Source organism: Delphinapterus leucas, chromosome 7 (assembly GCF_059928025.1).
Source record: "Delphinapterus leucas isolate spDelLeu-1000000601 "Yukka" chromosome 7, BTC_Dleu_Yukka2, whole genome shotgun sequence".
NCBI classification, from domain to species: Eukaryota; Metazoa; Chordata; class Mammalia; order Artiodactyla; family Monodontidae; genus Delphinapterus; species Delphinapterus leucas.
In genome coordinates, this window is record NC_143135.1 from 87,022,932 (window position 1) to 87,151,901 (window position 128,970).

At 38.7% G+C, this 128,970-nt stretch overlaps 1 protein-coding gene and 1 pseudogene across 5 annotated transcripts; one reads left to right on the plus strand and one right to left on the minus strand.

Annotated features, from left to right (window-relative positions):
- Nucleotides 1–43,559: 43,559 nt before the first annotated feature.
- Nucleotides 43,560–49,675, minus strand: LOC149748806 (uncharacterized; annotated as a pseudogene).
- ZC3H12C (zinc finger CCCH-type containing 12C) lies at nucleotides 49,427–119,864 on the plus strand. 5 transcript variants are annotated; one of them, XM_089915520.1, is made up of 7 exons: nucleotides 49,427–49,807; nucleotides 51,120–54,656; nucleotides 83,069–83,817; nucleotides 102,075–102,214; nucleotides 108,513–108,747; nucleotides 111,310–111,416; nucleotides 112,053–119,864. In XM_089915520.1, the coding sequence occupies exons 2-7, from the start codon at nucleotides 54,624–54,626 to the stop codon at nucleotides 113,447–113,449; spliced, it is 2,661 nt and encodes an 886-aa protein (XP_089771646.1). In that variant the 5' UTR covers nucleotides 49,427–49,807; nucleotides 51,120–54,623; the 3' UTR covers nucleotides 113,450–119,864. The 5 variants fall into 5 exon arrangements, with proteins under 5 accessions (XP_089771646.1, XP_022417265.1, XP_022417267.1 ...); XM_022561559.3 differs by having other exon boundaries at nucleotides 49,428–49,807; nucleotides 51,120–51,180; nucleotides 112,053–119,844; XM_022561557.3 differs by lacking the exon at nucleotides 51,120–54,656 and having other exon boundaries at nucleotides 112,053–119,863.
- Nucleotides 119,865–128,970: the final 9,106 nt, after the last annotated feature.

A 128,970-nucleotide genomic window follows, 5' to 3' on the forward strand; every position in this document is an offset into this window, starting at 1 on the left:
TAAATGAAAGAGAGATGAAGAAAATGACAGAAAAGATCAATGAAACTAAAAGCTGCCTCTTTGAAAAGATAAACAAAATTGATAAACCTTTAGCCAGACTTATCAAGAAAAACAGGGAGAGGGCTCAAATCAATAAAATTAAAAATGAAAAAGGGGAAGTTACATCAGACACCACAGATATACAAAGGATCATAAGAGACTACTACAAGCAACTATATGCCAGTAAAATAGACAACCTAAGAGAAATGGACAAATTCTTAGAAAGACACAATCTCCCAAGACTGAACCAGGAAGAAATTAAAAATATGAATAGACCAATCACAAGTACTGAAATTGAAACTATGATTAAAAAACTCCCAACGAACAAAAGTCCAAGACTAGATGTCTTCATAGATGAATTCTATCAAACATTTAGAGAAAAGTTAATATCTATCCTTCTGAAACAATTCCAAAAAATTGCAGAGGAAGGAATACCCCCAAACTTATTCTATGAAGCCACCATCACCCTGATATCAAAACCAGAAAAAAATACCACAAAAAAGAAAATTACAGGCCAATATCACTGATGAACATAGACACAAATGTCCTCAACAAAATACTAGCAAACTGAATCCAACAATACATTAAAACAATCATAACCATGATCGAGTAGCATTCATTCCAGGGATGCAAGGATTTTTCAATATCTACAAATCAATCAGTGTGGTACACCATATTAATAAATTGAAGGAAAAAAGAATATAATCACCTCAATAGATGCAGAAAAAGCTTTTGACAAAATTCAACACCCATTTATGATAAAAATTCTCCAGAAAGTAGGCATAGAGGTAACATACCTCAACATAATAAAGGCCATATATGACAAACATACAGCCAACATCATACTCAACTGTGAATAGCTAAAAGCATTTTCTCTAAGATCAGGAACATGACAAGGATGTCCACTCTCCCCACTTTCATTCAACATAGTTTTGGAAGTCCTAGCCGTGGCAATCAGAGAAGAAAAAGAAATACAAGGAATCCAAACTAGAAAAGAAGAAGTAAAACTGTCACTGTTTGCAGACAACATGATATTGATACTATACAAAAAAAATCCTAAAAATGCTACCAGAAAACTACTAGAGCTCATAGTAAATTCAGTAAAGTTGCAGGAACAAAATTAATACACAGAAATCTGTTGCATTTCTATACACTAGCAACAAAAGTTCAGAAAAAGAAATTAAAGAAACAATCCTATTTACCATCACATCAAAAAGAATAAAATACCTAGGACTAAACCTACCTAAGAAGGCAAAAGACCTGTATTCCAAAAACTATAAGACACTGATGAAAGAAACCGAAAATGACACAAACAGATGGAAAGATATACCATATTCTTGGATTTGAAGAAACAATGTTGTCAAAATGACTATACTACCCACGGCAATCTACAGATTGAATGCAATCCCTATCAAATTACCAATGGCATTTTTCACAGAACTAGAACAAAAAATTTTTTTTAATTTGTATGAAGACACAAAAGACCCCAAATAGCCTAAAGCAATCTTGAGAAAGAAAGACGGAGCTGGAAAAATCAGGCTTCCTGACTTCAGACTATACTACAAAGCTTCAGTCATCAAAACAGTATGGTACTGGAACAAAAACAGAAATATAGATCAATGGAACAGGATAGAAAGCCCAGAAATAAACCCATGCACCTATGGTCAATTAATCTATGACAAAGGAGGCATAACTATACAATGGACAAAAGATAGTCTCTTCAATAAATGTTTCTGTGAAAACTGGACAGCTACATGTAAAAGAATGAAATTAGAACATTCTTTAGCACCATACACAAAAATAAACTCAAAATGGATTAAAGACCTAAAAATAAGACCGAATACTATAAAAAACTTAGATTAAAACATAGGCAGAACACTCTTTGACATAAATTGCAGCAACATCTCTTTCAGTCCACCTCCTAGAGTAATAGAATTAAAAACAAAAATAAACAAATGGGACCTAATTAAACTCAAAAGCTTTTGCACAACAAAGGAAACCATAAACAAAACAAAAAGACAACCCACAGAGTGGGAGAAAATATTTGCAAATGATGCAACTGACAAGGGATTAATCTCCAAAATTTACAAACAGCTCATGCAGCTCAATATCAAAAAAAACAAACAACCCAATCAAAAAAATGGGAAGAAGACCTAAACAGACATTTCTCCAATGAAGACATACAGATGGCCATGAAGCATATGAAAAGATGTTCAACATTGCTAATTGTTAGAGAAAAATAAGTCAAAACCACAAAGATATATCATCTCACACCAGTCAGAATGGCCATCATCAAAAAGTCTACAAACAATAAATGCTGGAAAGGATGTGAAGAAAAGGGATGTAAATTGGTACAGCCAGTATGGAGAACAGCATGGAGATTCCTTAAAAAACTAAAAATAGAGCCACCATATGATCCAGCAATCCCACTCCTCAGCATATATCCATAGAAAACCATTGTTCAAAAGGATACATGCACCCCAATGTTCATTGCAGCGCTGTTTACAATGGCTAAGACATGAAAGCAACCTAAATGTCCATCAACAGATGAATGGATAAAAAAAGATGTGGTACATATATACCATGGAATATACTCAGCCATTAAAAAGAATGAAATAATGCCATTTGCAGCAACATGGATGGACCTGGAGATTATCATACCAAGTCAGACAGAAAAAGGCAAATATTATATAATATTGCTTATATGAGGAATCTAAGAAAATGATGCAAATGAACTTATTTACAAAACAGAAACAGACTCACAGACTTAGGAAACAAACTTATGGTTACCAAAGCAGAAAGGTGAGGGAGAGGGATAAATAGGGAGTTTTGGTTTAACATTTACACACTACTATATTTAAAATAGATAACCAACAAGGACCTACTGTGTAGCACAGGGAACTCTGCTCAATATTGTGTAACAACCTAAATGGGAAAAGAATTTGAAAAAGAATAGATACATGCATATGTATAACTGAATCACTTTGCTGTCCACCTGAAACTCACACAACATTGTTAATCAACAATACTCCAATGTAAAATAATTTTTTTTAAAAAAAGAAGAAAAGAAATCTTGAGAATTTTTCCTGACTTCAGCCTGTCCTCTGTTCCTTTACTTCCTCAGCCTCTCCACTCTGGCCAGCTCGCCCAGAACCTCTCTGCCTGCTTCCTGCTCCTGTGTCACTGCCGCAATTTCCATACCATAATTTGCCCACTCATTCTTTTGGCATTTGTATGGAAGCAGACAAAGTAGAATCCAAGGTAAAATGCACTGACCCAGCATAATGAGACATTTCATACTGATAAAAAGAATCATCCAAACTTTAAAACTCTTATAACAAAACATAGGCAAAAAGCTTCATGACATTCGATTTGGCAATTATTTTATGAATATGACACCAAAAGCATTGGCAACAAAAGAAAAAAATACTTTATCAAAATTAAAAAATTTTGTGCACCAAAGGACACTATCAACAGAGTGAGAAGGCAATTCTCACTCTGGAATGGGAGAAAAATATTTGCAAATCATATCTGATAAAGGATTAATATCCAAAATATATAAAGAACTTTTACAACTCAACAACAACAGAAGCAAACCTGATTTTTAAATGGGCAAAGGACTTGAATAGATATTTCTCCAAAAGTTATATAAATGACAATAACCACATGAAAAGTTTTTCGGCAGTCCTAGTCTTCAGGGAACTGTAAATCAAAGCCACAATGAAATACCACTTCATACCCACTAGGATGGCTATTATTAAAAACAAAACAAAAAGCAGAAAATAACAAGTATTGGCAAGGATGTGGAGAAATTAGAACACTGTGCATTTCTGATGGGAATGAAAAATGGCATAGCTGCTGTGGAAAAACAGTATGGTAGCTCATCAGAAAATCCTCAGAATTATCATATGATCCAGCAATTCCGCTTCTGAGTATATAACCAAAAATATTGAAAACAGGAATTTTAAGAAATATTTGTACACCATGTGCATAGCAGCATTATTTACAATAGCTAAAATGTGGGAACACCCCAAGTGTCCAGAGACAAATGAATGAATAAACAAAATATGGCATATACATTCAATGGAATTTTACTTAGCCTTAAAAAGGATGAAATACTGACACATGCTAAACCATGGATGAACCTTAAGGATATTATGCTAAGCACAATAAGCTGATCACAAAAAGACAAATACTTATATAAGGTACCTAAAGTACCTAGAGTAGTCAAATTCATAGAGATGAAAAGTAGCATGGTGGTTGCCAAGGGCTGGGTAAGGGGTAGAATGAAGATTTTGTGTTTAAGGGGTGCAGAGATTATGTTTGGGATGATGGAAGAGTTCTGGAGATGGATGGTGGTGATGGTTGCACAACAATGTGAACATACTTAATGCCATGCAACTATACATGTCAAAATGTGTAACATGGTAAATTTTGTTGTGTGTATTTAATCGCAACTTTTAAAAGGTATACTCCAATTTGAAGACACAATGAAAGACACACTGGTCATGCATTTTTATTAATCTCACAACATAAATTAAAATATATAAAACAAAGTCATTAAAAATACAAGGAGAGAAAGGATAAAAGTCATCAGTATTGGAAAGACAGAAGCTGTTATTTACCAACAGTGTGATTGTGTACATAGAAAACCCCATTGAATCTACAAAAACAAAACCCACTAGAATTAATAAGTGAAATTAGCAGGATTAGACCATATAAAAAGTCAAATTTTTGCCATAGATGCCACCATCAAACAATTGGAAAATAAAACTTTTTAAACATAACATTTAAACAGCATCAAAAAATGTAAAGACCCTAGAAATGCATCTAACAGTGAATAAGATTTCTAACTGAAAACTACAAAACATTGCTAAAGAAAATTAATGGAGTTCTAAATAAAGGTTTATGGATTCAAAGACAATATTATTAAGATGTTCACTGTTTTAAAACTACTTCATAGATCCAATACCATCTCTATTAAAATGTCCACCAGATTTTAATAGAAACTGACAAGGTCATTTTAAAATTTATATGGAAATGCATAGGAGCTTCAATAGCTGAATTGAAAACTTAATTCCTATTTTAAAATTTACTGTAAAGCTACAATAATCAAGACAGTGTGGTATGAGTATAAGAATAGACAAATAAATCAATAGAAAACAATACAAAGTTCAGAAATAGATCCTTATATATGTGCTCAGTTGATAATTGACCAAGGCACAAAGCCAATTCAATGGGTTAAAAAAGACTTTTTAACAAATGCTTCTGGAACAATAGGATATTTTTATGGGAAAAAATGAATCTTGATCTCATCTCACTCTGTATGCAAAAAATAATACAAAGTTTCTTGAAGAAAACATAGAAAAATATCTTTGAGACCTTAGGAGTAAACCACTATTTCTTGAAAAGGACAGCAAAAGCATTAAAAATATATAAATAAATTAGGTTTCATCAAAATTTTAAATTTCTACTCTTCCAAAGTCATCAATACGGGGGGGCGGGGGGGGGGACGACATCAAGATGGCTGAAGAGTAAGAAGTGGAGATCACCTTCCTTGCCACAAATACATCAGAAATATTTCTACATGTGGAACAACTCCTACAGAACACCTACTAAACACTGGCAGAAGAACTCAGACCTCCAAAAAGGTAAGAAACTCCCTCACGTACCTGGGTAGGGCAAAAGAAAAAAGAAAAAACAGAGACAAAAGAATAGGGATGGGACCTGCACCAGTGGGAGGGAGCTATGAAGGAGAAAAGGTTTCCACACACTAGGAAGCCCCTTCCCGGGCGGAGACTGTGGGTGATGGAGGGGGGAAGCTTCAGAGCCACGGAGGAGAGCGCAGCAACAGGGCTGCGGAGGGCAAAGTGGAGAGATGGTCGCACAGAGGATCAGTGCCGACCAGCACTCACCAGCCCGAGAGGTTTGTCTGCTCACCTGCCGGGGCGGTCGGGGGCTGTGAGCTGAGGCTCGGGCTTCGGAGGTCAGATCCCAGGGAGAGGACTGGGGTTGGCTATGTGAACACAGCCTGAAGGGGGCTAGTGCGCCACGCCTAGACAGGAGGGAGTCCAGAAGAAGGTCTGGAGCTGCCAAAGAGGCAAGAGACTTTTTCTTGCCTCTTTGTTTCGCGGTGCGCAACGAGAGGGGGTTAAGAGCGCTGCTTAAAGGAGCTCCAGAGACTGGCATGAGCCGCGGCTATCAGCGCAGACCCCAGAGATGGGCATGAGATGCTAAGGCTGCTGCTGCAGCCACCAAGAAGCCTGTGTGCAAGCACATGTCACTATCCACACTACCCCTCCCGGGAGCCTGTGCAGCCCGCCACTGCCAAGGTCCCGTGATCCAGGGACAACTTCCCCGGGAAACACACGGTGCACCTCAGGCTACTGCAACGTCACGCCGGGCTCTGCCACCACAGGCTTGCCCCGCATTCCTTACCTCTCCTTCCCCCCAGCCTGAGTGAGCCAGAGCCCCTTAATCAGCTGCAACTTTAACCCCATCCTGTCTGAGTGAAGAACAGACGCCCTCAGGCAACCTACACGCAAAGGTGCAGCCAAATCCAAAGCTGAATCCCAGGAGCTGTGCGAACAAAGAAGAGAAAGCGAAATCACTCCCAGCAGCCTCAGGAGCAGCGGATTAAATCTCCACATTCAAGCTGATGTACCCTGCATCTCTGGAATACCTGAATAGACAACGAATCATCCAAAATAGATGCGGTGGACTTTGGGAGCCACGATATATTTTTTTTTTCCTTTTTCTCTTTTGGGAGTTTGTATGTGTGTGATTTTGTCTGTATAGCGTTGCTTTTATCATTTGTCCTAAGGTTCTGTCAATTTTTTGTTTTGTTTTGTTTTTTAGTATAGTTTTTAGTGCTTGTTATCATTGGTGGATTTGGTTATTGCTTTGGTTGCTCTCTTGCTCCTTTCCTTCTTTCTTTGTTTTAATTACTTTTTAATTTTTTTTATTTTTAATAATTATTTTTTATTTTAATAAACTTTATCTTATTTTTTCTTTCTTTTTTTCTTTCTTTCACCCTTTTATTCTGAGTCATGTTGATGACAGGGTATTGGTGCTCCGGCCGGGCATCAGGCCTGTGCTTCTGAGGTGGGAGAGCCAAGTTCAGCACATTGTCCACCAGAGACCTCATGGCTCCATGTAATATCAAATAGCGAAAGCTCTCCCAGAGACCTCCATCTCAACACTAAGACCAATATCCATTCAACGACCAGCAAGCTACAGTGCTGGACACCCTATGCCAAACAACTGGCAAGACAGGAACACAGCCCCACCTAGCAGAGAGGCTGCTTAAAATCATAATAAGGTCACAGACACCCCAAAACACACCACCAGACATGGGCCTTCCCATCAGAAAGACAAGATCCAGCCTCATCCACGAGAACACAGACACTAGTCCCCTCCACCAGGAAACCTACATAACCCACTGAACCAACCTTCGCCACTGGGGGAAGACACCAAAAACAATGGGAACTACGAACCTGCAGCCTGCGAAAAGGAGAGCCCAAACACAGTAAGTTAAGCAAAATGAGAAGACAAAGAAACACACAGCAGATGAAGGATCAAGGTAAAAACCCACCAGAAAAAACAAATGAAGAGGAAATAGGCAGTCTACCTGAAAAAGAATTCAGAATAATGATAGTAAAGATGATCCCAAATCTTGTAAATAGAATGGAGAAAATACAAGAAACATTTAACAAAGATGTAGAAGAACTAAAGAGCAAACAAACAAAGATGAAAAACAAAATAAAAGAAATTAAAAATTCTCCAGGAGGAATTAATAGCAGAAAAACTGAGGAAGAACAATGGATAAGTGACCTGGAAGGTAAAATAATGGAAATAACTACTGCAGAGTAGAATAAGAAACAAGAATGAAATGAATTGAGGACAGTCTCAGAGACCACTGGGACAACATTAGACACAACAACATGTGAATTATAGGGGTCCCAGAAGAAGAAGACAAAAAGAAAGGGACTGAGAAAATATTTGAAGAGATTATAGTTGAAAACTTCCCTAATATGGGAAAGGAAATAGTTAATCGAGTCCAGGAAGCACACAGAGTACCATACAGGATAAATCCAAGGAGAAACACGTCAAGACACATATTAATAAAACTACCAAAAATTACATACAAAGAAAACATTTTTAAAGCAGCAAGGGAAAAACAACAAATAACATACAAGGGAATCCCCATAAGGTTAACAGCTGATCTTTCAGCAGAAACTCTGCAATCCAGAGGGAATGACAGGACATATTTAAGTGATGAAAGGGAAAAGCCTACAACGAAGATTACTCTACCCAGCAAGGATCTCATTCAGATTCAATGGAGAAATTAAAACCTTTACAGACAAGCAAAAGCTAAGACAATTCAGCACCACCAAACCAGCTTTACAACAAATGCTAAAGGAACTTCTCTAGGCAGGAAACACAAGAGAATGAAAAGATCTACAATAACAAACCCAAAACAATAAAGAAAATGGTAATAGGAACATACATATCAATAGCTACCTTAAATGTAAATGGATTAAATGCTCCAACCAAAAGACATAGACTGGCTGAATGGATACAAAAGCAAGACCCGTATATATGCTGTCTACAAGAGACCCACTTCAGACCTAGGGACACATACAGACTGAAAGTGAGGGGATGGAAAAAGATATTCCATGCAACTGGAAATCAAAAGAAAGCTGGAGTAGCAATTCTCATATCAGACAAAATAGACTTTAAAATTAAGACTATTACAACAGACAAAGAAGGACACTACATAATTATGAAGGGATCAATCCAAGAAGAAGATATAAAAATTGTAAATATTTATGCACCTAACATAGGAGCACCTCAATACATAAGGCAAATACTAACAGCCATAAAAGGGGAAATCGACAGTAACACAATCATAGTAGGGGATTTTAACACCACACTTTCACCAATGGACAGATCATCCAAAATGAAAATAAATAAGGAAACACAAACTTTAAATGACACATTAAACAAGATGGACTTAATTGACATTTATAGGACATTCCATCCAAAAACAACAGAATACATTTTCTTCTCAAGTGCTCATGGAATATTCTCCAGGATAGATGATATCTTGGGTCAGAAATTAAGCCTTGGTAAATTTAAGAAAATTGAAATTGTATCAAGTATTTTTTCTGACAACAACACTATGAGACTAGATATCAATGACAGGAAAAAATCTGTAAAAAATGCAAACACATGGAGGCTAAACAATACACTACTTAATAACCAAGAGATCACTGAAGAAATCAAAAAATACCTAGAAACAAATGACAATGAAAACACGATGACTCAAAACCTATGGGATGCACCAAAAGCAGTTCTAAGAGGGAAGTTTATAGCAATACAATCCTACCTTAAGAAACAAGAAACATCTCAAATAAACAACCTAAATTTACACCTAAAGCAACTAGAGAAAGAAGAACAAAAAACCCAAAAGTTAGCAGAAGGAAAGAAATCATGAAGATCGGATCAGAAATAAATGAAAAAGAAAGGAAGAAAACAATAGTAAAGATCAATAAAACTAAAAGCTCGTTCTTTGAGAAGATAAACAAAATTGATAAACCATTAGCCAGATTCATCAGGAAAAAAGAGAGAAGACTCCAATCAATAGATTTAGAAATGAAAAAGGAGAATTAACAATGGACACTGCAGAAATACAAAGGATCATGAGAGATTATTACAAGCAAGTCTATGCCAATAAAATGGACAACCTGGAAGAAATGGACACATTCTTAGAAAAGCACAACCTTCCTAGACTGAACCAGGAAGAAATAGAAAATATAAACAGACCAATCACAAGCACTGAAATTGAGACTGTGATTGAAAATCTTCCAACAAACAAAAGTCCAGGACCAGATGGCTTCACAGGCGAATTCTATCAAACATTTAGAGAAGAGCTGACACCTATCCTTCTCAAACTCTTCCAAAATATAGCAGAGGGAGGAACACTCCCAAACTCATTTACGAGGCCACCATCACCCTGATACCAAAACCAGACAAAGATGTCACAAAGAGCGAAAATCACAGGCCAATATCACTGATGAACATAGTTGGAAAAATCCTCAGCAAAATACTAGCAAACAGAATCCAAAAGCACATTAGAAGGATCATACACCATGATCAAGTGAAGATTATCTCAAGAAGCAAGGAATCTTCAATATATGCAAATCAATCAATGTGATACACCATATTAACAAAAGAATAAAAATCATATGATCATCTCAATAGATGCAGAAAAAGCTTTCGACAAAATTCAACACCAATTTATGATAAAAATCCTCCAGAAAGTAGGCATAGAGGGAAGTTACCTCAACATAATAAAGGCCATATATGACAAACCCACAGCCAAGAAAGAAAAAACACCAAAAACAACATTTTATAAGAATACTTACAGAAACCCTATTTATAGTAGCCAAATAGTGGTAACCATCTCAAATGTCCATCTACAGGTGACTGGATAAAAAAATTGTGGTATATTTATACAATGGACTATTACTTAGAAATAAAAAGGAACCACCACCTTCACAAGCAGCAACATGTGCAAATCTCACAGATATTATATTGAGTGAAATAACCTAGACACAACAGAATACATGTGGAGTGTTTCCATTTAAATGAAGTCCAAGAACAGGCAAAGCTAATCAACAGTGCCAAAGTCAGAAAGCAGTTGCCCCTGATCAGGAGAGGAATTGACTAGAAAGTGGTATGAGGGAATCTTCTGAGGTCACAGTCTTATATCTTATTTTGGGTGGTGGTTAAATGAGTAAATGCAATCGTCAAATGTACTGAACACTTAAGATTTGTGCATCTCAAGATTAGTGTGGGTACATCATAAAGCAATTTTTTTAATGTGACTTTCTAAAAAAAATGTATTAGAAAACTAGAAAAAAAACTGGAAGGAGACTTCTTTTACTTGATAGAGTATCTTCCTGAAACACACATCATAAATAATAGGGAAACAGAAACAGTCCCATTAAAGTCAGAGGTGAAACAAGGATTCTTAACACCATTGCTATTCAACATTATCCTGGAAATGCTTGTCAAATAATACTACAAAAAAAGAAATGAGGTAAATAAAATGGAAAAGAAAAGACAAATTTCCCATTTGCCAATGATTGTCTGCCTAAAAATTTGAAAAGAGTCAGTTGAAAACATATTAGAACTAATAGGAATTTTAGAGATGATCAGACATAAGATCAATATACAAAAATCAATTTCATTTCTGTTTCCTTAATCTTTTCAAAGCACAATGAAAAACTATTCCATTCACAACAGAATCAAAACTACAAAACAGCTATGAGTAAACCTGTCAAGAAGAGTAAAAGAAAACAACAAAGAAAGCAATAATAAGAAATAAGGATTTTTTTTTTTTTTAAAGACCAAACTAAATACAAAATTTGTAAAGTTTCTGGATGGAAAAACTCAAAATTGTAAAAATATCCATCTTTCCCAATTAATCCATAAATTCAATTTAATACTAGATAAAGCTTCAATAAGAATATTATGAATCCTTAGCTGATGCTAAGTTTCATATGATAAAGAAAATATGAGTTAATAGCCAAGATTAAAAAACAAAAATTATAAGAAGAAAGCACTCTTCCAGATAGTCTTTAAAATATTTTGAAGCTACAGTAATAAGATTAATGTGATATGGATTTAGAAATATATAGATAAATAAAACAGAATACAAAGTCTAGAAACAGACTCATATGTAAATAGGACTTCAGTATATTCCATAAAAGTGGCATCATAATCAGTTAGGAAATGATGTACTCATTGAACAAATAGTATTAGAATAAACATCTATTTGGAAAAAATAAAACAAACCGGACCTTCACTTTAACTTACATAAATACAAAATGGCAAATGTAATAGAAAGCTAAAGGTGAAAAACAAATTTAAAAATTAGAATTAGAAAAACAAAAAAATCAATTTTGAAATCTTAAAATTGAAAAGGCTTTCTTAAATTATAAAACTCCATAATTCAGAATGGGATAGATTGATGGATTTAATTAAATAAAACTAAAAACTTCTTAATGATGAGATTTGCCATAAAGTTAAAACACAATACCAGTAGAAAATAATAGAACATAAAACAAATAGAGAATTAATATTCAATCCACATACAAATCAAAGGTTGTATAAAGGTAATTGTCAGAAGAAATCTAAGTGTCCCATAAAAACCTATCAAAAGTTGTCTGGCCTCTCTAGTAATCAAGGAAATACATTTTAAGATAATATATTTTAAAAGATAATATTATATTCCTCCCATCAGACTAATAAGAATTTAAAAGATTTATAATACCTAGTATAAGCAAGGAGGATGTGGGAAAATAGTTACTGCTAGTAGATAAATTGGTAAACTCTTTTTGGAAGGGATTTGGCAGTACTTAATGAAATTTTAAATGCATATACCTCTGGTCCAGCTATTTCATTCCTAGGAATTTAATTTACAAAAATTTTGTACATGTGTACAATAAATACACATTAGGATCTTCATTTAGTACTGTCCAAAACATTTAAAAATATAGCTACATATTAAAAAGGAAATTAATAAGCAAATACTGTAGTTAAAAAAACCATGAAATAGTCATGTGGAATGTATTACTATTACTCTAATGAGGCAGACCCGATATTCTGACATGCAAAGATCTCACATGCATAGTGCAATTTGTAAAGCAATGCATATAGAATGAGCCCACTTACACATTTTAAATATATATATATCTAGGGCTTCCCTGGTGGTGCAGTGGTTGAGAGGCCGCCTGCCGATGCAGGGGACACGGGTTCGTGCCCCGATCCGGGAAGATAGCACATGCCGCGGAGCGACTAGGCCCGTGAGACATGGCCGCTGAGCCTGTGCTCCGCAATGGGAGAGGCCACAACAGTGAGAGGCCCGCGTACCGAAAAAAAAAAAATATATATATATATATATATATATAGTGTAAATATTCAGAAAAAGACTGAAGGATATACTTCCAAAAGTTATAGAGGTTACTTCTGGGAAAGGAAGTGTGATAAGTAAGGAGAGACAGCTTCTGACATTTGGTTCTGTGTACTTTCTATTGCTTGACTCTTTTTTTGTTTTACCTCTTTTATTAGATTGGACTATTTGAAATTGCTTATTTGGCCATTTTAACCTACAGAAATATAAACTTCATAAGATTCAGTTTAACAGAGTAAGAATTTTTGGTGTATTGCCTGTGTAACTAAAATAAATGGATAAGAAAAGAAAAGAGAAAACTAGAATATGTATACACTCCCTCAGGACTGAGTTAAATGAGCAGCATTAGCCAGGACTCTAAGAATTTATGAGAAGCTGTCCGAGAGAAGGGCCACCGTCGGTCACTTCTCATTTAAAATGGCTGCCCATTCATCATGTTGTCTTTCCGGCTGTTTGTCCAGGAGTTTTATAACCTTTTCAGCTTTGGAGAGACATGCCCTCTTGCCTCCTCCCAGACCCTGGGACGCTGCCTATTGAGTGTGACAGTGGTTCCAGAACAATATGTTCCTCTTTGAACACATCTTGACATTTTTGTGTGCGGGAAATAAAAATACCACATTTTACAAGAAGCACTGAGAAATGTGATAGTCACTATTTCTACACCTCCATTAGTAATTTTCTAAAATAATCCTGAATTCAGTGGCGTATTACTGTAAAAACAGTGACCCAGGCATCTTTTTTTTTAGCCGTTACCGAAAACCCCATTAGCAATCTTATTTGAATAGACTCAGCCTTTTCCTGTAACCACTACAAACAATTTTAAACCAATCCACCTTTCTTCTTAATTGAATATAGAATTGTTAAAAGCTTCATTTATTTTTGTAACCATGCTTTTTTATGATCTTTGCACTGATTTACAGAGATTATATCATCTTAGTTAAGAAAAGAATTTCTCCTAGTCTATTGAAAGATGACAGGTATAATCACTTTTAAAATTTTTACCAAAGTAAATTTGAATAAGGTCTGTAGGTTAGATAATAGTATTAGATTGATGTTAATTTCCTGATTTTAAAAATTGCTCTGTGGTTATATAAAAACATATTCTTGTTTTTAAGAAATACACACTGAAGTATTTAAATGTAAAGGAGTCAATATATCTCAACTTATTCTAAGACATATCAGAAAAAAATTATACACTCACTTATAGAGAGAACTATAAAATAAATAATAAAACACGTGTGGTATGATGTGTACATCTGGGTAAATATGGATAAAAGGTAAACAGGAATTTTTGTACTATTTTGCAACTTTTTAAAGTCTGAAATGATATTGGAATAAAGACTTTTTTAATCTATATTTTCTCCCAAAGTGATCCATGGATTCAATAATGATAACAATTTCTACTGCCTCTCAGTGCCTCTGTGTGCCAGGCGTTGGGGCAGACCTTTACAATTCCAGTCCCTGGGAAGTGACACTATTAGCCTCACACTCCTGAGCTTGTGAGGGCCTTGGCTAGGAGTTCAGCAATGCTGTCTTGGGCCTGTGGTCAGCCCCCGATCTATGGCTTTAGAGGCTGTTCTAAGCCTGCACCACTCTCTTCAAGCCTCCTTCCTCCCTCACTGCCCTAACACCCTCCACTCCCTCAACACATTAATTCATTTCTTTGCTCATTATGCAATTATTTCATTTCTCTTCTGTGTATCCTGAATCTCTTCCTCTCAGCTGACCCCCCTCAAGCCATACACTCACAGTGCAGTTACTCCCATCCTATTTAAAAAGTCCATCCCTAACTCAGTTGTGCTCCTCTGGCTTCCACCCTCTTGTCTTCCTTTCACAATCAGGCTTTTGAAAAGAATAATCCGCATCTCCAACCCTTCTTCATTCACAACAGTGGAAAGAATCTATATCCTACGCTGTGATTGAATTTTGCCAGTTTTTTTGGTATAGGCTTCTAATAAACAGGGAATATTTTAATTGAAAAAGATAGTGACAGTGTCTTCAGGAAGAAAAAGACAGACTTTCTCCTAGGTATGCAAAACACACAATGAATCAAACAAATAGCTCCTGGGTATCTATGTACAAAGTGCTCTGTGAGGGATTAGCTACTGGATGTTTAAGAGAAGAGTCTTGTTCATAATCTATTTCTGGCTATAAATATAAATCTCACCACCAGAAACAAAATAAATGCTAAATACAAAGATTCTTAAAGTAGTGGGATACTATCAAATAATCTCAATTTTTCTAGGTCAAATAAGCTACTGGCAACCAAGGACAAGGAAAAAAAACTGCTGCCAGGTGAATCTGAGCTCTAATTCTTTCATCACCAAAGGATAGTCAAGTATTGTTCTCACTTAGTCCTAACCATACCCAGAGAAAACCATAATTCAAAAAGACACATGTACCCCAATGTTCATAGCAGCACTATTTACAATAGCCAGGACATGGAATCAGCCTAAATGTCCATCAACAGAAGAATGGATAAAGAAGATGTGATACATATATACAATGGAATATTACTCAGCCATAAAAAGGAACGAAAGTGGATCATTTGTAGAGATGTGGATGGACCTAGAGAGTGTCATACAGAGTGAAGTAAGTCAGAAAGAGAAAAACATATATCGTGTATTAACACATATATGTGGAATCTAGAAAAATGGTATAGATGATCTTATTTACAAAGCAGAAATAGAGACACAGACGTAGAGAACAAATGTATGGACACCAAGGGGGAAAGGGGTGGGGCGATGAATTGGGAGATTGGGACATATACACTATTGATACTGTGTATAAAATAGCTAGCTAATGAGAACCTACTGTATAGTACAGGGAACTCTACTTAATGCTCTGTGGTGACCTAAATGGGAAGGGAAATCCAAAAAAGAGGGGATATATGTATATGTATAGCTGATTCATTTTGCTGTGCAGTAGAAACTAACACAACATTGTAAAGCAACTATACTCCAATAAAAATCAATTTAAAAAAAAAAAGAAGGCTTAAAATCCAGGACAGTTTGAGGCTTTGCTTGTTCCTTTGGGTTCAAAGTATCCAGTAGACCCCAATCTTGAGTTGAATGAGCCCATCCCCATTGCCTTCTCCCTCCAGGAGGGGGTTGTAGTTAGTTTCCTCACCATTCCCTGAGGGTAAGGCTTCATTCCCTGAATCTGGACACTTATCACTATACAAAGACAACTTGGAGCTGCAGGAACAGGGGGCAACATTCAGCATTGTTAAATGAAAGGATGAATGAATGAATTGTATCTCTAGTATCCAGCACATAGATGAAATTTTAGGAGTATTTCTTGAATGAGTAAGTAAACTCAACCCAATAGATAAAAGTCAAGGCAGAATTGCTGGCCTTGCAATTATAATCCCAACCTTTCCCCACTGCCCTCCCCCATTCCCAAGCTCACCCTATTATTTGGAAATATTTGAGGAATCAACAGAGGCTGAAGACCAATTGATCATGTTTCAACTAGGATCATTTCTAAGCTAAATGCAGGTAAAAGCAAAGAACTTGCATAGCCAGCTCAGAGGTGTGGGTGATAGGGAGCTAAATGCCATGAGACAGTCCTGCACAGTTTTTCTCAGTTTTTAGTTTTATTTACCCATTCATTCAACAAATAGTTACTGAAAAATTATTGTGAGCCGGACAGTTTTCTAGTCACTGGGGGCAGAGCAATGGACAAGCCAACAAGGTTCTTCTTTCATGGAGTTACCGTTTCATTCATCCAAATGACAAATAATGACTGTGCCAAGCCGTCTATAGGGCAGTGGATATACATTCCTGCCTCCAAGAACTTTACATACATATATATATGTGTATGCCCAGAAATTAACAAACACTGATATATTGGAAAGTAATAAATCCTGGGGCTTTGGGGGCAGATACTGAAACAGGAAAGGGGATGGGAGTGTGGATAGAGCATGCAGTTTTAAATAAGGTGCTCAAGGTTGAACTCACTGAGAAAGTGATACTGGAGCAAAGTCCTGTAGGAAGTAAGGGAGCAGGATGTCCAGGGAACAGCATTCCAGGCAGATGAAAGCAAATGTAAAGGCGCCAAGTTGGGAACACTCTTGGCTTGTTCAAGAAATGGCAAGGAGCCTAATATGACTGAAGCAGAGTAAATAAGGAGGAGAAATGAGGTGGGGGCAGAGGGAATTATGTTGGATCTTGTTGGCCATTTTAAAGATTTTTCCCTTTCCTCTGAGACAGGAAGCCATCAGATGATTTCTAACAGAGGAATAACATGATGTGACTCAGGTTTTAGCAGGATCACTCTGGCTGTTCAGCTAAGAACAGGCTCTAGTGTGGCAGGGAAACGCTGTGATATCTGTGGGATTTTGTAAGCTGATAGTGAAAATATAAGAAATGATGCTCCAAGGAGAAGAAGGGATAATTTCTGGGAAATGTCCTTGAGTGGGCAAGAGGGGGATGGCTCTGGTACCCAAGTGGAGGAGCTCCCAACACAGAGGTTTCACCAATCGTCATGGGGGGAAGACAGAGTTTATGGGCATAGATGCATGTAAGTGGGTAAATGTGATGGTGAGAGCTTGTGTTATTTGTCTCACATTTTCCTCAATTTTTCAGTGAAGTGGGAAGCAAGACCATCAACTGAGAATGAAGATGGAGTAGGCGGTATTACAAATTTGAAGAGAAAAGAATCATTGCTACACGAATGCATTTTAAAATAATCCCTTAAAAAAACTCATAATACACGTAATACTAAAATTTTGGCTATAGATGTGGTTCCAGAAAAAAAAGATGAAAATGTTTTTACACACACACCATATGTAAAGCCATCTGAGTGCAACAACATGTACAAACCAAGTGACATGATTTGGCACATTTCCATGAAACAATGAAAACGGTAAGTCAATTCCCTAATTCTATTGAGATTTGAATCAGGTAAACATCTCTTTATTACTGAAGTCTTTTAAATTTAGGTCATTGCATAGGAGTGAAATACTGGAGTGTAAAACACGTGTCCAGAGTTAAGCAAGTGAGAAACACTGGTTTAGGAGCAAGATTGCAGGGTCTGTCTCACACCCCGCACTGAATTTCAGCCACCAACTTCCTTTCGAACTGATTTCTGTGTTGTACCTCCCCCAGAGGTGAGGAACCTGGAATTCCCAGGGTTGTTTCACCCCTCCAGTCCCACTACAGGAAAACATGCTTAGAGTATACTCAGTGTCACTGCTGCATTTTACCAACTGGGTGAGACAAACTTGTGGTGTACCATGCAAAAAATTAAGGTGAAGTGCAAAGCCAAACACACCTGTCTATTAAACATTTTTAAACCCGGAACATTTTAAAGCATGAGACACTCTCTTGGTATCTTGGGAGACTGTCTTCCAGCTGAACCTTTGACAACATTGTCCAGCGTCCAAGACTGCTTGTTGGTGCACCAAACTGGGCTGTCGTACTGCTATGGCCTAGGGTAGGGACTCAACTGTCCCACAGCACAGAGAGCATTTAGCCAAGAGGAGACGTGGGCATGGTGAGAACCAGCAGTGAAAGGGGAGGGCAGAGGCCACAGGTCCTTGCTCTGGGTCATCAGCAATCTGCAGACTTACCTTGGAAGTAAGTGGTCTCATCCTGGAAGCTTTGAAAGTTTGTCCCCACATGGAGATCTTAGCCCTAGAATTGTTATCTGTTTTGCATTTTCACTTTCATTTTTAACCCATTGGATTTTAATTTTTTAAATTTCTCAATCTCTTGGCTTAATTGCATTATTTTAACATTTTACATTATTATATTTATTTTTGAAATATCTTCTTGGCATATGATGGTTTTCTTTTGCTTTAATTATATTTAGTCTATTTTACCTTCCTTACTATTCAATTTTTGCCTTTTAATATTTTTAACAATATTCAAAAGCCTATATTTTATCTAGTTTTCTAGTCACTTTTAATTCTCTTACTACTTTCTATAATAGCTATATTTCTGTTTGTCTCTTTTCTTAACTAGTTGCAGGATTGCTTCTGATTTCTTAGCATTGCCTGGGGGTTCCCCTATTTCTTCCAGTTTTAACAGCCACTTTCCACCCACCCTACACACGCCCAAACGCCCAGCTGAAACCTTTAACACAGACAATTCAGAAGACCCAGCAGCCACGATTCCTTCCTCAGACAATAAAGTTCCTATTCTAGCTGTACATACTAGCACATTTGGAATGATGGTTGCTTCTCACACTGTGCTCTGTGATGTCCTTCTGTAATGTCCTTCTACCATGCATGGTCTCTGCTGTACAAATCAATGGATGGGAGTCAGACCTGTGGAGGATCACTACACAGCAGAAGGGAGAGGAAGGTGCCAGGTTTCTTCCAGAGAGGTACCACAACATGCTGTCCTCAAGCTTATTTTAACAAGGGGGAGTCTCAAAACTTAAAACAACTCTGCTAAGAAGTCACATTATGGACCAACAGAACCTTCAAAATATAAACTCCCTTAACTTGCTATAAGTAATATAATTAATCTAGACAGGGTGGGATGATGTGTCCATGATAAAAACAATATATGATATGATGCTGTTCATATATGAATTTATATTTTTATATATACTCCTATAAAGATACACAAAAACAGTGATCACCAAAAGTTAATGATGGTTATATCAGGGTAGTGGAATTTTAGATGAACCTGACTTTCTTTTTTTTTCTTTGTATGTTGCTTGAATTCTTTAAGAAGAGCATGTGCTACTCTTATTTTATATAAATTTATTTATATATTATATCTGTGGAAATAAAGACCAACCAAATGAGTAAAGCAAAGCCTATTTATTCAGAGCTTGCTATAGCAAAGGCGTGAACTACATCACTTGTGTTAGGCTCAGAGAGACTCAAAGGCCGGCAGAGGAGTGGGAAATGTTATAGCGGCGAAAAGAGAAGGCTTCAGGTGTGTCCTGACTGAAGGCTGTGGGCACAGGGAAGCTGTGGCTAGGCTAACTAAGACTGGGGCATCCTTTGAGATTGGTTAGGGGTGCACATTTGGCTTTCTCAGGTTGGTCCTCAGCTGGAAGCAGGGACAGAAATCAGGGAAGCCATTAGTTATTCATCAAGTTCTGATCATTTTGGAGTGATTGTTAGGCAAGTTATTGTTTAGCTTCCTGGATTACCACTAGAGATAGCAAGCTGGCTTCCTGCAAGACTGATTTACAGTGGGCTGGCTTCCTAGGCTCATTATTGTAGATAACGGGGTTGGTATCATGGGCAGGTTGCTGCAGGTAGTGAGTCAGAGTTCTATTTGTATTTATGGTCTGGCCATTGGCTGTTTGTATATTCAGTCTCTCATACTTTACTATATGTATAGATAAATATATTTATACTTATTGACAAACATATTTTATATAATAAATTTAAATTTTATATAAAAATAAAGCTATCTAACCGTGAAAAAGGTAACAAAATGATCTTTAAATAAAGTAGACAAATGAACGGTATAAAGGAAAAAATGCCTCCTCTTCTTAGCCCTTACCTTAATGTAGTATTGGTTCCAAAACCTATTTATACACATCATCACACTATCAAAAATAGGAGTTTATTAAACTGAAATGGGAAGGACATTCCTACTTCTATAGGAATCTTTTTTAACTAGAAGGACTTCTAAATTCCATTTCCATTTGCACTAAGTACATCCTGCTGATAGATTGATAACCCCATCACCCTTCTACAGGTGTTTGCTGAGGACTATTAGGCAGCAGGAATGAACCTGGCTTGGTTAGCTAGGTAAAGGGCAGGCAGTGTGCTGAACTGGCCTGGAAGCACCGTGATCAACCATCCTAGTCACTTGCCCCAGGTCCTCTCATTGAGGAAGTTAAAGGTGAAAAACACCCCAGATGAGGGTAGTTGGGGCAAGGGAGTTAGCAAACAAGTAAGCCAAACACTACGGCAGAGCTGTGCAGAGCTCCTTAAATAATCCTAGGGTCACTGGGACATGTCTTTTCTTTGCAACTGAAAAGAGCGAAGCTAATACTTAACCACTCAAGAAATAGATGATACTTAAAATTTTTGAAAGTATTTCATTAAAAAATGTAAAATAGGGCTTCTCTGCTGGCGCAGTGGTTGGGAGTCCGCCTGCCAATGAAGGGGACACGGGTTCGTGCCCCGGTCCGGGAGGATCCCGCATGCCGCGGAGCGGCTGGGCCCGTGAGCCATGGCCGTTGAGCCTGTGCGTCCGGAGCCTGTGCTCCGCAACGGGAGAGGCCACAGCAGTGAGAGGCCCGTGTACCGCAAAAAAAAAAAAAAAAAAAAGTAAAATATCAAGATAGGAGGCCCTATGTTTAGTTTGATTAACCAATGACAAAGATGTGTTTATTGACAGTTTTCCACCGTACCTCTTTCAAAAAAAGATACTGGAAGCACAAATAAAAACTGTCTGAAAGGCCTATATCTTCCAGCTTTATAATTCTAAAGGGACCTTGTATGACTCGGGTTCCTCAAGTGTCATAGACTCTAAGCTGTTCTCAAACTGAACCTGGTCACTGGTTTTGCAATTCATCTGAATATACCTCTTAAATTGAAGTTTAGGGTGTCCCTGCTTTGTCACAGAACCATTTAGTACTTACTCCACTACTGACTATGTAACATTCTCATCTCATAGAGAAATCAGAAAAGAAAAATTTAAGACTGTGGAGTGAATGTCTGCTTGAGAATAAGTTTGCATTGTTTTCCTTCTGTTCGCCCTGAAGACACCTCTTAAGAAGGGGTGGGTAGAGGTTTAGTACAGCCACACTTAGGTCAGGGCAGGACTGTAGGGATTAAAGTTAGGCAGCCTACACATATATACAATGGAATATTACTCAGCCATAAAAAGAAACGACATTGAGGGCTTCCCTCAATGGGTGGCGCAGTGGTTGGGAGTCCACCTGCCGATGCTGGGGACGCGGGTTCGTGCCCCGGTCCGGGAGGATCCCACATGCCACGGAGCAGCTGGGCCCGTGGGCCATGGCCGCTGAGCCTGCGCGTCCGGAGCCTGTGCTCCGCAATGGGAAAGGCCACAATGGTGAGAGGCCCACGTACCAAAAATAAATAAATAAATAAACGACATTGAGTTATTTGTAGTGAGGTGGATGGACCTAGAATCTGTCATACAGAGCGAAGTAAGTCAGAAAGAGAAAAACAAATACCATAAGCTAACACATATATGTGGAATCTAAAAAGAAACAAAAAACAAAAAAAAATGGTCATGAAGAACCTAGGGGGCAGGACAGAAGTAAAGGCGCAGACCTACTAGAGGATGGACTTGAGGACATGGGGAGGGGGAAGGGTAAGCTGGGACAAAGTGAGAGAGTGGCATGGACATATTTACACTACCAAATGTATAACCGATAGCTAGTGGGAAGCAGCCGCATAGCACAGGGAGATGAGCTCGGTGCTTTGTGACCACCTAGAGGGGTGGGATAGGGAGGGTGGGAGGGAGGGAGACACAAGAGGGAAGAGATATGGGGATATATGTATATGTATAACTGATTCAGTTTGTTATAAAGCAGAAACTAACACAGCATTGTAAAGCATCTTTATACTTCAATAAAGATGTTAAAATAAATAAATAAATAATAAATTAAAAAAATAAAAATAAATAAAATTAAGTTAGGCAGCCTGGAAAGGAGGATGTTAGGATTTAGGGCAACCACCTTTCCAAGGGGTACATGGGTAGCTAGAGTGGCCACCTTTAGAAAGGAGAGTAGAGCCCCACTGACTGGAAAAGAAGGTTAGACAGCAAAGTGGTGAGGTCACTGGGGACAAGGAGAAGGACAGGACGAAAGAGTTGTGTCATAGAGAAGAGCAGGCACCTCCATTACTACTGCTTACAACTCTCAGTGCCCTGTCATTGCCCTTTCCTTTGGGCAGCTTGCCTCTGGACCAAGCTACATGAGCTCAATATAGTCTCTGGTTATTTATGTTCACACAAAATGAGGGTAGGCACAAGTGGTCTTCTGAGAAGTCAGATGATAACCTCCAGTGGTATGTGTTCTGACCCCACTTCTTTATAATTTATACATTCATAGCTTGAAATTACACTTTAAATGGCCTAGAGAATGTCCCCTTCCATATATAATAAGAAGACAGGTATCTCCCTACATGCTATTAACAAGGTTTTATTATGAACAGGGAATGGATTCATAATCAATTGGTCCTTGAGCCTATTGCCAGAAAGAGAGGCTTGGTATTAGTTATGTGAAAGCTAAAACACATTGTCTTTGATAGTCTCCAAAATTAACTCCAAAGTTTAGCATAAAATAAACACTTACTATAAATTAATTTGATTCGTTATCTAGTGATACATTTTGTTGTTAATTTATCTTAGAAAATATCACAAGAAAGCAACTGAAAAGCTCTAAAATCCATCTCTTCCTCTTTATCAGCTCTGCCACTCATTCTTCAATGTTTCTTGACTGGACAACCATAAATGAGTTCTAACAAGTATCCTTGCTTCTGGTCTGCCTCATCCTGGCTACTTTCAATGAACTCATTCTGCCCATACAGATGTGTGAAAATATAAAAGTCCCACCACTTAACAGCCCCAGTGTAGGTTCCCACTTCCATCCTCGGAATTCACTCAAGCTGCCTCCTGCTCCATGTATTCCAGTCTGGTACCCTTTGCTCTTGTCTCTTCTGTATTTCTGACCCCAGATTTAATGGTTTCCTTTGGACAATTCTACTCCAACTCACCTCCAGTATCTCTCTCAGACAGAATCCTGATATTCACCTCATATCATTTTCCACCTAGCACTTGGGTAAGAGATACCTCTAACCCTCCCCACACCAGTCTTTTAGCACCTATGCCAAGGGAAATTGAAAAGTTTCTAGTTTTAATTTCTTCATTATCTATCCTCTAAACTTAAGGCAGATTCATCTCTCTAAAATTAAACATGATGTTTCCTCCCTGCTTAAAATTCTTCAGCAGCTCCCTGTGGCCTGACTTCAAGAGATAGTACAAATTCCCCATGGCAAACATGGTGGACAAAGTCCTTTGTGATGTTGCCCCAACCATGTAATTGTGGTGCACAGGCTTAGTTGCTCCATGGCATGTGGGATCTTCCCGGACCAGGGCTCGAACCCATGTCCCCTGCATTGGCAAGCGGATTCTTAACCACTGTGCCACCAGGGAAGCCCTAATCATTTGTTTTTAATATTTGTCTTCTCACTAATTATCTTTGAATCTCTAGTTCCTTGGATAGTATCTGACCCATAATTATCATTGAGTGAAGGAACTAATAAATGAATTAATGAATGTTAGTGTAGATCCAAAACACATTCTTAGAAAAAATGTAACATTACTTTTAGATGTATAACTCTACCAGAGTTGAGTAATATCACTGATTTTTTTATGGTGAAAGAGAAGAAAAAGAAGTAGGCATTCTCTAGTTTGAACAATATTTTGTGAGAGTTTCTCTTGGGATCCTGGTGATTCCTGCACATTCTCCAGGAATTCTGAAATAAAAGAGGTTGTAATGGAAAAGAACAGAAGGAAATTGAAAGAAACTCAAAATGATAGCAGCTGACGGTTTTGCCAGGTAAAAACATTAAAACTTTTTCTTTGATAAATTTTCAAATATATGAGTTACTAAGAAAAACATATTAACCAACCAATATTATACAAGTTAGGAGGGAAGGAAAATTTGCATCCAGTGATGTAAGTCTGTAGGTGATGCTATGAGGAAACATCATGCTGGCAGGCAGGCAGGACATCAGCCAGGAAAAGATGACACTGTAGTATTGTTATTATTAGTTGAGTTTTACAAGGGGTTCATAATTTTGCTGCTGTTGTTGTTGTTGTTTTCTATCGTAATGAAGGAAAAAGAAGACATTTTTGTGTGGCATCAGAAGATAAATAGAACCTGAGACCTGTTTTACAATGTACATAGCTGATTATATATGCTTTCGTTGGTTCTACTGATTTTTTTCTTTTTTTAATTCTGAAAAGTTGGATGGGAGGAAGAAGTTTCCTCCCCTACCCTACATGTCTCAGATGCTTTTGATTCTCTGATCTATTTCCATGTAGAGATAGAAATGATTATCCAAGAGTGTACTGAAAGAGCTTATATATTAATAATAGGATAACAATATGACCTCTATTGTTTTTATTTTCAAAGCACATATCGATCTCAACCAGCCACAGAGACCACTAGCATATCAGGCACTGGACAGAGAAGGCAACCTCAGCATTATCTACCTCCTACTCAGCTCCTATCAAGAGCCTCTCTGAGAGTGGTATGATTTAGAAATTATCTTTCATGATATGCAGTCCCTCTGTTCTTCTATGGTAGAAGATATGTTACTTTGTTACTGCATCGAATCAAATCAGACTGTCAGATGAGATGTTTATCAACAAAACCTGCAAGAAATAGTGATATTAAATCCCCATTTGATTTCCCATAAAAAAATAAAATCACTGGAATCATCAATGACCATCCTTAACAGAAACTTTCATGTGTAACATTTCTTAAGATAAAAAGAAAAAATAATAGGACTAAGAAAATCTCCGTTACTCTGAGAGATATTGTGTATGATTCCTCCTTCCTACTAAGTGAAGTCATAATTTAAGCACAGTAGCTTACTTCTCCAGGTCCTCTGAGCCCAGTTTGCAATAAAAGCTCCGCTGGTCATTATCAGGTAATATGGCCACTCCAGCCATAACTTGTTATCTCTTGAGTTTACAAGCCACCTTCTCCATTTATTCTTGCTTTTCCTCTATTTGCTTTAGGCTTAAGCCTTTTTTAGTGGTAATTTCTTAGTCTTATTCTTTTATTCACTCATTCAACAAAATGTATTGCCGTGTATTGAGAGCCCACTATGTGCCAAGTCTTGGAGCTCGTGATTAAGACAGAAGCAGTCATGGAGTTTACAATCTAAGCTAGGAATCAACTCACACTAAGTTATTTTGGGCTCTTTTACAAACTTATGATCTCTCTGTCAAAAATTCCAGGCTCTTTGCAACTGTCTCATCCCCCATGTTGGTCTCTCTGAACCAGAGGGCTCTGCAGACACTACCAGACACATGGCCATCAAGGACCTGCGTAGCAGAGTAATACAAATTTCCATTCTACCCGTGTGCAGCCCCTGACCCCAAGTTCATAATGGCCTTCTAGAAAGAAGCAATTTAACATAGGTGCAGATTCTGCCAGAGGCTACTGACTTTTGAGGATATTCTAATTCCCATGATACGATCCTTGTCTAAACCTTCCCGACTTCCATTCCTTGCACACTAAGTTTAATCAACACAAAACTACCCCAGTTCCCTGAACACATCATGTCTTTCAATTCTCCACATCTTTGCAAATGTTCCCTCTCACCCTTCCTTTGCCAACTTGTCTATCTGACATAGTGCCATCTGTCATTCAGATCACTGCTTAAGGAACGCCTCCTCCATGATGCCTGCTGTCCTCCCTCCTCCCTTTCTCTTCTCCTTTCCCAAAGTAATTCCTCCCTCTTCTGTGCTGGATAGTTACAGTGCAATGGTTTCTAGCTTAGTCTCTGAATTCAAATTAACCTGAGTTCATCTCCTGGCTCCACCACTTAGCAACTACGTGATCTTGGACAATTTATTTAACCTTACTAGGTCTCAGTTTCCTGATCCGCAAAAGGGGACAATAATAGTATCTATCTCATAGGGTTGTTAGAATTAAATAATATAAGAAATTAAAAGTATTTAGGTTCTGACACATAATAAGCACTTTTACCATTGATCATATCACATTGGGTTGTAGTTATTTATTTCAGTTTCACTCCACCCAACTAGACTAGAAGCTTCTTAAGAGCAAGAATCATGTCTTATTCATCACAGGGCCTGACATACAGTAAATGCACAATAAGTGGGTTTTTAACTGAACCTAAAAGTGGCATAAAATGTGCATAATTCTTTGTAATTTAATGCAATTCAAATGAAGGACTTTTAAATAACTCCTACTGTACTAACTGCAGTTAGAGAGCATCCTTCTCCCACACCCTCTTTAAAATTTCCTACTCCTTTATGGCTTAACATCAGTCACTCAACAGTTATCTATCTAGTGCCGACCATGTGCCAAGCAATGTGCTAGGCAGTGGAACTTTCTTAGTGAACATGAAGCAGTTCCAAGCCTCTAGAGAAGAGACAGACAAGCAAACCAGCTTACACAATAAAGTCCCGTGGGAGTCACAGTGGGATAACATACAAAATGCCATGGAAAAACTTAAGAAGAAGCAACTATGCAAATTTTGGAGTCAGAGAAATGAAACCTGGCTGAAATTCAGAGTGCAGGGTCTTTGGGAGTTATACTCTTTACCCACTAAGTTAATAGTTGACCAACCAGCTGCCCAGGGGCACCCCTGGTCCAGAGGCACCCTTCTCTTAATATTAACGACAGGTTCTAGGGTACTCTGGAGAGCAGTACCTTAGGGTCTTGGGCAACCCTAACTTCCTTGCAACATTACTGCCTAAAGGATATTCAGCCTTTAGATGGTGATATAGTTAAATGCAAATGCGTTGTGAAAAACACGAGATGCCTGGGCCAGTATCATCTGGAGCCTCCCAGGCCTCATAGAATTCACTGCAATAAGTCTTCCTGTTTTAAACAAACACATGTCTCTTCTTGGAAAGATCCAGGTTTTTTCAAAACACCTGTTAAAATTATACATGCATAAATTATTTTACTATGGTCAGGAAGATCTTAATTCTTTTTGCCTGTAATCTGTCTACATACAAAACATTCTGTGACAATCTCTAAGTTCTTTCATTAAATAAAACATTTATTGAGGTACTATGATTATTATCATCACCCCAAGGGTTAGCATAGCTTGAGTTTTTAATTCTTTGTTTCCTGACTCAATTATCACACACTCAGTTTTCCCACACCTGTGGGTTTATTTATATAGTGAAGTAATTTGGGGGAAGTGTAAATACACTGAAGAACATAAAAGTCAACAGGATCCCTCATCAAAGATTAAAACGGCTTTTGGCTGTAGCTTAAGGGACTCCATTCTGGAACTTCCAATCTGTTTAGCAATGGTCCCTTCCTTTGTCTGAGCAGCTCACTGGGGCAGTTCTCTTTAATGAACGCTTTTTCCTTTCCACGTGAAGTATACCACTCCCCCCCCGCCCCCCGCTCCATTTCCAACAGAATATAATTCTAGATGTTTAATTTGAGTTAACTGAAAGGTTGAGTTCTAGATGTCGGGCAGAACTGGATTTGAATTCTGCCTCCAAATCATTAACTAGCGGTGTGACTTTGGATAAGTTACTTAACATCTCTGAATCTAGTTTTCTTATCTGAATAGAACTATTATAAAGATTAAGTGAAATAACATTTATAAAAAGTTTAACTACACATTGTTCTAAGTGCTTTATATGTATTAACTAATTTACCCTTTACCAGGTGTCCATCCCATTGGAGGCTTAGGGATAAATATCATGTGACCACTTTACTGTGAGTTCTACCAAGCCCACATCTCTCCTACATGCCATATTCTGTACCTGCCAGTCACAAAATAAAGGCAGTTTTTCCTGCCGTGGCCAGCCTTGACATGCTACTAACCCTAGGCATCCAGCCCTGACCCCTTCTGAACAGGGCCTTCAATGTGCTCAGTGTGTCTGCTTGGCTCAGATAGGCAGCCTGCAGCCCTTCGCACTAGCTGCTAATGCATCTCTGCATTTTAATCCAGCAGAGCTGGCTTTGCTGACATTAGGGACATGATGCAAAGCACAGCTCTTTAGTTTCCAAATGAATGAAAAAATGGCACATTGAAAGAGAGGCTGGCCACAGCATCTAGCTAGAAAACAATAATGACTCACAGGAAAGACAAAGACTGAGTAAGCACCAGCAACAGGCCACTCATCCCTTCAACATCACTCTGGGAAAATATGGTCTCACTATGGAACAACCAAAAACATATAGACAAGATCTCCCAGGCTTCTGAGGATAGTCTAATTCCTCCCTGGCTTATACACTTCGTAACTTCTAAATTAGCTACACTAGGAGTTGGGGGAAGATGTACAGGGACCATGGATATTAGAAATATTTACATGTGGCATGTATCTGCGTCATGACTGGCACTGCTAATCAATTATGAAATGACTATTAGACAGCTTTGATAAGAGAGCTTGTTATTTACAGTCTGGATGTTGGACCACAAAATATTCCACTGGTGACAAAAAGAGATTGAAACTAGTTTCTGTATGTATAAACTCTCAGAGGTCTGGGCAGAAATCTAAAAAAAAAATCTAAGAATACATAAAATATTTAGTGTGATACCCTTTCCTTAATGATGTTGATGACGATTATCACCACATAATGCTACCTAATCATGGCATATTTTAAGTAGGAAAGTATCTTATTAATACATAAGCTTTTCTTTTAACCTATTCATTATTTTTATGGGTGATTATTCAATATATTAACAATTATCTTTGTGCAACAAAAAACATGTCATAATTTTTAATACTAGTAAATGTTCAAAATTTTGAACTAAGCAAATGTTTACATAATATCCCACAGGGGAAAAATTACTTTGGTAAAAGGGTCTAATGAATCAGTATTGCCTTCACTTTCTTTGAGATTTCTCAGGAATTGCCAACAAGTACTGGGAACAAAAAGGATATGTCTAGAAGACTGCTTGTGGTATGCTAAAATATCTTGAATTAACTAAATCAAGAGTTTGTTGACCAAAACCAAGCATTCTTAGAAGACAAACCTTGTATACACTTTTAATGTTTTTGGCTCCCCAGCATCTAAACCTCTTTGCTATGCATGAGAAACCTTATGAGACAGAACCCACCTTCCACTACAGAAGCTCAGCACTCCAGGTATTGGCTTGGCCAGTTAGACTGCTGCTGGCACATGGTCTAGATTCCGCTGATTGGATGCACCCACCTCAGATTTTGAACCAGGACCAAAGAAGGAGGAAGCTCAGAGTCCATTCTGAATAGATTAATAATAGCAGGGACAGAAGCTGCATTCGTTTTCCGAAGCGCAGCGATTCCAGGCCACCTCCAGTGCCAGCATCAGGTTGAAGGCAGGGCAAGCTGTGGCGTCTGAGCCTATCATAGGGACAGTGATATCTTACTGGGATGCTTCTGAGATGTAGTGTTGGACATGGTACCTGGTTCTATCACTTACAAGCCCGGTTTTCAAGCTCTTCTGGAGGTTATATCAAATACCAAACATTTTAAAATAATTTTTTGTGTGTAAGAATCCTGACTATTTTGTTATATTTATTTTTAAATATTTTAAAATATCAAACTCATTACTCCAGCTATATGTGGTAGCTTGAGAAGCGGGTGGGAAGTTGGTAGCCATTGCAAAAACATTTGCTGGTAGTCGGGGGCATTATCACTTTGAATTCCAGAATGTACCTTCCAGGTGGCAATGACTGTGCACAGACATGTGATGTGAATCAGCATTTAACTGTTTTCTCTTACCTGTTCTAGAGCCCTCACACCACACTATGGCTCCCAGTCTGCTCTTTCTCTACCCCCAAATGGCCCACTCAGGGTGCTTGACTGGGAGTAATTCCCATTCCCATTCACTGAGAACAGCATTGAAATCCTAGGTCCACCTTTTGTTCCGCTGGACTTTCCCTCATTTAGTTCATTCTCTTTCCCCTTTCTTGTCAGAGTTCCTTAGTACAATATTCTGCTTCTTTGAAGAAGAGCTTTAACTAGCTCTTCTACCCCATTTCATTCTACTTCTTAGGAGGTAAATTCATAGCAGTCAGTTGTGCATGTGGAGACTGTCCTTGTTGGCGTTACCCTATTATCTCTCATTAGCATTAAAGAATGTCTTCTATCCATACCTCTGAAAGATGAGAGAATCTTTTGTGGGAATTTTACCTTTGTTCTATTCTCAGAGAGTGGTGTCACTTTAAGTAGTATCTTAACAAAATTTTCAGTAAATAACTATTCAATTGAAACCATCTCTCCTTCTAAGCAAAAAAGGTTATTTGGGACCTAGCTGATTCAAGGTGGTGACAGTTCACATAGAGCTTTCCAAAGCTAGCATCTGTGAAATCATGAGCATATCCACTTGATGAAGGAGAAGTTAGATGTTAAAGAAAGTTACTAACTTGCTCAAAGCACAGAGCTGGTTCAAAGTGGAACTGAATTGCTGGGACTCAAAACCCAAGCTTCAAACACCCTACTTTTCCTCTACATAACTGTACTTCTCAACTATTAGTCTCTTTTGTGGTGCCTGCCACACCCAGAACCCAGAACCACTTCTAGGGGAAATTGCCCATCTTGAGTCCCTACTGACAGGGCAGCCCCCAGGCACGGTGGTTTGATCATACCCCTCTCTGGCCTCCACTAATCGAACAGGGGTGGGCACCTGACCCAAAGGAAGCCAATTCAACAGACTGATCGGCAGTCTATGAGGTTGCCTGACACAAAAAGTTTTGACTCAACAGAGGTGACCTGAGTCAACCAGATCCTAGCTGAGTCTTACTCCTTTTAACTAAGAAGCCTAATTGACTCAACCTTACTGTAGATAATTGTTGTATACAGTATTCTAATTAACACATTGTGTGGAACAATCTTGTTCAATTTTCTTTTTCACCACTCTCATGTAAACATGTCCTAATGGAACAGGACATCACATGTTGGAAGTTCCCAATCTTTTATCCTCTGATAATTGTTTTTTTCTAGGAACTTATGTTCTGTGGATTCCTTGACCCCACAGTCTTGGTCCTTTCTCTACTTTTTGGTCTGTCCTTCTTCTATGTGCTAGGCAGCATTCCTAGTGCTTTACACAAATTTTCTTATTTAAGGTTCATAACAAACCCATAAGGTAAGCACTATCAGTATTTACATTTTACAGATGAAGGAAGTGAGACACAGAGGTGGTGGTTTGGATCAGGGTGGCAGCAGAGGAGAAAAGAGGGCAGATTAACAGATGTAGTTTGAAAGTGGGACCAACAAGGCCTGGCCACTGGCTTACATGTGGAAGTGAGGGAAGGGGAGAATCAAGAATGATACTGAAGCAACAGGGTGAATTATGCAGACATTTGTTCAGCCTCTTTGTCATCTCTAATTGGATGTTCCAGAAGCCCTTCCAGAAGACAAGGTCAACATGTCTAAAACTGAATTTTATTAATAATTCTTTCCATAAGACCTGCTCCTCTTTTTAATATTTTCTTTTTCAAAGAGTGTCACCATTACTGTTATTAAATGGCAAGTACTTTATAGAAAGCGATGCCAATGAGAGAAGCAGTTAAAAGTACAGTTTTAGATCCTACTATAGTGAAGATCCTTCTAGTGTTCAAACTGTTTTCTCCAACTTACTAATATATTTACTAGACTTTTAGCTCCCTCATTTGATCATAAGCTTCTCAAGGGCAGGGATTATGCCTGTAATTAGAGCTAACATTTACTGAGTATTTTCCAAAGGTCAGAGCTGTGTTAAGCATTTGGCATGCATCATCCCATGTAGTTCTCCCAACGGCCTTATGAGGCAGGGAATAGAGCACAGTGGTTAAGAATGGGGGCTAGACTGCCTGTGTTCAAATCCTGACCTCGTCACGTGATTTAGGGGAAGCTATTCAACTTTTCTGTGCATTGGTTGTCACACTGGACTCTGGGAGAACAGAAGAGGGACATGTAACTCAGATAGATGAGATCAAAGACAACTTTCTAGCATGAAGTGAATCGCTGAGCTGAATCTTTGTTCACAAGGGCCAGAGTGTTGCAGGCGGAGAGAGCAGCCTATGTGGAGGCCCAGAAGTAAACAAAAGCATGGAACCTGACTGTTTTAAACTGTCAGTGCAGTTTCCCAAGGGCAAGGAAGGGTCACAAACTCAAATACCTACAAGAACCAGGCAAGTAAGGTAAGTAAAGAGACTGGCCAGTGGTAAGATAACAGTAAGGTGTGAGATCTGGGCAAACAGGAGAGCACAGGACTCACCTATAGGGGCCCAGCCTCTGCTCCTGCCAAACTCCTTCCCGCTCACCAAGCTCCACTACACTGCCCTTCATTCTCTGCCATGGGAACCACCGAGCTTATACTGCCTCCAAGCTCCTTCACTTTCTGTTTCCTCTAACTGAACGTCCGTTCTTTGCATAGCTGGCTCTTTTTGCATCATTTCAGTTCAAATGTGATTTAAAAGAGGTCTTCCCTGATGCCCACCCACAAGCCAGTCCCAGACCTAGTGATTCATTCTAATTTATTTTTTTCAGAGCACTTGCTACTATGTGAAATTATTATACTCCTTTGCTTATTTGTGGATTTTGTGTATTTGTTTAATTATATATTGGATAAGTAATATAAGTTCTCCTGGAGCAGGAAACCTTTCCAGCACCTAAAACAATAGCTAACACAACAGTAAGAGCCAAAAAAAAAGGTCATTTATTCATTTTGAATACATAAAAAGTGCTTTTATTGTGCACCTACTCAGTGCCAGGTACTATAGGCTGCAGAGATTGAACAAACATCAGAATGTAGGTAGTAGTTAATGCCAGAGGAATGGGTGAGAAAACCCAGGACGTGGGTCAGACAGGAATTCTTTGTAGGAGTAGACAGAAGAAGAAATATCCCGAAAATACTGATCAGGGGAGATAAGGGGGAAGCAGGAGAGAAATGGTATCACAGAAGCTAAAGGAAAACAGAGTTCACAATGTAAATCACAACTTGATTAGATGATTTGCTGTTGGCTGATTATGATGTACAGTAGATACATAGATAGCTAAGACTCCTCTCATTACATTTTCTCATTATTGTGCCCATCTGGGGACTTCTGAAGCCTCACCTACTTATCTACTGTCTGTCTAGTTTTCCTGTAATATATCTCAGTAGTGATGCCATGTCTGTTCTCCTTTTACCTATTCAAAAAAAACTTCCCTGCATTCTCATCTTCAAATAAATAAATTTCCATTTATATATTCATCCTATCTGGAGATACTGAAATACATATATATATTATAAGTACTAAAAAAATAGGCAAGGTTAGGGATGGATAGTGACCAGAATGTATATGAATGAAGGATATATGTGATATTCTAGATAAGGTGTTATGGAATGGCTTCTCTAATAATTAGATGGCATTTGAGCAGAAATCTTAAGGACATTAGTGAATGAGCCTTGTATATATTTGGGGAAGAGTGTTCTAGAGAGAGGGAACAACAAAAACAGCAAGAAGTCCAGTGTGGCTGGTGGAGAATGAGTGGGGGTGGGGGTGGGTGGAAGAAGACAAGGGGTTGGTAGTGAACAGGATAGACTGAAGGAAGCAGCAACTGCTTTCAGCTTAGGGACTCTCTAAGTCTGCCTTAGGAAGTAGGGTGCAACCAGCGCCCAGCACACAGTAAGTGCCCAATAAACATTTGGTGAATGAATGAATCCCTCAGGTGGCAGAGAATTATTTGAGATCTGCATCGTGGAGAACACAGCTGACTGAATGAGCCCCTAACTCAGGCAAGTTTGTCACTTAATTATATTTAAATTAGTGTTTTCTCTAGAATTTTTTCAAATGTATGTCTTACCTTTCCGAGAAAATATATATATATATTTTAAGTTATGGACCATGTCTTTTCTGATTCCAACTTCAGTGCTGGAACTCAAAAAAATAAATCAGGAAAGGCAGTGGAATATAGATATATAATGGAAGAAAAAGAAAAAATTATAAAGGGTGGTTGGTTATATCTGGATGATGGGATGAGAGATGATTTGTATCTTTGAAACCTTATGTTTTTATGTGTCTTAAAACTTTCTACCATATACATGTATTCTTGTTATAATTTAAAATGATACATTAGAATACTACAAGGTACTAGCTGTTAAAGCCAGTGAAATGCACCTCCATTAACCCTTGTTCAAGATCCATACAGCTGAAGTAGTTGAGTCTCAATTTCCCTATTAGTCAGCTACATATATTTAAAAAGCCTTGGAGAGAGAGACCTTCAAGATGGTGGAGGAGTAAGATGTGGAGATCACCTTCCTCCCCACAAATACATCAGAAATACATCTACTGATGTGGAACAACTCCTACAGAACACCTACTGAACTCTGGCAAAAGACCTCAGACTTCCCAAAAGGCAAGAAACTCCCCATGTACCTGGGTAGGGCAAAAGAAAAAAGAATAAACAGAGACAAAAGAATAGGGCGGGACCTGCACCAGTGGGAGGGAGCCGTGAAGGAGGAAAGGTTTCCACACACTAGAAGCCCATTCGCGGGTGGTGACTGCGGGGGGCAGAGGGGGGAAGCTTCGGAGCCCCGGAGGAGAGCACAGCAACAGGGGTGTGGAGGGCAAAGCGGAGAGATTTCCACACAGAGCATCGGTGCTGACCGGCACTCACCAGCCCGAGAGGCTTGTCTGCTCACCCGCCGGGGCGGGCGGGCCTGGGAGCTGAGGCTCGGGCTTCAGAGGTCAGATCCCAGGGAGAGGACTGGGGTTGGCCGCGTGAACACAGCCTGAAGGGGTTAGTGCACCACGGCTAGCCGGGAGGGAGTCTGGTAAGGAGTCTGGTAAAAAGTCTGGACCTGCCGAAGAGGCAAGAGACTTTTTCTTGCCTCCTTGTTTCCTGGTGTGTGAGGAGAGGGGATTAAGAGCGCTGCTTAAAGGAGCTCCAGAGACTGGCGCGAGCCGCGGCTATCAGCACGGACCCCAGAGACGGGCATGAGACACTAAGGCTGCTGCTGCCGCCACCAAGAAGCCTGTGTGCAAGCACAGGTCACTCTCCACACCACCCCTCCTGGGAGCCTGTGCAGCCTGCCACTGCCAGGGTCCTGTGATCCAGGGACAACTTCCCTGGGAGAACACACAGCGTGCTTCAGGCTGTTGCAATGTCACGCTGGCTTCTGCCGCCACAGGCTCGCCCCGCATCCGTACCCCTACCTTCCCCCCGGCTTGAGTGAGCCAGAGCCCCCGAATCAGCTGCTCCTTTAACCCCGTCCTGTCTGAGCGAAGAACAGATGCCCTCAGGCGACTTACACGCAGAGGCGGTGCTGGATCCAAAGCTCAACCCCAGGATCTGTGTCAACAAACAAGAGAAAGGGAAATCACTCCCAGCAGCCTCAGGAGCAGTGGATTAAATCTCCACAACCAACTAAATGTACCCTGCATCTGTGGAATATCTGAATAGACAACGAATCATCCCAAAAGGAGGTGGACTTTGAGAGCAACTGTAGACTTGGGGTTTGCTTTCTACATCTAATTTGTTTCTGGTTTTAGGTTTATCTTAGTTTAGTATTTAGAGTTTATTATCATTGGTACAATTGTTTATTGATTTGGTTGCTCTCTTCCTTTTTTTATATATATATATAGTTTTTTTTTCCTTTTTCTCTTTTTCTGAGCATATGTATGCTTCTTTGTGTGATTTTGTCTGTATAGCTTTGCTTTTACCATTTGTCCTAGGGTTCTGTCTGTCCTTTTTCTTTTTTAGTATAGTTTTAGCGCCTGTTATCACTGATCATAGGTGGATTTCTTTTTTGATTTGGTTGCTCTCTTCTTTCTTTTTCTTTTTCCATTACTTTTTATTTTTTTATTTATTTTAAATAATTTTTTATTTTAATAATTTTATTTTTCTTTCTTTCTTTCTTTTTTTCTCCCTTTTCTTCAGAGCCATGTGGCTGAGAGGGTCTTTGTGCTCTAGCCAGGTGTAAGGTTGGTGCCTCTGAGGTTGGAGAGCTGAGTTCAGGACATTTGTCCACCTGAGACCTAATGGCTCCATGTACTATCAAACGGCAAAAGCTCTCCCAGAGATCTCCATCTCAACACTAAGACCCAGCTCCACTCAACAACCAGCAAGCTACAGTGCTGGACACCCTATGCCAAACAACTAGCAAGACAGGAACACAACCCCACCCATTAGCAGAGACACTGCCTAAAATCAAAATAAGGTCACAGACACCCCAAAACACACTACCGGACACAGTCCTGCCCACCAGAAAGACAAAATCAGCCTCATCCATCAGCAAACAGGCACCAGTCCCCTACACCAGGAAGTTTACACAACCCACTGAGAAAACCTTAGCCACTAGGGGAAGACAGCAAAAACAACGGGAACTACAAACCTGCAGCCTGTGAAAAGGAAACCCCAAACAGTAAGTTAAGCAAAATGGGAAGACAGAGAAACACACAGCAGATGAAGGAACAAGGCAGAAACCCACCAGACCAAACAAATGAAGAGGAAATAGGCAGTCTACCTGAAAAAGAATTAAGAGTAATAATAGTAAAGATCATCCAAAATCTTGGAAATAGAATGGAGAAAATACAAGAAATGTTTAACAAGGACCTAGAAGACCTAAAGAGCAAACAAACAAAGATGAACAACAAAATAAATGAAATTAAAAATTCTCTAGAAGGAATCAATAGTAGAATAACTGAGGCAGAAGAACGGATAAGTGACCTGGAAGATAAAATCGTGGAAATAACTACTGCAGAGCAGAATAAACAAAAAAGAATAAATAGAATTGAGGAAAGTCTCAGAGACCTCTGGAACAACATTAAACGCACCAACATTCGAATTATATGGGTCCCAGAAGAAGAAGAGAAAAGGAAAGGGACTGAGAAAACATTGGAAGAGTTTATAGTTGAAAACTTCCCTAATATGGGAAAGGAAATAGTCAACCAAGTCCAAAAAGTGCAGAGAGTCCCATACAGGATAAATCCAAGGAGAAACACGCCAAGACACACATCAATCAAACTATCAAAAATTAAATATAAAGAAAAAATATTAAAAGCATCAAGGGAAAAGCAATAAATGATATACAATGGAATCTCCATAAGGTTAACAGCTGATCTTTCAGCAGAAACTCTGCAAGCCAGAAGGGAGTGGCAGGACATATTTAAAATGATTACAGGGAAATACCTACAACCAAGATTACTCTACCCAACAAGGATCTCATTCAGATTCAATGGAGAAATTAAAACCTTTACAGACAAGCAAAAGCTAAGACAATTCAGCACCACCAAACCAGCTCTAAAACAAATGCTAACAGAACTACTCTAGACAGGAAACACAAGACCTGCAATAACAAACCCAAAACAATTAAGAAAATGGTAATAGGAATATAAATATCAATAACTACCTTAAATGTAAATGGATTAAATAATCCAACCAAAAGACATGGACTGGCTGAATGGGTACGAAAACAAGACCCATATATATACTGTCTACAAGAGACCCACTTCAGACCTAGGGACACATACAGACTGAAAGTGAAGGGATGGAAAAAGATATTCCATGCAAATGGAAATCAAAAGAAAGCTGGAGTAACAATTCTCATATCAGACAAAATAGACTTTAAAATAAAGACTATTACAAGAGACCAAGAAGGACACTACATAATGATCAAGGGATCAATCCAAGAAGAGGATATAACAATTGTAAATATTTATTCACCGAACATAGGAGCACCTGAATACCTAAGGCAAATCCTAACAGCCATAAATGGGGAAATCGACAGTAACACAAAAATAGTAGGGAACCTTAACACCCCACTTTCACCAATGGAAAGATCATCCAAAATGAAAATAAATAAGGAAACAAAAGCTTTAAATGATACATTAAACAAGATGAACTTAACTGATGTTTATAGGCCATTCCATCCTAAAACAACAGAATACACTTTCTTCTCAGGTGCTCATGGAACATTCTCCAGGACAGATCATATCTTGGGTCACAAATCAAGCCTTGGTCAATTTAAGAAAATTGAAATTGTATCAAGTATCTTTTCCAACCACAACGCTATGAGACTAGATATGAATTACAGGGAAAAATCAGTAAAAAATACAAACACATGGAGGCTAAACAATACACTAAGAAACAACCAAGAGATCACTGAAGAAATCAAAGAGGAAATCAGAAAATACCTAGAAACAAATGACAATGAAAACACGATAACTCAAAACCTGTGGGATGCAGCAAAGGCAGTTCTAAGAGGGGAGTTTATAGCAATACAATCCTACCTCAAGAAACAAGAAATGTCTCAAATAAACAACCTAACCTTACACCTAAAGCAATTAGAGAAAGAAGAACAAAAAAAAAAACCCCAAAGTTAGCAGAAGGAAAGAAATCATAAAGAACAGATCAGAAATAAATGAAAAAGAAATGAAGGAAACAATAGCAAATAACAATAAACCTAAAAGCTGGTTCTTTGAGAAGATAAACCAAATTGATAAACCATTAGCCAGACTCATCAAGAAAAAAAGGAGGAAGACTCACATCAATAGAATTAGAAATGAAAAAGGAGAAGTAACAACTGACACTGAAGAAATAAGAAGGATCATGAGAGATTACTACAAGCAACTCTATGCCAATAAAATGGACAACCTGGAAGAAATGGACACATTCTTAGGAAAGCACAACCTTCCTAGACTGAACCAGGAAGAAATAGAAAATATAAACAGATCAACTGCAAGCACTGAAATTGAGACTGTGATTAAAACTCTTCCAACAAACAAAAGCCCAGGACCAGATGGCTTCACAGGCGAATTCTATCAAACATTTAGAGAAGAGCTAACATCTATAGTTCTCAAACTCTTCCAAAATACAGCAGAGGAAGGATCACTCCCAAACTCATTCTGTGAGGCCACCATCACCCTTATTCCAAAAACAGACAAAGATGTCACAAAGAAAGAAAATTACAGGCCAATATCACTGATGAATATAGATGCAAAAATCCTCAACAAAATACTAGCAAACAGAATCCAACAGAACATTAAAAGGATCATACACCATGATAAGTGGGGTTTATCCCAGGAATGCAAGGATTCTTCAATATAAGCAAATCAATCAATGTGATATACCATATTAACAAATTGAAGGAGAAAAACCATATGATCATCTCAATAGACGCAGAAAAAGCTTTCAACAAAATTCAACAACGATTTATGATAAAAAAAAAAACCAAGAAAGTAGGCATAGAGGGAACTTACATCATACAATAAAGGCCATATATGACAAACCCACAGCCAACATCATTCTCAATGGTTCTCAATGGTTCTCATCGTTTTCAACAGTGAAAAACTGAAACCATTTCCTCTAAGATCAGGAAGATGACAAGGTTGTCCACTCTCACCACTATGATTCCACATAGATTTGGAAGTTTTAGCCACGGCAATCAGAGAAGAAAAAGATATAAAAAGAATCCAAATCAGAGAAGAAGAAGTAAAGCTGTCACTGTTTGCAGATGACATGATACTACACATAGAGAATCCTAAAGATGCTCCCAGAAAACTACTAGAGCTAATCAATGAATTTGGTAAAGTAACAGGATACAACATTAATTCACAGAAATCTCTCGCATTCCTATACACTAATGATGAAAAATCTGAAACAGAAATTAAGGAAACACTCCTATTTACCACTGCAACAAAAAGAATAAAATACCTAGGAATAAACCTACCTAAGGAGACAAAAGACCTGTATGCAGAAATCTATAAGACACTGTTGAAAGAAATTAAATATGATACAAACAGATGGAGAGATATACCGTGTTCTTGGATTGGAAGAATCAACATTGTGAAAATGACTATACTACCCAAAGCAATCTACAGATTCAGTGCAATCCCTAACAAACTACCAATGGCATTTTTCACAGAACTAGAACAAAAAATTTCACAATTTGTACGGAAACACAAAAGACCCTGAACAGCCAAAGCAATCTTGAGAAAGAAAAATGGAGCTGGAAGAATCAGGCTCAACCTATACTACAAAGCTACAGTAATCAAGACAGTATGGTACTGGCATAAAAACAGAAATATAGATCAATAGAACAGGAGAGAAAGCCCAGAGATAAACCCATGCACATACGGTCACCTTAGGAAAACTGGACAGCTACATGTAAAGCAATGAAATCAGAACACTCCCTAACACCATACACAAAAATAAACTCAAAATGGATTAAAAACCTAAATGTAAGGCCAGACACTATAACACTCTTAGAGGAAAACATAGGCAGAACACTCTGTGACATAAATCACCACAAGATCCTTTATGACCCACCTCCTAGAGAAATGAAAAAATAAAATAAAATAAACAAATGAGACCTAATGAATCTTAAAAGCTTTTGCCCAGCAAAGGAAAACATGAACAAGATGAAAAGACAACCCTCAGAATGGGAGAAAATATTTGCAAATGAAGGAACTGACAATGGATTAATCTCCAAAATTTATAAGCAGCTCATGCAGCTCAATATCAAAAAAACAAACAACCCAATCCAAAAAATGGGCAGAAGACCTAAATAGACATATCTCCAAATAAGATATACAGATTGCCAGCAAACACATGAAAGGATGTTCAACATCACTAATCATTAGAGAAATTCAAATCAAAACTACAATGAGATATCTGCTCATACCAGTCAGAATGGCCATCATCAAAAAATCTAAAAACAATAAATGCTGGAGAGGGTGTGGAGAAAAGGGAACACTCTTGCACTGTTGCTGGGAATGTAAATTGATACAGCCACTATGGAGAACAGTATGGAGGTTCCTTGAAAAACTAAAAATAGAGCTACCATACTACCCAGCAATCCCACTACTGGGCATATACCCGGAGAAAACCATATTTCAAAAAGAGTCATGTACCACAATGTTCATTGCAGCTCTATTTACAATAGTCAGGACATGGAAGCAAACTAAGTGTCCATTGACAGATGAATGGATAAAGATGTAGTACATATATATAATGGAATATTACTCAGCCATAAAAAGAAACGAAATTGAGTTATTTGTAGTGAGGTGGATGGGCCTAGAGTCTGTCATACAGAGTGAAGTAAGCCAGAAAGAGAAAAACAAACACTGTATGCTAACACATACATATGGAATCAAAAAAAAATGGTTATATAGAACCTAGGGGCAGGACAGGCATGAAGACGCAGACGTAGAGAATGGACTTGAGGACACAGGGAGGGGGAAGGGTAAGCTGGTACGAAGTGAGAGAGTGGCATGGACATATATACACTACTAAATGTAAAATAGATAGCTAGTGGGAAGCAGCCACATAGCACAGGGAGATCAGCTCAATGCTTTGTGACCACCTAGCGGGGTGGGATAGGGAGGGTAGGAGGGAGACACAGAGGGAGCAGATATGGGGATATGTGTATATGTATAGCTGATTCACTTTGTTATAAAGCAGAAACTAACACACCATTGTAAAGCAATTTTACTCCAATAAAGATGTTAAATAAAATAAAAATAAAAAGCCTTGGAAAATGCCAAGCTCCTGCTTTTGTACGTAAAGAGTTGACCACCAAGACAATACAAGTAATTGTTTAGACCCAGTCATACCAACTCTCTAAAATGTTCTTGCAAACACATATTTTAGCAAAGGAAACACAGAAGGTAGCAATAATACATTCATCAGGAAAGTGTCTTCTAGTAAACAAGTTGTCCTTGCCAAAGTTTACAGAACATTTAGCTGCCTCCTGTAGTTTTCCAAAATAAAGTGACAAGTTCCTGAATTTCTCTAGCAAGATCGCCATGAAAAAGCAGAAACTGCCAAAGACAAATAATTCTCACTTTTTAAAATAGATGCTTGTAAAAACAACCCAGAAGTCCTAGCCCTTCTCAGTAAAACAGGGGCCTGTGTATGAAGCTAAAAAAAGCAGAGGAAGTCACATAATAACTGAAGAGTTAGAGAAACATTTCAGGGGAATACTGACGTTTCAAATTAGGTAAATATTTGGACGAAAATGAAGGGCCGTGAGACATAGTAATAGATAAATGGGGACTTCCCAGGTGATCCAGTGGTTATGACTCCAAGCTCCCAATGCAGGGGGCATAGGTTCGATCCCTGGTGAGGGAACTAAGATTCTGCATGCTACATGGCACAGCCAAAAAAAAAAAAAAAAAAGAAACAAAGGAAGACAGAAACAGATAAATGGCTGTACTATATCCAAAACTGTTAAAAGCCATCAGATACTTCCAGTCTATTTACCTCTTCAGCCTAGATCATCTCCTCCCTGGGCCTGTGGCACTCGCTTGTGGGTGCCATCGCTGCCTGGCTGGACTCCTCATTTCTGACTCCTGGATGATCTTTGACTGAATATCCCCTGGAATGTCCACGTTCAAACAAAAATAGCTGACAGTGTAAATGTCCCATTGATTTCTACTCTGCGGATGGAAGGGAGTACCTGGAACCACCTAGGTTACCCATTTCCTCTGTATTCCTCAGACCTTAGCGTCTAGGCTCACTCACCCCATCCTAGACTCTGAAGCCACTGTAGACTCTAAATCAAGGTGACTCTCCCACCTCAGCCACCCAACTCTCCAGCATACAGTGACTCAGCAGCAAACTTGCTCTGTTTATAGTCCTGCTCTTCCTGTAAACTGCAGCCCTAATTATGCAGCTATCTCTTCTATTTTATTGTTATGCTATTTGTTGTTTGGGGAGATTCCTTCATTTTAATTTGTTTTCTGGTTGGTTATTTTTCTTTTTTCCTTCCTTTTGTTTTTAAGCCAACCCCTACCTTGTTCTGCTACTTCAGTAGTTGGTTCCTTGCCTTGTTTCTCCATGCTTAAGTAGTTTTCTAATTCCCCAGTTGCTTTGAGGTTTGAATTCTGCTTTGCTTGCTCTTTCAGATACTAAGCCATAAAACTTGGTTCCCCTGGCCATGTCTTTACTATGTCCTAACAGATTAAGGCCTAAATAAGTAGCCACAGGCTGGAGAGTCACTGGGTGTTATGGTCCCCAGTTTCAGTAGTCTAGAACCAACCCAAGTGCCTTCTACATGTCAGGCACAGGAGAACTGAGGACACTGCAGGGAACAAGACAGACAGAGTTCCTGCCTTTGTGGAGCTTACGTTCTGATGTGAGGATACACAGTAAAATAAATAAGCAAATACAATCCTAGGTGATGAGTATCATGAAAAAAACAAAAAAAACAAAACCTGCTTCATCTGCCCAGGCCTACTGCTGACTTGTGATGCCTGCAGCTTATAGGAACTTCTCCTGCATCTGCTGATGAGAATGTCCCTGAATGTTTCCCTTAGTTAAAGCAGTTCCCATCAGAAATCTTCACAGAATCTGAGTTTGGAGCTTTTGACAATTACGTTGTTATAAAAAAAAAAAAAAAGTGACCAGTCCCACTAACGCTGGCTGGGAATCCTTTAGCAATTATGGGATCTCCCCTTCCACACGATCACAGGACTCTTCCCCTTGCCTGGGAAGCCCCAGACTCCACACGTGCAACTCACAGGGCTCCCTCAACTTCTTCTTCTCTTTCTCTTCCTTTTCAACTATTTAAAAAAATAATATCTGCTTATTTATAGAATCAAATAGAAAGGTGTGGATGATAGTACCCATCACCAATGAGTGTAGACTTAAAAGACTTTTTTTTCAAATAGCTAATTCAAGTATCCAATTTAAAATTCAAAAGCCATTATTGGGTATAGACTAAAAAGTGAATCTCTCTTCTGCCCTTTCTTCCAAATCATCCAGTTTCCCTGCCCAAGACAACACTTAGCAGTTTCTTGTGTGCCCACCCAGAGATGTTATATGCATGTATAAGCAAACACAGAGACATTCTTTGTCTTTCTCACAAATGGTAGCATACTATATATACTGTACCTTACTTTTCCAATAAACAATGGGTCTTGAAGTTTATTCCATACCCATAGAGCCACTTTACTCTCTTTAATAGGTGAATGGCATCCTAATATATGGCAACACTGCAACTTATTTAGATAGTTTCCTATTAATGGACTTTTAAATTGATTCTAATTTTTTGACTTTGTAAGTAATACTGCAATTAATAGTCTTGGATATAGCCTTTTAACATAAGATGTACTCTAACCTGAAATTTCCATAATTATGTTTCCAACTACCATCTCAGTTTTGTACATTTGTAATTCTATATACCAATTTCCTTATAAAACAACAGATGTTTTCGGAGGTGATGAGGATGTTTTTGGCACACTTAAAATTCCACGTTGAAACAAAAATTTTTAAACTTCTGGGCAGGGTGAACTACAATGACAGGTGTGATCCTTGTCAAGATGGCAAAATGTCACCTAAGGAGCATTTCTTATTTTAAGTGTTTACTGTTTACAAAATTTCTACGTTGGTCAAATATGGTGAAATTAGGGCAGCCACACTGTCTGGCTCAGGTAGAAGAACAAGCACACAACTGTATGACATAAGCGTATTGAAAACCTTGCTGCCTGGCTTCCCACATGCTGAAAACCAGAGTCATGCTGCTAGTATGGAATCCTGTGGTAACTCATCAAAAGAAAGAAGCCCTGGGATTGGCCAACAGCCTGTTATCTCATGCCGTCTAGTTCCTTTCCCCAAGAACTCAGTACTGAAAAGCAACTCTAACCAATCACTGAAGCACATGGGCAAGAGTGTGTTGTATCCTTCCATGTCTGTCTTATATAGATCATGTGCTTGGGAAGTGGTCATTTAGGGTAATAATATTAAGGAAACATTACATTTCATGGGCTGTTGGAATTAACCAGAACTTCTCTGAAAGACATAAAAGAAACTGTGAATGAAAAATCTCAGTAGTCACCTGGCTATGTGTGTGAAGCTCTTCAATCAGAGGAAATCAAGTGCTGGACAAAGAGCTGGAGAGGAAGGTGCATCCAAGGGACTATTGACATCACTTTAACTAAGGTAAGTGTTTTGGCATAAATGATAAAGTGGGAGATGTGAAAATAAGAGAAATAATTATCTTGCATCACCAAGTGTAACCAGTGGGTCCACACATTTTTCAATCAGAAAATTCCTAAGGACACCACTAGCTCTGGATAGAACTAGAAGTAGTTTCCAGGGTTGTGTGCCAGTTTTGAACTTGAGGGTGACTTATGGGCCATCACTTTTGAAGCTCCGAGAGGTCTTAGATAAGGTGGCTGGGCAGTTGGAAAATCTAGGCTGAGGCAGCCAAGTAGGGGGTGATGGGCACCTGAAACTCTGTCTTTTAAGGTTCAAATGTGAATCTCAGTGTGAGGTAGTCTACTTGGGAGCTACATTTTAGAAAGAAGTGCTGACATTGCAACCATTCTCCCTCCCACCTTCTGCTCACAACCCGTCCTTTCCAAAGCATTTGCTTTTAACTAGTGAGGCTATTCCAGGGCTTTGCCTATTATGGATCCATAGCCACTCAAATTGTTTAATTATGTGCAACTCGAAGTCACAATTCTAGGTCCAGACTTGAGTTTACAACTAAAATACAAACAGGCTATCCAGAATTGGTAATAGCAAATGTGCCATACTTGCCTAAAGCCTATTTCGAAGTTTTAGTATCAGACATTCAAAAATTTGATCCTCATTTTCACCATTCGCAAACTGAAAAGTGGGGTCAGATTCAATGATCTCTTAAGTTTTCTTTCATCAGTCTGACATTCTCTGAAGCATGAAATTTCTTTCCTATACATTTTCTTTTCCTTTTAAGTAAAAAGAACTTGGAGTAAAGAGAAGAGGAATTCCCTAATGCTCATTTATCTGAGATTGAAATTTTCTTTCAACTCTGGTTTACTTAAGATGAAAACCATAGTTGGTTATTGTTATAACAGCGACCATTTAAAGTGTTCATACTTACTCTCTCAGTAGCAGATAAAAGCCTCATTTACCCAACTCCCTGCCTTTTCTAGATAATACTATGAAACATTTCCACAAGCATATCCCCACTATTACCACAAATACATGCCTAAAACCAAATTCCTCTAAACATTTGCTCAAAACAGTAGTTCCTCTATCCCTAACTTCCCTTTTTTCCCAGTCGGTGATATTACAGGTTTCATATTCACACCCCCAAGTCATTTTGGACTTCTCCCTTTTCTTAGCTTCATCTCCATCAAATGTATCCAATCATTTACAAAGCCTCAGTGATTTTTTTTAAGTCACAATGTCTCACTAACTGGTCCCTTCCTCACGTCCCTCACGATTTCTTCATTATTCCCTGTCAGTGCTCCCATACTGGCCTTCAAACTTGTTTCCCTGCTTCAAGCCTTGCCTTTTCCAAACTATCCAATAACCAATACAATATTGGGTTTACTAAATTGGGATATTCTCCATGTTACCTTCTGTTCAAAACCTTCACAGACTTCCCAGTGTATATAGGATACATTGAGCTCAAACTCTGTCTCTGTCTGTCTGCCTGTCTCTGTCTGTCTCTCTCCCTCTCTTATTTGCAAATTTGTGTAATTTTTTCCTAATTTTCCTTTCCAGCTTCTTTTATCCCTATTTCCCAGATTTCCCTGGCATTCTATGTTTGTTTATGCTGTACCACTCATATGCCCTTCCTTATCCTCTCTGCTTATCAAAATACTATTCATCTTCATTATCTAGCTTAAATTTCCCCTTTTTGAAACCCAGAATAATCTTCTATGTCTTTCCAACCATTCCAACCTAAAGTGATTCCTCTGTCCTCTGAAACTTCATTGCATTTATTACCCGTGACACATATTTAACAGTTAAGAATTCTCTTGCCTTCTTAGTTTTCTTTTAACTTTCATATTTTTTTATCTTCCAACTACATAGTAAGGTAATTAAGGGCAGTTACTGTATCATTCACATAATGAGTCCTGAATTGTAGGGTTAGAATGCCTGTGTTTTAATCCTTGCACTGTTATTTACTGACCTTAAGCTTGGTCTCAGTTTTCTCATTTGTGAAATGGAAACAGTGATAGTTATTTCCTTGTAGGGGTTTTGTGGGTGTTATGTGAGAGAATATAAAAGTGCTCAGAATAGTACCTGGAACATGATAAGCACTCACTAAATGTTAGCAACTGTAATAGTTATTCATACTTCTCACTTCCAAAGTTCCTAGTATAGTGCCTTGGCCCATAACCATGCTTTATCAATATTGAGTGAATTCAGCTGAGTCAACTGAGGGAAATAAGTAGACTGTGTGGGTGGTACATTGTGGAATAGGGGAACTTCCTGGTCTCACTAAAATCATGCCACAGATGCCGTCACGTATTGTTGTCAGCAAGCCGGCCTCTTTCTAACTCCCTGCCACTCCCTAATACTGCTCAAGAGGCTTCTGAGGGTTTGGCTCAGTGAACAGGGAATTCTTTCCTGAGCATCCCTCCCTTCCTGCCAATTCAAACTGATCTGTCTGCAGACAGAAGGTTGCCAAACTTCCTAAGGTGGTACTAAAAATGTGGACCAGAGAATTCTCATATGTCCCCCAAAAAACCTACCAGTCTACTATTTCATTTACTAGGCTCCAAGACTGGCCTGCTGTAGTGGAAAACAGGCTCAGTGAGATGCTCTCCTTTCATCTCGCAGTGTCAGCATGCCATGGACACCAGCCAGCAGGATGCTCTCAGCTGGGACCCCATATCATCCATAGCTAAAGAGCAACAGATGCTGGCCAATGAGGCGGGGACATCTATGCTGCTCAACTGAGCCATAAAAGCAGGGTTTTTTAAAATAGAGAAACTATAAAGTTTAAACCCCAGTAAGCATCACGGATATCACTACCATTAAGCAGCCCAATCAGATTCAACTGATCCATGCTTAAAGCAAATATGCCCTCATTAAAAACAATTCAGAGAGGCAAGAAATCATTTTGTTAAGGGTGAAAAGTGTGATCAAAGGTGTGAACTCAGGTCCACTGAAACAAATATGTGCTTTGGATGCAGACAGACCTGGATCCTTCCTATGCAAGCTGTGTACTTTTGGGAAATTTTTCTAATCTCAATATTCTGTGGGATAAAGGGGATTATAACACCTAGCTCAGGTGGCCGTGGTGACACTTAAACGAGTTAATGCACTTAAAGCAGCTGCCAGGTCTGTGGCACGTGGTAGAGGCACAATCCAGGGACGGAGATGTTCCTTTCCCTCTCACTCCAAAAGCAGATGCATCCTGCCCAAGGCTATGAGTGACACACCTGGTGACAATTCCACAGGCAGGTGAGTGAGATGATTTGAACATTTCTGAAATGTTGGCCTAGATTGTGCTGGGTGTTGGACAATTCACAAAGTAGAAAGACCCGCTGCTCTCAGTGCTTTCACACTTTCAACTCAGGAGCCCACCTCCGTGCAGAGGGCTCTCCTCCCAACCTCCCGAAGGAGATCTGGATTCAACCTGACTTTCACCTCAATTTGGACATGTTGCCACTTCCAACAAGGCCAGTTTCCTTACTGAAAGAAGTCCTTCCTCTGGGTAAAATCCCAACAGCTTCATTTGTTTAAATTCCCTCATTGGTCTTGCTAATGCCGGGTGTGGTTTTTCCTCATTACGGAATATTGATAACAAGCAAACTAGCACGGGAAAGGAAGGCAGCCGCTCGATTCCCTTGCTGCCCAGGGAATGATCCGTGGTACTGCCGGGTGGAGGAGGCGTAGCTGAGTCGAGAGGCGCCGCCGGCCCGGGCCGGGGGAGCGGAGCGGGGAGGTCGGGACCCCTGTGCTGGGCGCGAGGAGAGGCGGAGCGGGAACCTCCTGCGGCCGCAGTGGCCCGGCCAAGCCCGACAGGTTCCAGCAGCTCCCTTCACCCCTCCCCACGCCTCCCGGGTTTTCCCCTGGGTTCGGGGTTTCCTGTTTCAGTTCTCGGTGATCTCCAGCAGCAGGTGCTGGTTTGCCAACCTCAGCTCCAGACGAGGCGAAGGAGGAGAAGGAAAAGAGGAAAGGGGAGGAGGAACCGGCGCAGCGGCTGCGGCTGCCGCTGCGGGCGGGCGAGGGGCTAGGGGCGAGGCGACAGCGGGAGATCCAGGCTCGCTCTCCCCGCGGAGCAGCGGCGCGGGCGGCGGGCAGAGCCGGGGCCCCGGCGTGTGGCCGGTGTGCGCGCAGGCGGCATGGGGGAGCCTCCCACTCGCCCCGCGCCCTAGCGGCGGCCAGAGGCTGAAGGAGAGGCGGCCGCCCGCCGGAGGGTCCCGGGGCGGCCCCGCTTCCAGGGCATGTGGTGATGGCTGATGAGAAGAGACTGAAAGTAGGTTGAGCAACAGATCCGGGTGCGCGCGCGTGGGGGGCGGGGGGGGCGAGTGGTGCCAGCCGGGGGAGGGGGAGCCGGGGCTGCGGCCGGCGCGGAGGGCGCGCGGGCTGGGCGGGCGGGCGCGGCGCCGAGCGGGGAGGGCCGAAGTGGCTGCTGTCGCTGCGTGCCCCGCCGCCGGCTCGCCGCTTCCTCGCGGGGCCGGCCATGCCGGGTAGCGGCCCCCAGGTTTGTCCCTCGGGAAGGGGGTGGAGGGGCGGACAGCGGCGACAATGGCCCTGAGGGAGCTGGGCGAGGGGAGGGCCGCGGGCCGGGAGGCCGCGCCCGAGCGCCGGGCGGAGGGGCCGTGGCTGGGGCGGCCGCGCCGGCGGATCTCCAGGCCCAGGCAGGTCGGGCCGCTGGAAGTCGAGTCCCTGAGCCCCGGCTGCTCCCGGGGCTCGGGCGGGGTCGAGCGAAAGCCCAGCGCATCCTCCCGGGCGGCAAAGCCGGCCCCAGCGGGGATCTCGGGCGAGGGGAGGCCGGTCTCTCCGGCCCCGCGGCCTAGGGCTTCGGTCCACTCCCGGCCGCCCCAGGGTACGGCCGCCGAACATGGAGGCGGACCCGGGCGCCCCGGATGGAAACGGACCCACAGTCCCTCTCCTGAGGCTCAGACCTCGCGCGCTGGGAGGCGGGGGGGCGGCGGGGGGTGAGGCAGCATCCGACAGCTCGGATACAGCCCCAGCCATTAGCTTTTATTATCCATCCCTCCAGCCAAACACCCAGGCGGGCCGTGGCGAAACGCCCCTCTGCCCCCGCGTCCCTCCTGCACCCCTCACCCCTCAGTGTACAGCCAAATTCCCATTTTCACCCTGCGTTCATTTAGCCGGACAGGTCCCCATGTTTAACTCCCTACAAAGAGGTGTTACAGATGTAACTTGGAGAAATGAATCCCTCATTTCCTCCCTCAACTGTCTCGTCCTTCACCCCTTCAAGACCTTAAAAACAGTCTAAGCTTCCAAGTACTGATCACCCTAACTGCATTTCTTGCTGTTTGGGTAACCGTTAACAATCCTGGTCTGTGCTCTGTGTTTTGTGATAAAGAGAAGAAATACTAATCCAGATTTAGGGAAAGTTTTCCTGTTGGTTGCAAGAATGTGTTGGAATATCCCCAGGCCCATGAGGCGTTTATTGATCCAGATTTTTTTTTTTTTTTTTAACCATCTTAGAATAGTTGCAGAGATACTTGGGGCTCAGTATATTTAGAAATTTGGAAAAATTCATCAGTTCTTCACTTATTTCCTCATGTAGTTTTTCTAATGTATATTATAAACAGAAAACAGTGGATATGCCTCATACAAGTTTTTGGGACTTGGAGAACCACAAGAAGTGGGAAGGTAATGTGTTATATATTTTTTAAAGTCTTAATATATTTAGGGTATGAGGGTATGACTTCCATTTATTTAATCACATATGCAATTAATTTTAGCCGCAATTTCTCAATTTTGGTGTTGTCTGTTGTTCGAATATAAGGATAGCTTCACCAAATATTTGTAAAATTGTCTTACTATTGATAACCCCAGGAAGATGCTTATTTCAGACTTGCCTCTCTATTCACCTGCTTTCTTCTAATTTGGCATTTGGATTTTAAGTTACCTTAATCTGTCTACTTGAAGATACCCTAAACATCAGAATCGTCTAGTAACTGTGTATCTATGATTTGAAATGTTTGAGTATTTTTACTTAGTTTAACAATGGATTTTGCTTTCAAAGTAGGCTACATTTCTACCTCTAGCATCTGGTCATCACACAAGTACTTAAACTCTATATGTAAAGTAAAATGAACTTTTAAACAAAACAACAGCAAAAAAGAGGCCACTATTTTTTTAACCTGCTTTTAATAATGGAAGTCTAATGAACTAGTTTATTATAATGGAAAATATTATAGGAAACACAAACTTGGAATGTTTGTATGCTGATGGAAGTTTTTATTAGTCATTTCCTTTTACTACATTTTTGTTTTAATTACCATACTAATAAAATTATCCTATTTTATATTACTGGTTTCTCTGGAGCTATGTTTTCATGGATTACATCTGCCAAATTGAACCCCAAGTGTTCAATAGATATAGTGTTTTTTAAGTATTTTTCTCATTCTACAACTGGGTTACCTTGTCTTCATTCTAGCACACCACAATGTTTTCTACATTAATTTTAATTACTGTAACAGATGTAAAAGCGTTGTTATCATTTTATAGTTTTTAATACCATTTTTATATCATTTTATACCCTTTTAGTGCTTTCAATTGCTTTTCTACATATATTCAAAAGAATTCTACTTTCATTATTTGATAGCAGTTTTAAAGAAGCAAACGTAAGATTTATGTAGGAGGGTTTTTTTTTTATCATTTTAGTATTAGAATTAGAATGTAGGATTGTAAACTAATTGGCAGTTATTGCTCAGGTGAGACTGGTAAACTTCTATTACCTCAGCAAATAATTATTTAGTATCAATCTAGGTGCTGTATAAGGACCCTGACCTCTAAAAGAAGAGAGATTATTAACAGAGAGCACATAAAGCTAGATGGAATATTCTACATGCCATAAGCAAAGAAGTAGGAGATTCAGGCACTGAGAAAGGTGGCATGCCAGGCCTTAAAGGTGGGAGTCATTTCCAAATGGATACCCTGAGTCAAGGAAAGCAGGGAGTAGGTGATCCAGTGTGTCTGGAGCATTCCCCGGATGATAGGAGTAGTGGATGATTAAGGTGGCAAAGATGGTTTCAAGGTTATATTTTATTGGAAAGAAAAATATTAAGTAAGAAGGTCAGTGAATAACAGAAGCATATTAAATCAGGAATTCAAATTTAAGCCTAAAATATCGTGATTCTGGGGTTCAAAAATACCAAATGTTCTTAAAAAAATTTGTGTTTTAAGTGCTGATATGCCTCCTGTATGATCATCTCTAGGTCCATCCATGTTGCTGCAAATGGCATTATTTCATTCTTGTTTTATGGCTGAGTAATATTCCATTGTATAAACATACCAGATCTTCTTTATCCATTCATCTGTTGATGGACATTTAGATTGCTTCCATGTCTTGGCTATTGTAAATAGTGCTGTAAGGACCATTGGGGGTGCATGTATTGCTTTGAATTATGGTTTTCTCCAGATACATGCCCAGGAGTGGGATTGTAGGATCATACGGTAGCTCTTTTTTTAGGTTTTTAAGGATCCTCCATACTGTTCTCCATAGTGGCTCTACCAATTTACATTCCCACCATCAGTGTAGGAGGGTTCCTTTTTCTCCACACCCTCTCCAGCATTTATTATTTGTAGACTTTTTGATGATGGCCATTCTGACGGGTGTGAGGTGATACCTCATTGTAGCTTTGATTTGCATTTCTCTAATAATTAGTGATGTTCAGCATCTTTTCATGTGCCTTTTGGCCATTTGTTTGTCTTCTTTGGATCGTCTGCCCATTTTTTGATTGGGTTGTTTTTTTGATATTGAGCTGTATGAGCTGTTTATATATTTTGGAGATTAATCCCTTGTCGGTTACATAATTTGCAAATATTTTCTTCCATTCTGTAGGTTGTCTTTTCATTTGCTTCATGGTTTCCTTTGCTGTGGCACACTGTGTTTTGGATCCAGTGGCATAAAGATAACTTTCAGATCTGTGTTGTGGAGATATCAATTCCATCTTTGGTTTTTATAGCTGACATAATAATAGTTATTGTGTATTGTGCACTGATGTGCTAATGTCATGCTTATGCTTGCTTTTATTATCTTCATTCTATAGATGAGGAAACTGAGACACAGAAAGTTTAAATAACTTGTCCAAAGTCACACATCTAGTAAATTGCAGACGGAGTTTGAACCCGAGTCTGACTTTAAAACTCATGCCCTTAACCACTGGGCAGTTCTTCCTTCCTGTGATACTATTTTTAGTTCTATAAAAAGTGTGTCATTGTGTGTATGTTCGTATGTTGATACACATTGTTTCAAAATTAAGAGATGCATGATGATTCTTATGCCCAGTGAACTGGCATAAAGTAAAGCCCATAAGCAGATGTCTGAACACTCAAAGCATTCTGCCTTTAAGATAAATTATCAGATCTCTAAAGGTACATAGGGAATAAAAATCCCAAGTTCTTCCTGCTTGCCTGGACATTATTCCCCTATACCCCCTCATCTTTTGCCTGGCTCACACCTCATTATTCAGGCTTCAGCTTAGATCTCACTGGGTTTACTCCATTGTAGGTTAAGATTGATAATAGGAGGTGACACTGTGCCAAGCACTGTTCTAAGTGCTCTACATATATTAATGCATCTAATACTTACTGTACTCCTATAAAGAAGTATTTCAATACTTTTTTTTTTCTGATGAGGAAACCAAACTACAGTGTGGTTAAATAACTTGCTAGAGGTTTCACAGTTAATAATGGCAGAGCAGGTGTCCCAGCTTAGGCTAAGAACGAAATATTAAGGTCTCTTTAACCTAATACATGTTAATATATTATTGTGAGATTTAAACTATATAATAGAATCATCTCTCTTGGGAGTTTATAGAGCTTGGTGCCCCACCTTTCCATCCCCATTTAACATTCACTAAGGATTTTCTCATGACATTAAAAATATTTCAAACATTTTCTTCCTAAGAACATATCATTTTACTTAATCATTCTCCTATTTCAGTTAGACATTTGTTTTCCCCCAGTATTTCAAAATCATAATGCTTTAGTTGAACATCCCAGTAATTTTTCTTTTTTCTGCATCTGTGTTCTTAGGATGGATTCCTAGAAGTAATGATCAAAGAGAATAAGCTTTAAGGTCTTTGATGGCCAAAAAGTTTTCCAGAAAAGCTGTATTGGTATGTACACTTGTCAGAAAAGCGTGAAAGAACTGATTTCATTCCATGTTTGAATGAACTATTAACTGTAAAATTTTTTGACAGTTAGATGAACATTAATATCTAATTTTAATGCTGACTTTTTTCTACTTATATTTTAAGATATTAAAGTAGGCAGGTTGATTAAGAAGAAGCAAAGAGAAAAGTAAAACCACCTGGAATCTTCTTACCCATAAATAACTTCTGTAAATATTTTGATAAACACTCTCCTATTTTTTATTCCTGTAGTTATACTTTACAGAATTTTTACTTGAGTTTTAAATTTAAAATACAAGCATTTTCTAGTCACCCATCTTTAGGCAAAATTATTTGTTTACTCCCCTGTGTTTTCAAAATACTTTAAATCCCTCTATAACACTTGTATATTTGGTGATAGTTAACTGTTTCTTATTTATTTCTTTTTTGCTTTCTGTGTCTCTGCTCTTCATCTATAAAACAGAAAAAAAAATACTAGCTAGGGCATAGATTTGTCATAAGGATTAACTGATAATACAAAATACAGTGCCTAGGATCTTCTTTATTTTGTTTGTAGTCTTTAGGCAAGGACTTTGGTTTACACTGTTTTATCCCAAGTCTTCTACAGTGTTTAATACCTAGTAGATACTTCATGGATGTGTTTTTATTGTTAAAGGCCATAGAGTATGTTCTTTAAATGGACCTGCTGATGTGGTAGGGTGAACAAAAGTCAGTAGATGGCTATGAGATGATCGCAGTAATCAGTAGAGCAAATAACACAATTTGTGTACCCAAACATTTTAAAATTAACTTAGTATGTATGATGTGATTTCTTGAGTGGTCACATGCATTTACCCTTATCTTCCCCACTTAGCTGGGGAAGGATATTATAAAGGCAAATTTCTAGAAGTTAGTCTTAAAGTCTTTCAAGAACAAAACATTTTAACTATTTTAAATGGAAAAATTTAAATACATGGATTATATTTTTCTACCTTCAAGTAACATGTAGCCTATAACTTCACTTATTATGAAGCATAATAATAGCTATCATTTGTGGGGCACTAACTTTATGCCAGGTACAGTATTAAGCACTTTACTTACATTATCTAATTTAGTTTTACAACAATTGTATAAAGTTTATACTGTTGTTTTGCCTATCTTCCAGGTGATAGAACAGGGGTTATCAAGATTCCTGATTTATCCTATCTAAATAACAATGCTTGTTTTGCTTTTTTTTAAAAAAAAAAACATGGTGAGGACAGCAGAACTCAATGATTTCTGTTGATGTATATTAATGATTTTTGGTCTTCTTTCCTTGCTGTTAGCTGTTCCTTGCTGACGTTGTCACTTCTTCCCTCTAATTTGAAGAAGATAACTGCTATGGACTGTGAAACTGAATGACAACAGCTAATATTATGGCTAACATAAAAGTATTTAGGCAGCAATTAAAGGCCTTTAGGACTCGCAGATTGTCTAGGTTGGAGAACTGAGAAATTGCACTTTCAGAGAGTAGTTGGGGCCTCTAACAATCAGATAGACCTGGGTTTGAATCCCAGCTCTGTCCTTTACTGGCTGTGACCTTAGACAAAACTCAGTTTCTCTTTGATTTCTTGTACTTTGCAAGTTGTTTTTACTGATTTAAGCTAATGAGTATAAAAAGTGCCTGGCACATAGAAGGCAGTGAATGTTATTATAAAATGACTTAGCAGTATTCACTGAATTGATTAGACAGAGATTTTGTTTGTTTTATTTTTCTGTCTACTTATTCACTGGCTCTTAATTGTGTTCTGGGTAATTGGGCTTACCAGATGAAAAATACCTAAAAAATCAAGTTTACTGTTATTGCTTTTAATATGTAAGTTTATATTTTAGATTTTTCAAAGGGCTTTTAAATTTATTACTTCATGTCATTTAGGGTGAAGCTAAAATTAGTTTCTGTTCTTTGTTCTTAGTCATCTACTCATTTCCTATTCAAAATTACATGGGCTTAATTTTATCCTTTATTCTGTGACTTAGTCTGTTTCACATCTTGGTTTTTACTTTATAATTTATTTTTATTATTTTGTATACTTATAGGGAGCAGTTCTCCCATATAATTGAGGCTGCCTCCTCATTGTTGACTTAGACGTTTTTTAAGTCATCGTTTCTTTGAATTGCCCCACTGAGTTGGCGATTTTATGTATTAGGTACTTCTTGGAATTTTGCTATAATTGTAAATGATTAGTACAGATCTAAAATGCTGGAAGTGTGCAATAAATTATCTATTTTGATAAAGTAGGCATTATTTCTATTTTTGCTAAGATAGAAAAATGCCTTAAGTAACATAAAAATTGTGTTCATAACGTTATGTTAAAATTAGCAATATCATGCATAGGAAAAAATAATTTTAAATAGGAGAGATGTTTTCCAAAGTGCATTTCTATTATTTTGACTACTTCGTTTTATCTTTTAAAATTAAATTTTGAGTTAAATATTTTAGCATATTTATTTTATCACATTTTTAAAATAGAGAAAAAGTAAAAGTGATAGTGAAAAATCATCTATAATTTTCCCATAGAGATAACTTAAAGTTTTGGTAATGTTTTCATTTTTTTTTAATCTCCTAGTCAATATAAACACATCCTTTAAAAAATTTGTATGCATATGTAGTTTTGTTTCTTGCTGTTCATTCAATATACGATGTTTTCCTGTATCATTAAATATTATTTTAAAAGATTATTTTTGTTGGACTTCCCTGGTGGCACAGTGGTTGAGAGTCCGCCTGCCGATGCAGGGGACACGGGTTCGTGCCCCGGTCCGGGAAGATCCCACATGCGGCAGAGCAGCTGGGCACGTGAGCCATGGCCGCTGGGCCTGCGCGTCCGGAGCCTGTGCTCCACAGCGGTAGAGGCTGCAGCAGTGAGAGGCCTGCGTACCACAAAAAAAAAAAAAAAAAAAAAGATTATTTTTATTGGCTGAATGCATTCAACACATTCAAATACTGCAATTTAATCAAGCTCATATTGTTGAGTATTTAGAGTATGACCAATATTTTTATTGTTATAGTGAACAATGTGATAAATGTCCATGTATATAGATCTTTGTACACATTGATGAATATATTTTAAACAAATTCCTAGATGTGATCATGCAAATTGCCCTCTAGAAAAGTTGCACCAATTTATATTCTTAGAAATGCATGTGTGTCGCTCTCTGCACCCATCACAGTTTCCCTTCACAGCCTGTCTTTGTTAATTTGATAAACAAGAATGACATAATAGTGCTAAGAAGCTCCTTCAGTAGAGTCAGAGAGATTGAGTTTGAGTTCCTGTTCTGACGCTTGTGTGATCATGGGCAAATTTCCTATATTTTCCTAAGCCTCAGTTTCTTTGTGAAATTGTGATGATAGTACCTATTATCATGGTAATATCATATAATATCATGGTTATGGCTATCAACCAATAATGTACATTGAAGTATAAGCCCTTGAGAGATGTTAGCTGTCATTATTAATTATGAATGAGATTTCACCTCATTATATTCTATACTTGGTATGCCTATATTTTATACCTTGTAGTGGGTGGTATAAAGGAAAGTTAGTCAATTTTAAATAACCATCTTTTATGTACCGTTAGTTATATTGTAGGACTTAGTTCCAATACTTTTTCAGTTGACTGTCTTGATTTTCAGGATACTTAGTTCCAATACTTTTTCAGTTGACTGTCTTGATTTTCAGGATATATTATAAGTGACCCCCAAATAATATAAATTTTTAAAAATATTTCAACTTTTTTTTCTTGTCTTATTGCGTTGGTTGAAACCATAGAACAGTGATAGTAGGCATTTGAGCTTATTTCTTTTTTTACTGGGTCTTTCTCCCTGTTATTTCATTTTTTAAATGCCAATGGCTATTGTTTCCTGACATAGATGTCCCCTGCTTACATACACATATTCCTGCAAATATCTATAAAAGCTAAATGTGAGAAACTTGAAAATAGATTTATATATTATGGGAGAATTCCTTTAAATTGTTAAATTCCTAAGTATCTTTTAGGCACATCTTCAAAACTATATTTTCAGCATTTGACTCATGTTCTCTTCTTTTTAAATTGAACATACAGTCAGTCAGTTTAAATAAGGCTAAATGTCAGTAAGGCTGAAATTTTGCTGCTTTCAACCCACTTAATGATTCCATCCTTGTCTCAATGATACAGACTTTGAGACCCACTTTACTTTTCAGCATTGTCTGCTATTACATTATATTTATAAAATACTAGTTAAAGTAAATGAAACAAATTTGCCCCTTGGAATAAACCCTTATTCAAATAAAGTCTTAGGGTCATAGTCCCAGAGCCCTCCTTACTCAGCTTCTGAGGCATCTTTCAGAAAACTGTTTAAAAATGACTACCCCCAAAAAAAGATTCAGATAATTTACAAATCACAAATATGACAGTGCTACTGAAACTGAAGTTTTCAGGGGCTAGCAGGAAACCCACCCTGTGATATTGTAAGGTTTTTGTTAAATAATTTTTGTACCAAAGTCCTGATTTAGCATGTTTTAAAAAATGATTAAGTATAGCAACATATACTGTATGAAGATATGGTATTCACAGATCTAGGTAGTGTCTTTCTATTGTTGGGTTACTAAAATTTGAATCCTGGACTCTCTTCTTTTTTGTACAGTTTTCCATCCATGCAAAACTATATTTTTAAATACCATCTTCATGCTAATGACTACCAAATTTTTATCTCCAATACTGACTTCTCTCTTTTACCCAGCTGTCTTGGAACAGCTCTACTTGGATAGCTATTAGTATCTGAAACAAAATTATCTAAAACAGAATTTTTGTCCTTCCAAATCTGTCCCTTTCCAAGTCTTCCCCACTTTAATAAATGTTACTACCATCTTCTCAGCTGCTCACACCATAGATCTAGAAGTTCTTGGTTCTTCATGTCTCTTTCATCTTCCACACCCATCCAATGCAAGTCTTTAATCAGTACTTATGATTAAATGAACTGAATTAACAGTGTTCAATATTAGAAAAATCTATTATCATAGAATGAAATCTACTGATTAAATGTGTATTGTTATAATTTGAATATACTATATACTATATAACTTACCTTTCTTATATTTAGAACTTTGTATAAAGTATAAGTAAGATTATACATATATTTGATTAGTTTTGGTGCCATCTTTGTTAGGTTTTGTCATAATTAGGCCAGCCTCATGAACCAGTTGGGATGCTTTCCATGTTCTCAGGTGCCCTAGAATAATCTCAGTAACAAAGGGTTTTGCCAGAACACACCCACAGAAAAAATGGGTATAGCATTCTTTGTCAGGAATGGAATAGAGGGTATAAATCTTTAACAAAGTTTTTATTTCTTCCATGGTTATTCACTTACAACCTTTTCTTAAGTCGGCTTCAATTATGGATTCTTATTTATTGGCATAAAGATTTATGCAAAGAAACCCTTCCATTTCATTGAACATTATATTTGTATTGTTAATTTGTAGAGTTCCTCAACCTCTTGGTCACATTTTTAGGAAGTTATTCACTTATTCATTTATTCATTCATTCATATTTAGAACCAGCTCTCCATTATATTAACCATTTCTACGTTTTTTTGCTTCCTAATTTACTTACTTATGCTTTTAATTTTATTACTTTGTCTACCTTTATTTTGGCTTGTTTGCTTATTTTAACCTTTCTAATTTAAATGTTTAATTCATTTATTTCTTTTTTCTATTAAATACATTTACACCATTAATTTTTTCATTGAGTATTAATTTGGCCACATCCCATAGGTTATAATTCTATTGTCATCCATTTTTAATGTCCATAATTTTATTTTTTATTTTTCTTTAACTTCAGGGTTATCTGGAAGAGAGTTTTAATGTACAGATATTGGGAGTTTTAGGGTTTAAAAAAATTTTTGTTAGCAGATGCTGACTTCTCATTTTTGTATCTCATAGTCAGAGTATACTTCCATTCTCTATGTTTGAGTTTTTCCTAAATGCCTTGAAAAAGTTGGTCAGTCGAGTGCAAATGTCCTCTGTATCTTATCTTTGAAGTCAAGAAATCCCTAGTAGGGTTTCCCTGGTGGCGCAGTGGTTGAGAGTGCACCTGCCGATGCAGGGGACAAGTGTTCGTGCCCCGGTCCTGGTCCGGGAAGATCCCACATGCCGCAGAGCGGCTGGGCCCGTGAGCCATGGCTGCTGAGCCTGCGCGTTCGGAGCCTGTGCTCCGCAACGGCAGAGGCGACAACAGTGAGAGGCCCACGTACGGCAAAAAATAAAAAATTAAAATAAAAAAAAAAAGTCCCTAGCAATTACTCTGTGAATACTTCAGATAAGGGCCATTCTAATTGTTGTTGCTGTTGTTGATTAAATACACATATACCCTGGAGTTTAATGCCATCATCATCATTTAAGGCCTGTGGATAAAAGAAGTAAATCTAAAGCTTTAGATTGTCAGGGTTTTTGTCATCTTTGTGTAAGGATAGGATGGTGTAACTTTCAAAATAAGCTGATTTCTAAGTTTGTTTGAAAAGTATTTGAGTTCCTTAAATGGGGCATCTCTGCCTGCAGATCTCTACATCTCCTTGGCCCTTGTGTGCTCCCTTCTGTGTGTGTTATAGGATTTCCTGGGGTTGGAAGTTGAGCCAGCAGCTCTGTTTTTCCATGGGCCCCACTATGCTCTTTACCAGTTTATAGTATTTCAGGGTGCATCTTTCAAATACTCTCACCCCCAAAATTGTAAAGCTTTGGAAATAAAAATTAGTTCTTCTTTCCTGACCTGTTTATGGATGGGATGAATACATTGGCCAAGAGAAATGACAGAATTATAGAAAATACTCCACATTCTTTAAAATGGATGGTGGACAATTCTAGTGATCCCTATAAGTAAGAAAAACAAAATGCTTTAAATTGCTTCTCTTTTATTTCCCATTAAGTTCTCTATTTTTCAGTGTTCTTTCAGGTCTTTTGATTATATTAAATAGAGGCTCTGCTAGGTCCTAAGGTCTTTAATCCCTCCCTTTTAAATAAGAACCTCAGTAGGGAATCAGAGGCAGCTAATGTTTGAAGTCAAATACTGATCCACAAATTAGAAAAATTTTCTGTACTAGGAGAGAGACTAGGTTTAGAGTATAGGTAGTATAAGTGTGATTTTGAAAAAAAAACATAAGGAGTTGGCTTATAAGGAAAAATTTCACAAAATTAATTCTGTGAGTTTGGTTGATGTAGAAAATTTTACTGCTAGCCTAGGTGGCTGGGAAGCATGTGCCAGGTTGACAGCTGCAACTTAGCTTCTAGACCATCCCATGCTGGCAGAACACCTGAGTGAAGATGTGGCAGGTAGAGAAAACACTTTGGAATTCCTGAGTGATAGCCAGAAGCCAGAATGCCAATTTGGCAAGAGTGCTACCAGGTGCTGAGTCTTGGGCCTGAGCATTCCTCAGAATAACAGGTAGATCATAAATGTTTATTTCCCACTTTGAGAGCAAATGAGTACTTAAGTCTTATGTGCATTTTAATAGATTGAATACTATTTTATGATAAACACCTAATATAAGCTAATCCAGTTCAACATGGATTTATATTTGATCAAAATCCTGAAATAATTTTCTTCTCAATGTGTGCTAACCTCTTCCTCAACTTTTTATATTATCTCTTAAAAAATAATCAGAATTAGAAGATAAAATAAAACAATCAGTTATTTATTTTAGAAATACTGGGTCTAGGGACTTCCCTGGTGGTCCAGTGGTTAAGACTTTGTGCTTCCACTGCAGGGGGCATGGCTTAATCCCTGGTTGGGGAACTAAGATCCCACATGCCAGCATGGCATGGCCAAAAAAAAAAAAATAGAAATACTGGGTCTGAAGACTGATTAATTTGTTTTATTGCTAAATCTTTGCTTCCCAATAAAGTAGCTTTTTGCTTACTAAACCCAAAGGCTTAAGAATCTCTTCCAAGAGTGAGAAATGCGGTAAGTTGGTTCTGTCCTCCCTGCACCCCCTTCTCTCCATGCACATGTGTGCATATGCACACACAAGTGCAGAGGAGGAAAGGTGCCGACAAGGAAGGAGGTCCAGAGACCAGGATTACTCTAAGATTCTTATATTTAAAAATCTTTCATCAATCGTTTTATCTAAATAAATAGTCACTTGGTTTAACAAGCCATCCTTAGAGCATCCATTGTACTTACGCCCCTTCCTCAAGAATCTTTCATACTTAAATATTTAATAATTACTTTAATCATATAAACATCACAGTACCCTCAATGATCTTTCTTTTGGAGTTTTGATTTTTGTGGGAAGGGAGACTGGACGGAGCAACTAGGATGGGAGAATCTAGACGGCCAAATGGCAGCATTAAGCCTCTAGGTATCTTGAGAGCTGGGAAAGAAGACTGGAGATGCGTTAGAAAAGGAGGCAGAAGAGCAACAAGAACGCACTTCCTGCTCCTGAACATTGGCAGTTCCCTGGCGGCAGTGCTTGTCCTCGCCTTTCACTCTTCACCCCAGTCAGTCCTGGCCCTCTGGGTCTTGTGGAGGCTGGGAAAGGACTGCAGGGTTGAGGGTGGTAGGCTGGTTAATTTTGACCGAGAATTAGAGGCTAAAGTAGAGGCAACGTTTGCCTCATTGAACCAACTCTGTTTTCCCAATTCACTGCTATTCCTTCTTTTTTTTCCTCTAAGTTGTTGTCCTTTTATTTATTCCCAGTCTTTCATTCATACATAGGTGGGCATACCTTTTTTCTCTCCTTCCCCATTAAATCCATTCTTCTGGTTTAAAGTTCTTAAAAGAAAGAAAAAAAAAACCTTACCCTCCCTACCCACCAAAATATCTTTCTATATCTTATTCCTTTCCTGCCAAACTTATTAAAAGAATACATATGCTGTCATCTCTTCTTCAGCACACACTTACTCCTTAACTGGGAGTTTTTAGCCTGTGTTCTGTGGTCCCCCAAAGGGTCCATGGATAGAATTTGGGCATTCTGTGATGTTGGGTGGGAAAAAAATTTATGTATTTATATTCATATCCTCTGATTGAAATTTCCTTCAATTATGAATGTAAGCAACAAGTCCAATTTTAATAACAGCATATATGACTGTGTCATCCATAGAAATCATAAATGTTTCCCTATCATGTTACAGTTGAAGTAAATACTCTGAAATATCATTTTTACTTTTAATTACTTCAAAATCATGGTAGTTATTAGGTCTGCTGCTACATCTTATTTTAATGTGTTAATAAAAGGCATATATTTTACTATATCACATTTTTACATATTTTGATATTTTAATATAATTGGCTTCTTTGTAATGCAGTCTCTGTTTTTGCTTTATCATTTAAAAGCATTACTTCGAAAAGAGGTGTATAGCCTTCATTAGACTGAGAAAGGATCTATGGCATAAAAACTTGGTTAGGAGCAGCTGCCTGTTCACCCCACCTGTCTTCATATCTCCGAAAAAGCTCCCTCAGTGGTCACTAATCACCTTTACCCAATGTCCTCAGTCATTCTGCAGTGTATCTGTATCATTTGGTGCCGTCAGTTACTTTTTGTTACTCCTTCCTCTTTTGCCTTTATTATCAAATCCTTACTGGACCCATTGGCTCATCTTAGAAAATATCTCATATTTGTTTCTTTTTTTCTGCATAACTTTAGATACCAGTTACCTTTTGCTTAGACCATTATGTATTATAATACCTTCCTAACTTGTCTTTGAGTTTCTTGCCCCCTCAAACCTAGTAGAGCTGGAATTACCATCCTAAAATGTAGTTAGAAACACATCATTCACATTCTCAGAAACTTTCAGTGGTTCCCCATTACCTTTCTTTTTTTTAAATCAATAATTCTAATTTTATATTAGTTTTATATTTAATTTTATATTGATTTAATTTATATATAAATTATTATTTATTTTATTATTATTAATTTAATTTATATATTTTTATATTTTTAATTTTATATTAATTTTATATTTAATTTTATATTGATTTAATTACCTTTCTAAAATGTGGGTAGAAATACACTATTCCCTTTTTCAGAAACCTTCAGTAGTTTCCCAATAACAAAGTTGAATCACTAGTATGGCATTCAAGACTTTCCATGAACTAAGTACATCCTAACTTTCTAGCCTCTTCTACAGCAGTATTAATCTCACAGTATTCTGTATATTTTATCATCTTTCACGTCTCTGGGCCTTTGATCCTGTTTTCTCTGGGCAAAAATCCTTTCTTTCCCTACCTTACCCCACTCCCCATCTTGCCCTACCACAGACACATACACCATAGTATATATAGGAATGTGTCATCATCATTCTGTTCTCAGCTTATATGTTGCCTCTCAGAACCTTCTCCAATCTGAGCCAATGTCTTTGTCTCTTGTATTCTATGATATATCACTATTAATAGCATTAATTTTGCATGCGCTATATTTTATAGGTATTCATCTATTTGGTTTCTTTAGTAAATTTATATTCCTTAGGGTAGCAACCGTATTCATGTTTGTACCCTCTCTCATCTTCTTCACTCAATGTCACTTTCTCCTAGTAGGCATTCAAATAAATGTTTCTTGAGTGAATACATGAATTCATTGAATACTGGCTTAACCTCTGATTTAGCTTGATTGGGTGACCATGGACCAGGCTGCTGTTGTCCTGCGTTTCATCAGAGTATTACTTTTAAAATGTATTAGTTGTACACATTTTAAAATAGAATTTGATCACCTAGCTAACATCTGTAAAAATGCCATAAGAACTAAATTACTCTGTATTTAATGATATTACTATCAAGAAAATAGATTCCTAAGTCATAGGATTTTTTTCCATAAAAGATTTGTTAAATAACAATTATTTAAAGGAGAAAATTATTATGGCTTTAATTTTTTGATAGTAACTTACAGATCTTAAGAGAAAGCTAATTCTGAAAAGTATACTAATTTATTACTTTATTAAAAGTTAATGAGATTATGAGAGAGGTGGGAGCCGATGGCTGATCTTTGTCTACAGCCATTTATTTTAAAATAATTTTGCACAGTCCACCATCTATATTGTTAAACTGAAAGAAGTATTTTCTCATTTTCCATAAGAAAAACCTTTGTTTCCTTTCAGGTGCTTGTTATAATTTCTTCTAATTTTACTTCCATTTTCTCCCACATCCCTTCACTTCTGCCCATCATCAGATCAATGTATTTCTTCTAAATTACTGATTCCCAGCCATTTTTATACTCATGTTCCTTACTAAGCTTTCTACCATTATCTTCCTTTTTGAATATTTTTTCCTCCAGTTTTATCAAGATATAATTGAGATAAAGCATTGTATATATTTAAGGTGCACAGCATAGAGATTCAACTTACATACATCAAGAAATGCTTATCACAGGGCTTCCCTGGTGGCGCACTGGTTGAGAGTCCGCCTGCTGATGCAGGGGACACGGGTTTGTGCCCCGGTCCGGGAAGATCCCACATGCCGCGGAGCGGCTGGGCCCGTGAGCCATGGCTGCTGAGCCTACGCGTCATGCTTATCACAGTAAGTTTAGTGAACATCCATTATCTCATATATATACAAAATTTAAATAATAGAAAAAAAAATCTTTCCTTGTGATGAGAACTCTTAGCATTTACTCTCTTAACAACTTTCACACATAATGTACCGCAGTGTTCATTATCTGTATCATGTTGTACATATTACATCCCTAGTACTTATTTCTCTTATAACTGGGAGTCTGTGCCTTTTGACCACCTTCATCCAATTCCCCCTCCCCCCACCCCCTGCCTCTAGTAACCACAAATCTGATCTCTTTCTATTTTTTGTTTGTTTGTTCTTGAAGTATAATTGACCTACAACACAATGTTAGTTCCTGTTACACAACATTGTGATTTGATATTTCTGTACTTTTCAAAACAATCACCAGGGTAAGTCTAGTTACGATGTGTCACCATACAAAGATACTCATAGTTATTGATACTATTGTCTTCTAATTATCCTTATTAGCCAAAGTATTCCATGACACTTAAATCTTGAGTAGTTTTTCTTACAAAAAAGGATAGGTATGTTTGGCTTTTCCAAACTAAATGTCATTCCCCTTTCCCTCTGAGAAACATTGTTCTAAATTATTTTATTAATTTAACAAAATTCATGTTCTGAGATCAGGAACAAAGGCAGAACTTTAGAATTATATTAATGAGAACATAAAATAATGAAAATCAGGTTTTCTATTGTTTTGTACTGAAATTTCACTTTTAGTATAAACTTTTAAGATAATAATATTTACTATGTGCCAAACACTGTTCTAAGTTATTATATATATTACAACCCTGTGCTGTTGGTGTTGTTATTATCCCCATTTTATGGTTGAAGAAACTGAAACACAGCAGTTGTGTAATTTGTCCAGAATATTTGGATACTTTTTGGGAGAGGGTGTGTTGTGGTGTTGGTTCTTATATCCATAAATTATAAGATCTCTCTCTTGCTCATCCTCTTTTCTTTGGACCCCATGCTGGAGTAAACTCGACCCTAGAACTTATAGTAAGGGGTCAGGTACACGTTTCAGAATACCAGTAAATCAGGTATTAGAAATAGTGCTGCCTGTATAGGAACACATGGCCCAGTCTAGTCTAATTCCCTTTGGTACGTGGGGCAATTGGTTTGTCATTGAGAAAAAGTTTGGATGGAATAGCATACCCCTTTTCTAACATCAGCAAAATAGTAGTACCCAAATGTGGCAAAGCAAATAAAGAAAATGACAAGCCAGTCTTATGATTATTGATGTAAAAATTCCTAAGGAAATACCAGCATATACAGTATAATCCTCCAAAATGTAATAATGTTTCTATATTAGTAAATCTGTTAATATAGTTCACAATATTAGTAACTCAAAGAAGAAATTATGATCATCTTAATATATCATTTTAATGCAATACACATTTTTAATTTTTTTCTTAAATCTTTCATGTAGGAGGAAAACATTTCTATAAGTGACTTTTTAAAGGCTACATATTATGTGGTGTGTAAATGTATAGTTGTATATAAACTTATAATTACATACAGCTAACACTTACTGAGTGCGTACTGTGTGCCTGGCACTGTTCCAGGTGTCAAGTGTTTTACATGTATTAGCTCATTAAATTTCAAAACAACTATATGTGTGTGTGTGTGTGTGTATTTTATTTCTTAACAGATGAGGCATGAGGAGGTAAATTTGCCCAACGTGATAGATGTGTATGTTTTATATGTATATGTATGTACAACCTAACCAGCCATCAATATAATGCTTAATAATAAAACACTAGACGCATTCCCATTAATATCAGGAATGACACAAAATAACCATTGTTAACATTACAATGTAATTAGACAGAAGTATGAAGCAAGAGATGTAAAAATTGGTAAGGAAGAGGCAATCGGATGATTTTACATTATTATATATGCCTGGAAAACCCAAGAGCCTCAGTGAAACACTAATAGAAACATTGAGTTCACTGAGATACCTAGTTCACTAAAGTTTTATGTACAAGAATAAAAATAATTATTTTTTAGACACCAACAATAACTAGTTAGAAAATATAAGGGAAGAAAAAAACCTCCATTCACAGCAAGAACAAAAGCAAAATATTTTAAGACAAGTTTAAAAAGAAATTTATAAGCCCCCTACAAAGAAATCTAGGAACTGTATTGAAAGAGGAAATTTCAATCAATTATTCTTGATTAAACAATATAGTAAATCAGTAGTGCTTTTTAAACAAGGATTACTACAACACAATCTCCATCAAACTCCCAACAGCAGCTTTTCTATTAAAACTTGTCAAACTAATTCTTAAGTAGCTGGAAGCATATACATGCAAAAGATTCTTGTATGATTCCCACGCTGTGTAAAGTTTTGAGGTGCGTTGCCCTTCAAAGCTCTGCATGACATGGCTGGTCTTGACCTTGACCTTTCTGACCTCATTTGCTGACTCCTCCCCTTTCTCACCTGCCACCAGACATACTGGCCACCTTGCTGTCCTGTGGACGCTCTCATCTCTGGGCTTTGTACTTAACCCTCCTTCCTCCTGTTACATATTCCTTTCACTTCATTTAGGTATCTGCACAAATACCACCCTATCATAAAGGCCTTCCCTGATTAAAAGTTTCTCTATAGCATTTACCATCACCTGACGTGTATTTACTGTTTACATTCTCTCCCTTTGTGAGTTTGGTGAGAGAAGAGACTGGCTTTGTTCTTGCTGTATCCCCAGCACCTGGCACCTAGGAGGTGCCCGTTTGCTGAATGAAACTGGCATTAAAAATTACAGGTAAGATCACTAAGAGTTCTGAAGAGAGGATGAAATTACAGTCAATCTTGTTTTTCTTGAACAGTTTACCCTTGAACATCACAGGCATTAGGGGCACCGACCCTCTGTGCAGTCAGAAATCCGAGTATAACTTCACAGTTGGCCCTCCTTATCCAGGGTTCTGCATCCCCAGATCACCAGCCAAGAATCACATAGTCCTTATGTATCTGTTGAAATAAATCCACATTTAACTGGACCCATGCAGTTCAAACCCACTGTTGTTCAAGGGGCAACTGTAGTTATGTTCTATGAAGTCACTGCAAATACTGAACCATTGCTTCTAGAGGAAATACGGGATTAGGTTCCTGCAAGCCTCCGGTCAGAACATTTTCATGGACCAATCAATACATAACCTTGTTGTACATGCAGTACTGTTTAGAGACACTTTATTAAATATGTACTGTTGATTCATTAACACTGAACAGCCAACAGCACTGTAACTCATGCCTGAACAAAGCTTACCTAACACGCATATTTCTCCACAAGGCACATCACAGACTTCTTGCACTTAGATAACACTTCAGCACTAGACTTGGGGGCCATTTAAACAGCAAATTCACCAACAGAAAGCACAAAAATGCAAAAATCATAGCACTAACAAGCCCTTTTTAAGACACTTGTTTGAGCATGAGCGCTTTGTTCAGCCTCCGCTGGAATGCCTGTCTGGCAACTCAGATGTTCCGCCTCTCTGCACATGCACGTTGCCGTGGGGCGACTAAAGCAACGCGAGGATTTATTGGGGTTACAAATAAATTTTAGTGAGTAGGCAAATTTGCAAGTACAGAATCCACAGATAACAGGGACCAACTATACATCATTTTTTCAATAAATATTTACTGTGTTTCTGCTATGTGCTATGCTCCCAGAGTTATTTACCACTCAGACATTTATCAAGTCCTAACCTTATGCCAGGCCCTGTGCAAAACTCAAATAATCCAAAGATAGGTTTAACAGTGTTCCGGGGAAGGTTTCATGGCAGAGTTGGGGTTTTAGCTGAATCTTCAATACTAATAGATAAGATTTTAACCTGTGAAACTATGGAGAAAGTTATTTTAGAAGAAAGAATCTTAAACTTGGCTATACATTAGAATCACCCAGACCAAAAAATAAATAAATAAATAAACATCTCTAGGGATGAAACTCTTACACCAGTATATTTTAAATCTCCCCAGAGGATTCCAGTGTGCAATCAAATTAAGAGAACCACTGCTTTAAATCCTTGTGTTTGGCTGGAGTGTAGGTTATGTGAAGGGATGTAAAGAACAAATAAATCTGGAAAAGAGATTTTGGCCCAGTTATTGGAATGCTATCATTTAGCACATATTTATTAAGCACCTGCTGTTTGCCAGGCACTCTGCTAGTTGCTGGAGATACAGCAGAAAACAAAACACAAGAATCTCTGGCCTGTTAGAGTTTATAGTTGAATTGTTTTGGCAGCTGTGTAGGATGATTCATAGTCTAGATTTAACTTATAGTATATGATGATTTGCATTTAGAAGGAAACTTATCCTAAATGCTCAGAATTCTAAATTTAATGTCTAAATTACTATATCATCCTCTGATATGAATAGAACTCTGTAAAGAAAAATTGTGTTGTGAACTTCAGTGCTAATTTGACTGAGCGTTTTCTAACACAACCATTCGTTTTGTTAGCCTCTCAAAGTTTTTCAGTTTCTTGCACACTGGGACAATTGTCTAAACCAGTAGAATGAGGACCATTGGAAGTACTAACTCAAGCATTTCATTTTCTCATCTTATAGGAGCTGGTATGTAAGGAACTATTATCTGCCTTGATTATTAGCAAGAATTTATACTTAGATCAAACTTATAATTAACAAAGAACTTTTATTGGGTCATAATTTGCTGTATACCATGTTTTATATATTTTTTCTTGAGTTCCTTTACATTTAATGTACCATTAAACTGTCTTCTAGACCATTAGCAAGAACAGAGACCTCTAATAATAGAGTCCTCTTTTAATTCTGTCTGATACAATTATTCTTTATAGCCTGAATCTGTCAATTTCACTTAAACTTTTGGTCAAGAAGTTTTGAGTTAGTTTGCTAAATAGAGTTATTTAATACCCAAAGAATAAGACACGCACCGTCCTCAGCTGGTACACTCAGCCTGAGATGAAATGATGTGCACACATGAGCACGTGCAGGTGGGAAGTGAGGGGTGCTGTCAGGAGTGAGAGGTACAGTGCTGTGGCATCAAAAGGAGAGATGGGTTGAGTTCTGACTAGGATTGGAGAATGATGTTGTAAATCTTATCATTATTGTCAGAGACAAAGTGCCATTTAACTACCATCCAGCTGTGTTATAATGCAGAGAATGTGTCTTACATATATTTTATATAAAATTACACAGTTTGGGGGCTTCCCTGGTAGCGCAGTTGTTGAGAGTCCGCTTGCCGATGCAGGGGACACGGGTTCGTGCCCCGGTCCGGGAAGATCCCACATGCCGCGGAGCGGCTGGGCCCGTGAGCCATGGCTGCTGAGCCTGCGCGTCCGGTGCCTGTGCTCCACAGCGGGAGAGGCCACAACAGTGAGAGGCCCGCGTACCAAAAAAAAAAAAAAAAATTACATAGGTTTGGTCAGCTTTTCCTCAGTTTCAGTTGTACTTAATATAACTGTGTTTTGTTAACGTGGATGATATCATGTGCTTTATACTTCAAGATCATCTATGTCCTTTTTTCCTCACGAATTTTCTCTATCCTGCTCTGCCACACATTAGCTGCTTTAGCAACCTAGTACATCAGCATTTTGGATGTCATTTGTATTCTCTGAGCTTTTCTAAAATTTCTCATTCCTTGAGTATTTACAAGTTTTATAGGAATTGAAGATCATCTTTTTAAAAGACTTGCTTGTTTATTTGAACTTTTAAAAATACTAAATGGGGGGAATTTCCTGGCAGTCCACTGGTTAGGACTTGACACTTTCACTGCTGTCCGCCCCCATTTGATCCCTGGTCAGGGAACTTAAATCCCGCAAGCTGCCAAAAAAACAAAACAAAACAAAAAAAATACTAAATGGGAAGCTAATCATTGGGAAATATTTGAAAATATAACCCAAATAATGATATGGGTTATATTGTCACTTAAAGTGACTATAGAAAAGTTTCTTTGTTTTTAGACCACTGAGAAGAAATACTGTTTTTGTGGATTTCCTATTTGCCTCTGAACCCTGGAGAGAATTGAAAGATATCTGCTCTTAGTGATATGACACTGAAATATTTTTATAATCAAACCCTAAGAATTTTGACTTGAAGAAGCATTATCTTCTTTCTTTGTCACAGAATTGTTTTTTTTTAACTTTATCCCTTTATATGTATTTTTAAAGTGGTCTGTTAATTTATGTAAGTCTTTTCATCACCTTTTTTTCCCTTAATAGTTCTTTATATCAAAACATTATTATTGAATATTGTTTGAGGGGGTCTTTTTCCTGCCTTAGTTCTGAACCAATTGAGAAATAAACAAAGGAGCCAGGTAGATGGACATCAAAATAGCAGCTCTTTTTTTGATGGAGCTATTGCAGAACATGACTTAAGAGCACAGCATAAAGGACTTAGCAACATTGAACCCCCAAATTAGAAAGATGTAGTCATCCAATCTCAGGCAGTGCTGGAGAGCAAAGCAACTGTGTGCTGTCTGCACCTGGGCAGATCCCAAGAGAAATGTGCAGAGGAAGGGGCTGCACTTTGCTTACACAACTCCTCTTCCCAGACTTACCCCTCAGATAAGTCATCCTCAAGTGAGGTGGAAGAGGCCAGAGCATTACTCCTAGGGATGCCACTCTAGTTAGAAAACTGAAGCCAGAGAAGGAGACTGCAGGAAAAGACCTCTCATCCCTGCCAGGCTTGAGCTCACTCAATTTCACAGCTGCCTTGGATGTTGAAAGCAGCCCCAGTGGCAGAGCCAGGGCTACAGGAACATTGCAAATCACTGCAGGCTCTTTGATAAGCTCACCCTGTCACAAAGAGAAATAAAAACTAGCAGGGAGCATTTTGTTCATGTGAATGCCTGCATTCAAATTTGCTGGAGCCTGTTTTTTACTGGTCCTGTTTTTCACTCAGATGTCTTCTAGATAGCAACACACTGCTGGGTACCATATAGGCTTTTTTTGCTGTGTGGATTATCAAAGATTAAATCGATCTGCCCTCAAGAAGCTTACAGCCTGGTTCATAAATAAGTGCTATATTGTGCAGTACAGACTATTAATGTTATAGAAGTTCAATAAAAACTAGACTGGTCCAAGAAGATTTTTATGGAAAAATAAGCCTTGAGCTGGGCTTAGAACAACAGATATGATCTGGGTAGGTGAGGCTGTGCAAGAGAACACTTGGGTGAAGGGACAGTTGTTTCAGCATCTGGGACTTCACTTTTGCTATTCCTTCACCTTAATTGAAGTGGAAAATAAGAATACAGGGCTAGAGGAGCCCCGGTTGTAAGAATCTTGAAAACAAAGCAGAGGACCAGAGATGTGATCTGCTGAGATTTTTTTTAAACCTAAGCGTGGTGTCATTGAAAATTACTTTGGCAGGGATGTACTTAGGGGGTATTCAAGGAAGGAGATAAATTAAGAAATGAAAGTAATCTAAGCCTAAGGAAATGAAATATATTAAAGCTCTCATGCCCATCTGATTTACTAAATATAATAACTTTCAGAGGTTAGAGTTAGTGCCTGATTGATTTTGCTCCATTCTTTTACACCATGTGTATAAATTAGGTTTTTGGTTGTTTTTTTTTAATCAAAAATAATGAGAGCTTTTGGTTAAAAATTTAACCTTTCAATCTCCTGGGGACAATTGGGAAAATTTGATTTAATAATCTTACTTCTATGGAGGTGTTTTAGGATGAAAAGAATTGTAGATTGAAGGAGAACGAATCCATATTAGGAGAAAGGTACCGGGAAAATTTGATTTAATGATCTTACTTCTATGGAGGTGTTTTAGGATGAAAAGAATTGTAGATTGAAAGAGAACAAATCCATATTAGGAGAAAGGTACCTGGAAGGCAGCTTGGATCACTGCTGACAAAGAGAATTGATTCCAACACTAGCATCAAAACCCACGTGTGTCACGTTCATACCTCAGCAAACAGTTGAATTTTCAAATGTTAGAAAAGCCCTTGACATTGACAGATTTTAGTGTTATCACTAAAACCACACTGTCATAACTGCGCCCTGTGCTCAGTCATTTATTGCAGTGACCCAGACAGCCCAGTACAGCTGTTTGCATTTTCTCTGCAGTGGGAAGTGGACCAGGGCCATGTGACTAAGAAAGGCAGGCAGGGGCCTCTTTTCACCTACAGATGTTTTAATGTGCTTAACGTTATCCAATACTAGCAAGCAAGATAGTCTAAATACCACAGCAGGATCTGATTAGCTTTTTCAGATCACTGCCTTTATTTGCTGTTTGCAAAAAAGCTTAATCCAGTGCTAGGGATCAGGCTTCCTGCTGAGCTCTCGGGTAGTTTTCTCTCATTCTTTGTGTTCACAGTGGCAGGAATTAGTGAGAAGATTCCTCCTCCTCCTGAATTAAAGCTATAAAGTAGTAACTATAGTAGCAAAGGGGTAAAAAGAAGAAAGAAAGCCCAAGGGAAAGAGAGACTGTCTATTCATACTAAAGAGTGTCTTTTTTATATACAAAAGGGAAAAGATTTTAATGTAAATTCATAAATATTGACCTCGCTATCTCTAGTCAGTACATAACTTAAGTTTTATTAGGTTTTAGTTGTAACTACTTTGCATGAATATGTCATATTTTTCATCTTAATCTTATTTAATCAAACTCAGTTTTACCAGAAGTACATTTACTAACCATACTAGTGGACTTGATTTATCTTTCTTACTTTTTTCAGAGTTGATGATACCTTTTTACTCATGAAATTAGAAAAAAAAGAAATTACTACCACACCAACAAAAAAATAATTTCTGACTTGATTTTTGTGATGTTCATATGCTTACTCAAGACATAAAATTTGAACTCTATGTAATTCACATTATACTTTGCAATAAACTATAATATTAGAAATGCTTTATCTTGATCTTTTGTGGGCTTATGGAATTAGGCTATGGGTGTAACTATTGCAAAAAACATTACTGTAACCCTTGGCAGAAAAAGAATAGTTCTTCCTTTAGAAATTAGTTTGGCATTCAGAATCTAATAATTACATTTAGTTTAAAAATACTTTCACAGATTTTTAAATTTTCTAACATTTTTGGAATAACATACTTCCATGGAATATTAAGCTCTTTTTGAGGAAAAATATCTATAGACAAATGGTGATCTACAAATACCATACTTTGTATTTTAGTTTTCTTTCTGGAAACAGCAATAATTTTTAGGCTTTTAGTAGGTATAAGGAATGTTTGAGGTAGCTGAAAAATTTTAACCATTTAGAGTAGATTTCTCTCTTATTTTGTAAATAGAGTACCTCTCATTTACATTTGACTGGGCACAATAAGGACATGCCCAAGAGTCCCCACCAATATTAACTTTTTTTCTAAGCATTGTCACATGGTCCTAAATGTGAGTAGCCTCTGTTTTTGTGTGTGAGAAGAGAGACTGATTTAGATTGTTTGAGATTGTTTGGGGTGCTTTAACCAAATTTTATACCTTTTAGGGTACTTGATTATATAATGGGAAAGCCCAGGCTCTGCATAAATCAGCCTATCTCAGAAAATTGTATTTTAAGAGGAGCTTTTTCCTTCACTCTTTTAATTTGCACTGGAATGAAAAGGGGAGACGTGTGTGTGTGTGTGTGTGTGTGTGTGTGTGTGTTCTACATCACATAAGTAGGTAGTAGAACCGCCTTAGATTGCCTTTTTCTTTAGTAAGGAATTAGTCTCACAACACCTGATGGTGTTTAAATTTTGATTGAATTTCCGTAATCAGAGGTCACTCAAGATACAATTTATGCAGCTCTCAAAAGCAAGTAGTCCATAACATTATAAATACTGTAGTCTGGAACTTTGAAATCAGGGATGATAAGCTTCCTCACTGACAGAGCTGATTTTTGTATACTCATATCCTTTAAAAATATTACAATGTTTCTTCTTTGTAAAGTTAACCTGTTCCTGAACTGAAATTTGAGTATTACATCTTACAAATTTTATGAAATATAAATATAACAAATAACATGTTGTATATTAAAACATAATGAACGATTTTGCTTTTATTTAATTACATGATTAACTAGTATCCATAATAAAATAATTTTACACTGTTATTTGACATAAATAAAGTGGGTCGTTCTGGTGATTTTAGGTTGAAGTTAAGTAGTTTTGTCTAAATATTAAGTTTAGATGACTCATTTGGCACAAAGTTGGCCAAACTTGTTTTATCTTATGAACTTTAAAAAAATCAGTTCTGTTTGTACGCTTTTAAACCTTTTTCTTTTGCAATCTTATTTTCATCATCTCTTTTTTGTTTGTTTTATTCTCTTGCCACAAATGAACCAATACTTACAAATATTTTATATTTCCCAGTATTTCCAGGGAAGTAGCTTTGCTATAATCTCTGTCTCATTTCACCAGTAAATCATTTATTAAAGAAAAGGGATTGCTGCAGTAGTTAATTGCTACTTTGACACACCTCCTTTTCTTTATTTCTCAGAAACAAAAAGCTAATAGACTAGAGGATAGCCTTGACTTTTTGGAAACATGCAACTTTTACTACTTTAAAATATAATTGGTTTCTTTGTTTTGTTTAAAACCAAGGAGGAAAAGCTGGTCTGCCCAAGCCAGGTGTTTTCTTGTTGGCAGCCTGCTCCCTCATGGCTCTGCTCTCAAAGAGCAGCTGCCTACTACAGCTTTGTATGGCCTATTGTTGCCGCACACCCCTCGTTAATACACATGCTGCCCGGGGCAGACCCGAGAATGACATCAACTTGCTTATCTTAGAAACCTGCGAACCTGACGCAGGGTGCTGAGGTTGGCTTGCATCTGCCTGGCCAACTAATTGTGAGCTTTCTGGCCTATGATTGGTTGTTATTCCACTCAGTAATAGGTTAAGCAAAGACATTGCCATTCCATCTGTTCACCCATTCATTGTTCTTCTTGCTTGCCTGGAAGGCTGCAGCTAAAATTGTGTTAAGGAGTTACTGCTGAAGCTGCTACAGAAACCAATGTCTTTGTATTTTCCTGCGAACGTGAGTATATGTGCTACTTAATGCCTTGGAAGTTAAACTTTGCTAAGTATTCAGGATATTAATTTGAACTCTGTTAAGGATAGAATGCACCTCAAATGAAAGCCTACAAATTATTACATAGTGCCAAAATACCAGAAAGTTAAATTCTTTCTGTAAAATATGTCTGTGAAGCAGATTTTTTACATTTTTATATTCTGGAGTTATATGAATAATTACAGTTTCATAAACGTTCACAAGGCATTAGGCATGCCATGTAATCATTTGTACTTAAAGATAAGTTATAGTGTGTTCTGATATTTTGATAAACAATGAATTTAGATTTTATCTTCTTGTCACATTCTTAGGTTTCTTAAGGTGTCACTGTCAGACCTAGGTGCTGTAAAATGATAGTAAGATTTAATAGATTTTTCTATTGTTTTAAAAATCTAGCTTGGGGAGATGGATTGCTATTAGATGTTTCAGCTTGTTTTAATTATGATGATTAAGTATTCAACTGCTTTGTCAGCAGTTTCAATACTCATGTATAGTTTACAATTTCTTCTCTCCCTTTTTTTTTTTTTTTGCTTGCATTAGTTTCAGATATTAGATTGAAGATGTCACTTGGAGAACTGTTGCTTTCAAGAGATCTGTAATGGGGAAGGGAGGAGACAAAGACTTTCATCTATCAGTTGGGAGGAAAAGAAAGAGCATAAAGGGTTAAAAAGAGGTTTTCATTTCTACCACATGCCCTATTGTATGAACATATGCATAAGTCTATTGAAAGTTTTCAGAAGATGGGCAGGCCACCAGTTGCTGGTCTCCTGCAGTTCCAGTAGACATCTGTTGCCCCAGAGCATTAACCAATCTGTTCAAAGGGACATCCTTCTTTTGTTAGCTAGAGGGATGCAGACAACAGCACTCACTAAAATACAGTGGTAATTAAATACACAGAGACTATAGCAGTAGGTATTTATTACATATTCATTATTTTATTTTCATTGTTCTCATACTATTACCATTTGGATAACAATCAGAACCCACTTTATGGCACTGTAACTTGATGTTACAAACAAACATTGATTTAACAAGTTTATGGTCTAATATTCTTGATAATATGATGCTTTTTAGAATATAAAAAAAATTTTACTGGATTTGAGATGAAGGATTATCTAAGTTATCTAATGAGAGCTTTCAGAAAATCTCACTAAATGGGGGAATGTTTGTGTATGCAACAAATTTCTAGTAAATAGCCTTTATATAATAAAATCTGCTTTCAGCTAGTATAAAGCTTTTTGGCAATTAAAATAATTGGTTACACTTTATCATCTATAAATGTCATCTATAGCATGACATTTTAGTTCTTTTTCAACATATAGTATTATTTGATTTTTTACTTATTAGACCTTCAATAAGAAAAATTGTTTTAGTTTCTACAATATTTGGAGGAAATCTAAAGCTCTGTAAGTACAGAAATCTGTTTTCAGACCAATATATGTTTGCTCAGTACCTTTTGTGTTCATGAATATAGTGTAAAGGCCAATTATAATAGGTCTCTGATAACCTAAAAGTTAAGCCGTATTCTTGGAGTTTTTTGATAACTATGGGAATATAAACATTGACCTACTTTGTGTGTGAAACTTTGTCTAGGCTGCTTCATGAAATGAGGAAAATTACTCTTGTTAATAGTTGATTAATTTAAAAATTATTTATATGCATTTGCATTTCAGTAAATGGCAAAACTTAAAAGTCTTATTTAAAAATTTAAGAAGAAAAGTGTTTTCTCCCTTGCATGTAATAGTAAATTTTGTGTTGTTATTGTAGTCTTTGCTAATCATTTTCCAAGTTATATTGATCATTTTTTTTATATTGTTCATTTTTAAGGCACTGAACAAAAATAAAGATCACATACCATTCTTTGTTCTAAGATGTAATAATTCCTTGTTAAGTTTTACACATTACATTAAGTAGTACTGCAGCCTATGAAGATATTTTTGTCAGCTTTTATATCTTAAGACTTTTGTCAGCTTTTAAATTTAATTTTTTGGTTGAATGATTTCAAAATATTGACTTTTTTTTGGTGCCATATTAATTCAGGGCAATCTTTTTTTTTTTAACATCTTTATTGAGTATAATTGCTTTACAATGGTGTGTTAGTTTCTGCTTTATAACAAAGTGAATCAGCTATACATATACATATATCCCCATATCTCTTCCCTCTTGTGTCTCCCTCCCTCCCACCCTCCCTATCCCACCGCTCTAGGTGGTCACAAAGCACGGAGCTCATCTCCCTGTGCTATGCGGCTGCTTCCCACTAGCTATTGGTTTTACATTTGGTAGTGTAAATATGTCCATGCCACTCTCTCACTTTGTCACAGCTTACCCTTCCCCCTCCCCATGTCCTCAAGTCCATTCTCTAGTAGGTCTTCGTCTTTATTCCCATCCTGCCCCTAGGTTCTTCATGACCAATTTTTTTTTTTTTAGATACCATATATATGTGTTAGAATACAGTATTTGTTTTTCTCTTTCTGACTTATTTCAGTCTGTATGACAGACTCTAGGTCCATCCACCTCACTACAAATAACTCAATTTCGTTTCTTTTTATGGCTGAGTAATATTCCATTGTATATATGTGAAGGGTGATCTTTTACTAATTACAAGTGAATAAGGAAGCATTTTAGAGATTAAAGTTTTAAAAACCAAATCTTTACCATTTGAGTCAATAAAAGTAAGTTATTTCAAATTTATATTATGTAGTGGAGAAAATATATGCAGCTTATAGGCCTGGTAATTGAACTTATTTGTCCTTATAGTCTGTTGGTTTATAGGAACTAAAAATTATTTAACTGCTTGTTTAGTACAAGATGACATTGGTTACCTCAAAGAAAGTTATCCAGTGAAATCTGGAAGATGAAGAGAGGCCTGTCAGTATGAAAAAAAGTTCAACCAAAATATTTTAAAAGAAAAGTTATTTTGCCTAACAAAATTAGGTGTACATTTTTTGAAGTAGTGTAAATCAAGCTTACACTTATACCTAATATTAGCTCACTTGGAAACATTATATTTAAATAGTATATATAAATTATATGAATTGTCACAAGTTCAAGGTGTGTGGTATTCACTAAATACATTTGAATACAAATGAGTTTTATCTAGTTTAATATTATAAAAAACAAACAATGGATAATCCCATTTTTCTCCCTATTTAATCATTATAGCCATATAATAAAATTACATAGAAAAGCAGATTTACATAGTGTCACCATCACTTTTTTAATATTAGAGTGAAAGTGATACTGAAAGATTTAAATATTGGGTTGGCAAAAAGTTTGTTCAGTTTTAGGTAAAAATAGGAGACATTTTTCATGTTCATGAAGAATTTTATTGAACAGCGTATTTACTAACTGAACGAACTTTTTGACCAACCCAATACGTTTTTAGGGTGGATAATTTTCAGTTTAAAAACTTTATAATATCTGGTTTTGCTTCTTTGAAAAATGTGAAAATTAAGAATTCACTATTCTTTAAACATAACATTTCATTCTAATGTTCCCCACCGGCTGTATGTTTCAAAAAGTATTAATCTTGTTTAAAACAGTCCAAAAGAAAAACACTACAGCTCAATATTAAAATAATATTTCTTAGTTCAATTCAGGGGTTTGGTCAGTGAGTCATTATCTTGAAAAATTATCTCACAACAGCACTTATGCAAAATCCAAACTTTTCAGGGGAGATCAAAAATGTTGCCCGTTAAATACACTTCCTGCAGTCAGAGCAGATTGTGGGGTTTACAGAACAATGATGTCGGAGCTTCCAGATTGGTTTGGCAGCTGCATTGTTCTCAGAGGGTAAACCAGACGCACTTAAGTCCCAGTCTCTTTTATAGGCTTTTGTTCATACCAAATTATTCTTTTACTGTGCTAGCATTCATGATGGCACGTTAAAAGAGTGCCGCTTAGCAACCAGCTCTGGTTGCCAGGCAGCCCAGCTTCCAATAGGTTTTCCTTGTTTAAGATACTTTTGGTGGGAGCTCTACCAAGGCCACAGTGCAGATTTTTCTTTTTAACTGTATCCCTTTATTAGGATGCTGTTGTGATTTGTTGCTTGCATTATGGTGTCAGTATATTACAGTAGTTAATAAATCACTGAGTATTAAGATTTGCTTTCAAAACTGCTTCCTTTAATTCTAATAATTGGGCTCATGCATATCCATATTAATAGAAAAAAATTGAAATGGTTACAGCTTCATAATGGAGCAGATGGATATAGAGGTCTCCCAAGGAAAATCTCTTTTTATCAGTTGTGCAGTCAGGAGCCAGGAGAGTGTGATGTTTCTTTAAAACTAATGAATGCTATATTAGTAGAACAATGATGTTAAATTTATCTGTCTTCTCAAGGGATAAAACTGAAGAAACTCCTGTAGAAGTGTGTAGGAGTTCTACACTGAAGGAATTTTAAGTGTACTGTTATCAAGTTAAAGATTCCATGGTCTCTTCTCTATTATTTACCATAGTTAATACAATTTATTTCATTGTATAGAAATACTGCACTCTCTAATAAGTTCACTCTAATGCATTCAAATGTGCAACTTCTTAGAAAATCACTTAGCATTTTCTCTTAACATTTATATAATAGCTCCTTTCTAGTGTAAATAAGATGTTGAGGAACTGTAGAATAAAATATTTTTCCAATTTTCTTTTTTAGGTTATTTAAATAGGTGTTCTATGACAGTCTCATATTCAGCTGCCACTGGCTTACCAATGTTATCCATGCGTAGAACACTGGAATTGCCTTAATAAGTAAACTACTGATGTGCATGTAGTCCTTACAATGAAGCACAAGAGAAAATAATTTTATTTTGCTAACCTATTCCTGGTAGAGAAATAACAATTATTCCCAGTAGACTTTTAGGAAAACAGTAAAACAGCCAAAGCCTTTTAAACAGTAAAAGCATTTTGTAGGGGGAAAGTAGAATAAAAGATGACTTTTTAACCAAATGCAGATAATAATTAGCTAATCACCTAATATAATACAGAAGTATTTTCTGCCATAAAATTCAAGAAATTAAGATAACATTTATTCAGTGTACTTAATTATTTGCTGCTAATTTTATTTAGCAGCAAATATAATTATAGGAATATTCCATTCCTATGCTTTCTATAAATGTGCATAGAATAAGAGCCGTTTCCCCTGGAATGAAATAGACTGTAGTCCCTGGCACTTAATAAGGGTAGCACAGTGTTGTATTCTGTTACTGTGTTCAGGATTTACAAAATAAAGATTATTAGGGCAAAACTATTCATCTCTTAAGTGGAATATAATTCACTTTGTAATTATTTCATTCCTTGTTGGCTGTTGTAGAATGTGTGCTCTTTCATCGCAGTAGTACTCTAAATCGTTTTTGAAAGTCTTTAAATTGTTGTTACGCTTGATCCAAATTAATAACTTTTAAATTATAATAAGTTAATGTTTTCCTTTTCACATGGCTTTCTCTTTAAAATAATTTTTGCAAATTTTTGTGAATTATTTTAGAGAAAATATACATAACCTGTCATAGTACATCTAAAACAGGGTTTTTTAAAATAATATTCTGTGTGTCACTATAGAAACATAGGCCTTCTAACTGTGGGAAAATCTCTTCCATCAGGATTGAGAAGCAGCATGATATAGTGGGGAAAGCATGGGTTTCGGAGTCAGACAAAACTGGGTAAAAAATCCAGTTCCCCTACTTATTTACTTTGTTGCCTTGGAGGGAATACTTAATTTTTCTAATTCCAAACTTTGTCATCTGAAAAGCAGGACATGATACTATCTTGGAAGTGTGTTATAAGGGATGAGAGGATGTAGACAAAACAAAGTTGATATTCAATAGTTTGGTAATTCTCTCCCAACTTCTTTATTGAAATAGAAATGATACTGAAATATCATTCAGTAGACATGAAATTCTAAATATTTTACATTTTTCTCTAGGAATACGGGGTGCTTTGCATTCAAGAATACAGAAAAAACAGCAAAGTGGAGTCAAGTACACATAACAGCTTCATGGGCTTGAAGGATCATCTGGGGCATGACCTAGGCCACCTTTATGTGGAGAGCACTGACCCACATTTAAGTGCATCTGTACCTTGGTCAATGGTAGAAAAACCAACAATGGATAAAGTTAATTCCGGAAAGGAAGAAAAAGAGGTGTCTGAAGAGAATGCGAGCTCTGGTGACTCTGAAGAAAGCACAAATTCTGATAATGAGTCAGAACAATTGAGTAGCATTTCGGTAGAGCCATGCTTATTAACCAAGACTCACAGACAACTATGTAGGTCTCCGTGTTTAGAGCCTCACATACTCAAACGCAGTGAAATTTTGCAAGACTTTAAACCTGAAGAGTCTCAGCCAACCAAGGAAGTGAGGAAACCCCCTGATGTGGTGCGAGAGTACCAAACAAAACTGGAGTTTGCACTGAAATTAGGTTATTCTGAAGAACAGGTTCAGCTTGTGCTAAACAAACTTGGTACCGATGCTTTAATCAATGATATTTTGGGAGAACTTGTCAAACTTGGAAATAAAAGTGAGGCTGAACAAACGGTTAGTACAATTAACAGTATAATGAGGGAAACATCTTCCCTGGAATCTCAGCGGTCTGAGTCTCCGATGCAAGAGATTGTAACAGATGATGGGGAAAATCTGAGACCAATAGTTATCGATGGCAGCAATGTGGCGATGAGGTAAGTGGGGAAATCTTCACTCATTATTACCAAACAATCTTTAAAACGTATTTCTAATTTTGTGACTGTTTCTTTTCTAACAGTCATTAACGTCAAGGTTGTTCTGCATCCCAACATTAGCTTCCATATTTCTAATTGTGTCTCTCTTAGTTCTCTCTCTACTTCCAGAGCAGTCAACCACTCTTACCTCATTTGTCCCTAAATAAAAGACCTCCTTTTGCCTAGTTATGTCTTTTTTTTCCCCCTCATCTGATAAATTACTATGGTATAAAAATTAGCATATATTCCCGGTATAGTGTTAAACATTAGTTTTAATTGAAGAACTTGAGTATGATCATATTGAATAACTTTGGAACCTAGAGAGATAAATGGCCTTTTTCTATACAAAGTCAAATAACCATAAGATAAAATCCCAGTTCTTGAGAAAATTATTTTTATTGGTTTCAGGAACAAATCAAAGCCATAATTTCAGGAGTTTTTTTTGTTCCATTTAAGAAATGTAATTCAAAAATAATTTTTTAGGAACTGGGGGGAAAAAAAAGCACAAATCTTCCAGAGAAATTTTTTTATGGATTTTGATGGCTAAAAACGTAAAGTGCATCTAAATTCAATTAGTATATAGTTAACTGCCCACAGTGTTCAGAATACTGTGGGGATATAAAGATATGGAAAGGCATCAGTTCTTCTTTCAGAAAGCTTAACATTTCATATATTGTTTCTCAAGGTGACCTGAGGATAGCTATCAAAGAATCATCTGGGGAACTTGTTCTAACTAGTGTACATTCTAGAGCAGTGCTGTTCAATGGAAACGTGATGTGAGGCACATATGTCATTTAAAATTTTCTGGTACCTACATTAAAAAATTAAAAGAAACAAGTGAAATTAATATGAATAATATATTTTATTTAGGTTAATATAGCCAAAATATTATTTCGATGTGTGTTCAATAAGAAAATTGTTAATGAGATATTTTTGCATTATTTCTTTCATATTAAGTCTTAAAATCAGATATCTTACACTTATAGCACATCGCTATTCAGACTAGCCATACTACAAGTGCTTAATAGCCACATGTAGCTTGTGGCTACATATTAGACAGTATAGTTCTAGAAACCTACCAAGTCCACACACAGACCTACCAAGTCTAGATCAAGGTGTAGCCCAGCCATCTCCTTTTGTAACAAATACCCCCACTAATAATGATGCCTACTAAAATTTGAGAACCACTGTTTTTTAGGTGATAGCAGCATTTCTGCATAGAGTATGAGAAGGACCAACTTGTAATCCTCAAAATAATACTGCTTCCACCTGATGGAAAGGTTATCTTTCTTTCATTTATAAGCAAATGAGATTTGCAGTATTTAAATTACTTGTCCAAAGTAAAACATAATTCAAACCCAAATATGTCTGACTTCAAAGTCTATACACTTTTCATCATAATGAAAGGTTAAAAACAAACTGAAAATGTTCAAGCCAGATCTTCCAGGGCCTTCAATGCCAAGCTAGAGAATTTAAACTTGGCTCCAATCCAAAGGTAATTGAAGATTTTTGAGGAGGGTAATGTCATGAGTAGAGCTGTGCCTTAAACTGATAATCTGGCCATGATATTTAAAGTGGACTACAGGAGATAGGAGATAAATTTGAATGCAAACAACCCTTTCTAAGGGAGTAAAAAGGGCCTTAAGTGTCATAGAGGTATGAAGTGTACATACAACCTTGAGAAGTCCTTCAGTAAAATAACCTCTCTGTTGTCTAATCTTTCCCAAATTTAGCCATGAAATGATTTTTTTTTTTCTTGCAATAATCCAGAACTAGTTAACAGTTACCTTAGCAGAGTGATAATGAGTAAAGCCAAAACACCATGGAATCGCCAAGCGAGAGAGTAATGAAGGAAGGTAATAGGTCCTGGAGAAACACCTACAACCATAGCCATATACGAAAAGCACCAGAGAGGTTCTTAAAGGGCTCAACTCTTGGAGAACCTGATTCAATGGGGTATAGTAGAGCCCAAATAACTGTATAGTATTTTTAAAGTGCCAAGGTATTTCTGATGCATAGCCAGTGTTAAGAACAATTCAACATGGAAGGTGTGGATATCAATAGGTCGGGAGGTAGAAGAAACTGATGATCCAGGGAAAGAGTAGTGTGAAAAAGACCAGTCTTAGAAAAAAGTTTAGTGCTAGTAAAACCAAGAGACATACAAATGCCATCAACTCAAGGAAGCGGAGGCTTTAAGGAGAGAGTATCCTGTGGGTAGAACTGAAAAAAAGATACAGGGACATGACAGCCAGGAAATCATTGTCTTCAAGAATGCCATATGGTGTTAAAGATAGAAACCCAGTTACAAGATGTCAAGAAATGAAGGAATAGAGCTAGACTGTTATTCTCAAAAGTTGACAGAGGAAGGGAAGAAAGAGGAGTGAGTTGAGAAAGGATTTTTAGTTTTATATAGAACAGAACTATATAAGCTGAGGGGATGGGGAAAAAGTCCCCACAACAGCAATAATATGAGAGTTTAATTTTTGAAGCAAAGTTCTCTGAAGGAGGAGACAATCAAAATACAAATAGAGAATTTGGCATTGGAGGTAAATACACTTTGGGGTAGTCAGAAGAACACCTTGGAGGGGAAAAACAGCATCAGACTTATAAAACTTAGAGCCCATAGAAGTGAATTTTTTTAATGGATATCATTTAGATAAATGATGTCACAGTTGGAGCAACTCACATGACTGAAACCTAGTTCCCAGTGGCAATTGAAAAGTACTTGGATAACTGAAAATTTGCATAAAACTCTAAACTTTACTTATCCCACATGATGAGATACAAAAATAAATGGCATAATTAAGGCATTTCAAACAATCTACTATATGTAATTAGAAAACACTTCCACCCCCACGCTATTTTGGCCCCATTCTGTTTCTTTTGCTATAAAGACGGGACAATGCACATCGTATGTTTTAATCTGACATGTAACCTGAGATGCTTCAGGCATTGCAGGAGAGAACGAGTTGACAGGAAATTTTATTATAGCAGCGTTATACTGTCAGTCACAATGAAATGTCGTACCACGTCCATAACTTTGAAAGTGCCAGAACTCATGGAAATGCATAGTAAACTTTTACATTCTGCCACTTACGAGATCTACGTAAAGTAATAAAAGTCAGTTAGAAATGCATATCTACTTCAGATTCAAAATCTTAATTTAACAAAATGCAGAGAGATTTTACCCATTTCCTGTTGCATAAAATATAGCAAACATGCTTTTACTTTTTTTTTTTTTTTTTGCGGTACGCGGGCCTCTCACTGTTGTGGCCTCTCCCGTTGCGGAGCACAGGCTTCGGAGGCGCAGGCTCAGCGGCCATGGCTCACGGGCCTAGCTGCTCCGCTGCATGTGGGATCCTCCCGTACCAGGGCACGAACCCGTATCCCCTACATCGGCAGGCGGACTCTCAACCACTGCACCACCAGGGAAGCCCCATGCTTTTACTTTTAAGTTAATGTCATATTCATGTTACTTTAGCAAACCTATTATATAATAAATTTATATACATCATAATAAATTATAATAGGTAAATGCGAGGATGAGTTAAGAATAGAGTACTATTTTATTTCCTTTCTGATTTCTCAGGCAGGTATATTCCACATATAAGAAGAATATATTTTAGTTTCATTTAAATGCTAGCAGTGGAACTGATATAAATGATTCTTTAGACGTAAATTAAAAGTAGGAAAGAAAGGCATTTTAGTAAAATTACCAAAATGGACTTTAAAAAACAATTAATTCTCTACACACTACGTTTGTGATTCTGAGTAACTTGTTTAAACTCTCCAATCTCAGTTTTCAGGATTGTAAAAAGAGGAACTCATCTTGCAGGCTTGTTATTAGAATTAAAGATAATTAATACCAAGTGCCTGGCATGTAGTAGGTGCTCAGTAAATTACAGTTATTATTACATTAAAGAGCTAGATTCTGTATTTTAATCCAGAACATAATAACTAATGTAATGAAAACTTAGTTCTTCAGATTTTTTTAAATAAATTTATTTTTATTTTTGGCTGCGTTGGGTCTTCGTTGCTGATAGTTGTGGTGAGCGGGGGCTGCTCTTCGTTGCAGCACACGGGCTTCTCATTACTGTGGCTTTCCTTGTTGCAGGGCATGGACTCTAGGTGTGCGGGCTTCCCTAGTTGTGGCTCGCGGGCTCTAGAGCACAGGCTCAGTAGCTGTGGCGCATGGGCTTAGTTGCTCCACGGCACATGGGATCTTTCCAGACCAGGGATCGAACCTGTGTCCCCTGAATTAGCAGGCAGATTCTTAACCACTGCGCCACCAAGAAGTCCCAGCTTTTCAGTTTTTTTATTCAACATTTAACAAGCCGCAGGTTAGCAGTCCATCCTATGATCTATAGGTATATTTTAATTCTTTATGTTTATATCATCAATTGTTTTCAATGATTTCTATGGTTTCATAAAGAAGACTTGGGCTCTTAGATCTGGGTGATGCCAAAATTGCCCAGGGACAAGCCATATAACCGTAATATACAGCATAGGTCCCAAAATTGCAGGAATCCTGTGTTGCTTTGCAGGAAGCATGCTTTCAGCTTATTAATATCTCTTAAAAATGTGCCACATTGATAGAAGTTCTGGGTAAGTTCGTTGAATAAGCAATTCATTCAAAATTGACAAATACTTAGACTGTAGTCTAGCATAATTTGTGATAGCATTTCAATGTGAGGTATAAGAGCAAAGAGGACATAAGTATTCAAAAATAGAAAACAGCTAACTATTAAGTTTAGATAAAGCCCTAAACTTTTGCACAAAACTACTTGGTTTTTGAAATATGAAACAGAATAAATTTATATTTAGTGGAACTGGACTAACTAACAAGTACTGACAAAAAGCTGCAGTTAATTTTAATTCTTAAAAAAGCAAAAACAAAAAAAAATTCTCAGTAATTTAGCAAATTGGTCATTCAGCAAATAGGCTTCTTTCCATACTAGGGCAGATACTTCATAATATAATTATACTGTGAAATGTATACTCCAGATATAGAAACAGAAACAAAGCATAAGTAATATTTATCATATTTCTGAAATGAAATTCTCATGATATTGTGATTTTTATTTCCTCCAAGTAGCTTTACAGTTCTTCAAAATCTGATTCTATTAAACCTGAGGTAGTTTAGCAGTGGAGTATAGAATTATTCTCTATCCACATGTATCCAATAGTTTAAATTCATTTTTCCTTAAGAAACTCCAGTGTTTTAATTTACCCATGGTTTTAGGTTCAGATGACTTGTTCTGCCATTAACAAAGTACCATCTTGTGAGCCGTCAGGGATGGGAGTGTAAGTTGGGTGTTGTTGCTCTTGGTTTCCTAAATGTCCTTGATTTTTCAGTATGCTTCCATAACATAGTCACCTGACTTCATAAAATTATATCTCCATATTTCTACTTCAGCTTCTACCAAATATGTGAAATAAGAGTGGTGAACAAGAGAAAACCCAGAGCCTCATCACTACCTCTACACTATGTGCAGCACAAATTCTCCAGTTTCATGGGATGGAAGCTAGGCACACCAGCCTTCTCTTTTTGATATGAACAAACTATTGAGATCCTCCCCACCCTGACTCCCCTGTCATTGCAAGTCCTCTCTCTTGGTCAGTGAATCCAGGCTTTTGGTTTTAGATAAAATCTCCTAACTGTTGGGTAGGCTTTATTGCTGCTTGTTTGAGCAGAGTATTAGGATAGATATTTTGTTTGCTAAAAATCTCAGGTGGACCACTTTTGACCAATAGGATCCATGCTTGTATTGCCTCTGTGTTAATGATGGGGGACCACGAAAAGAATTTAAGCAAGGGAAGAGTGGCATATCACATTTACCTTTAAGAAAGTTCACTCTGTAGAGAAATTTAGAGAAGGATTTGAGCACTAAGACTGCAGACAAGGAGACCTACTTATATTTGAAAATATATGCAAAAGTTAAATTGTGGACAACTCCTGGAAAAAGAAGAATATTGCCTTTGTATACCAGTCTAATGGCAGAGAGTACATAAATAAAACAGCCATCTGCTCGACCCCTACCCCTCAAAAAGACTCGTGTTAGAAACCAGCTGGTGTTGTATAAATCTGAATCTTAACTGGGGCGTAGAAAAGCACTCAGGTAAATCACTGAAGTCATTTTCTTAAAGTTTGAACAGAAATCATATATAGTCAGATTATAGAGTCAGAATATGAACAGAAAAATGCCCAAGTTGTAACAACTTTTCTTTATATCAAGAATTGTGGGCTAAGCCTATATATTTATAAAATATTAGCAGAATTTAGCAGTCTGTATAAATAGGATTTATTTATCTAGATTAATCTTTTTGAAGGTACAAAGGCTTTTATGTATCTAATCTGGTTTGTGAAGTTGTATGGACTTGAGAACTCTTTTCAGTGTGAATTAGAATATTGAAGACCATGTTGCCTGGGCTCCAAAACTTGCCTTCAATTGTTTGATGGGTTTGCTATTCTGTTGTCTGTTTACCATTTTAGTACAGCCCTGTCTCACAGTTAATAAAATCCTCCAGGACACCTAGTCCAAGTTTTTGGTTTAGATTACAGGTGTGAGACTACAGCTTGCCAGGGTTCATTCAAATTTGGTTTTGGCTCTCAACAAAAATGTATCAAAATTATGTGCAGTAGATCTGCATGGTCCAGTACGGTGACCACTGGCCACATGTGGCTGTTGAGATTTTCAAATGTGTCTAATCCAAATTAAGATATCCTGTAAATGTAAAATACATGCAAGATTTTGAAAACTTAGTACAAAAATATATGAAATATAACAACTTTTAGGCTGAATATGTGTAAAAATGATCAGTTTTGATACATTGAGTTAAATGAAATATATTACTAAAATTAATTTCACCTACTTTTTAATTTTTAAAATGTGCTATTCTAGGTCATTTTAAATTATATTTGTGGTTCACATTATACTTCTATTGGATAACCTCTCAGTGAAATGTTTTTTAAGTTCCAACTTAGTGGGGGCTTAACATCAATTAAAAGACAGCCTGATTTCCCTCTAGATGAGTGTCAGTGTCATCGGTACTACTTACAGGTTAGTTGGCACTGTCCCATTTCTCATTGTTTTAAAGAAAATCCTTAGGTAATATGAAAGGAATCAGAATCAGAACTAGTTTTTTCTGTTGTTTGATTATATCAGTGTGGAGTCTGACAAAGACAGATGTTAGTTCTGTTCCACTGCATCTCTTTATAACCCTAAGTATATACTTCTACCTGTCATCATTAATGAATTTTCGTAGACCAATGGTCAATAAACTTTCCTGTTATCTCAAATATGCTTATTTAAACCCTAACCTAGGAAATAGCAACATTAGTAATCCTATTACATAATGAATAAAGTTAATTATAAATCACCTAACTAGTGATTGTAAGAAATGGGAAAAGTCACCCAATTATAATAGGAAAAAAGTGATTCGAGTTTTACGTTTCCTACCTGTCTTAATATTGAAGACATTATTACATCTACTTAACAGGTATGTTCTGTTCAGCATCTTTAGACTAATGACCCACTTGGAGCTAGATTAGCTAGATGTGCTTCCTATTATTGATTTTGGCTTCAAATTATGGACCTTATAAGGTGAGGACATCTTTCTACTTTCCTTTTTCCTTATCCTTTCCCATTCTCAAAATTCTCTTGGCCACACTGCTCTTGTGTCTGTACCAACTGGAGGGTAATAATGAACTTTCATGTGAAGACTCCGACTGTAATTTTGGTGTTGAAATTTTCATTGTCCTAAATCAGTAATTTTCAGACTTTTATTTTCCTTTGAAGCAGTACAATCCTGCAAATCTTAAAAGGAAGCCCAGTATTTAAAACAAACAAAAACATAGTATCGTTTGAATTGGAGGGTATAAGTGGGGGCTGTGTTTCCCAGTTAAAAATTCCCTTCATTGTTCCCTAGAGGGCCTCTGGGATTTCTGTTTGGAACACAACTTGATAGACCTGATTAAATTATCTGTAAGAAGGGAGTTTATCTGTAACAAGGGATTTAGTTTTCTGGGTATATTGCATCCTGACCACTAGGTTTAGGTTCAAAGTGATCTTGGTGTAGTGGGAAAGAGATCAGAGATTAAAAGTTCAGTAGCTGTAAGAGTGACAAAATAGACATAAATCACTCGTTATGAGCCTTCAATATAAAAGAAAAAGTTCTAGATGCCCATGAGTCAGCACATGGAATTATAGATTCTTAAATACGATATGAAATTTAATTAGACTACAATAATAGGAAGGAAAATATTCTCTTATTTCCATATTGAAGATGATATCCAGCTGTACTCCTGTTTCCTTGCTTAAGGGAAATGGGATAGATGTAGGAGAGTTTCTTCTTAACAATCATTAAACGTTGCTAATGCATTAGTATTTGAAAGAGTTCTTTAAAATTAAAATCTATTTTCATGTATACGACATGGGTTATGTACAGTCAGGCCTAAAAATTGAAAAACTAAGTCATCAAGTATTTGAAGAGCACCTAGGTGTATTAATAATTTAGTGTTCGATAAATACCTATTATTATTATATTAATATAATATAATTATATAAGCTAACTATATCTAGGCTTAAAGGACTTTGGTACTAAAGATTCAAATACGGTTTTCTAGTTTAAAATTATACATTTGGGCTTCCCTGGTGGCGCAGTGGTTGAGAGTCCGCCTGCCGTTGCAGGAGACGCGGTTTCATGCCGGAGTCCGGGAGGATCCCACATGCCGCGGAGCGGCTGGGCCCGTGAGCCATGGCCGCTGAGCCTGCGTGTCCGGAGCCTGTGCTTCGCAACGGGAGAGGCTGCAACAGTGAGAGGCACGCGTACCGCAAAAAAAAAATTTAAGAAAGTATACATTTTACTCATACTGTTCACTCTAGGCACTTCACTGACAAATTTGTATCCTTATCATTATATGCAGTTCGATATAATGACCCATTAAAGTCACAGAAGTTTTATAATCATACTTGAATCTTCCAGTGAAGGGTGTAGCAAACTTGTAGGTCAAGTTTTTGATTTAAATAAAAGATGATATATCAAAGGTTATAAAAAAGCAATGGATTGTTTTTTTGAGTCCCCTGATACCTTGATCTCTTTCTGTTTTTTTTAAAAAAACTAAAACTGTTTAGTGATCTCCACATATCAAACACATTGATCTAAAAAATCACAGTTTACCATCAGTAGTGAGATTAAAGCTATTAAAGATTTACTGGTTTCATTTTCATTCCAAAGCAAGCTCTTTTCCATTTTCTAAAAATTAGGACCAAAGGGACATGAGAAAGTGAAGGCACTAATATTTGTTGAAGTCTTCTATGTGCCAGGCACTCTGCTCAGTGGATGTTACCTTGTTCAGTTCTCACAACCCTGTAATGTAGGTGGGATTATCTCCATTTTAAATATGAGAAGATTGAGGCTGAAAATAAGTAACTTGCCAAGGTCACACAGAAATGTACTAAAGAAAATACTTAAACTCATGTCTAGTTCCAGACACTGTTATTTTCACTGTGTTGGCCTACTCATGAAAAGCCATCTCTATTTAGTAGTAATGCTAGTAGTAGTATTAATAGTACTAATACTGTCATAATAATTAGTAGTGCTAATTTACTATTAGTAGTACTAAACATGCCAGTCTAGGTATGATTGTTACAATTAGATTTTAGATGAGCTATGGAAAAACTTTTTAAGAATGGCTTTCCTTTGATCATATAAGGGATAGACTTATTACATAAATATAAGAAAATAAAAATCAGCTATGATTTCCAAGGTTCTTTGCAAGCATTATAAGTAATATGTTAATTCAAAGCAAATACTCAAAGTTGAGCAAAATCAAATTTGAGGAAATAAAAGATAATTGACAAAAGACTCATTTCTCTTTTTTTTTTTTCAATGCCATGAAAAGAATTAAAAAGAAGTAGTCCCCTTTAATAGATGCCTTCATTCCCTTGTTAGATTTCTCCATGTTTTTCAATTTGCTCCTGTCTACCACAGGAATATAACAGTTATAATTCTAAAATAACCCTTTCTATCCTGTGGTTAACCTAGTTAATGATATGTGTGTATATAACTTAACAAAGTATATAATACATGAAATTATGTTTCCTAGACACAGCAAATGGAATGGTTTGCCCATTATCCCTCTCTTCTAGGTCCTGTATTGAGGCAAGCTACATTAAAGTGTGTGGTTCCCTGAATTTTTCTCTGCATTACAAAATACACCTTTGTAAATCCGTTAACCATCACAGGTGACTAATTTGATGGCACATAATAAGCAAGTGTACTTCAGTTCTCTAGTGGGAAGTATATATGATGTTTTTATAAGATTTAGCAAATATCATATTAGTTTGAGTGCTTATGGAATTGCCCTTCTGTTGAAGACAGAAAAGTAGAACTGAGGGGTTTTCAAATTTGTTGCAGTAGTATATATGAAGAGATTAAAGATAATCCCATTAGATACAAGACAAAGTGAATTTACAGAATAATAAAGTTATGATAGTGAAAATCTTATGAAGAATATGTTTGTCAAGACAATTTGTGTTCATTTTAGCTCCCCTTAGTTTCCAATTTCTGGTTCACTAGAAGGTGCATATGTCTGAAACTCCGAGTGGGAGTCCCTGCATAAAAGAAATGGGGCTTCAGTTACCCCAGTCCAGACCTTAGTAGCCCTTTTCACAGCTTGCAAATTAATTTCATCTTATTGTCTGGAATAAGCTCTGCAATGAATTACAGAAATCTGTTTGGGAAGTTGCAATGACTAATAAATCAGCAATTAGTTTTGCACGTGGCACATTAGTTGTGGGATATTAGAAAACCTCTCATTCAAAATGTGGCCCATAGCATGGCAGACCCCTAGCACATATTTACTCTCAGTATAGATAAGCACATATTCACTAACTCAGGTGGCTTGTCTCCCAGGAGCTTCAAAAATCCTCTACCTGGAGTCCAGAATATGATAGCCTTTAGTTTATACAGGAGATCTCTTTCCAACAGATGAACAGCATTAAGGGACAAGAGAGGCATGTTCCTCCAACAGAGGACCTATTTGCTCAGGAATCTCAGAGGAGAAAGAACAGGTAGAAGGTTGTCCAGAGATACCCACAACTTATATGTTTTTCTGGATGTAGGTGAAACAAGAGAGGTCAGTAGAAATTGCAGAATACATGCATGGTTCCAGTATCTACAAGAAAGGACAAGAAAATATTAAGGCAGGAAAAGGAAACATATAAGACTTTTCCATTCCCAGCTCTGAAGCTCCTCTATTAAGTCAGTTTTGCTCATTAGTTTGCACCATTTGCTAATTGTTTCCTGTCTGATTTCAAGCGGAGAGGGGGTGTCTCCTGATGGAGATGGTAAAGTTTTATAGGTAGCATCCCTTGTATCTTTCTCAGTCTCTAGCTATCTTCTTACAATAGTAACGTACTGACTTTTCATTGGCAACATCCTATCTTCTTACAATAGTAAGGCACTGACTTTTCATCGGCAAGTCCTATCTTATTTGTTGGTAGCCCCAGAAAAGTATTTGCTCCCTGTGTGAATAAGTAGGCAGGTAACACTGCAATCTTGAGTTTCTTTTTGGCTTCACCTTTCTCCATTTTTTTCCCCCAAACTGGATTACTGTTGCCAATACCTGAGAAACTGTCTATTTTTTGACATACAGATACCTTTTCTCTTACTTGTGCTTGCAACAAGGCTACCACAGAAGTGGAGAGGATTAAGAGTCTATTCTGATCCACCCCATTCATTTAGAAAATGCCTTGGTGAACCACTGATGGAAATCACTGGGGGACTCATGCAGGAGCAGCACTGCAGCTTCTCTCAGGCCACCTTTTGCAGAAAGACTGCAAAGTCTGCCATCAGCAGTGCCTCGCAATGGGTGTCCTAGGTTTGAGGAGCAGCCAGAGTTGTTGCGGAAGGTACCTGAAGCCATGACTCTCCATTTGCCCCATCACACCTGTTCCCTTAGTCAAGCAGACTCATCTAAGGCAACATTCCAAGTTACAGTCAGTGTCCATCCTCACACACAGGGCTGCAAACTGAAAACATGCTGTAGAAAACCTTGGCACATTTTTGCAGATCTTTCCAGGGCACTGGAAAATAACTCTTAAGATGGATATCAGCTAGGGGAAAGGGATGTGGTACCCTTACCACATCTGATCCACCCAGCAGTACTGGATAACTTCTGAAGGGTATTTGAATCCCTGTAGCTCCAAAGGGAGAAGGCTGATTTTCTCTACACTGAGATGAAAACTAAGTTGGTTTGTATGGCACTATAGTTTCAGGCTCATTTTGCAATTTAAAAGCCTGACTCCTTTTGTTTCCCCTTCCCTCCAAGTTATCAGGGAAACCATTTGCCAGCCTGATGCCTTAATTCTAAGACAGTTTCTTATCCAGATTTTCAGACTCCTTGCTCCTTCCTCTTAATCATTTCTGCTTCCCTAGCTATGTTTTGCATGTTGAGTGTAGGGGGAGTCTTGGAGGTGGAGTCCATACCAGAATATTCAAAATAAGGCTGGCAATTCTCCCTCTTCCAAAGGGAAGTTATCCCGGGATCCTGAAGTCCCTGGGAACCATCTGTCCAAGAAGGCATCATCTCCTCTTTCTAGGTCCCAGATAAGGCAAAGAAGGTGAAGGGGGGTAGAAGGAGCAGTAGCAGAGAAGTGTTGAGAACCTGGAGAAACAAAAAGGTGCTTTCAGTTTCTTAATCTCTTCCTTCAGTTTTTTTAATTCATTCTTACTGGCTATCCAGTTCATTCTTTCATTTATTTCCTGAGATCCAGAGATACCAATAATCCTTTTATTTTAACTAGGGTTTTTCTAAAAATCTATGTAAATATACCAATTTGTCTACTTTAAATGAGCCTTCCTCTGGCCATTGCAAAGCAGGATTTTTATAAACATGCCTATTCAAAACATGACAGAGTAAAGTAAGCCCTTTAAGAAAGAGACCTTCTGGCAGGCTTCTTATATTTTCTACATTAAAGCCAGTGTTGAATCACACACAACCTTCAAGCCTCTATTACCCATTTTGCTCAGCAGGAACTCAGAATTAGCAGTGAGAGTTTGGCATTTTCCCTGGGAAACCAAACCCACTGAGCCAAAGTAGTCAAAGGAACACTTTTTAGCAAACATCCAGGGTCTCCAACCTAATCAATGGTGGCTACAAACCCTCTAACAAATTCACCAGCAGGACTCACTTGAGGTATACCATCCTTATTGCCAAATTGTTGAAATACGAAAGAAATTGAGGCCCACAGGAACATGCCAATTCATAAATATAGAACTAGCTGTTTTTACTACTGAGGAAAAAAACCCTAAATGCACGCAGATACAGCCTGTAAGATGGCTACAGAACTATAATGAATTTTCTTCTCTATTTGTGGAATTAGAGCTACAGTTTGTAAACATCATCCTACTCTTTTAGTAAACACTCAACAGACAGTTAATTTGCACCAGTAGCTACATTGTGCTCACTCTGACACCCTGTTTTTCATATTTTTTTTTAATCAGGCTTACTCTTTTTATAATTCTTTATCAGAGCCTCCTACCCTTGCCCCTTATATAGTAACCAGCACATATGATTAGTCACATCCTTCAACACGCCTCATAAGGTTAGGTCAAGTTCAGTCTCCCCCAGCCTCTCCCAGTCTGTAAGTCCCACCTGCAGTTTGGAGCTACCTGGTAGTTGTCTGCTCAGGCTTTCACTGTTACTAGGGATGATTCTGGGCCTTGGCAGCTAGCAGGGACTTCCATGCCAGCAGCAGCCATTCCAGGGATTTCCTAGCTGGCATTCATTTGTTTGGCCTAATCAGGAGAGGATTGGCTAGGGAAGTATTGGACATGCAGGGACCAAACCTACACATCCCCACTTGCCTGCTTCTTTCTGTCCCACCCATAGAGAAGACATTAGCCTGCCCCCATGTGAGATCTGAGGCTGGGCCAACTGCTGATTGCTTTAAATCTGATTTCAAGTTACTATGGGGTTTTACTCTACCTGGATGTGGAATTACTATGTTTGAGAGAAAACACGCCTTCACCTTTATAAAGTATTGCCAAATTGCTCTCCTAAATAGTCATACCATTTATACTCCCACCTGTAATGTATGAGTTCCTACTTTCACACATCCTTGGCAACATCTGGTGTTTGCAGACTTTTATTTTTTCCAGTATGATGGGTGTGAAGTGGTGTCTCACTTTAGCTTAATTTGCATTTCTTCACTGTTGAGCATCTTTTCATGTTTGTTGGTCATTTGGGTTTCCTCTCTTGAGGATTCACTGTTCATATCTATTGCCTTAAAAAAAAAAATGGTTACCCTTCTCAATGTATAGGAGTACTTTATGTATCACGAGTACTAGTCTTTATCAGTCCTATGTATTGAAAATACCTTCTTCCAGGCTATGGCATTTTTATGGAGTCTTCTTCATAAAGAAGTTTTATGTGCTCAAATGTATCATTCTTTTCCTTGATAGTATGTGATTGTGTCTTCTTTTAGAAGAATCTCCCTATCTTGACATGAATGTCTCCTTTAATTTCTTCTAAAAAGTTTTACAGTATTTTCATTTTTAAATCTTTGATCTATATACAATTTATTTTTATGTATGGTATGAGGTAAAAATACAATTTTATTTTTTCCACATAAATAATTAATTGCCCTAGTACCATTTGTTAAATGATCCATCTTTTCTTTATCTGTAATGACACTTTATGATTTATACACACGTGTGTGTATGTGTGAGAGAGAGATCTTAGGCTCACTTGTCTGTTATACTTTTTCTGTTTTATTATTTTTGCCAGTAAAACACCAATTGGATTTCTGTAGTTTTATGCACAAGTATTGATAGCTAGTGGGGAAGTTCCTCCTCTTTTGTTCTTCAGAATTGCTTAACTATCCTTGGCCTTTTATTTTTCCATACTAATTTTAGGATCAGCTTCTCAAGTTCCATAAAAAAAACACTTTCAGGATTTTTATTGGGATTTCAGTGCACTTATAGATTAATTTGAGAATTGCCATCTTCATACATTGAGTCTTACCATCCATGAAACTGGTATATTGTTCCTTTCATTTAGGTTTTCTCTTACTCCCTTTAAAACAGGTTTTCAATTTTCATTTTCTCTATAAGGCTCTTGGGATATCTTTTCTTCTTTAGATCTGTTTCGTTTTTGTAACTATTAAAAATGGCGTCATTTTTCAAATTAAAATTTTCTTTTTTTGCAGTATGCGGGCCTCTCACTGTTGTGGCCTCTCCCGTTGCGGAGCACAGGCTCCGGACGCGCAGGCTTAGCAGCCATGGCTCAGGGTCCCAGCCGCTCCGCGACATGTGGGATCTTCCCGGACCGGGCCACGATCCCGTGTCACCTGCATTGGCAGGCGGACTCTCAACCACCGCGCCACCAGGGAAGCCCTAAAATTAAAATTTTAAATTGGTTTACTGGTGTATAGCAACCCTAATCTTTAATAACGTATTGTCAAAGAACATTGTATGATAGATTCTTGATGTCTGTTGAAATCTGTTCTGTGGCCTAGTGCACAGCCAATGTGTTCTTGTTCCATGTGTTCTTGAAAAGGTTTTCTCTTTAATTTTGTACAGGGTTTTGTATATGTTCATTAGGTCACCTGTAATCGATTATTCACTTGTCTGTATTCTTACTAAATGTTTTCTGCTTCACCTGTCAATTAGTATGATTGTGGATTTGTTTATTTCTTCTTGTCATCCCGTGATCTTTTGCCTTACACTGAGTTCACAATTATTATAGCTTCCTTGTGAATTGTTCCCTTTTTACTATTATGTAATAACTTTTTACCCCTGGTAATGTTTCTGCCTTAAAATATATTTTTTTCTGATATTCATAGAATTTTCTGTTGGTTTATGGTATGAGTAAGGCAGCAGTTAAGGATGTGTTTAGCTGCAAATAACAGAAAACTTCACTACAGTTTTTTAAACAAATGTCGGGGAGGTATTTTTTCTCAAATAACAAAATCAGAGATTGATGTGGGTCCATCAACAGTTGATATGGTTCTATTTGCCATTCACAGTGTGGTGCCTCTCATCCTCTTGCTCGCGTTCTCCCTAGGAGGTTTTGTGGGAAGGGGGTGTGGGGCTGTGGGCAGAGGGGAAGAGCAGATAATCGGAACGACCTGTTGTCAGTGTCGCACATGGTATAATACCTGGGTTAGCATCTGTAGAATCTTAGTCCCATGTTTGTAAGTGGTTTGCTGTTTTCGCACAGTTTATGAAAGTTATTTAGTTAGAAAGATGGAATCTTCTCTTTCTACAGTAAAATGTGATGGTTGTCTTTACCAAGTGAAGTCACCTGGAAGAAAATGCTTATGCAGTCCTCTCTTTAGAGCCAGAAGCAGTTAAATTCTTAAGTCTCAGTAAACCAAATGTCATACTGACTAGCAAAGCATAATTTAGATCTCAAAGCATTAATGCAAAATAAAAATATACTTGGGTCTTAGCAAGTTGAGTTTTGTATTTAGGAATAATTAGTATATATATTCTCACGAGAGAATGCCATCATTTTTTAATTTTTTATAAATTTATTTATTTTATTTATTTATTTTTGGCTGTGATGGGTCTTTGTTGCTGTGCGCAGGCTTTCTGTAGTCGTGGAGAGTGGGGGCCACTCTTCACTGTGGTGTGCAGGTCTCTCATTGGGTGGCTTCTCTTGTGGAGCACGGGCTCTAGGGCTCTCGGGCTTCAGTAGTTGTGGCACGCAGGCTCAGTAGATGTGGCTCGCAGGCTCTAGAGCATAGGCTCAGTAGTTGTGGCGCATGGGCTTAGTTGCTCCGCAGCATGTGGGATCTTCCCGAACCAGGGCTCGAACCCATGTCGCCTACATTGGCAGGCGGATTCTTAACCACTGCGCCACCAGGGAAGCCCCAGCTATCATTTTTTATATTTCTTCAGAAGACTGCTTAAATTTCAGTATTTTCCATGAAACCTAGCATCACTCTGTGTCATTTGCTGGGGCATTGTTGAGGCCATCAGGTATCCCTTCTTTCCAAGAAAATGTGCCTCAAACTCCCCCTTCCCTTATCCCTTTCTCTGAGACTTTCAGTGCATCTGATTTCATCTCTAATGTTGTCCCAGACCATTAGGACAGGTCTGTGGAACATAAACAGTTTCTGAGGTTTGCATTTATAGCCTTCAATACCTATAAAGCAAGTTGGTCCATTTCTGTTTTGTCCTTCAAACATGAGTAGTCATATTTAGATAGTTTTAGTGCTTCCCAGGGGACCACTAGAACAGTATATTAATATACCTAATGTTTGATTTATGCTAAAAGATAACAGAGCATTTACTTACCTTATTCCATTCAGTGCACCTTAGCCCAAGAACAAAGAATATCTGTCTCCATTATAGATAAGAATGGAGCCTTCAGTGCTCAAACTGTAAAAAAATGTACTTATTGCATTCAAAGCAGGAGACTGTTTCTTTTAAAACATTAGAATAGTGTTACTTTGAATTATTAAGTTAAAGTACACAAGCAGAGCCTGGTGCTAGATAAATATTTATTGAATGACTACACTTTTAGTTGGGCATTTTCTTTTAGGCACTAAAACTGCTAATCCAATTTTGAATGCCCTTTTGTCATCATTAATCCTTGTGCAACACAATATTGTTAAACAGAAACCAGGTGTCTTTTCACTGAAGGACGGAAAGTGTTTCTTGTATGAGATTAAGCATTGAGTTTTTCACTTTAGTGCATGTGTGTATGTTGTTTTACATTGGTCACCTGATAAATTTTGTGCATTGCTTAATCACTGGATTGAAATATACACATAGGAACTCTTGAAAAGGAAGAGTTTTTAGAAACTCTTAAGTATTCCATTCCACTGTTTTTACAGATTTTTTTCTATGTGACTTCTTTTTTACATTTGACTGAATTACTCTCATTGTGGCTGAGGCCCGTTTTTCCCTCTCCTATCAAAACGAGCTTGTATCTTTCTAACTAGTTAACCTTTACAACCTCACATTTGAAAACTCAGTTTTCTTTATTCTTCACACAGTAATCATCCCAGTTTTCTTTTTGTTCTTCACAGATTTTTCACTCCTCGGTTATCTTAATGTTTCTCTGAACCCTAAAACTCTATCTTAAATTTGAATTTCTTATTAATATTTTAATTATGTTATCACATCTGTTTACAAATTTGAATTAATGGAGTCAAATTTAGGTTTTGTTGTGTTTTAAGTGTTCTAAAATAATCTTTTAGCCATGGAAACAAAGAAGTCTTTTCCTGCCGAGGAATAAAATTAGCAGTGGATTGGTTTTTGGAAAGAGGCCACAAGGATGTTACCGTCTTTGTCCCTGCTTGGAGGAAAGAGCAATCCCGACCTGACGCACTCATCACAGGTGAGCCCGCAAGCTTCCGTGTGTACCTGAGCCAGTGTCTTGCTGAATAATCTGTGTGTCTGCTTCTGTTTACTAAGTTTGTGTGACTGCCACATTCACTTGGGTGGGACATTAAAGTTATTTTCGAGTTTAAAAACTATTCGGTTATGTTAACTAAACAGTAATTCTTGCTACATAAGCCAGTTCTTTTTTTTTCATTTGGAAACTTTTTACTTCAAATTTTGTAAAAATTCTGACTTTTAGAGACATGCTAGGAGTCAAGAGGCCTAGATTCAAATTCCAACTGTGCTAGGTACTGTCCATGGCACTTTGAGCAGCACATTGACCCTCTTTGGACCCCAGTTTTCTCATCTGCTGTATGAAATTAGGTGGTAATCAAATTCTAGTGACTGCAGATCAATAAAGACCTGTGAGATCCTGGGAGCATGCTGTCTGGTGTCAAGTAGAGGAAATGACTCGATCCCAATAAAGTATCAGTATTTTGCATTATCTTGTAATTTTTAAATGTATGAGTTTCAGGCAGAGGTGTCCCCTGTAACTGTTAATTATTGCTGCCCAACATTTTGCTCAAGTCAGTGATTCTCAACTGGCACCCAACCCTTCCTGCCCCTCTCTTCCCCAACATTAACAAAACTGAGGAACCTGTGTGAAGAAAACAACAGCACTTGTCAAATCAATGCAATCCCTATCAAATTGCCAACGGCATTTTTCATAGAACTAGAAGAAAACATTTTACAATTTGTATGGAAACACAAAAGACCCAGAATAACAAAAGCAATCTCGAGAAAAAAAAAACAGAGCTGGAGGAATCAGGCTCCCTGACTTCAGACTATACTACAAAGCTACAGTAATCAAGACAATATGGTACTGGAACAAGAACAGAAATATAGATCAGTGGAATAGGATAGAAAGCCCAGAGATTAAACCCATGCACCTATGGTTACCTCATCTATGACAAAGGAAGAGAGAATATACAATGGAGCAAAGACAGCCTCTTCAATAAGTGGTCCTGAGAAAGCTGGACAGCTACATGTAAAAGAATGAAATTAGAACACTCCCTAACACCATACACAAAAATAAACTCAAAATGGGTTAAAGACCTAAATGTAAGGCCAGACACTATAAACCTCTTAGAGGAAAACATAGGCAGAACACTCTTTGACATAAATCGCAGCAAGATCTTTTTTGACCCACCTCCAACAGTAATGAGAGTAAAAACAAAAATAAACAAATGGGACCTAATTAAACTTAAATGCTTTTGCACAGCGAAGGAAACCATAAACAAGACAAAAAGACAACCCTCAGAATGGGAGAAAATATTTTCAAACAAAGCAACTGACAAAGCATTAATCTCCAAAATATACAAACAGCTGATACAGCTCAATATCAAAAAAGCAAACAACCCGATCAAAAACTGGACAGAAGACCTAAATAGACATTTCTCCAAAGAAGACATACAGATGGCCAGCAAACACATGAAAAGATGCTCAACATTACTAATTATTAGAGAAATGCAAATCAAAACTACAATGAGATATCACCTCACACCGGTCAGAATGGCCATCATCACAAAATCTACAAACAATAAATGCTGGAGAGGGTGTGGAGAAAAGGGAACCCTCTTGCAGTGTTGGTGGAAGTGTAAATTGATGCAGCCACTATGGAGAACAGTATGGAGGTTCCTTAGAAAACTAAAAATAGAGCTACCATATGACCCAGCGATCCCACTACTGGGCATATACCCTGAGAAGACCATAATTCAAAGAGAGACATGTACCACAGTGTTCATTGCAGCACTACTTACAATAGCCAGGACATAGAAGCAACCTAAATGTTCATCAACAGAGGAATGGATAAAGATGTAGTACATATATACAATGGAATATTACTCAGCCACAAAAAGGAACGAATTTGGATCATTTGTAGAGGTGGGGATGGACCTAGAGACTGTTATACAGAGTGAAGTAAGCCAGAAAGAGAAAAGCAAATATATATTAACGCATATATGTGGAACAACCTAAATGTTCATCAACAGAGGAATGGATAAAGATGTAGTACATATATACAATGGAATATTACTCAGCCATAAAATGGAACGAAATTGGATCATTTGTAGAGGCGGGGATGGACCTAGAGACTGTTATACAGAGTGAAGTAAGTCAGAAAGAGAAAAGCAAATATATATTAACGCATATATGTGGAATCTGAGACCAATGGTATAGACGATCTTATTTACAAAGCAGAAATAGAGACACAGACATAGAGAACAAACATATGGATACCAAGGGGGAAGTGGGGGGGGGTGGGATGAATTAGGAGATTGGGATTGACATATATACACTATGATACTATGTATAAAATAGATAACTAATGAGAACCTACTGTATCACAGGGAACTCTACTCAGTGCTCTGTGGTGACCTAAATGGGGAGGAAATCAAAAAAAGAGGGGATATATGTATATGTATAGCTGATTCACTTTGCTGTACAGTAGAAACTAACACAACCTTGTAAAGCAACTATACTCCAATAAAAATAAAAATAAAAACAAATGGAGTGACCACCCACTATGTACCCCAAGGGAAGATTATTTTATTTTTATCTATAATTATTAAATTTTATTAAATTAGAATAAGAATCCATAGACAAGTTATGGTGGAACTCAGAGCCATGGAATCAGACCCTAGCCTATATAAACTGTAGCGTGGGAGGGGTGGGCATAATTCAGTTGGCCGTACCAAGACATTGGATAACTCTTTGGAAAAAATATACATATTTAGATCCTTATCTTACACCATATAACGCAGATGGTTGAAGAATTAATTGTCAAAAATCTCCATTAGAGATTATAAATAGTCTTTGAGTGGCTGGGGAAGACCTTTCTAAAATTAAAATTTTTAGAAGAAATTATGAAAGGAAAGATAGATTTAATTGGATCAAACTTCTGTATTTTGGGACGTTCTCTTAACAATGAGAAAAATTTTTTATTTGCTTAAGAAAAAGTACAACAAATAAACAAAGAATCCATGTCCTGAACATATAAAGAGCTCCTACACACTGATAAAACAGTATATAATTGATAACATAGGAGGAATAGACCGTTCACGGAAGAATGCAAGTGCCAGATAAGACAAAAAAGTGTTCAACCTCATTAGTAATTAAAGAAATGAAAAGAAAAAAAGAAATGAATATTTTAAAAACTTATTTTTTTACCCATCAAATTAGCAGAGATTAAAAAACTGATAATACTCAGTGCCCGGAGGGAGTTACTCCTATACTGATGTGGAAACGTAGATCATTACAACCTTTCGGGAAAAGTTTGATCTTAAAGTGTAAATACTTGGATCTACTAGTTCCCCTTCTAGGAATAATTCCGCAGAAAATAAACAGAGGTACAGGCAAAGATTTTAGACCACAAATACATCCAGTACAATATGAGTTAGAAAAAAAAATGGAAAAAAAACATACATTCATTAGAAGAATGGCTCAATAAATAAGTATATATCTATATGATAGAATATGTAGTATTAGAATATTTAGGCAGAATTTTTAATGATCTCAGGAGGTGCTCTTTTACGTAAAAGGCAGCCTTTGTTATTGTGTGTGTGTGTGCACATATACATACATACATACATATATACACATGTGTATAGAAGGAAAAAAATACACAGAAAATGATTAGAAGGAAATATGCCAAAATATTAACAGTAATTGCCTCTGGGTCATGTCCTTATGAACTCTTATTTTCTCCCTACTTCTTACTTTTTCTTACTTTCCCAATTTTTTACAGGAAACTACAATACGTTAATAATCAGGGAAAAGATAAACTGAAAAAGAAAAAACAATGTTTAAACACGTAAATGAAAGCTTCTTGAGTGTGAAAGGAATATGAGATCAAGAAGGGAAAATGGTAATACTCAGTGTGAGATGTGGCTGAGTTTAGTTTTTAAAATAGCAGCACGCCAGTCCTCTGGAACTCATCAGTATGCAGTTTACTTTGTAAAATGTGTACCACTGTAATCAGAGGTTGTCAGGTGTTTTCTCCCCCAGGTAATAATTCTTTTGACTAAAACCCTCAGCCAGATAATGCCTGGTAAACTGAATAGCCCAGTCTGTTTTCACCATACCAAAAAAGAAACTTGATAAGAAATATTTTAAAGTTCTCAGTATAGATTCAAACTAGCGCGTTAGCCAGGCTTCCATTGATTGAATAAATATTTAACAAGCAAGCACGAGGCTATGTATCAGGTACTGTGCTAGGAACTAGAGATTCAGTTAACTTACCAGCTAGACTGACTTCATATTTATTTAGGTTAGGACTATTTATCCCAATTAATTATCACTAATTTTCTTCCTAATTAGTGTCCTTTTAACCTCCTTAGCTGGTAAAGAAATGCAAATTAAGCAAGATGGTGATGACTATTAGGCCACCACCTCACTCCTCCAGTTGCTTCCAGGATCCAGGCATATCCTATACAAGTAAACACAAATAAAGGGCCACGGATTATGCATGAACATGGACAGTGAATAAACTGGAAGCCCTCAAAATACACATCTTTAAGTAGTTTACATATTCCTTTCACAGACATTTATTGAGGATCTACTGATGTGCTAATATGTCCTTGTGCTGAGTGCTGATGGGCACACAGATAAATGAGCCACCTGCCCTCAAAGTGTTTGTTAGGGGGCACACAAAATAACTATAATATGGCAAATCCTGTGGCTGAGACTGGGCTTTTGATTTTGTATTGGTTTTCTGTGTTTTTCAAAAGAGATCAATAATTACATGCATCTATTAGGCAAAATCAAGTTGAAGGACACAGTGTTTATTGAGAGCTTGCCCGGCACTCTACTAGGTGCTTTTACATGTGATAACTCATTGACTCCTCATGGCCTACAATCTGCATTTGAGGACATGACAGAGCAGGTTCAATAAGACCACCATTGCCAGATAGAGAAAGTGGCAGAACCTGAGATTTATCCACAAGTTGCTGACTTTGACATTCATATTTCTTCCACTTCTACTCTGCTGCTTTTCTAAACCAAAGTTCTGGTCTTAATGAACTCATTTGTCTGGAACATCATGAAATCTGTATGCCAAGCTGACCCATGTCACTCTTCCTTCCCCCTCCCCCTGCACCCTGCTCATACTTCTCTTGTGGCGATCACAGCCCCTGCTCTCCCAGTTTACAGGCTCGTCCGGCCCAATAACTTGAGGCCTCCTTGAGGAGAAAGTGTTCTTCATCTTGAGGGCCATTGACACTTAGACAGCACGTACCATAGAGTAGTGATCATCTGCTGAAAAGAGAGATTTTTTTTAAATTAGTAACTCCAGTTAATAAGCATTGAGGAGAAGTGAGCCTTTGTTTTAAAAAATTCATGACATCTGTCAGCTTATACCCAGCACTCTGTGCCAGAATTTACAGGGGTGGGAAGTCAGGGAGTGGAAAAGCAAAAGTAGGAAGGAAGGCATGGTGGGGAGAGAATTTTATCATTAATCAAAATATGAGTTCTGGCACCTTTTTTTTTAAAAACCACTAACAAGTCAGTAGAATTAGAAAGTACTGAAAGAGTGTGCCCACCAAAGAGAAAATGGGCATTCCCCTACCTGTCCATATTTAATCAATGTCTGTTTTCCCCATATAATCACTTCTAATTTCTTATTCACTCAGTCCAGCCCCACAAGACTGCTGGCCTTTGTTAACACCTGCTTCACAGGAAAGGACACAGAATGCAGAATAGCCATGTCCCTTTTTGAACCTTCTGCATCTTAAGACTCTTCCCTTTGCTACCTCCACCTCTTCTACTTTTCAAACTCTCCCACCATCACATCCACTAGTTAGAAAAAGAGCACTACAAAATAAACAAATTTGGGGGAAAGAATCTGTTGCTCACACCTGAACCCAACACACCTGCTTCATTAGGATGGTGTAGTGCTAGGGATGCGTGAGAAGTTGATTCACAGTGTAGAGCTTCGGGCTCCAGCTATCAAGCAAAAGCTTTATGTAATGAAAATCAGAATTTGCTCAGTCATGTTCAGGTTTTATGCTTTTAAAGTTTTAAACTTTTCATGTTTTTCAGGTTCACTTTTTTGGCTATTTTTTAAACCTTTTAAATCCTGAAGAAAAACTATTACTGGGAGTTACAAATTTGCTACATCTACAAACTGTAAATCATAATCCCTAATTAAGTGGTTACAGGTATCCAGTTCATGTTATAAACACTCACTTTGTATGAAGGTTGCGAGATGTGTTTTGTATGTACTTATTACTGAAATTCTACCCTGATTATTCCTGCAGATCAAGAAGTTCTACGCAAATTAGAGAAGGAGAAAATCCTGGTGTTCACACCGTCCCGGAGAGTGCAGGGGAGGCGAGTGGTGTGCTATGATGACAGGTTCATCGTGAAGCTGGCGTTTGAGTCGGATGGTATAATTGTATCCAATGATAACTACAGGGATTTGGCAAATGAGAAACCAGAATGGAAAAAGTTCATAGATGAGCGACTATTAATGTATTCATTTGTCAATGACAAGTAAGTAAAACCACTTACTTACAGTAACACTGCTTCTCTGAAAATATAACTATCCCTGGGCAGCTGCTACAGAAGCCCTCTCTCTTTGCCACTGACCAGACCTAAGACAGTTTCTTCCAACCACTAATCCTCAGTGAGAGTAAGAAAACGGCAGAGTCCTGCCTCGGGAGGCCCTGTGTGAGTCGCAGGCTGCCCTTCCCCATAAGTGACTAGCAGAGCAGGTCTTCTGCGGCTGAGTGACTGGAAGTAACTGACACAGGGAGACTGGCCATCTTCAGAGGATGCAGATGTAGAACATACTGACCGGTAGAACCCTGCCTTTTGAAATCGACTTAGAGCATTGAGAACTTACTTCAATATACGATTTTTGAAATATATGATTTTTAAAAATTTAAAGCAATATAAGACTAGTCACGATTAAGTTGATGAATGGACAGGTGACATGAACAAGATTGTCTCCTGAGAAATAAGTACCCAAGGATCAGTGCACCCACACAGTTCAAACCCATGTTTTCCAAGGGTCAACTGTATTTACAAATATGTGGGAAAGGCTCACCTGTTGATCATCAAAAATGCAAACTAAATCTACAAAGGGTATATTTTTTCACCCATTTAATCCATAAAATTAAAAAACTTTTTTGCATATGCCTTATGCCGATGCAGGGGACACGGGTTCTGCCCCGGTCCAGGAAGATCCCACGTGCCGCGGAGCGGCTGGGCCTGTGAGCCATGGCCACTGAGCCTGCGCATCCGGAGCCTGTGCTCCGCAACGGGAGAGGCCACAGCAGTGAGAGGCCCGCGTACCGCAAAAAAAAAAAAAAAAAAAAAAATACCCTCTCAAACCAATAATCTCATTGCTTAGAGTATATAATGAGGAAAAAAGGAAGCCCAAATATGTTCATTTCTGTATATTTATAATTGCAAGACTTCAAAGGCAACTAAAGGTACTATAGAGAAAACAATTAAATTGCAATACATGTCCTAGTGAAATATTATTCAGCTATTCAGAATTATGATTATGAAAGCTGTTAAGAAACATGGAAAAATATTTCTGTTAAAAAGACAAAGCATAAAATTACATCTGTGTTTGTAAAGTGATATGTACATACAGGAAAATGACTAAAATGCAACACGTAACTGGAAAATAATTGTGTTAAGATTGTAGGATTGAGTGATTTTGTCTTCTATTTTTAAACTTTTCGTGTTGCCATATTGTTTTTATAATAATCTTAAACATCATAGTTGCTAAGTGTTATTACTCAGGCATGTTGACACTCCCTTAAGAGTTCAAACATTATTCACATTTTATGGGTAAACACTTGGTTTATTTCATGTTCAAACAGTGACATAACTAGTAGTCAAACTGCAATCATAACCTTGTTACAGTATTCATGCCATGAATTCTTGCTTCCATTGGACAATCAATCCAAAATAATAAGTTTATTTTCTTAAGATTTTTTTCTGTCTCAGCTGAGAAATACCTTATTATAGGGGGAAGAGAATGAATGTGGAATTAGACAAATTGAATCTTGACTAGGCCATGTGAACAGAGATAAAAATACTCAATTCATCTAAGCCTAGATTAGAAAAGTGCATTCATCTGTAACGTGGGACTAACACTTCAAGGGAATATTGTGAGGATGAGATGTAGTGATGTGTGCAGGGTGTCCAACATGTACTAGGTGTTTGGGTAGTTTCAGTCTTCCCGTTCCTCTCTCCCACCTCTCCCTTCTGTCCCTCAGCTGCTCCTCCTGGCGCCCACCTGCCTCATATTGCTTCACAAGATTAATGTTCATAAAACTCCTCCTAAAATGTCATTGTAGTCATTTTCTAAAGTCCTTACAAAATCCCAAGACTAAGAAAAGGAAGAATTAATTAGAACATGGTAGGCTCAAAACTTACTTGAATTAAAACAAATACAGGTTCAGCTCGAAACATTTTAATTTTGTTTTCATTAAGAAAAGAAAACTTCCTGTACTGTTTTTTTATCCTATAAATGTTTTATTATCTTTTTAAATTTATTCATTTATTTTTGGCTGCGTTGGGTCTTCATTGCTGCACGCAGGCTTTCTCTAGTTGCGGCGAGCTGGGGCTACTCTTCGTTGCGGTGCGCAGGCTTCTCTGCGCGCAGGCTTTCTCTAGTTGTGGCGAGCGGGGACTACTCTTCGTTGTGGTGCGCAGGCTTCTCACTGCGGCGGCTTCTCTTGTTACAGAGCATGGGCTTTAGGCACGCAGGCTTCAGCAGTTGTGGCACACAGGCTCAGGAGTTTTGGCTCACAGGCTCTAGAGCACAGGCTCAGTAGTTGTGGCGCACGGGCTTAGTTGCTCCACGGCATGTGGGATCTTCCCGGACCAGGGCTCAAACCCGTGTGCCCTGCATTGGCAGGCGGATTCTTATCCACTGCGCCACAAGGGAAGTCCCTATCCTATAAATGTTGAATCAAAATACTTGGATTAAAATTTCAAAAAAATACCTTGGGGTGAATAATCTTTACACTCTGTCTTTAGAATTAAATTGTCAGCCTCCTACTTAGGTATAATTTTGTATTATATCCATGACAGGTTCATGCCCCCAGATGACCCTCTTGGCAGACATGGCCCAAGCCTGGATAATTTTCTGAGGAAGAAACCTATTGTTCCTGAACACAAAAAGCAGCCTTGTCCATATGGTAACTTTCTTTATGAGTATTTAATACATGCCTTTAGAACACAATGTTGTTAAACTTTTGCTGTTAAAAATAAATTTTGGATGGCATATAGTATGTGGTTCTTTTGAATGTAATTAAATTTAAGAAAAAGTCTATGTGAAAAAATTATTATTTTTACCTAGCTGGGTTCAACGCATATGCATTTCCCTGAATTAAAACATGGTTTTGGTTAACTCTACATGAAGTAAGTTTTCAGGTAGATAAAAATTTGGAGTTCTTTCATCTAGCTACACATCAGATTAGCTTGGTTTTGTCACATCACGGCAGTACATTATGTTCTGCAAAACAGAATGTCCTACTGATTGCAGAGTCATAGTGGAAGAGAAGAGGCAGGTAGGAATTAAGGACACAGGGTATTAACCAAAACTCTGGAGGTGATTGTTACTCATTCAGCCAACTTTCTTATTGCTCTTGATAGTGCCGACAGGGGAAGACTGAAAGGCGGCATTTCTCAGAAACAAGTAGCGGAGTAGCAGTGAGCACAGCTCTCATTTCTGCCCTTGTTTCTTCTTCACGTTAAAAGAGCAGTGCCACACTGGGTGTCCAGGGTCTGATGGAATGAATGGCCCTTTGCCTAACTGATTTTACTCTTCACAGGAAAGAAGTGTACCTATGGACACAAGTGCAAATATTATCATCCAGAAAGGGGCAGTCAGCCTCAGCGGTCAGTGGCTGATGAACTGCGTGCCATGTCTAGAAACACAGCAGCCAAAACTGCAAATGAGGGAGGACTGGTGAAAAGCAACAGTGTCCCCTGCAGCACTAAAGCCGACAGCACTTCCGATGTTAAGCGAGGTGCTCCAAAGAGGCAATCGGATCCAAGCATAAGGACTCAAGTCTACCAAGACCTAGAGGAAAAGCTTCCCACCAAAAACAAACTGGAAACCAGGTCTGTACCTTCCTTAGTTAGTATACCGGCTACTTCTACCGCAAAACCCCAAAGCACTACATCTTTAAGCAATGGCCTTCCATCTGGAGTTCATTTCCCACCTCAGGATCAAAGACCACAGGGACAATATCCTCCAATGTTGATGGCAACCAAAAATCATGGAACGCCAATGCCTTATGAACAGTATCCAAAATGTGACTCGCCTGTCGACATTGGATATTATTCCATGTTGAATGCATATTCAAATCTGAGTATCTCAGGCCCACGAAGTCCTGAAAGGCGTTTCTCCTTAGACACAGACTATAGGATAAGCTCTGTCGCCTCTGACTGCAGCAGTGAAGGGAGCATGAGCTGCGGGAGCAGTGACTCGTACGTGGGGTACAGTGACCGCTCCTACGTCAGTTCTCCTGACCCACAGCTGGAGGAGAATCTGAAGTGTCAACACATGCACCCTCACAGCCGCCTTAATTCTCAGCCCTTCCTGCAGAATTTCCACGACCCCTTAACCAGAGTGCAGAGTTACAGTCACGAAGAACCAAAGTACCATCACAAACCTCCCCTCCCACACCTGGCCGTACACCTGCAGCACGCCGCCGTGGGGGCCCGGTCCAGCTATCCTGGCGATTACCCGTCTCCTCCGAGTTCAGCGCACTCGAAGGCACCACACCTGGGGCGGTCCTTGGTGGCCACGAGAATAGACAGCATTTCTGACTCTCGGCTGTATGACAGTTCTCCTTCCAGACAAAGAAAGCCTTACACCCGCCAGGAAGGGCTGGGAAGCTGGGATAGGCAGAGCTACGGGATCGACGTGTACGGCTACCGGCAGACTTATTCTTTGCCTGACACCTCCACGCAGCCGTGTTACGAGCAGTTCACCTTCCAGAGCCTCCCTGAGCAGCCGGAGCCCACCTGGCGCATCCCGTACTGCGGAGTGCCGCAAGACCCCCCCAGGTACCAAGACAGCAGAGAAAAGATTTATATCAACTTGTGCAACATCTTCCCACCTGACCTTGTGAGAATTGTCATGAAAAGGAACCCTCACATGACAGACGCCCAGCAGCTGGCTGCAGCCATTTTAGTGGAGAAATCACAGCTGGGTTATTGAAAGATGATGCATCTTTGTGGTGTTTAGTAGTTTTTTGTTCAGCTCAAATGCTGAGGGAGGTTTGCTACAATAGCACATGTGATCTCCTTCTCAGCAAGGAGGTTATATAGTATCCATTTATGTGAAATACTGTATCATGGAATCTGTATGTATCGCCCCACATAGTGGAAGTATCACGGGATTGCTTTACATTCAAACTTTTTTTTAATATTTCCTTTTTAAAGCTATATCCTTGGCTGGAAATTTTTCCAGTTTGATTTATTAGATGTATCTGTGATCTTTGATATTAATCTTTGGTGCATCAGGGGTTTATATGCAGCACTTTTTATCCTTGTTTCATGTTTTATTAACTTGGTGTTTGTCTATCAATTGCAAGCAATTACAATACCTTCAGAATGTTGAACATTTGACTAGACCTAGCAAACTATTTTTTCAAGCCAAGCATAATTGGAATCTTTTACAGCTTTTTAAGTTATTTTTATTTGGGGAAAGTGGGCTTCTTTGTGCTATAATCATTATTTATAGAAACAAAGATATATACTACAGCACTGACTTTATATTTTAAACAAAATGAAAGTTACCAGTTTATGTTGAAATGGGTAACAGTATATATTAGAATGATTTACAGTATGGCACTTTTCGTTGTTTTATTTTCGTTTGGATTTTCTGTGTTAAGTAATTTGTTAATTTAATATGGTTGATTTAAAGGAAAGCAGATGCAATCAATGGAAAAAATTGTTTCCATTTTTTTTTTTTATAAAAAAGGCAAAAGCCATCAACTGTTACAGTTTAGAGCTTTGTTATCCAGCTATGATGTGCTTCTGGACAGTAGAAATGGAATTGAATTCCTAGACTTCCATTAACCTGTATTTTTTAATGTGTTTGTCTTTTTGTTTTGGGGCACAATACTGGATAAAATAACCCTTTTGCAGTACTTGCCTGTTTTTAACGAATCTAATCATTCTCAATGCAACTTTTATATTTAATATACCCTTTAGCTTTCCTGCTATTTATCAAGGCTGGCCTGAGGTGGTTTTATGTGTTGAGGATATGCAACATTTATTGATACTGCACTATAGAAATGGTGATGCAGGAGTTGTAAATGGTAACTTAAAATTTTTGTAAAATACTGTATATTTTCCATTTTCCTGAAGGTAGTTTTTTGGGGGGGCCTGTTATATTATTAAGGCCAGATTCTTGCCACAAATAGTGTAGTTTTAGATACAGACTAAAGTCTGTTCTCGTATTAGTAAGGGATATTTCTGGTTTCAAAGTCATGGGTTTTGCTGAGCGTGGATTCGTTTCTGTCGCTGGTTAGAAGAGAGATGATGCAATCAGTGGCAGACAATTGTGTGACTGACACGACTTCACCTCTGCCTCCAGTTTTTGAATTTTACTTAGTGTAGCAGACGCATTCCGATCTGTTTCTGGAGTGTGCCGAGATGCCCTGGTTATCCTTATTATTCTACCTGCTACAGTTTGAAGTAAAGCCCTGAAAAACCAGAAAGTACCTTTTACTGTTGATACAAATTGTATCTTTTTAACTATAAGAACTATTTTGATTTGTAGATCTAGTTAAAACACAGATGTGTAACTATGATTAGACTTTTGGGCAACATTTTATCCCTTATTTAAATACAAATTTTTAAAGTAAAATTGAGGTCTAGAATAGGATAGAAAATAAAAACAATTTAGGTAAATAAAAGTGTCTGTCTTAGTTTTATATATTAAAATATATTAAATGAATTTATTGGCATTTTCTTTCTCCTAAAACTTATCTAGCGTGAACTTAACTTAAAATAAAGGTAAAATGCTGCCTGAAAATAACGTCCAAGCACCTTTGACTAGGACAACATTTTCACTACTCGTGTGACACTGTGTGTCGCATGAAGTAGGATTTGGGTTACAGTAAATGCTTCTAAAAGGCATTGTGCATATTGACATATCCAATAATCTGAACCATGTTCAGCAAACCTAATTCAGGAAAGTGGGGTTCACAGTCGCTGCTGCCGCCTGCTAGGTGAGGTGCCCCTCGCTGCGCCCGCAGAGGATACGGGCACGGCCGCATGGACCCACCGAGGCGTCCTCTGAGCGACCTGCTCACTTGTGAAATCGTTCTCCTGATTTTGTCGGTCACTCTCTGTAACAAGTTTAATGTAGATGCTAACCCAGTGCCAAAAGTAGAGTTACAAACGTGGAGTACCTTTCATCTCAGTCTTATTCTAAGCTTGCTTTTTTTTTTAGTATGAAATCATTTTTAAATTGTACAAGTAGGTTTTGCTTCCATTTTCTTAATTTTTGCATTTGAATTATTTGAAGATTCTGCCAAATTTTATGAAATTTCTTTAAATGAGGTCTTCGGTGAAATGTGTAACACACCCTTTAATTTGACCTCCTAATGTCTGTAGCTAAGTAGCTCTCATTGCTTTCCGGATTTTAGACTATGAAAAAACAGTGGGGCTTGCCGCCACATGGCCTGACGTGAATAGCTCTGAATAGTCACGCTGAAATCCTGCAGTGTAGTTGACTGTGAGTTAAGAAATAGTTTTCTTATGTCAACAGGAAATTTGTCCCACCCCACCCGCGCTTTTTTTTTTGAAGCACCGATGTTGCTTTCAGAGCTTAAGAATGAGATATTTGGCTGACTTTAGATGCAGCAATTTCTTAATTATCTAAAGCAATAAGTAAAAGGATCCATCATTAATTAAATTCAGAGCTGATCCCAAAACTTCATTTTAGCCAAAACTTTCACCTTAATCGTATCTTCAGACTTGCTAACAAATAACCGGAGAGAGGTATGTTAGTAAGTAGTAGAACTGCCAGAAGTGGTCAACTGATAGAAGAGGAGGATTCAGATTGGAATATTCTGCCCCTGAATAATTGACAGTTGACTGTTTTACACAGTAACTAGCCGGTTTGTTGTCTCTGTGTCTTAGTACAGAGGGAGTAGTACCCAACTGGCCAAATTCTGGCCCTTAGTATTTCCTCCTTTCTTGCATGTGACATCTAAGTTTTCAATCTCCTTTTTGTGATCACTGTATCCTCATAGAGTTTGTCATTGACCTAAACATTTGAAAGAAATGCACACCAGTATAAAATATTTGATACTGGTAGAAACTTGAACTTTGTGTTTTTATGAAAATTCATTTATGAGAATATGTAATATAACTAAAAAGAGTGTTTTTATATATATATACATACATGCATACATATTTGTTAAGAAGTATTAAAAATGGGAGAATGCTACGCTTTTGATGGCTAAGTTTTCCTTAATTGAACTGTTTCTTTGAGTTATGGACAACCAAGTCTGGAGTCTGGATGACCAATGATAAGATTTAGAACCACTTGAATGGAAAGCAACTCTTTACTGGCTTTATTCCTGGTATTTTTAAAGAATTATTTTGATAATTTTAATAGAATGTGTAATTTTAAAACACACAAAAAAACTTAAAGTAGTATTGCTTATACAGATAATTATTTAACATGTCTTTTATGGACGTATCTATATGTATATAGACAGTAATATATTTATAAAACAAATATACTCTATGTTGTAGTCATTAGTTTGTAATAGGTGGGAAGATGGCCCTGGATATGTTTGTGTGTGTTTTGAAAACTCTTGAGCTGTTTTTCCCCTGACTTAATGGCATATACCCTAAGGGATATTTGTTTTTTATTATTCTTTTTGCTATTCAACTTCCTTATTCAAGATAAAATAAGATGTACAGTTTCCCGGCCATTCTGTTAGACGTGGCTCATCCATTTTATTATCCTCCAACTCCTGGAAAATTCCTGAGTGACCTGGAATCAAACAGGTTATGGCCAGAGAGATCAGTTATGTTCCAAATATGTTAAACATGGGAACTCAGCTGGGATGTTGAGCTTCTTTGGTATACACCAACAAATAAAATGAAGTATAAAATACATGAACTACACACGTGCATTTGAAGAAGAGAAAGCAGAGTGTTCATAAAAGTAGAGAAACATATGCGTTATTTTAGATTGCTCTGGGAAACCCCCTAGGGCAAGGGTTGACAAACTTTTTCTATAAAGGATGGGATAGTAAATAATCCAGGGCTTTGAGAATCATATGGTCTCTATAAACCACTCACCTCTGCCCTTACGGTGTAAAAGCAGCCACAGAAAATATATAAGTGAACGGGTGTGGCTGTATACCAATGAAACTTTATTTTACAGAAAGGGGCAGCAGGCCCGATTTGGCCTGTGGGCCATAGTTTGCTGATTCCTGCCCTAGAGGGAGAAAAACAGGCATGTTAAGCAGTAAATCCTGATATATGTTAACGTAAGAAATAATTATATTTTAGTTGGCATTCAAAGAAAATCCATTATTGATGGCCTTCGAAAGATTTGTGAGACAGTCACATATGAAAGCATCTTAATCCACTTATGTTTTTTGCCTGGTCACACCCATTATTTATTAGAGATATTTCTTGTGTTTAACCACCCAAAAACAGCATTGTGTAAAAAGATGTTGTAATAATTATTGGAGTTTTTTCATGACCTTTCTATTTCTACTGATAAATGGGAATCCTTACCTGCCTTTTGTTTTTTTAAGGGCCTAATGGACCAAAAATTCTGTTGTGTTTTGAAAATTAGCATATAATTAGCCATAAAATATTGTAAAGACTGCATTTATCAGTTACATTTTTCTGCTAGTTTTTGATTTCTAAAAAATGACAGATCAAAAATGGTTTTAAAGTAGATCAACATATTGTAAGTTTACATACTGTAACTTTATTCTGTAAAATTAAAAATTGTGACTAGTGTAATTGTGAGTGCACTTGCTGTATTGTGACTCTCTTTATAGGAAACAAAGTGTATCCCTGCTTTCTCTGTCCAAACCTTTAGTATAGATTTTTTTAAGACACTTTAGGACTGTCCTTGGTGAATGATATTCTTAACATTATCCTGTGTGATTTTAAATTCATTGGAGTACACACCACTGAGCGTGTTCATTCACAGTGCTTCATAAATTGTGTTAACATCGTAATATCATTTCCACTGGAACAGTAAAGTTTTGAACATTGCCATCCACTTAAGTAATTATACTTTCTTTTAGGATTGGAGTATAACTCTAGCTTTTAACAGGTGTTTACTGTTTTAAATGGTTAATTTTTTTTCTTTAATGCCTTCTGTTCACCTGCTTTTTGCTTCCGTTATAATAACACTTTCGTGTGTTGGAAGCAGCTTTTTCCCTGAGGTCTTTAGTCTTTAAAGGATTTAAAAACAATTTAAGGTTTTGACCACTTGACAATTGGGCAGTAAAAAAAAAAAAAAAAAAAAAAAAAGTCTGTGCATGTTTCAATTCAATTTTATAGAATGTGTAAAATTTTTTAAACCATGTACCCAATTTGCCAATTTTCTGTCCAGATATTTCAGGTGAATAACAAACTATTCATTAAAGCTTTTGACCCCTTTCTTGAAGCAGCTTGTGCCTCAAGGGAAGAAGACATTGAAGAGCAATGGTTTGTTTTTATAAAGAATATGTTTTAGATTTCCTAAAGTTTTTGGAAATTATAAACGTCCCAGCTAATACACACATGCACACTTCCGCAGAGATGTGGACATGGCATTGCCAGTGAACCCAGTTACTGATTTTATCTTTTCCTTCTAGGTTTTCTCCTCCCAAACCAGAGTTGTTTGCTGAGCGTAGAAGTTCCAGTTTGATCCTTCAAACTTTTCTTATAAGAAAATAAGACAAAGAATATGTTTAGAGCATCCGTCTGATAAACTGATGTGATTCTATTTATCCTATGCCTGTTCTGTGTGTTTGTGTAATGGGATTTTTACAACTCCAAAAAGCGGTATTTTAGACCTACTGGAAATCCGAATAAAAACAGCTATGTGATTCTGCCACTGAGAAAAAACATTAAAAAATTCACTTTTCTTATGGTGGTTTGTTTTTGTTTCATGAAAAACTGGACATGCAGCAGCACAGACACCATATAAGTAAAAGCGTCCTTCCCTAGTCCCACGGCCGTCCTCCCTGCGTTCAGTGGCTAGTGACACAGGCGATCTCTGTAGGACAAGCACACATTCAGTATCAATGGTTATGCTAGAACCGTAATTAATTCATATGAAAATCGAAATTAAATGCCAAAGACAATTAGTCCTACCTTACGGTTCTAATCATTTCCATCAGTGAGTCTTTGTTGTATAGATCTTTCTAGTTTCTGCATCTCTCCTTGCATGAATCAAGTTCAGTATCTTACTAATGCTGCCCCCAATAGGTTCACTTCGTTTCTTTTGTGACCTCCTAGGAATTTTCCATTTCAGATATGGTCACAATTCTGAAATGATCTCACGATCTGCATGCTTTAACATACTCATGTCCTGTGTCAGTGTATAAGAAACCATTTTATTTCAGATAACAGATCTCTTTCCCCCGATGCTTTTCAGACTTTTGCTTTTCTTACTATTTTTTTTCCTAAAGTTGCTATTTGCCATAGTTGGGTATTCTCTTTTTCCCCGTTTAACTGGGGTCTTATGCATCTAGGTAACTTATTTCAGCTTTGTCAGCAGATTTGATTATTGATGTTCAGCTGTGGTTGGCAGGGAACTCAGCAGATCCACAAGAAGTATTAGGTGGGAGAATCTGAGCTCAGAATCTCGGAGAATATGAGATTAGGCTACAGTGCTGACTAGAGCTAATAGTTTATTTCTCCCCCACCTAGTAAGTACCTTTGTCTAAAGAGGAAGGATTCATACACATTGATGAATCAAGTAACGTTTGGGAAGAGGAGACTGTAAAAAGCAACTGCAATGGTGAATTTATTCAAAACAAAACAAAATGCTTCTAGTTGGGCCTCTCATTAGTTAAAGTATGTACTTTATAGCATTTATGCCCTCAGTCTTTGATGCTGTTTTTGAGTTAATGATGTTCATTTGGTGTTTTAAGGCTTTTATAAGGATTTTTTTAAGTCTTTCAACAGTTTAAAGGTTTTCTTTTAAGATCTTTAAAGGAACCTTTTAAAAAAATGTATTTCTCTCTACATGCAACCATCAACCTGGGCATTAAGAATACAGCCTCTGGAGGCTTGATCCCACTGCACACATCCTACAGGCAGAGACAGGCAAGTTACGGAGGTAATAATGGCCCAAACCCTAGGTTTGTTAAGACTAAATGAGTCAACCCTCTGAACAGGTAGATCCATAGTGCGCATTTAATAAATTACAGCCATTGTTAGGTGAATGCGAGGTGCTTATACATAGTCGTTTTCAGATGTTTTCATGAGAGCCTTCCTATCTATACGTTATGTTGCAGAGGAGCTGGATTTTAGCCATCAGTGTAATATATATTCCATGCCCACATGCCTTTCAGGAGTGACATTTTAAAGAGTTCTTGGCACCCCATGTCCTTGCTACCCCTGTTGTTAGGCCCTTCTTGGCTTAAGGGTTTTGTATAATATCTTAATGGGGAAATAAATGGAATAACAAAAATAACAATGATAAGACAGAAGTCAACCTTTCTAGAAGCTCACAGTTCAGTAGGCTGTGGGCTGCATGACTGACCCCGCTCTGAGCTCCAGTTTTGCTCCTGAAGATGACACTCGGCAGACGTGTGTGCACCCCTCTCCTCTGACCTGAGTGGAAGGGGATGTTGGTCCCTCACTATCAGAATCTGCAAAGCCAGTCTGGACAGAGAAGCCGGTGCTCTGTGGTCTCAGGTGGATGATGCACATTTCCAGGGAGGTGTCAGATGAAATTGGGTGATTGTTTTCAACTTATTTCCTCCTGGTTTATAACTAACTGCTGCTCTTAAAGTTGGAGAGATAGGGCTGGTGGGGAGACCACTCACATGTGAAGGTTTTAGATTAACTATGGATAAGTTAAACTAAAATCCCATGAAATAGGCATGATCCCTATTTTAGAAATGAGAAGACTGACTTTAAAGCACTTGCTCAAAGGCAAATGCCTCTCTGCATGCTTCCAAAATCCTTTTTTCTTTTTATTCTGCTGGAAGACAGTAATAGGAATGGGCCCATGATCATCCTTGGTGTGTATTTTATTAGAATTTGGGTCTGAGGAACGATCACCAGTGGCACTGTAGCTGCACATTCTTAAACATGCTGACTTACCTGGGGGCAGGGCAAGACCCGGAAAACTGAACTAGAACTTTTGCTCCTCTGCTTCACTAGACCCCCCCCCGACCCCAGCCACCTTCCACGCTCGTTCGTGTAGCTTAATGACAAAGATGGCTCTTGCGTGGGAAGGAAGTTTACCCAGAGAGCTGCCTGTCCAGAGGTCTGTGAGGACAGCCCTGGCCCAGGACCCAAGCTAGCTGCCAGGCTCAGCGCACAGACCTGCAGCCTCTCCAATGAGCAAGACTAATGGGTTCTGTGGTGGAAGGAAGCTGTTTTACAGTCTGGACCCCTGTCTTCACTCCTTGGTGCTCTTTGTGGGCCTCGAGAGTAAAAGGCAATACATTCATTTCTAATGTTTCCAGTCATGCACAGAGCCCTTCGCAGGTGTCTTTTGAGAAGCCCCATTTAGCTTTCAGACTCCTGACAATGCCCTCTGCACACACAGCACCTTTTATGTGAGGCAGCTGCCATTTGCATTTCCCATGCTTTCTATTTGCACAAATTCAGCATGAGATTAGAAACAGAAAAGTTTAATTAGGTGGTTGAACAAATTCCCTCCCCAGGTCCCCAGGAGAGCCAGATGAGGGACAGAATACTGAAAGAAGGGGAAATAAAATATTGCTATGCACTTCCGGTCCGCCCGACCCCTGGCCTCCCGCGCTCTGGTCCCAAGGCCGGAGCGGCTAGGCTCAAGAGCACAGGGCGCCCTCCACCCTCGGGCCGCTGGCACCAGACACTCGAGTCCCGGGCACAGGCTTTGTCACCACCTCAGCCTTCAAAGCTCTCCGCTCCCCCTCCACTCTCCAAAGATGTAATTATCATTCATTTCAATAATTGTTTCAAATACGCATATGAAAAGAGTAAGGGAGATGGCAAATACAATTTTGTAAGTACATGAAATGCCATTCAATAAACTCCAGAGATTTATTGGTTTGCTTTGTCTGTTACTAAATTAACGAGAGCATGACAAAGCACCTTGCACAGTTGTGAAGGCAGCACACGTTACAATGCTGCAAATTATAAAGCGGGTGAGGCAGGAGATAGATGGGCTCCAGGTTAGACGTTTACAACTGGCCTTCTATTTACATTTCATGGGGCAGGAAAAGTGGGCTTCAGGCCGGACACTTAGAACTAGCCCCCTGCTTGCATTTCCTGACACAGGAGGTAGGTGGGCTCCAGGTCAGACATTTAAAATCAGCCTCCTGTTTGCTCTCTTGAGATAGAAGCAAGGACAGAGACAGGGTAAATAGCCAAGCTTTGTCTCTGGTAGACACCTTAAGATAACAGTCATGGCGAGAACAAAGAGGGGCAAAACCTTGTTTGAGTAAAGGATCAAAGGATCTCCGCTTCCCCCCTCCTTGGTGCAAGGGAGACACTACACATGTGCAGAAAGACTCCTTGGGGGTCAGGGAACAACTCCAGGCCGTGGTGACTCTTGCCTCTCTCAGCCGCCTACACATCGGGATCCATCTTGGCTGAGAGGTGTGTGCGCACCTAAGGGGAGGGTCCTGAGACAAATGGGGGCGGGGGGCGGTGGCTCGCGGACAAAGCAAGATGACTGGCCAGAAGGGAGACGAAGACCCGAGAAAATGCCCCCTTATAAAGGACTTAAACTTCCCAAAGGAGCCACTCTCTCTGAGTTCACCCGTGTGCCTTTCCGCATGTACTCTGCTTTTCCAATAAACTTTTTACTTTTCTCTTTACCTTCTGCCTCCTCGCCTGAATTCATTCTTGACAAGGCAGGCATGAACTAGAGATCCAGGCCCTAGCTGCTGGCCCCTGTGGTCTAGTTGTTAGGACTCCCGGTCCTGGAACTAAGATCTTGCTTCCAGCTACCGCTCACTGTTACTTGCTGCAAGCTGCCGCTTACTGCTGCTTGAGTCTGAAATCACAGGGAGGGGGGTGGAGAAAAATGCACTTCCTAGTCCAAGCTCAACTTCATGGATTATGTGGAGCTCGGGCAGGCGGGGAGCTGTGGGAGGGGCGAGAGAGGGCCTGGACGAGGCCACCGGCCCAAGGGGCAGCGTGAGTGATAGGGTCACCAGTCCCAGGTTCTTACGGGCCCTGGAGCAGAGCTCTTGCCTTCACACGCCCTGCCCTCTCTTCCTGCTTCTGAGTCACCCAGAAAGGTGAGCATCCTCAGCTCTGCCCCCTCACCCTCCCCAGCCAGAGTTTGCCTGGGGACTGAGATCACCAGGTGGCCGTGGGCCTGGGGAAAGAAGAAAGAAGAGGATGGCAACTGGCTCTGAAAGACCCCCCCCCATCCCTCGAACAATTTAATATACAGAATTCTGATGCCACTTCCCAGATTGGGAGTGGGAAATGCCAGGTGGTTAAAGGGAAGGTGCAGGGAACCTTTGAATCTAGCCACAGGCTCTAGTTCTGTCGTTAAAATATATGTGCATTCAAGGATCGAGCAACCCAGCTCTAGCGGCCGGAGCAGAAGTTAGAGCGCAGTCGCCACAGCCCGCTTGCTCAGGTCCTGGGGAGCCCTGTGAGTGTGGTTCCAAAGTTGCAGCCCATCTTGCAGGTCTGTGTATTCACTTAAACAGGTAGCAGTGTCATCAGACTGCCTTGCTGAGCCTCCTTTGCTGAATGGGAGGCACAAGACAATTTCCCCTGCTCTGCCTGGGGTCAAAGTGCACCACCTCCCCAGCTACCACCAGTAAGCTCTGTCCACACGGCCCTCCCCTCCCAGAGACCCAACATTTCGGAGGCTAACTGTACGGTCCCAGGGGAAATGAAATGGTTTTGAGACACATTGGGTCTTTTGGGTTGTAAAGCAAAAACTTGTGGTTCGCAGTAATACTGTGCCTAGGGCCTGGGGCAAAGCAGAGACGCTAACAGCACAGAGAGCTGGGTGGAGGGAACCAGCGAGAGGGAATCGTGAGAGTCCAGCCACTCTGGCCTGGGGAACAGCGGCGCTAAGTCCTGCGCGGGAAGGTGCGGGGAGGGTAGGCGTGGGCAGAGCAGCAGCTTTGGAGACACACAGACCTGGCTGCCAACCTAGTGCCCCGTTGCCACACTTACAACCCTGAGCAGGTCATTAATCTCGAGGCAGCTCAGCTACTTCCTCTGTTAAAAAGGGGGATCTTTTTACCCACCTTCCAGAGGTGTCAGTATAATCAAATAAGAACTAGAACCTGGGACATAATAGTGGCTGAAAGATGTGAATTCCCTTTCCAGCCAGAGCCCTGAGCCTGGCCCCAGCCTCCCTCTGCCTCCCCCACCACCCCCAAAAGCTTGCAGGGCACACACAGCAGCTCTGCAAGGCCTCCCTGCCACCCTTTCCAGATCTCACTTCATCACCTCCTGCCCAGCCTCCCCACTGTGCTGGCTCAGCCTCTAGTAACCCCGCTTCCCTGGTCGGCCTCCCTATGCAGCCCCCCTCAGATCCACCCCCTCCCTGTAGCCAGACCAGAGTTAACCAGCACTTTAGAAGCCCTTGAAGCCCCACACCCGACACGCACACACTTCCTGTGTGATGCAGCCAGAACTCCTTACAATATTCAGAGCCCCCGTCACAGTGATATCCAGTGCACCTCTGTCCCCCGACACCCGCCGTGACCACTGACCCTGCAAAGTATGTACTACAAGTGCTTTCATTCCTCTGGGCTGTGTCCTGTAGGCTCCTCCACCTGGACAACCTCCCAGCAGACAGGAAAGCTTCACAAAGAAAGCAGCCTTGCACCTGGGTCCCAGAGGTCGACTGCTTTGGGGAAGCAGAAAATATAAAAGTCAGAAGAAACTGACCGGGCGGGGAGACGTGACAGAGCAACTTCGGAGGACAGAAACAGAGAGGTTCGGAGCGGCCGAAGGACTGAGTTCATGGAGAGGAGAATGGGAGGCCAGCTTGTAGACACTCAGGGTGGGGGCCTTTAAACTGAAAATGGCCAGTGGGGGGCGCGAGCCTGGTGGGATGGCGGATGCACACGCGTGGGCACAGCTTTCTTGTGGTGCTTTCCACTGACCGCCTCCAGCCGGGGCCGCACCCCCTAAACAGGTCATGCCTGGCTCCTGAAGCCATTCGTGTTTGAGGTCCCCGCAAACAGGCAATACCTGGGCCAGTAGAAAGTACTGAAGATTTTTACACAGGATCACGATCTTGGGGAGAAGGATGAAACGATGGGAAGGTCGGCAATGGGGACACTGCTGGCTGCAGTTGCCCGCCCGCCTGAGGGTGGAAACAAGGCCCGTTCAGTGGGCGGGAGCGGAGGACGGCTGGACACGCCTCTGAAGCCCAATCAAACTGGGCCCTTTATGCGGGTGATGCTGACAACGGCTTTGCCGCGTGGGCCTTCATGACAGTAAAATCCTGCGCCTGAGGCAGAGTAGCGACTAATGCCACACCCTAAAGTCCTGCGCTGGCCCAGAGCGGCTGCCCAGCAAATGTCAGTTCCCTGGCCTATAAATTCTCTCTAGAACATTAAGGTCTCATCGTCCCAATTCCACTTTTGCCCACAAACCTGCTCTCCACAGAGCAGCCAGAATATTCTCTATATATATTATAAATAGAGACAGTAACTTCCCTACTGAAAACCCTTCCTAGGGCACCCTTTATCCTTAGGCTTCTGCACACCGCTCTTGACGAAAGCTACCCAGTTGCAAAATTTGAGGTCAAATGTGTAGATCTGCCTTGTCCTTCGGGTCCCATCATTCCGTGTGGCAGCCAGGTCAGACTACACCCGGTCCCCTCAATATGGCCAAGGACTTCCTGAACACCTCCAGCTTCGGGCCTGGACTTGCTCCTCCCGCACTGCACCTTCCAGAATCTGGGGGCCAGAACTGAGGCTGCTCCCGGCTGGCACGCTCTCCCATCACCTCCGGGATGGCAGGTCCCATCCTCCCTTGTCACCCGCTCCCCAGGCCACTTCTTGGACAACAAATAGCACCATGATCACCCTGGCTCTGCTCTGTGGGACTGCAGCCCCTGTACTGGCCTTCTAGCTGCTTCTATAGCTTCAAAACTAGGCACCCTCCTATCTCAGGGCCTTTTGACTTGTGCTTCCCTCTGCCTGGTTTATCCTCCAGCTACCTGCATGGATCCTTCTTTCAATTTCTACTCCAGTGTCGCCTCCCCAGGGAGTCCTTCCTGACCACCAGTAGAACTGCAACCCCAGCGCTCCCTCAGGGACATGGCCCATCTCCATTTCTGCGCAGCACTTCTCACTATGTAGCATGTTTACTACTCATCTTCCTCAGCTGGAAACAGAATTCCAGGAAGGCAAGGGCTTGATATGTTTGGTTGCTCAATACGTGTGTGATGAAGGAACACATCACATTGCAGGCATCACCTGGGAGGGAGCCTGGCTCTACCTGAGTGAGCACTGCTCAGGTGGTGGCTGGGACCCAGGCTGCACACACTCAGGGGTGCAGGGCTGCAGGTCCAAACTCTGAAGCCATGAGCTACTTGAGGTGGGCCCCTTCCACTGCCCTGGTCTTGGGGGGACAGGAGGTCGGGGAGCTGGAGCCTCAGGGCTTGGCCGGCAGTGGGGTCAAGGGCTCTGTGCCCTGGGGTTACGACATGTGTATTTGAAGGGTTTCTCACCCTTCAATGGACAAAGTCAGGACACAGCTGTGCAGTCCAGAGCTGAGCTATCATCTCCCAACAGAGCGAGGAAAGGGAGGTGTCCAAGGCCTGGTCACCACACAGATGAGGGTGACATTTACCAGAGCAGAGTCATTTTCTTTTTTTTTTTTTTAAATTAATTAATTATTTATTTTGGGCTGTGTTGGGTCTTCGTTGCTGTGCGCGGGTTTCCTCTAGTTGTGGCAGGCGGGGGCTACTCTTCATTGTGGTGCGCGGGCTTCTCATTGCGGTGGTTTCTCTTATTGTGGAGCATGGGCTCTAGGCGCGTGGGCTTCAGTAGTTGTGGCATGTGGGCTCAGTAGTTGTGGCACATGGGCTCTAGAGCACAGGCTCAGTAGTTGTGGCGCACGGGCTTAGTTGCTCCGTGGCATGTGGGATCTTCCGAGACCAGGGCTCGGACCCGTGTCCCCTGCATTGGCAGGCAGATTCTTCACCACTGCACCACCAGGGAAGCCCCAGCAGAGTCATTTTCCATCAGCTCCAGCATCCGCAGCAGGAGCCTGAAGAAAAGGGCAGCTTTTACTCCCAGGCATTGTTAGTCACCTCACACCTTGGACCAACGGGCACATGTGAGAGTGAACTTGATGACTGAGTACAAACACTCCCCACGTGGCCATCTGTAGGCTCTAGGCCCCCTCCTGCCCTCCCAAAGCCCACTCTCCCCCCCGCCCCCCCACTCCTGGTGGCTTCAGGACAAGGACAGAACATGGGAAAGGTAGCTGGTGGGATAAGGCACAGCAGCTGGGCTTGCTGCTTGAGCAGCTTTCCTGGAGGACGAAGTTGCAGCTTCCAATTCTACCATGAATTATCGGCGAGTGAGGCACCACTGGGCCTGGCCCTGGTGCCAGGGGAAGTGGGAGGCCAGGGACCCCTTTCAACCACTCATTCTGAGACCACTGCCTGGGGGACCCAGCGGAGGAACCTAAACAGTTGTCAGATGAATGAGTGAAAGAGCCGCCTTCTCTCAGGTGACCTTGTTCCCCATTGTCACGAACAAATGCTCCTCGACACTCATCCCAAATTCTTCATTTCTACCTTCAGGTCACCTTTTGGGCCAAGTGAACAGGCTCCCCAGGGTGATAGGACTAGCACTGCTGCATTAAATTAAGCCAAAAGGAACCAAAAATGGGTTCTGAGGACCAACAGACTTTATTTGTGGAGAAAGAAATGTGTTGTAAAAATCAATTTATTCTTTTATAAAAAGTACTTTCTGGGACTTCCCTGGTGGTACAGTGGTTAAGAATCTGCCTGCCAATGCAGGGGACATGGGTTCGAGCCCTGGTCCGCGAAGATCCCACATGCCATGGAGCAACTAAGCCCATGTGCCACAACTACTAAGCCTGCGCTCTAGAGCCCACAAGCCACAGCTACTGACCCGGCATGCCACAACTACTGAAGTCCACATGCTCTAGGGCCCGTGAGCCACAACTACAGAGCCCACGTGCTGCAACTACTGAAGCCTGCACGCCTAGAGCCCATGCTCTGCAACAAGAGAGAAGCCACGACAATGAGAAGCCACGACAATGAGAAGCCCGTGCAATGCAACGAAGAGTAGCCCCCACTCACCACAACTAGAGAAAGCCCACATGCAGCAACAAAGACCCAACACAGCCAAAAAAAAAGTACTTTCTATTGTTTATAGAAAGTAAAGCCCAGAGAGGTTAAACGAGTTACCCAAACTCACACAGCAGAAGATGGCAGAGTTGGAATTAGAATGAGTCTCACTTCAGGCCACAGAGGCCAGTCCACTGTGAGGACAGGAAGAGTAATGACTCACACTTGCTAACATGGGCTCCTTGGTTCAGCCACCACACCGGAAAAAGGTG

What these genes read in the sequence shown, in the direction of transcription:
- ZC3H12C (XM_089915519.1), top strand. Translation starts at nt 51,103, where the DNA reads ATGTATATTATAAACAGAAAACAGTGGATATGCCTCATACAAGTTTTT. An exon ending in GAACCACAAGAAGTGGGAAG is followed by an intron (nt 51,181 to 83,068) that starts GTAATGTGTTAT and finishes ATTTTTCTCTAG; the next exon opens with GAATACGGGGTGCTTTGCAT. An exon ending in ACCTGACGCACTCATCACAG is followed by an intron (nt 102,215 to 108,512) that starts GTGAGCCCGCAA and finishes TTATTCCTGCAG; the next exon opens with ATCAAGAAGTTCTACGCAAA.